This window comes from Pipra filicauda, unplaced genomic scaffold, assembly GCF_003945595.2.
Source record: "Pipra filicauda isolate LSUMZ 115617 unplaced genomic scaffold, ASM394559v2 scaffold154_size2910363_pilon, whole genome shotgun sequence".
Classification (NCBI taxonomy): Eukaryota; Metazoa; Chordata; class Aves; order Passeriformes; family Pipridae; genus Pipra; species Pipra filicauda.
This window is the reverse complement of record NW_024104040.1, coordinates 995,143-1,139,321: the sequence shown is the minus strand read 5'-3', so window position 1 is coordinate 1,139,321 and position 144,179 is coordinate 995,143. Positions and strand designations below refer to the sequence as shown.

Genomic DNA, 144,179 nt, shown 5'->3' with positions numbered 1-144,179 from the left:
CTTTTATCAGTTGCAGAAGTTTTAAAGCAAAACAGAGTGAGAGACTACCAAAAGAAATGGTGTCTGACATTTGTGACCATGGCCATGATGTGTCTCCAGCATCAGACAAGGAGAACTGAACCCAAGAGAAGAGTGATCTAGTGGCATATATGCATCATGGTTATGGTGTTACACATGACTATGAGAGACTAGTTTACCACCAACTAATGGTTGGCTCTCATCAGGTAACTTGCAAAAATTGGCTCTGGAATTCCCCCTAGCCTGCGTCAAGCACAAAACAAAACTATAGTTGAAGACAGAAAGTTAATTTGTTCTAATTCAGGAGTGGGGAGGACTAAATGCTGTCATGAGGTGTGCAAATGCAACTCAGCTGACTAGTGCTAACTCTCTACTCTACAGTAGCTCCATCTCTATGTTTCTGCTGACATTCCTTAAGATGAAAAGTTATTAAGGATTTTTTCAGGAAGAACAACACTGAAAAGCAGAAAGAGACATCACGATTCACAGATCTGACACCACGGTTCCAGTTTACACAGCTTTCTGCCCAAGACCAAGGGACTAGCAGTACTATACATGAGATTTGTTTCTCAGTTGCAGTAATATTGCATTATCAAACAACCCCTCCATGAATAAAGATCACATCCACAAGAAGTTTTAACAACTGTCCATGAGAAATGGACATGAGAAAGTAAAGCACCATATTTAAACCTCTAATATGCCTGAAAGCCAGTTTTGGAAAGAAATTACTAGATTATGAGAAAGTATTAGATGACTAAAGGAATCCATTCCAATAGAAGTGAAATCATGTGCTTTTAATGGAGGGGGAAAAAAACACTTTTAATTAGAAAGTGACAGTGATACTTGTCATAAATAAAGTATCTGGCTTAGTAAGTAAGTTTTTACTGCTACATCATCGGATCAGTAAAGATTCAAAATAAGAATGTGCTTCAGGTTTTTCCAGGATCACAGGAAAAATTTCTAGCCTATTGAGAAATCATGTAACTCCAAATTCTAACTAAGTGTATTTTACAGAGAGAGAGAGAGAGAGAGAGGTGTGTGTCTGAGGTGCTACACATTTATTCTTCTTTATCTAATACATGCAGCTCTACAAATGAAAATAAAAGGGAATAAGAAATACACCTGGTTCAGTATTGACCTTCATCATTATTACTCTGGCATTCATAGTTTCCTTCAGTACACATTTTCCTGTTAATTCACATTACCTATTGATGTAGAAAGCACTTCACTATTTCTTATCCATCAACTCATTATTTAAGTTAATATATTGTTTAGTGAGCTTAATATTTTTAAGTTCTAAGGAATTTCTAGATATAAATGACTATATTACAGGCTCTGCACTCAGGAGATGGCTTTCTGGGGAGAATGTTAATGGGACCCACAGAAAATAACTTTAATGTATTATGTGTGGACCATTTGAATTTTGAAAGGAAACATTAAAAACTAATGAGTAACATTAAGCCTCACACTAAAAAGCAAGCCACTGTTATCAAACATTATAATGGCAACATCATCAGAAGTATCAGAAGCTACAACTTTATTATGAAACTCTATCCCAATTATTAGTGCTACAAAATACAAACTTTGTCACTGTTTCTAACAATTTTGAACTTCTGTCTGTCTCTTCCCAGCTTTCACAGAATCACAGAATATCGTTCCTCAACTATGCTCCATGTCTTGGAGGACCATGCTAACAGTACACCTAATTCCCTTTGCCATTAATCAGCTTTGCATTTCCATTTGATTTGCTGGCCTGGTTTGAAAATTCATCTCTCTGTCTTGACAAATAACTATCAGTCATCTGTCTCCTCAGTTTATCTCATTCCCATGTCCAGATCACAAGCCCTTCTCCTTCTCTTTGGTGTCTCCTGCTCTTTCTTTCTCTCCCTTTTCTTATCATATGCTCATGAAGTTCTCCAGACCTTGCCTCTCCCCACTCACACTTCCTTTTTTCCCACCTTCCCAGTGCAAGGTCTGTCCTTCTCACCTACATCACACCCCCATCTCCTGTTTCTTCTCTTCCCCCTCTTCCCAGCCTGGACAACACTCTCCGCTCTGTATTCTCTCCCTTCTCCTCCCTTTCTCCTTCAGTTCTTCAGTTCTGCTACATTCCTAGCCAAGAGAAACTCTGTTCTTAAATAGAGTTCTATTCTAAACTTAAACCAAATCCCATGTTTCCAGAGCACCCTTGATTAGTCCTTCAGTCTTTTCCTTTTCCTTGTCCTTTTCCTTGCCCTTCTACTTTTCCCTTTTCATTTTTCTTCTCCTTCCCCTTTTCCATTTCACCTTTCCCAACCATACACTCCTCCTGCTGCACAGAATTTCACCAACTTATTTTGAATGAAAATTGTCAGGTTTTTCAAAACTCCTTCCCTTCCAAGATTTTTCTTCTCCTTCTACAGGGCATGCAGGACATTTATTCTGTAATATTTATTCTAAGCAGACAAGCATCTCATCAGTTTCCTTCAAGCTTGTCTTTTAATCCTACTGGCACTCCTTCACTCCCTCTTTAGTATCTCTATTTCTCAATTTCCTCAAGACTCTCCACCTCACGACATGGACGCCTTTTTAAAGACAAACCACCTTTGACTCCACTCCTCTCTACCAACCATGCCACCCACCTTTTTTGTCTGCAAAAGTATTCTGAAGCTCTTCCAATCAAGCTCAATCTTAAGCCTTCTTTTCTGACTTTTCTTTGCCCTTCAATAAAGACACATTTTCACTAAAGTCCCACACAGGTCATTCCTCCCAAAACCCAGAATTAACGCTCTTTGTCACCCTCTCCAACCCACCCACAAGACTCTTCTCGTAAATCTGCTCTCTGTGGACTTTGACTCATCTATGTCTTGATTGTCCTCTTTCCCTCTAACCACACTCCAGTGTACCTTTCAAAGGATTTTCCTCATTGTTCCCTCCAATTTTCCACAAAAGCCTTCTACACCTGGGCTCTGTCTCTGTTTCTTTTCATGTTGTCTCCAGATAATTCATTTACAGATAATTATACAAATAATCAAATTCCAGATAATTTAATCTGCAAAATAAATAAATAAAGTACCTGCTCCATGTTTCAGCCATCTGCTTAAGAGTGGCACAGCCAGAGTAGTGCTCTTCATCTTTCCCTCTGACATTTTCCCCTTTTTCTGTCACTATGGAAATACCACTGTCTTGCCTCTTCTCCAGCTCCTCAAGTCCATGGCTTTGGCACAGCCTTTAGCTGCATTCCCAATTGATTCTTACTCCCTCTTTTTACTTTACAGTTATAAGTTATACACTTTTATTCTCATTCATAACGTAAAACACTCCTCCAGCCTCTCATCATCTCCCATCTCAACTAACATCATCTACAAATTGGTCAACTATAACATTGCTACCTATTTTCATTCATAATATTACAGTGAAGAAAACTTTCCTAGCCTTTTGCTCTGAGCATGTGATCTCACTTTTCACAGCCTTCCCCCTCTTCAATCACACCAAACATCAGCTTCTTGTCTTCATTCTTCACAGCTTGTCTCCACAGTATTTATCATCTTTCATATACTAAAAGTGACAGTAACATTTAACACACGTTCCCACAGCACACTTGGCAGGAACAGGCATTCAGGGCCAAAAGCAGAGGAGAGGTGAAATAATGCTGCTTACATGAAGCTGGCGGGATGTGCACAAGTGCCAACACAGCTACTTAGCCTAACTTGGATGGTAAGGAAGGGAATTTACTCATCTGTAGCCTGGGGAGCAAAATAAAGTTTCATTCATGCAAGATAAAGCAGGAAGAGGCAACCCTTCTGAATCAGACCCTCTGCAGGTGGTAGTGAACGATGAAGACAGAGTCCAGGAGCCAGAGGCAAAGTGCCACTGGGCTGATGTTGGCAGCTCTGTACAGCAGGCAAATTTTTTCCAAAGTCAGAGCTGAGTCAATGCCTACAACCGAAAGGGACTTGCAAAAAATATTCTCCAAAGCAGTTAGTATGTCAGCCTCCTAGTCTTTCTTTTGAACAATCCTCCTAAAAATATTCGCAAAAGGCAGTCACCATGCATGAGGTGGCTGAAAGAAAAAGGTTCTGTACATCCCAACCCATTAGAGCCAAACTGTGCTGTGCATGCAGCCTGTCCACTCATTCATCCCTCCTTTCTCAGATCAGTGCTGTTCTCCTGCCTGGACCTCAATCTCTGCTGCATATCTGGGGAGACTTTAGGGCCAGTTTTGAGAGCACCTTCCCCTCATCCACTAGGCTGAATATGAAGCTTTTGTACCAATAAATGACAACATTTTAGCCTTAAGCTACCTGATCTGTAGATACATGCAGATACAATAATTTTGAAAGCTAAATACTGTCATTTGACATAGCATCAAATCTGAATTGTTTTCCCATTCATGTACCCTTTAAAAGCAAATTGTCTAGGTATTTGGCTTAAAAAGCCTCATACTCAGAAGCAGGCATTTTGTCCAAATAGGGACAGAGCAAACCTTAAAGGTTTGCCCTGCTTCGGTTGTGATGGAAGTGTTTTCCATTAAATGTATTTCTTTCTGCTGTGTATAATTTTGTCATGTAACAGATGGGACAAAAACTAGCATTGCCCTTGTGGTATCCAAAGGGCCATGATTTTCAAGCCAAGGAGCCCACTCTGCTCCTGTAAGCCCTATGTCCAATCAGAAAGTCAAATCAACATGCTTATAAATTCATACTTGTTAAAAGGGAGAAGAAAATTAACAAATCTCCCTGACTATGTCTTCACAGCTTCAAAAGGTGCCTTTAACAAGCTTGCACCGTGTAGAGGCAGCTCCCAGAAGCTGGGGTGCAGCCTGCAGCTCTGGCCAGCTGTACCCAGGAACAAAGCCAGGCTCCAGGCACCACAGCTCCTGCAGGCTGGATGAGACAAGACCCTGCCTCCCTGTGACGAGACCGCCTGCAAACAGCAGGACTTCACAACAACTGAATCCCCTTCTGCAACAATATCACAGGCACTCCTGTTTTCTAAGGTCTTGCTGATTTGAAACACTGTGTTTTCAGTTCTCTCTTCTACTTTACAGGATGACCAGGGAGATTTATCAGCAATTTAGTGCAGAGAGAAAAAGGGCAGGGGCAGTGGACTGTCAACGTTAGACAAGAACGCATCCCCCACCAGCACAGTGCCTTCAGAAATAAAATGGAGAGCCTCCCTGCAAAGATCCCTGCAGCAATTTAGTTTGAAGAAATATGCCTCCCTGAGGACTCTTCTTATTGCTGCCAGAGTTATGAGGGCCACACGCTGCCACATCATTAGTATGGTGCGTTTAATTAGCACATACATGTTGTGTTGTGTTTCTTTTGAAATAGTACAAAACTACATGCATTGTGCAAACTTCCTGCATTAAAATGACAAAATAAATCATGTTTTCTTTCAGGTAGCAATTTGTAATGGTAATACATTGCAGAAAAAAGGTCAAAAACAAGAAAAAGAGAAAAATAAATGGGAAATTCAAATAAAGAGATACTGAAGGAAGGGAAGGAGTTAATTGGAGTCTTCTTAGGGCACAAAAGATTGAAGGAAGATTTCAAGGCATTAACAGAGCTAGCATTTCTGGAATGTAAAATAGCATTTGTATTGCACAGCTCAATACCATGCTAAAAATCAATATTCTCTGAAATGCATTAGAATTTAAGAAGGTGGTGTAATCATGGTCCACGGGATTCTTAGGCTGACAGTTTCTTATGGAGGGTTGACAACTTTTCTTCTTGACAACTAAGGTTCTCTCAGGTCAATGACAAAATAGGGAAAAGGAATATTTCCAGGTCCCAGGTTCATTAAAGCCTGAAATCTGTACAAAAGAGTTTTGCATAGCTTTCCTCCCATGAGGAGATCATGCTCAGATGGATCAGCTGAGATGTTCCTACTCGCCATACACTCAGTAAATGTGGTGATGCTATAGCGTGAGCTCCTTAATTGGCCCTTCCTTCTTGGCTTGATAGAACCTGAATTTATTTCCTTGAGGGCATGGTTCAAGGTCTGCTGATAATGCCAGCATTTCTCTGAGGAGTTTTAGTGGACAGCCAAGTTATCACTGAGGGACTGATTGTGGTTTTATTTATCTCTTTATATTGGAACTTGCTTTTCATCTATTTTCTGCAGTTGTATACATGACCTCAGAGACCTTTTAAAATTAAGAACACCTTATTAATGAGAATGTGTGCTACTCATCTCTTTTTCCTGTTTGTGCAGTTCCTAGCAGAGTGGGGGTTTGTCTGTGACTGAGCTCCAGTTGCTATGGTAATACAAGTAATAAATAAATAGTAAAAATAATACACTGGAATAAAATATTCTGATTTTGTAAGCATGTCCTCTAGAATTGCAATAACTGCACTTCCTACAGTTTGGTGTTTATGAGCAACATTTCTGAGCAACTAGGGTACCCCAAAACACTTGCTAACAATATCATGCCTTGTACATACCAGAAAATTGTGATGTGGCTCTATCGTGTAATGGTGCAGTTTTTTGGCAGTGCTGGTCATGACTTTGGTTCCCTGTTGCCAGAGGTGTGCCTGGGAGAAGATGTGAGTTTGTCTGTGTGTGTGTGGGCATGTGAGTGCATATGCCAGAGCCAGGTATGTCCAAACTGGTAAGTTTGCACTTATGAAATACAAGCAGCAACTTCACGGGCTTCTCTTTCTCTACAATACCATAACATGCCTACTCTCATTCAGATGAAAAATCTATTACACTTCTCCAGCTGTGCAAAAAAAAATGCCACAAAATAGCTCTAACTTCTTTTATGCTCCCTTTAAAGAATATTTTTATTTTTCATATAACAAGAATTAAGTTCATCTAACCAAGATGAAACTTGTAGATCAAGAGTCATATTTGAAAGAACTGAAGAATTGATGCTCCCTGAATAATCCCAAAATTATTTTATTTTTTGCTGTCTTTTTTTCTTAATATATACTAACATGCATTTCCATTGCAGATGATTTCTAGATGAGTTCTAGAAATTGAAACCATGCAGAAGAGTAGCTGATTTTCCTCCTGTTTTGCAGGGAAAAGTAACAAATATTGGTGAAATCTGAAGTGTCTGTAGATTTTTTATTGTAACAAAATTATATTTACTCCTATAAGAATGATACTTTAAGTTCATACAGAGATACATAGGTATGTGCATATGCATGTGTACTGACCACGCAGAAACTGCTGCTAGGTGTATTCAGAAAGTAAAGAAGTATAAACCTTTATTCTTGAACAGTGACAGATACAACTTAAAATATCTAGTTGCTCCACTGGTCATTGAAATGTTCAAGTATATTTTTGCCTGTTGACACATTTCCAAAGTAGATGAAAAATTAAATGTTAAAAATAGAAAGTATAAACATTACTGGCTTGCAAACAGAAAGGAAGATTAAATCTACAGTGCTCAGATATAGTAAAAAGACCTGACGAAACTGTAAAGATGTAAAAGAAGTTCATATTTCTAAAGATAAATCTTGAAAAATTAACTTGATAATGCTATACATCTTCATTGCATTATATTTCACTATATGGGACTAAGGACCAGCAGTAACACAGACATATGGAAATTGCGGTTGCTTACTACTGCAATTCTTAAAAAAAAAAAAGTGACTTATTCTGAAGTAGTTATTAGTTACAGAAAGCACTTCTTAAGAATTAAAGCACAGCAGTAACAATTTCTTTTATTTTTTTTATAGCAGGTCTCAGCAGGGAAAAAATGGGAAATTAAAAAAAAATTCCTACCTTTTTCCAAATCCTCTGGTTAAAGAAGACACTCCTTCAATTCATATCTTCTTACAAGTAGAGAGTAATATGACTTTACAACATAGCAAATATCCTTTGAAAGAAGACATTACATGGGAGAAAAGTAAACTTGCCCTTCAACCACAGCCAAAGCCACATCCTGCTCTTTTGAAGACACCAGGTTATGAAAGATTGCTCTAGCTTTCTCATGGGAAAACAAGTGGCCAAAGATGCAATGGGAGAGAGCAGTAGGATGTGACCCCCATTTCTCCAGCTCACTACTTAATCATTGACTTCTGACTGATTCTGCATCCTCCAGGGGTGACATCTCTCTCAAGGATACCTAGCAGATGACACCCTGAACAGCAAATAGGTGAGGTAACATCTGGTTTGTGAATCCTGCCAAGCAGCCAAACATTTGTTCATGTCAGGACTTTAGGCAATCAAGTGGATGGATGCCTGCCCACAGAAAACTGAGTATGTTACCAGGACAAAGAGCTACACTAGTGAACATCAAACATCTGTACAGATGGGTGGGAGGTATATGAACACAGTGCTGTCTCAGGCACCAGGCCATCTCTTCCTCCTGGTGTCTTCAGCCCTCAATGTCAAACCCTAGGGTATATCTACTACCAACCTAAAAAGCAAATTTATCATGACAAGCAGAATGATCCAGGAACATCCAGTCCCTGCTTCACCTCAGATTAAAGAGGCAAGCTGCTTGTTAACAGCAGCAACCTGATGCACTTTTAATGCCAACTCTTGCCCAAAACTAGGAGTCTTCTTACGTATTGCAAATCCAAAACTGAGGAAGAGAAATGAAGGGATAGGGTGGGGTAAAAGAGGAGCCTAATACTTCATCTCCATATCCTTATCCTCTAAAGGTGCAAAGACACTCAGTGCTGTTGTTTAGGGAGTCAAATTTTGAGGTGGTAAGTAGTGGCAAGCTTAATGTTCAAGACAAACCTATATAATTTATATCTATTAAGCCAAAAAGCAAGATATTAAATAGGATCTTCACAGTCTGGACAGAGTTAGAATAATCAATACAAGTGGGTTCCTGAATTAGCTTTACATAGAGCACAACCTGAATTGTAAGATAAGCTGGGTTACTCTTCATCTTTCTGGTTGAGCAGAGCATGGTTCACCAAAGGGCCACCCACCCTCCCTCTCCACCTTTGGCAAAGGCATCAGGCCATCCCTACAGCGCTGTTTCCAGGTTTCCCTGTAGAGACTTCATTAAAGAGAATAGCATTTGTGTTCAATATCATTCAACATCAATGTCAGGACTAAAGCACTGTCTGCAAGTGCTCATCCATTGCATTTGCAAGTGGCTTCCAGCCCCCTCCAGGCAGCAGAATGAGAAGGAAGCCCCACTGAGCTCCCTCCTCTCTTCTACTGACCACGAATGTTAAGGTGTGCAAAACTGAGGGTTTGTGAAAAGGTATGTTGAACAGCTTTAATGGAAGGACAGATTTCCTTCACAGACTGTTTCATGTGCAGACCAAGGAGAGCAGAGGGCCTGGCTGCTACAAGGCTGATGGAGGAGTGCAAGTAACTGGGGGCCCTGGGGAAAAGGATCTGATTTGGAGCTCACAGTAATGACTACAGTTACATCTAGTAGGACTCAAACTCCTAATTCTCTCTTTTCACTGCTAAAACTCTTGAGAAAATGCTCCTTAAAAAACAATCTGATGATTTTATGCTGGCTTGGAAACATAAAACCCCAGCCCCCAAAATAACCTTGGTGTATATGTAACTTTTTATTGATCTGATATGAATTCCACCCTCTTTTCCACTCAAGATGAAACACTCATTATAGAATTACGTCCACTGTGTGGTCAGATTGGCTTTTCCCATGTGGTTGGTATAAGGTACTCAACAAAATGATGGCTCTGTTAACACAAGACAATTTGATATCAGAACAGATAGTGCTGCAGCACAGCTCCTTGCCAGGGCAAACCATTACCTGAAGTTTTCCCTGACCATGTTGTCTGTGTGCTGACACCAACGAATCTTGCTGATTGAGTCGAGTCCTCTTTCCTGGAGGAATCTTCTTATTCTGCAGTACTACTTCCCTTTCTGAGCTACATGCAGAGCTCCTGCTGAAGTCCCGCTTGCCCTCACTCATGATCATGAGAGACTCTTTTCTGTGGAACGTGCTCTGGTGGCAGCAGAGGTGGTATATTGCGGAAGCATTACCAACATGGAATTATTTCTTGTCATGGGGGGAAGGACACAGTCTGTTATTTTTATCTTTATAAACCCATCTGGACATCTTCAGCTCACCAGATTTTTTTTCTGATTAAGGCAGCCAGACTCTAACAAACTCTTGCTGGCTTATGTCTTTCACTGTGATGCAGAGTATCTAAATTTCAAGTGGTCAGAGAAGGGCACGAGCCTTCCCCTTTCGCATTCCTGCAGCAGTGAGCCTGGGCTGATTTCTGTGCATGCAGAAAGTCACTGAAAGCCAGAGGGAATTCTGTACTTGAAAGTGTTTCAGCCATGAAATGCAGCAAGCACCAGCAGCACCTCTCTGTGAGCTTCAAAGGAATATGACACTCTTTGGGTATTCTGAATCTTGCCAGGTATTTTATTGGTACCTCTTTTTGCCTAGGTGGCCATACTATAGTCTCTGTACAATTGGGTGTGCACATATATATGTGAAAAAAGGAACATTTCAAAACAAAAATAAATCTACTTTTTGACCAAGCTGGTGAAAGTCTCAGAATGGGTGAAAAATTATGTGATTTCTTTAATATTTCAGTGTAATCACTACAAGTGATTACACAAGATGTAGAAACAGCTGAAGCTGGTATTCAAATTTGTGGCTTTGTATTACAAAAGGATACTGAAGCACTGCTGGATTTATTTGTGGTTTAGTTGCAAAAATTTACTCCTAGATTTCAAACTCAGGCTTTGGAGCTATATGGAAAGCATAACAAAGCTATCATACAGTGCTTTCTTATGGTGCTTGTTCTAAAGGCATTGTTAGAGAAACAAGTCAGAATGCTCCTGATACATAAAAAGCTGTACTGTTTTTATAAACACAAAGTGAAATAGCTTTTAAGTCATAGTAAAAAATTTTGAAAAGCCCTAAATTGTAAACAAGACAGGAAGAATGAACAGATAATAATAATTCAGATAAGATTTGTGGTTTTTAATGAGTTGTGACTTTTGCATAATCTCCAACAGCTGACATATATCCTGCCAAGGAATAGACAAGAAATGATACTTTGACTATAGATACTCAAAGGTGTCTTCAGAAGGTGGTTATGCATGTAACAATTTAATTTATCAAATCACAAGAGCATATAGAGCACAATTAAAATGGGATATTCATTGCTAAAACAAAGTTTAAAATAAAAATAGACTTTAAAATGGAGACACTAAATCAATGGATGTCCAAGTCTGTTAAACACTCGTATAAAGGTAGCTTATGAGTAGCAAGTACTTAATTTACTGATGTCCAGATGCTCATTTTGGCAGAGATGGTCCTTCCACATGCCCAAATTTGAAGACATTTCTTAAACTGTTGGTGACCATCAGAAACAACTGCTGGGATAGCCCTTGGCCTGGTCCATAGGAATGCTTTTAAGGTCTTGCCACTACAGCTGAGCAGAAAAGCAGTCAGTCCTTATTTCTCACAATTCAAAGTAGGAGAATAAAGGAGGAACGAAGTGGAGAAACAAAGTTCTTCCTCTTTGGTGCCTTCTTAAGGTCTCTGCACATAGATGCAACAGAACCTTTGGACACCCTCTGCTCCTGCCTCATACTGTGCCCGGTCCCCATGCAGGTGCACAGGCGAGGTGTTCATCACCATTTAAAAAGACCTGTCACCTACTTAGAGGAGGGGAGTCTAACAAACTCCTGCTGGTTTTTGTCTTCGCTGTGTGTACATCCTAATTCCGGGATGAAGTATTTCACTGAGGAGTCAGAGGACGCATTATCCCTCTTTTATCAGTACACAACCCCAGTCATAATGTATGCCCACAGGAAGAAACGTTTTCCCATGCAGGGAATGACTCAGACTAGGTCAAAGCAGCGATATAAGGAGAGTGGAGAAAAGTGAACAGTAACTGCAGCTTATAAAAGGTGGCATTTATCTTAGCAGAGTGACAGCTGCTTACTGTGAAGTTACAAGGGGGTACTGTGATTTTCTGACTCTGAAGCCCACCGTTTAGGAACCACTGATCTGGAATATGAAAAGACTACACATAGTGAAAAAGTCTTTTTTAATGAGACAGGGTCAGATTGTGATGAAGCTCACTCACATTGAGTGGCATTTTCCTTCTCTTTATGGCCCCATTAACATTGACACTATCATTATCAGTAAAATAAAGCTGAATACAGTGCAAATGCAGTTGCACTCCTGTTGGGTACTGATAATTGATAATTAATAGATTTCAACAGATTCAATTAGATTCTAATTTCTTTTTTTTTTTTTTTTTTTGAATGACCAGCTCTACAGGGAAGTAACAACAGTATGGGGTTCCCCTGGTAGGATTCTTATCATGATCGGGTTATCTAACTGATTATACGTCCCCATGCCATAGTGTTAGGGTTCAGTACTGTGAGCTGCAGCAAATATCAGGCATGAAGCTGACTCTCTGTTCATAAGATTAAACAATGACTAAGCTTAAAAAAAGCATAAACAGTAGTGTAATAAGGCTGTCATTACAGTATAACTAGAATAAAATGAAACTGTTATAAAAATTAACTACATTTTATTATAGCAAAGTGAAATGCAATCAGAAAACTGCTTCCTTTCAGTATAAATGTTCCACTTGCCTGCATACAGTATGCTACACAAAGTCCTGGGCTTAATCACTTCAGCTACATCATGACTCTTTCCTGATGCAAAACACAGCAATGCACCAAATCAGCTAGAGACACCAGAAATTATTAAACATGCATAGTCTTAGAGTCTGGCCAGTCTTCCTTAGTGTTTGTATATTTGCTGAGCCAGGAAAAAAAAAAGTAAATAAAATTTATAGAAGTTGTACAACAGCAGATTAACCATTTGATTTGTAGCAGCAGATTAACCATTTGATAGGTTGTGCCTTGTAATATCTGTTGGGCTGTGCTGGTGAAAGGTGCCCGAAGAGTGTAGAGGAGCACGTGAAGCTCTAACCCACATTGCACAAGAACTGCATCCCATGTCTGCCACAGAGGAGACAGGCTCATAACCTGATGGAAGTAGCCTGGCTGCAGCTCATTTATGGAGAAAGTGCTCTGGTCTTCCCTTGTTCTGGCCGTGAGTGTGTTTTCAGAGGTGCCTCTCAGTGGAGGAATGAGCTGGATTCCTCACAGGGCGTGATGTGCCATAAACTGCATGACACCCTTGGTCTGGCAGGAAACTCATTGGCCCACAGAAAGTCTCTGGAGGAAAGAGGGCTGAGGAGAATGAGTATGTGTAGTTTTATATCAAACAAGTAGCAACAGAGGTTGTACTGGGTGGGCTGTCCTGGATTGGCCTTGTTCAGCTTCATCTGGTGTTTTTCCCTGCAACTCGGTAATATGGCTTCACTCTTCACTCAGGTATCACTTGAATCACTTGACCAGACCTCACATTTTTCATTTATGCTTTTTAATCTCAGCACTCCTGAAACAGAGATGTCACAAGGTACTATTTGCAAGCTCATCAGCTAACCCGATTTTAAAAACTTGAATAGCTCATTAAACTAAACTCTCTGATTTACTATAGAAGACCAAAGAACCAAGGATACATTAAAAAATCAAGGAAGGAAAGAATAGAAATTGTGCAGAAAATGCCTTTTTTTTTTAAGCAGTGAGAATGTTTGAGAAAAGCAGAGGTGTAAAGGGAGAAACTTGGAGCCAGAAGATCCAAACTTCCCCTTGATTCTAAACTTAGCTCAGCCACTGGCCCACCGTGCAGATGACTCAGTGCACTTCCTTGAACTTAAATCATTCCTCTACAAAACTTGTTAAAGAAAGACGTCAGTGTAAATTAGATGTTGTGTCTAAGTTTAGCTGTGGCCAATACATAAATATCGGAACTTTAATGTGTTCTCATTTTTGTCTGCTTAAGAAATATGTGTATGTACATGCACATATGCATATATATACATAGCAAGGGAGAGAACGATTTCTTTGTGCTATTTTTGCAATTTTATTTACGTATATTGTTATTTTTCTGGTGACATAAGAGCTCACAACTGATTAAAAGTTTAACCATTTTCAGAGCAGCCTGATTGCCACAACGCCCAAGCACTCTTCATTCTCTCAAACTGTCAGGAAAGTTTCAATCCCATCCAAGCAGTGGGAGCTGAGAGAGTACACATTCAGCATATAACATACATGACGGCTGATTTCTTGTGACACTAATCTTCACTCCTGAGGGAAAGGCAGTCACTTATTCATAACTCTACCACTCAAAAGTAACCATTCTTCTCACCATGGAGATAAATGTCAAAACAGAGACCAGCCATAGGCTGAGTCTAATCTAATCTGTCCAAAATAAATATATATTTAGATTTGTTGTCAAATCTTGAATGGCAAACCCTTTAGCCTGGGCAACTGTTTCCTCAGTCTGCCCTCTACATCTATAAATATGCATAACAAAATGGATATATGCTATCAGAGAAGCCTATTAATCCTGCTAAAAGGGACAGGACATGATGCTGACCAACCTTTCTGATGTGAGCAGTCAGAAGACAAAGCACGTGACTTTCAGAAGCGTATAGCAGAGAGGAAAAAAATACATTATTTTTGTTTAAATCTTTCAACACCCACCTGAAATCAGCAGGCCCTTCACTCCCAAATGGCTGATCCAGCAAATGAGAAAAACAAGGTCCTACCTGGATGCCTGTGAAAGATGGCAAATTAGAGGGACTGACAAATTAGAGGGATGGGCAATCAACAACCAGATGAATTTCAACAAGGGAAAGTGCTGGATTCTGTACCTGCAATGGGGCAACCCTCGATGTACGTACAGACTGGGTTTAAGAACAATGCTGCAGAAAGGGACCTGGGGGTCCTAGTCAATGACAAGTTGCATATAAGTCAGTAGCGTGCCATGGCAGCCAGGAGGGCCAACAGTGTCCTGGGGTGGATCAGGAACAGCATTGCCAGCAAGTCAAAGGAGGTGATTGTCCTGCTCTTCTCTGCACTAGCACAGCCTCACCTAGAGTACTGCATGCAGCTTTGGGTACTACAAGATAAAAATTACACTAAGCTATTAAAGAGTGTCCAAAGGAGGGCCATGAGGATGGTGAAGGGTCTGGAGGGGAGACCTTATAAGGAGTGGTTGAGGTCACTTGGTTTGTTCAGCCTGAAGAAGAGGAAATGGAGGAGAGACCTCCCTGTGGTCTTCAACATCCTCAAGAGGGGAAGGAGAGGGGTAAGTACCAATCTCTTCACTCTTGTAACAGGACTCAATGAAATGTCATGAAGCTGAGTCAGGGGAAATTTAGGTTAGATATCAAGAAACAGTTTTTCACCTGGAGAGTGGTTGACTATTGGAACAGGCTCCCCAGGGAAGTGGTCACAGCACTAAGCTTGCCTGACTTCAAGAGGCGTTTTGACAACACTCTCAGGCACATGGTTTGGATTTTTGGGGTGTCCTGCAGAGGGTCAGGAGTTGGACTCAATGATCTTGATGGGCCCCTTCCAGCTCAGTGTATTCTATGATTCTATGACATCCTGGTATTGAGACACTGGAGGACATCACAGAAGAACTAGAAGTGACTGTCATTTTTCTGTTCCACTCCTCTATTTCATACTGTCAAAAATCTCCATGACATTCTTTCTGAAGTAGAATGCCTGAAAATGACCTCAGAGCCTGAAGAGAAAGAGATCTTCTCTCTCATAAATAAATTATACTGTTTCAGAAATCAATACATCTATTTCTCCTAGATATTTCATTATTGAAGTATCAAAACAAACACTCTTGCATAAATGGCAAACACAGCTTGCCTTCACTGCTTTTAAACTGGCATATTTTTGGTGCTCAAATATCCCTGTTCAAAGCTAAATCCCATTTTTACATTTAGGTAAATCTTATCAAAAGCCAATTAACTAATTATTTCAAAAGATGCATTAGGTTTAGCAGTTCAACCACATTACCTCTAATGCATCATGTACTACTTCTCTTCTGTGCATATTCCAGGTAAGTAACTGAGCCATGGTTTTAGCAAAAAGCACTTCCAAATGTCCCACACAGGTTTAGAATGAATGGGACCTCAGCTATGCCAGGATGGGATTGTCTCTAGGAACCCAAGAGCAAAAGAAGGAGATCTAGAGGCCTGCTACAAGTCACTTCGACTTGCTCTGTCCCAGGATTTGCACTTACAACTGGGTCAAATCCTTCTTTGGAATTATTATACAGATCTGCATTGCAGCTGAATTGGGTCCATGTATCACAACACACAAATACGCAAGCAGCATTGCTGGAATGTGTCTACACTTTCTAAAGGTGGCAGAAATGGGTGCCAGGTAACAGCTGAGATAACAAAGCATGGTTGTTGTGCAAGAAAATAAAGGAATTATTCCCAGAATAGTAGCTCAATAAGGTAAAATATCTGAAAAAAAAAAAATGGTTTTAACACAACATAACACAAAACACTACAAAATAGGTACCAAGAACCACTTGGTCACTTCCAGGTCATGGCTTCTGTGCATGCAAAGTAATCATCTGGAAAAGAAGCTAGCTGTGGGAGAGGATTATGAGCAGATCATGATCTCACAGCAGGACAAAATGGCCAAGAGGGCAAATGCAACCCTTGTTAGCAATGAGCATCCCTTGATGAAAAAGAGGAAAGTTACCACTTTTTGTCATATCCTCAAGGTGATCACTGCTACGTACTGTAATCATTTCTAGTCTCAACAGTTTAGCAAGGATGTTAATAAATACAAATAGTTCAGAAATAGTGCCACCTGTGAAAAATCTTCCTCATGCTGAGCACTTAAAGATCAACCTTACTACCTCAAAGAAAGGTCACAGAGGAGAGTAAATCTCTGCCTAGGACTACCTACATGCACAGGGAAATCCACAGGCATTAGAGATTCTTCACCAGGTTACAAATCTCCTGGACTCAAAAATGAGACAAACTGAGACAAGGAACGGAGTGCTAAACTGCCACATTTGGAACAACTTATCCAGTAAATTTGCCATCCATGCAAGCTTTGCAATCAATACTTCTGTCATACAGAACAGCTCACTCAGAAATGAAATGCTAAATGAAGGACTCCATGAAATCCTATGCCCTGTATTATCTAAAAGAGAGTAGATGATCATAAGAGTCCCCTTGGGTCTTAAAAATCCATGAATGTAGTTCAGAAGACATGTACTTCTAGAGGCTAAGAATGAGGTCCTTACAGTTTTCAGATACGTGCTTTCCCCTGAAGGTTTTTCTTGAAGAAAGGCTAAATTATTTATCCTATAAGGGGAGAGTAAGCTGTAAAAATATCAAGTAGCAAGCCCACAAAAGATCAAATTTCTTTCTGATTTTCTATTTTCCTTAACTCTAGGTGAAAACATATACAGACAATAGATGAAGTGTGTTTTGAAGAAGACTGAGAGGCTCCAAAGGCATATGGAGAGGAGGTCAACAGCCTCATAAACTCATCTTGTGAAAGGCAGATGCTGGCTACAGCTGGGTTAAAAACAGGGCTCCACAGAAACTGGCTTTTCTGGTTTTGGTGACCTATGTAGCTCTGTGACAGATATGGTGTTGTACCACATTTCCTAGGGTTGGAATCTGGAGCAGTCTGTCTGCTCTGTTCAGCTTCCTTTACTAATTGACTAGAGTTTATTATTTTGACTGAATGTGAGGAAGTTTATACAATATGAGGTTTATATAAGCCATGTCTTGTCTAGTCATTCTTGTTCCCTCAGCTGGCTTTATCCATTTCTGCTGCTAGTCATATAGCGGCACACAGAACACCAGTAATCCCCACAAAACTCATGCTGTAATACTCGGTACTGCACAATTTCCAGGTGTATCATTTCAGGCGGCAGTTTAAATCAATGGGAACGGAGCTGAGCTTCTTCATGAAGCTGTATTTGATTTGGTAAAGAGGAATTTGACTAGAGCGAGGCTAGGACCGTCTCTATGTGATTTACAGCAGAATTTGCATCTTCAAAAAGTTCCAGGACTTCATGAAGACCTTATCTTTACGGTGGACCGATCCTAAGCTTCATTCTCAAGCTACCAATACCAAGATGGTCTTTAGCTAGGATGTCTTAATCACATTTTCAATTTTGATAGACAGGAAATGGAAATGTAGCGTGTTTATATGTCTCAGCACTGCATAATTACTGAATAAACCTACAAGCAGTTTTTTGCTGTATGCTGTCCTTGGAAAACAGTGGCTGGATTTTGTTATGCTATAAGTCTGGGAAATCGCTGTCCTCTCCCCCTCCCCCCAACAGGTATGTTTTGGGATTTTTTTTCATTCTTCTCATCTGATCTGTATTTAATGAGCACTTTTATCTGACTTTGCAGTAATTCCTAACACATACCACTGATGCCATCAGTTTTCTACATTCTCTGGTGTTGTCCAGTTAATCAGTAAAATACTGTGGTTGAAATAGCTTAGAAGGTGAATTCATGGCAGAGAGGATATGACCAGCTTGTTTCAAATTCTGGATTTAAGAGTTTTGAAAAATCAATTGCTAGGAAATTGTCATTTAATTCCTGTGCTTTGTTTTTTTAATTGTATGATCTTAGAAAGAAGTAGAGTTTACTTTAAAGTAAATTGCTGATACTTTACTTACTTGAGTAAAGTGCCGGAGCTACAACAAAAAATAATTAACATAAACAGCTATTGCTAAATTAAAGTGAAGATGAAAGTTTGGGTATCCTCACCTCCACTTTGTGCAGACAAACTACCCTGTGCTTTTTCGCTGTAGACACCTACTACGCTGTAAAACCTAAGGAAACTCTTTGTCGTGTTACAGTATAATTTTTTTAGGACAGCTCAGTGTTTATCTTTAATCCAAAGAAAGATGCTGCCGTTGCCCAAGCCGAGTGACGCTTGGAAGCACATTGTCGCATACAGAATGTTCATTAAAAGCGGATTAGGTGAAGATCTCATCAAACAGGCGGGATTCTGCTTAAAATAAACGGCTTCTAAGCACAGGAATTGTTAGAGGAATGGACCATAGGCGCCGACCAGTTTGGTTTGCATATTTTAGAGAGTATTATTGAGCTGGTGTGTGTGAAAGTAGGCTCTTTACTTCAGCAGTTCTGTTTACTCGAACAGAGTAGTAACCATCGATAAAAATGTTAGAGGTCATTTGGTGATAAAATGTGGAGACTTAATAAAAAGATATCCCAGGCGTGAAACACTGCAGCAGAACGCTGCTTAAAAATTAACTAATTTAAAAAAAAATAAATTAAATGAAATGCAGCTTTCACTGTTAGGTTCTAGATTTCTCTCCCCCAAACATTAGACGAAATTGCATTGTTTACAAAAATTTATTAATACAAACTTTACACACTTTATATAACAGTTATCAAAGTCCTAGTTATAGATATCATGTGTGTAATAATACTTTGTTTAAGTTCTTTTTATATTCATTTGCACACAAAAGTTCTCCAAGACTAATATCTACCTACTATGACTGTATCTCAAATCTGCTCAAATTTTGGTAAGGCTGTTGGCGTTTCTAAAAAAAAAAAAAAAAAAAAAAAAAAAAATCGTACAAATGATAATAACCTAGGCGATCACTTCATAATGCTTGCGACTAGCCACTGAACTCTAACTGATAAGGTCATAAACAAAACGTCGAGAGCCCTATGTCATTATACCACAGCCGACACAAACACAGCGCACTCTGCCCATGGCCAAAGAACAGAAGGACGACTAAAACGCAAGCCGATGTGTTGCAGCATCGTAGGGCCACTAAATAGCCATCCGTGAACTCGTGGCGATTTACAAGGTGAAGAGAAGGCACGAAAGCTGCACACTGCGCCCCGCGTCCCTGTGCCCCGGGGGCCCGCCCCGGCAGGGCCGGCAGGGCGGTGCCGGCAGTGCGGGCAGCCCGGGCAGCCCGGACAGGCAGTGCCGGCAGCGCCTGCCCGCCCCGCCGGGTTCTGCCCTCCCTGCTCCGCTCCTCCCGGCGGCCCTTCCCGGCCTGGGAAGGAGGGTTTTACCCGCCAGGGGTTTTTTGTTTTGGTTTCTTTTTTTTTCCGACGTCTTGGATGCGGGGCTCGTGTTGTGTCTTTGGAAAGACTCTTGTAAGGTTTGTGTGGTGAGCTGGAAGGAAACGGGTACCTACGTGTTCTCCTTCGTCCCCCGGCCCAGGCAGGGGACAGAACCAGCCCCCAGGTGGAAGGTAAGATAGGAGTCCGTACATAGAGAGATGAGGTGAAAATGGTTTATCTCGTTAGAAACCGGACCACAGGTGAACACTACACATTCTTTTATGACAAAAGTTTGTTTTATGAAATAAATTTTACTAAGCAATAAGCCAGAATGTAGAAAAATACATTTTACCTCCAAACTCAATAAACAAGGAACAAAAACTTTCGTAGTAGTGCATAATTCTTTAGTGGTAGCTACAACAGGGGTTCCTAAACTTGTACAATAAGAGCTTGCATAAAACAGAACAAAGGAGTGAGAGAGCGTTCACAATCTTTTTTTTTTTTTCCAAAAAGAACATAACCCAAAAAGGTGACTCAGGTGGGTTAAACAGAGCTCAGAAAAGTTCGAAGAGAGGATGAGAGGCGGGAGGGTCTACAAGAAAAAGCAATCAAAGAAAAGAGCAACTCCGACCGAAAAATGCAAAGGCAAGAACCCTGCTCATTATTACACATGATGAGAAGCATGGACAGCACTGGAGAGTAACACACTGTACTTTGCATCCAGGTCCAGTACCGAGCTGCCCGGGGCAGTTGGGTAGCGGATCGGAGGTGGGATCGCCTCGTCTTACCTCGACCCTGCGGCACCGGCTCCGGTACCAGCTCCGGCCCCGGGGCGCGCTGGGGGCCGCCCCCGCTCACTTCCCCACTCTTTCCAAACGGGTCCTGTCTCCGCTTTGGCTTTGTTCTGCAACTCTGCCCAGCCAGTCAGAAGAACAGTGCACGGGGCTTAGTACTTACTATCCTTGCTGCTGGATCGGAATTTTGGGGTTGGGGTTTAAGAGTTTGGTTTTCTTTAGTTTTAATTTGATTTTTGCTATTGTTCTTTTGGTTTTGGGTTTTTTAACTATTTCTCCCTCCAATAGGCAACAGAGATGCACAATTTGGATCGAGCTGTTGTTTTTGCAAGAGAATTATCCTCTAAGCTCATTGTTTGAGGAGACACTAACACAGATACAATTGGAATCAAATAAAGCAGGAGAGAAAAAAAATAATCGAAATCTAGAGGAAAGGGGACTCTGCCCCATCAGAGAGGCTAGTGGCAAAGGAGCCTGCCTTGAGACTCACTAGGGGAAGTATCTGCTTTACCAATTCTCCCAAATCAATTTCCTCATAATTCCCCTGGGAGCAGGTCATCCTTCTCTATGTACAGTAGCAAATGGTGATAATTAATGTCTTCGACCCTGTTGCGGATAAAAATACTATCCTTTTAATTTCTGTTACAAAAATAGGAGTAATATTCAAAACAATGATTGTCTTTTTTTTCTATTTATTTTATATAAAAACATAAACAGCTCAGCGAATTCTTGTTCTTGTGCAGGCTTTTCATGAAGAATTGTTTTTAGTATTCTTAGTAGTATATATATATATTTATATATTATATATAACTTAATGATTGGTCCACAAAGTAGATCTGTGCGTTTCTCTAGTGCTTTTGTACAAAAGAAAAACAATATTATTATCAAAATATTCATTTAATGGCTTTACTTCATACATAAATACATGTTTAGATAACACAGGAGCGGTGATTGTTCAGTCAGTTTGGAAATGACTTTTGTTTTTGTTTAGATTTTTTTGTTCTTGTTGTTGGGTTTATCTCTCTCTCTCTCTCTTTCTCTCTCTCTCTTTCTCTCTCTCTCTCTCTCTCCCTTAGGACTTTGTATACACAGGAGTGGCTGGTTACTCACATCGCTACAAATACGCTACTCGGCGTCCTTTGTTTTTAACTCTTTGTTTATACCTTTTCCCCAGGACGGCTGCTAAGTATTTCTTGACAGCCATTTGTTTCCGGTAGCGGCTGTAGCTGTCCGTGAAGATGCCGTCTATGTGCCGCTTGGTCAGCGGTTCCGCCTCGTCCCCCAGGCCGCCGCTGGCACCGCTGCAAGCACCGAGAAGCACAGCTGCATCAGGCGGGGCCGCTCCGCCCCCCTCCGCGCCCCTCCGCACCGCCCTGCGGCCCTGCGCAGCCCCGCGTCGCCCGCTGCCCCGGGCGCAACACGTTGCGCGTAAGATGCGCGGGGAGACAAAGGCCGCGCCGAAACCCGCTCCCGACGCGGTGCGCGCAAGTGGCGGCGGCGGGAGAGACAATATCTCCCCACCATGAATTATTCATTGCGGCCGGGAAAGCTGCTCTCCCTGGGGCTTTATTAACGTGTTACCTTCTGCCGAAGGGCAGCGGGTGGCACCGGGCTCGCCCCTGCCCCGCTGGGGAGCCCCGGGGAGCCCCGCCCGCCAGCTGGGGCTGCGCCGGGCTGCAAGCAAGTTCCCCCCACCCCCTCTGCAGCCGCGCCCTCGGTCATTGCTCCCCATAAACTGCTCCCCCCACCAAATCGTGGAGGCTGCCGAAATTCTCAATTTTAAATCAGTTGATTATAAAAAATTATAGAGACATAGATATAAATACACACACAGATATATGTGTGTGTGTGAGAGCGTGTGTGTATCTATATCTATCTATCTATCTATCTATATGCCCGAGCGTATTAACCCAATCAAACCCCCGCGACCGCCTGAGCTGACAACCGGGCTCACGCTGCGCCGAGAGCGGACCGGGAGCCGGCCGGGAGCGGCTGAGGCTTGGGGAGCCGGACTCCCCCAGCCCCACCGCGGGCGCAACACGTTCACGGCCCCGGCCGGGACAGCCTTATTCTCCCCAGCCACCGCCCTTTCAGCGCCTCCGCTCCAGCAGCACCAACGCCCACCGCAGAAAAGAGCAAGCAGAGACCCTTACCCGACCCGCTTGGCCATCAGGGAGTGCAGATATTTCCTGGCGGATAACTGGCCAAGGAGTTTCCTGTAGGCTTTGTTGAAGATCCCATCGGCGTGCCTGGGCAGAGGGAAGAGCCCACGGGTGAGCGACGAGGCCCGGGAGAGGGCTGCAGCCGGTTGCGGGAGCCCGGGCGATGACGGTGACCATCCTTCCCCGCCGGCGAGCGGAGGGCGGCATCTCCCCGCGTCCCCCGGGACCCCTCGTCCCCACCCAGATCCCTCCCCGTCGCGCTGGCTCGGTTCCGCGCCGGCTGGGCATTTCTGCTCCGTTTGCGGGAGCATCGCTAGCCCTCCCCGGCGCGGGTGGCTCCCCCGCTCCCTCCCCTGTGCTGCTGGAGGTAAGGCGGCTTTTCCATTTCTTCTAGGTTTTACACTGAGCACCCGGACCCGGGCAATGTGGTCGTTTGTTTGGGTTCGGGATTTTTATTTTGATGTTGTTGCTGTTGGCTTGTTGAGTACCATTATTATTTTTTCCCCCCAATCGGCTCTGTCAGACCCGTTTTGTTCCCGGCTCAAAATTCACGCCTGACACCCCGCGAGTTGCTGTCACCTCTTTTCCGGTGGGTAATACAAGGTGTACATCTCGCCGATCATGGAGGACGGATTCGCTATGCCGAGGGGTTCGTGGTCGTAGGCGAAGTCCTGCAGGGTGTTCCCGTCCTCGTCGTAGACTTCATCCTCCAGCCTGGCAACGAAAGCAGCAAGGAGAAGGAGTCAGCCGGGCTCCGCGGGGCGCTTCGCTCCACTCCCCGCTGCCGGCTTCCGACTGCGTCGGTGACCACCCTTCGCCGGAGCCGACCCGGGCACCCCGGGAGCCCCATCCGACTGCCCCCATCCCCTCCTTGCACCCGCCCGCTCCCCATCCCCGCCCTCCGCCTCCTCTGCGGGGCAGGACCGCGGAGGAGGGAACACACCCGCCGTCAGACGTGCTCCGAGAAACCCCCCAAACGTTGCCCCCCCCTCGCTCCCCCCGGCCCACGCCCCGGCCCGAGAAACAGCTCCTCTCTGCCACAGCCAGGGTTGGTGCTTGCCGAGCGGAGCGCAAGCCCGCGCAGGCTGCCGCACACACACGCGTTCGTGTGCCAGGGGCTGGGCGGGAGCCGAGCAGCCTCCGCGGCGGAGACGGGGCGGTGAGCGCCAGCCTCGCCGCCGGGGCCGGGGACCTCGCCCCGCTCCTCCTCGCAGCGCCCGCCGGGCCGGGGAGGGCTTCGCCGGTTGTTTTTCGTTGAACGGTGGCTCTGCACTTTGAGATCGCGCCAGTTTTGTGTGTGTCCCAGCCCCACCCCGCCCCCCATGCTCTCTGCCTCCCTCTCTGCAGTACGATGTAGGTCATTGCACGTTACAGGCAGCTATTTTTGTCAGTGAGCTTTAGCAGAGGTATTAATAATAGATGCCGCTAAAGTGTTCCACTCTTGCTAATTCAGGCGCTTGAATGAGGAAGGCCGGCTTGCTGCCGGTTAATGGCCCCGCAGGCCACCGAGCCTGCTGCCCCCCAGTCGCACTGACCAGGGAGATGAACGGGGCTGCTCTGAACCAGCCCCGACGGGCTCCCGGTTACTGCAAGGACACCTCGGAGCCCCAAAAAGGACACCCTCCTCGGACAAACTTGCGCGCCCGGCATGCCCCCCCAACCCGCGCTCACAGCTGAGCCGCACGGCAGTGACCCCCGCAGGGCACGGCGGAACAGAGCCAAGCGCCGGTGGAGCAGGACGACAGCACCGAACCCAAAACTCCCCCCAAACCAAGCAACACCGGTCACCCAAACAGGCGACAAGCAGGGTGGGACGAGGCTGCCATCGGCCGTCCCGTACCGCGTACCCTGCGCCCCCAGCCGCAGCCCAGTGTGGGATACTCCCTTGTGCCGATGTCTCTGGGTGTCCCCCACTTGTCCCCCACTCCTGCCCCAAACACAGCGGGGTTCAAACGCCCACGACTCCCAGTTGGAAAGTGACAGCACAGGCACCAGCCCACACAGCAAGACAACTCCGGACAACACAGAAAACCAAACAACCTGGTGCCAGCCCCCTTCCCTCTTGGGAAGGACTGTCCTATACAGTCAGGTAAACAGGGGAAGAGACTGAATTCCCACCCGCTCCCATGCCGCTACACGAACCATGACAGCTCTGACATGCTTGCAGACAACGGCACACCAGCCCCCGCGCCCCGCTCCCCCTGACCCGGACAGGCGATGCTCACTCTGGGCGAGCTGCGGGAAGCCGGAGGCGGCCGAGGCCCCCGCAGGACAAGGGGCAGGTGGGGAGGAGCTGCTGGGCGCCGTCTGGATGCAGCAGGGACCTCGGCCCGCTACAGCCGAGACGCAGCAGAGCAGGTCCCCCACTCCCGGGGACAAGAGACCGCAGGTTTACAGCGCCGGGATCCCAGGGAGCGGCCCTGAGGGATGCCAGTGCTGCAGCCGGGAGGGGTCATACGCCGGGGCGGAGGGGGTGGGCACACAGCCTAAGTGGAGGGGTTTTCCTTTGATGACTCTCCGCTACATCCCCTTCCACTTTTCTCCGCAGTAAGATTCCGTTGCCCTTAGCTAAGCTGGGGCAGCGGGGGGCTGGAGGGGTCCCGACAGAGCCCCCCGAAAGGGGACGGACCTACCTGAGTGCTGGGTACTGAAGTCCGGCCGCAGGTGAGCAGTAGACGCTGCAGTGCATTATTATGCCATAGACCAGGAGTGCTAAGATCGCTTTGCTACACATTGCCACTCTGTGCGGGAGGGAAAGGAAACCTGCTGTCAAAAAAAAAAAAAAAAAAAAAAAAACCCAAACAGAAAACACCACCAAAAAAAAAAAAGAAAACAAACCACCCTACGACCCACCACGCCCCCGGCCTTGCCTGCCGAGAAGGGAGGCAGCGTGCCTCCGGGTTACAAGAACCCTGGGCAGCCGGGTGCTAGCGCTGAGCGGCACGGAGAGGCACGGAGGGGTGCCCAGCGCAGAGCGCTGCCGCCGGTGCCCGCCCCGTCGGTGCCCGGCCGCCCGCCCTCCCCGGGACCGCTGCGGAAAGGCCCGGAGAGCCGCCTCGTGTCCTTACCATTAAACTCTAGACACCCGGCACTGAGAGCGTTTGGCTGTGAAACTAAACCGGCAGGTCTTGGAGGGGAAAAGAAAAAAAAAAAAAAAAAAAAAAAAAGACCCAAAATAGGGAGGGGGAGAAATCGAGCTCTCTCCCAAGTGGCGTCCGAAAGGAGTTAAAACCCTCGTGGCATTGCCTCTCCGATGGGCGAAGAACGCGCAAGATGCAGAAGACGCAAAAGCGGCAGCAGTTAGTTGTTTGCTGGTTTTAGGGTAATTCACTCCAAAAAGAAAAAGAGAAAGAGGAAGGGGCGAAAAAAGATAAAGGGAAAAAGTTTGCAGGTAGCAGCACGGATCTGGAGTGGGGTCTACAAGGGAAGGGAGAAAGAGGGATGGAGCGATATGTCGCCTGAGAAAGGAGCGCAGAAGAAGGAAGAGAGCAAGCGAGCCCGGGAGGGAGCGGAGGCGGGAGCCGCGGGCTGGCTGCGTGCGATGTTGTCTTCCCCAGATCTCTCCCCTCACTGAGCGCCTGCCTTCAGCCTTCTCTTCTTCTTCTCTTCCTGCACGGTGGCTCCAAACTTGACCAGCCTTCCGCAGCCTTCCGTCTGATACGCAATTAGCAAGAAAATCTTTGCAAACACCCCGCTTCAGCAAGAGCCCTCTTCGTAAACATTTGCCTGCTTGTTGCCTTAGAGGACGGGCAATATTGTTTGTTGCCCCCGTGGTGGTGTCCGGATTTTTATTCATGAATCAAATGCCTTTTTTTTTTTTCTCAGTCACGTAATAATCGGGTATCAGAAAAGACGTCACCACCCCAATTCCTCAAGGAACACAGTTCTGTGTCGTCCTCAAAGATGAGCTTATCAGGAGTCATAAAGCTTCTCATAAACACCAAGTCACACTTTCCTCTTCCTCCCCCCCCAAAAAAAATAGAAAAAGAAAACCCAACCAAACTCAACAACCAAACAAACACGTAGAAAACCCCCACAACCTATCCCACAAATCTAAAAGGATGTTCACCACGGTAAAGTTTTACCTGAGATGGGAAGGGGCCAGGAGGGGGAGGAGGGCAGTTTGGGGCGGAGTGGGGGTCCCCGGATTTGTCGGGCTCTCCGCGTCTTTGCTCCGGGTCTTTCCGCGGGGCCAGCTCAGCCCACGACGCCGCCCGGGGCCGCCGCTGGGCACAGGCCCCCGCGGAGCCACCCGGCTCTGAGCGCGCAGGCGGAGCAGCCCTGGCGCGGAACCCCCCACTTCCACAGAGATTTGGGGATACAAGCGCCTTTTTTTTTTTTCCCCGAGTCCTTTCTTTTCTTTTCTTTAAGGAATGTTAGTGTTGTTCCCATTACGCAAGGCGCCCCCCGGGGAAACCAGCAGCGCCTTGCGTGTATTGAAGCCGTGGGGCGTGAGGGACGAGCCCCACGGCCGCCCTGCAAGGAGGGTCCCACGCGCGGCCGGCACTGGCCAGGGACGGCGGGGGAGGCTTTCCTCCCGCTCACGCCTTGTCCCGACCCTCCCCCTCCTCTCCGCCTTGTGCAGAGACAGATATGCAGCTCGCAGAGCTTGGCAGAGCGGGAGGGAAGAGCATCGCCATGAGGGAAAAAAAAAAAAAAAAAAAAAAAAAAGAAGTTGATTTGCCGGAGGGACCGGGAAGGAAATCCCTTCTCTGGGGACTTCCCTGCCGCCGGAATAATTTTCCCCCCAAGTGTTGCGCCGGGTGCGGGCCACCGGCGGGCTCTCAGCAGCTGCGATCGCGCTCGTCTCCGCGCTCCCCTCCCTTCGCGGCCGAAAATGTGCCCTTCATTTCCGAGAATTACCCAAAGAAATCCAGGCTGCAGGAGCCATTACTGTATATTTTAATTATTTCGATCATAAGCAGAGAGTTCAGGAAGCAGCAATAATACAGTTCTCCTGTTTCCTATTTGAATGGCTTTGGTGTAACATGCTTGGATGAGTTATTTGAGCCCAAATCGATTTCTCAAAAACAACAACAACAAAAAACACACCATACAATTACGTTCCTATTACGGTCATTTAAGGTTTCAATATTTTTCCGGAGATAAAGGCAATTTAACGTGAATGAACGATTCCCGTACAAATGGTCATCGACGCGATCCCGGGCGGGGGGACAGGACTGGGAACGGAGCGGGACGCTACTACGCCAGCTGTCATTCCCTGCCGGGCGTGTCGGACCGGGAAGGTCCGGCGGCACGAGAGGGGACGGGGCAGGACGCCCGGCGGGGCCGCTGAGGTAGGGGGCAGTCCGCGGCTCCCGCTAGGGAAAGGGTCACTCCACCGCTCCCGCTGGAGACGGCGCACCCTGCGGCTCCCGCTGGAGTTGGGGTCACCCCATCGCTCCCGCTGGAGAAGTGGGTACTGCACCGCTCCCGCTGGAGAAGGGGTCACCCCCCCGCTCCCGCTGGAGAAGGGGTCACCCCCCCGCTCCCGCTGGAGAAGGACACCCCGCGGCCCCGCCCGGCGCTCGCTCGGCCCGCGGGCGCGGACGGTCCGTGAGCGGAGGGCGCCACCGCGCGGCAGCTCCGCGCCTGCGGCTGCGCCGCGAAGCCGCCGTCGGGCGGGCCGGGAGTGCCCCGTTCCCCGGCTGGGGAGGGTTGAGGTAAACCCTCCCGCGCTCCCTCCGGGCTCCCGGGCCCGGCTGTGAGGGCGGCTAGCAGGGAAGGGCTGCCCGCTGCTCCCCTTCAGGGGCTTTGGGGGCTGGGGTTTTTTTTTGATTTCCTTTGACATGACTCTGCGACAGCAGGTGTAAACCAGGGCTTTTCTAGAAACCAGCGTGGCAGGGATTGTGTGGATAACGTCGGTTTGCAAGCTTGAACACGCAGGCAGTCTAAAGAACAGGTAAAAGCATTCCCTCTTTCTGAAGAGACCAGAGTCACAGGCAATACATTTTAAAGCTCTGTCTGTTTTCACTTTAGAAAAGCTACTTTCAGTGACTTTTGATTTACACGGCTGCATTTCCTCTCCTCCTTCCCAACTGGCCCAGATCCTTACAGAAGGTACCAGGATGCCTGAAATAATAGGGGTAAAGATTCCCATAAAACAAACCTGCGGCTACAGACTCTATGTAGCAACCCAGTGCCACCCTGGTAGTACTGTGCATGCAGGAGAGATGTCAGAATGGTTTGCAAAAAATACAGCTTCTAAGCTCTTCAAGGTGAGTGAATAACTCACACACAATTCATGTCAATAAAAGTTTCATAGCACCTCAGTCCACGTCACAGGGGCATGTGTGTAATGTGAATGTGCATATGGCATGACTGCAGCTGAGCCTGAGTAAGTAAAGGTTTAAATCTGGTCTCCACTTACAAGTAAATTTCTACATAATTCTGTCGTTTCAAGGCTGAGAGGGATTTAAGGTTTATAATACTTGCCTCTAAGGCAAATTACTAAGGCAGCATCTGAAGAAAAGTGGGGGTTTTTTACTGGCGGAATTTCCTTCATCTTTCCCCTACCAGCTTAAATTAGACCTTTTAATTTATCTGACTATTCTATTTTAAATATCTACTTTATTAACTAGAGCATTATAATTCTATAGATGTTTCTGGGGGAGCTTACATTCTCTGATCCTTGTTAAGCTTGATCGCGACTGACTGCTGTAAACCCTACCACTATAGCTTTAGTTCAAAGGAGCATATTTCATCATGTACCATGATGGGTATCTTTTTCACTCCTCAGAAAACCCCTTTTTTATATTTCTGCATATTTTATAAAAAATACTATGAGCAATCTATCAAACTGGACTCTATTGGTCCATAAAGCCAGATACCTCATGCACACCTGTTGGATGCCCAGCCACTGTATTCATATTTTCTCAGTAGATCCCATCTTAGCTGCATATTTTAAAAGGAACCTGGAAGATTGATATACCTGGGATACATAATTTTATCATGAAAGGGCACATGTATTTCTGCCAATATAGGAAAGGATGAAAGCTTCTTTCTCAAAAACAAGCAATCCTGCCAAACCAGCTCTCTCTCTCTCTTACACACACACACTATGGGTTTATCACCTATCTTGTTATTATCTCTCCCCAGGCCTCCTTTCTTAGTGGGATGGCTTAGGGAACCCATTGTTGACCAGTATGCCAAAGAGTACGTCTGCATCAGCTTCATAAACATAACACCAACTTTTATCTTTTCTTGGCTTTCCAGGCTCCTCCACCTCCCCAAAGGCTAGGAAAGATGGACTTGTGAGAGGGGAGATTAACCTGTCCATGAAGTCATCATCTGTACCTGTGGTCATCTGATACTGGCTAAATAGGAATTGCCTGGCAGCAGAACAGAAGTTATCAAAGCTCAAGCAGGAGAAGCAGGGCTTGGCGGACATTTCAGCACTTCCAGTTGAGACATGGCACCCACGGTGCCACACCCACTTTCCTCAGGGAGGCTAGATGGCAATCAACTCAGGGACAGAGATAACTGAAGTATTTCATTCACAGATTTGTTTGTCTTTTATTAAACCATTCCCTTTCATGATTTCTTCAAGTAAAAGCAGCAAAATATTTAGGCACACTGTAGAAAGCATACACATCTGTGTGCTTTCTCATGTCTGAAGAGTCAAAGCTATAATCCAGAGAAGCTTACTCAGCCAGGGATGTTCTGGGCAGGAGGTACAAGCAGAAAAAATAGAGAACAACAACCAGGAACAGTACTGGGACTGCAACTGTCTCAAGAGATGATAGAGGCAAGCCTCACCTGGTGGCCAGGAGCCTAGCCAGCCTCTTTGCAGGTGACCACCAACCATTAGTGAAGTCTTTGCAAGAATCTTCCAGATAATTCCTTGCTGCCTTTTATTTCCAAGCAAATAGTTACAAAAATTCTCAAACATATGCACTCTAAAGAAAAAGACTGGGATTTTTTTCTTTTCTTCTCTGAAGTGAGGAGGCAGGACAATTATTCCCAGGGGAGCAATGTAGGAGCATCATCAGTGCAGTCATTCTGCTCTTGCTGCTGCTTAGAGCTCATGGTGAGAGACAAGGCCAGTAGGTTGCCTGTGTCTTGCATGATTGTCCACACAGAAGCTCAGTGTTCGATCTTACATCGTGGGTGTCCTCCTCCCCTTGTTCAGTAAATTAAGGCACATGGCTATGACAACGGAGTCATTCCCATCCAAACACACAGGCAAGAAACTCACTTTCTAAATGAATGAAAGACCAAACAGTGGACTTGGTTGCACAAGGAGGTACCACCATGGTGTGTCTGTGAGAGAAAATTTCCTTGGATGGCTAATAAGTACATTTATAACCTCCCATCTTTCACCCAAATAAACTCATATTCTGCAAGAGAAGAAAAAAATTGTCCTTGATGCTTTCCAACAGTAGTTCTTTGATCAATCATTTATATATGAAGAGTAGAGAAATAAATTATGAAAGGCAAACATCAACCAAAAAAAAAAAGATTTTTTTAAGATTTAATATTCAAAAGGCCTATTTGACACTAAAGTCAGCAACCTACAAAATGCCACTAAACATCTTGCTTATCCACACAGCAAAATAAAAGCCTTTAGCACTGGCAGCAGCTCTAGGTCTATTCCCAGTCTCCTTTCCATTCGGTCTAATGTTCAGGGGGAGGGTAAATCCTTAAGCAGATTGAATATAAAAAGTTTCACAGAATGCTGCCAAGCTATGATAATTTCTACTGGACAAATAATAGCCACAATATTTTTGTGTTCCAGGTTGCTTTAGATGCAGATGTAACCCAAGGTGAACAACAAGCACTGGTTTTGTACCCAAATGTGACAGAATTTTGGGTACGCCTTTAGAAACAGTGGAACTGCCATGTGCCTGTGTCCTGAAACAAATCCATCTGTAGTTCTGAGGTATTGCTAATGGCATAGCTAAAGTTATTCATAGTTTAGATTTACCAGAAATAGTTGGAACAAATTAATAATGAATTAGAACATTTCTTATCATCGCAGGGAGTGAGAGGGAATAAATAGAATCATCCATATTTTCTTATTACAAAACAGTGTGCAGCCTATTACCAAACACTAATTTAGTGTTGCTTGTGCTGGAAAACTGTTGAAGGGTCCCTGGCTCCTGACAGCGCAGCTTAATTCAGTCTGACGGGAGCAAGGCTGAGCAGAAGCAGGCCAGGGCGGGCAGGTGAGGACCATCCCAACAGGGGTGAATCCCAGCCTGCCAGGCCCGGGTGCCGCTCAATAATTCCAATTACCCACGCTAAAGATGACAGAGACGGGTCATGCAGAGCCCAGTAAATATCAATCAGAACTGCATATTGTGATGAGAGAATAACAAAGTCTTTCTCATTAAAGAAAAGAGAAAAGACATTTGGTTAGCTGTGGAAGCCTGTCCTTGGTGGCTCATGCACCCTGCAGAGCAGTGTCTGCTTTATGGAACTGCAGTCCATGCTAGCCACAGCCAAAATTACCCTGAGCATGGGAACCCTTCATGTGGCTTACCTCCCCATTTGTGTGTAGTGAGCAGCAAAGAGAGCTCCCACACCCCTTTGCAGCGCAGGAGTGCCTGCGCTCCACCAGATGCACAGCTCCAGAAATACAAAGGGCGTGGGGTGAGACTGAGGAGCTGAGTTTGCTGAACTCTGCCACGAGTTGACTGCATAGCAGACACTGGGGCCACCACCCAGACACTGGGGCCAGGAACCAGCACATAATTTTTGGCTGCTCTCATAACTGGGACATCTGAACATGTTGTACAGTTGTCCCCAGAGAGGCCCTGCCTTGGATTTCTCAGCAGCAGCCCACATCTACAGCCATCTCTCTGTCTGTGTGAGACCAGGGGCCATTTTAGCCCCCAGTTACCTTTAACTGCCAGTTTCTGGGCTTCCTGGGCTCTGAAACATGCCACAATCAAGCAGCATGAAATGAATATCTGACTACATCCATGACCCACTTGGGGATGTTTAAGGGTAAAAGCCTGTAATTATATGGCAACATCTCTATTTTAAAACATTTTTTAAAATTTATTTAATTTCTATTAAGTACTTGGGGCTACTTAGCCTAAAGAAAAATGGGTGCTTCTTAGTTTTTTATACTTAAAGATAGAACAAAGAATTTCTTGTGTGTGGCCTTGTGGTCCGATCCATCTCTATGCTCTAATAAAATGCATTTCTGTAACAGCTGAAGCAATTAATCACTTAAACAGAATTGGATTACAATCTCCATTACTAGAAAATCTTTAAAGTCAGGCTAGCTATCTTTCTAAAAGATCTCAAGCTATTGAGCCATTCTTTGCCCTGCTTTATGCAAAGGTCAGACTGGATGTTCGTACTGGCCTCTTCTAATGTCAAAAATCGGTCTCTGACCCTTGTAATATCACAGGGAAGACTCTCACTGATTACAGACAGAACTGCACTGGATTTATTGAACCTTCTCATTAGGAATGAAGATTATCTGCAGAAACTCCTATGTGATTTCGTAACTCCAGGTACATGCTTATTGAGCTCATTATGTAAATACTGCTGCCTTTGGTCTTTTTTGAATTTCATAGGAGTTTGCCAATCACAGCACAAACAGAAGTTGCTAGGACATTGCAAGACTGAACCTGCTCTTTTGACCCCCAAATCTGTGTTCAGTCTCCAGAGGTAACTGTATATGTCAACAATAACAACAAAATTATAAAGTAGGATACTCTGTAGATATGTTTAAAAGCACAAAACTTTACTATGATATTTTTCACTGTAGTGAAAATCCCTTTCCTGGGGATTTCTTGCTACCAAGTGCAAGTATATAATTGACTTTGATATGTATCTTCAGAAAAGAAAGAAGTTAATTGCTTATGATTTGGGGTCATTCTCTGACATATTTTGCTCTACAGCAAACTCGATTTTCTTCTTAGTCTCAGTAAGACTTGAGATTGTTCTAATATGTTTATATTGGTTTTAACAGTCTGAAAAGAATGTTTTACCATTGCATAAATAACTTTAGTTAGCTTCTCTGATTCGCTATCTGAAAGTGACATGAATTTGCTCTGAAACACTGTAGACAACAAGTAGGAGCAAGGAATTGCAGAAATAACATTATCTTCTCATCTAACGCTAACACTTATAGGTGTTTTGGCTTTTGGCTTTGGTTCTGGTTTGATTTTTTTTTTTTAGGACTCCGCAGAGCAATACCCTTATATGTTTCACATATCTCTCTGGGAAAAAAATAATTTAATCACATTCAAAAGCAAGCCATTGTCAAGAACATTATTTATTCAAACCTCTCCTTTGTGGAAAGTAAATAACTGGTTTTAGTACATCTCCTGACCTTGTCTTCAGATCAGTTCTACCAGTTCTATTCTGAGCCAGGGTTTGTTCATTTCCACATAGCCTCTCTTTCTTTCCTCTCATTCCCAATGTAGAATATTTTTATTTAATTAAAGGTAACCTTGTTTGCTACAAGGTAAATACTGGAATAGGGGTATAACATTCTATTTATAGAAGGGGAAAATATTTGTTCAGTAATGAGAAAATGATGCTAAAACCCCTATGCCATAGATTTAGAAAAAATAAGCTTTTATTTTAGATGAAAGACTAGCTACATATGGTCTGACGATGATATGCCCATACTTAATGTGGGTTCTTCATATTTATAAAATAGGCTAAAATTATGTAATAATTTCCATCTGAAAGTGTTACTACTAATCTCACAATACATTTATATTATCCAGTAAACTGTGAAATACAGCAAACTCAGTGACTTCCTTGGGATCACATAGCTAAAAATGAGGAATAGTTCCAAAATAAATACCTGACCTCATTCATGTCAAAGGCAAAGATCCTAAAGACTTTAGTGGGGTCAGATGATCACTTTTGGTAATCTGACTCCAATGTTTTTGCCAGTGGTGGAGGTTTACCACTCAGGAGAAATACCTCCCAGGCCTCCAAACTCTCAGCGCCACTAATCTACAAAGTAACTTATCTGCTAATGAGACTGTCATGGATTCATGGGAGTCTAGTATTTAGCCTCAGCAAAGAGTGATTTTAGTTGAAGAAATTCCTGTCCAACCCCACAAACTAGTAGTAGAGGTGATGGCCTCTACCAGTGCATGTGCAAATCAGCAACACTTAAATGGCAAAGAAAACATCTCCAGAAAAAGAAAATGTACAGTCATTGACATGAAACACTAGTGAATTCGTGCAGTTGTTGCCAGTTTGAAGATGATTAATAACCTTGAACTAAACTAAAAAGGATTTAAACCACATTACTCATCCTCAGAGAACAAGGTAATCAAAGAAGACTTTGCAACTGAGCAAAAGCTGTCCTTCAAAAGAAATATTTCCCCATCTTCCAGTGTTGATTAGGGAACAATACTGCTAGTCATAACACTCAGTAGAGTCGGTGTCCTTTCTTGATTTTCGTGGGGGAAGAAGAGGTAGTAAGGAGAGCTGAATCACGAGCTTTCCTCATATTTTTTCCTAATGAACAATAGTGCACACAGCTGTTCTGGAACAGGTAATGTCAGCATAGCCACTTGAGTGCATTAGAATGATGACAAAAGTTCCTGAGCATCAAGCCAGAGAAAAAGCATAAACTTGCTATTAGGATGCGAAGAAAAGTGTAATGTCCAATAATTCCTCGTTTTCCAAGTCTGCACTTAGCATAAGTAGCTAAACCTATAATAAATACATTTTCAGGATCATTCCTCCCCATTTCTATAGATTCCACAGGATGGAAGACAAACCATCCCAGAATGCATGATTCATGGTTATAAAATTTAGGAATGTTTAACTGGGAACAGTGCCGCAAAACATCAAATCCTGGAGGTAATTTGTGCTTTGCTACATTAGTCCTAAGCCTAAGTGAGCCCGCAGCAAAAGGGAAGCTCATCTTGAAGCAGAAAACACCTTTTCTGTTCCAGTTAAGTAATAAACTGAAAGGTCATAGAGATATCAAACTGCAATTTTTTTAACCAGTAAGAAGTGGAGAAAAGGTGAGGGGGTTGTGGGTTTCTGCTTTCAGATGTTTTTTTGGAGGGAGCAAAGTAAATTGAAGTCAGGTACAGCTCTTTAATTCCATGGAGATATGTGAGCAGAGATCCGTGAGCAAAAATCAGAGCAAAGCACTCACAGTTGATTTAGCTCACGGCTACTGCCTTACTTTTGCTGAGCACTGCATACCTGCAACTCCCAGTGAACTATTACATGTCACTAGTATCCCTAAATGGCCTGGAGTCCTATTTAGGAATGCAGGAAGTTTTAAATATGTAAATAAAACTAATAGGAGTGTTGAATGTTTGCCTTCCTTGGCACTGGGCTGTTAATGAGACCTGCATAATACCAGCTGTAGGAACTGTTTATTTCACAGTATCTTACACCTTCAGATTGTCTTCCAGGTGAAATGTTGAGGCAGAGGTAAAAGGTAAACTTTCTAGGGGTAACACCTTCACACTGCTTTTCCAACAGGACCAGAAAAAGCTCTACTTCTGATAGAAATTCCTAATCCCTGTTTGCACAAAGCACCTGAAAGTAAGTTATAAACAAAACCTTGTCTGTGAATGAAGCAGTATTTCACAGTGAAGTTCACATAAACGTGTTTCAAAGAAGACCTGTGATGCACTTTTCAATAACTCAACACCAGATTCTCTTTCTTTCACATCCTCGTCACTCGGTTTTGCTTTAGCAGTACAGGATGTATCCACCCATCTTGTCCTGTTCTATCCTGTTGTGTTCACCCTCAGACAGACATAAATGTCACAGATGCATCATATACAACAGAGGTATCACGAATATACCAAGGAGGGGTTTATCTGTGAGAGAAAAGTCTGATTTTATTTCCACCATAGCATCACCAAGCTGTTGATGCAGAAGACTGTGGCAACCCCCTGTGTAAATGATTTTCTCATTTTGCTGGCTGTTAGATGTGTTACAGATAAGGCTGAGAGCAGCAAGACTAGAAGGGCTGAATTAGGAACATCTGTTGCTTCTTTGATCTCTCACACCCAGGTTGTATAAGATTTGTTGCAGCCACATGAGTGCTGTGGGCATGGGCAAATTCCTCCCACTAGATGCTGGGGCTTTGGCTAACTTAGTGAAGGGCTTGACATTTTATATGTTTGCAAGGCATCTTCAGATGCCACTGACCTTGTAAGACAAAAAGTGATGGCACTCCTGTGGGGATCTGAAAGACAATAGGAAGGGAGGATTTGTGCAGGAGTAGGCGTATGCCCAGGCTGGTTTTTACTTAGCCAGACTCAGAAATAGCAGTCTCAAGGACATAGCAGCCCTGGCTTTTGCACAAAACAGTCCTTAGAGTCTATCCCATAAACAGCTCTGCAGACTGGGGGAGATCAGCACACAGTGGGAATACGCGGCCAGATGCTACTCGACGGCAGACATTTGGTGGAGGAAGAGCAAACCTGTCGTGCCACCTTGTGGTTGGCACAGGGGGATGCCACCCCTCCTGCTCCAAGCCACGGTCTTACAATAAAAGCACTTTTGCCTCCTGCAAGCTGTGGGGATGTCAATCTATCACTTTCGGACGGGTGTGAGCCCTCACCGTGAATATCTCCTATAGGCACATTAAGGGGCCTGAGTCATCCTGAGGTGCCCTGGGAAGCAGCAAACAGCCTCCAAGGTGAGTGGGGGCAGGTACAAGTGCCGATCCCGCTGGCTCTCCCTGCGAGCCCCATGGAAAATAACCTCCCAGTTTGGGTACACGGTGTTCTAAGTGAGCTCCATGACTGGCCATGGTGAGAAAAACATTTTCTTGTTCTCTCCCAGTGCATTACGAAAACCCACTAAAAGGTGCTTTTCACACCACAAAACCTTTTAAAAGGATTCTGTCAACACAAAAGCAACATTGACAGCAGTTGCCTTCAAATGTACTTGAGTCTTCAAACTCTGAAATATGGTTCTTAATTTTTTTTTTTTAACTTTCCAGACTTGGCCTACTACCAGGCTTCAGAGAAATGTTTTCTGTAATTGCATGAGTAAGAAAATGCATTGTGAGATTAATGCACATAAAAGTTATTAAAACAATTTGTAAACATATTCTTCACAGAATGGATATTCAAGTACATGGATCTTTGCCTCAGTAATAAAATAAAATTGCTGTAGGAAAAATTTGCCAGGGATATTGAGAGGAATATGAGTCCCATTAGCATGTGGTGCCCATGTCCCCAGATGGTCAATGTTTTCTACTGTATGTTCTTTCTCTCCTCCTTTACCCTTCACCCATGTGTATCAGCATCCTGGCACTGGATGCAAAAAGCTGATTTTTCTAAAACAGATTTTCCTCTGCTTTTGATGATATTAAGAGGCAAGTTGCCACACAGAAAGCAACATGCCCATCTCATATACTTCAAGTACATTGCTGTCCCTGGGAAAACATATGGATGGGCCACCACTTTCATCCTTTTATTTCTCAGCAATTAAAGACGTAATTTTTCTTAAAAATGGGTGGACACTCAGAAATTTGTCTTCTGCAGCTTCTCTCTTGGTTCTCATTCTGATCATCTCATTATTGTAAAACTTTTGTAAGTGCTTCCTATAGAGCAATTTCAGCATAGGAATTTGCAAGTCAAAACAGTCAATTAGTTAATATATTACAGGTCTTTCATATTTTGGAGACTACTTACAGATCTGGCAACTGCAGCATGCTGTTAAGGAAGAAAAAAAGTAGAAAATCTTAGTGCTGGTACTGCTGAGAAGGAATCATGCTACAGTCACTTTTTGTACTGAGAATAGGAAGTATTACAGTATTACAGCAGGAAGAACCCACCGTTTTGGAACAGTACTAACCACCAGCTAAGTTTTGTTTAAAAAGGTTTTTATTTGTTCATTCAATAGGAAGCATCAGAGACACTAATAGCTAAAAATTAATTACCCTACACCAAAATATGCTGCTTCCAGAAATAATCATGCAAGTGCTAAAACCACTGGTCATCTGTTGCTTTGCAAAGAGGTCTTAATCTCTAACAAGAGGGCAATCAATGTCTTGGCCAGCAGAGAGTAGCCAGCCTGCTTGGACAGATAATAGAAATGAAATTTCAGGTATTCAAAACCAATTCACCCCCTAAAGACTGTGGAGCTCAGGTTGACAGCCAACCGTGACACCTGCTAGTAACAGTTACATTGCAATGTTATACAGTGACAGATCCCAAAAGGACTTTATGTTTTGACCTGATGTAAGGAACTCAGAGGCAATCATGGGAGGCTATCCTTCCGTAAGGATGATTTATAACTATAAAAAATGCAAAATGCATAATACAAAATTCAACTTTGGTTGTTTTTTTTTCCTCTTTCTTTAGGATTAAAACAATGTGTCCAAAGAATAATCAAACCCCACCTCATCTACATGTAATACTGAAGAACTATACAAAGACTGCAATGTACTAACCTTTGAAAACTATAAAACTTCCATATGGAACATTCTACATCTGAGGAACATTAACTCTGTATCATGTGGAAAAGTCTAAAAGAAGGAGATGACTAAGCTGACCTCGTTAATCACTAGAAAGAGAAACAAATTGGAAAATATCGACCTTCCAGGCCTCACCCTATGCAGTGATCCGTAAAAGAAAACCTATTGGTACCAGCAATCAAGCTTTCCTGGGTTATCTTCCTGGGGGGTTGATTACACTGTCCTAAATATGAGTGAGTGCTTGAGGTCCAAAATTCTTTACACTGTAGTTATTCCTCAAGAATCCAAACACAATTAGAAAAGCATTATAGTAAAAACAGTTCAGAATTGCCAATCAGGAGGGGTAACAAAACAAGGATACCAGCATGATGACTGTGGACTTCATGATTTTCAACGCATCTTTTACAAAAGGAGCAGGAAAGTAGTTTCGAAAACAGGAAAGCACGGTAGTAGTACATCTGTTTCTCCCAAACAGACAATTTTTGTTGCTATTTCAAGTGGGGGGGGGAACCCTCATAGAATCACAGACTTGTAAAAAGTTAGAAAAGAAGACAAAGATCATCTAGTCCAGCTGTCAACCCAGCACTGTTAAGTCCACTTCCCATGGCAACCTATTCCAAGGTCTAATCACCTTTTCAGTGAATTTTTTTTTCCTGATATCCAATCTAAACCTCCCTTGGCATAACTTCAGGCCATTTTCTCTCACCCTGGTGCTTGTTACTTGGGAGAAGTGACCGAACCCCACCTGGCTACAACCTCCTTTCAGGTAGTTGTAGAGAGTGATAAGGTCCCCCCGAGACTCCTTTTCTCCAGGCTAAACAACCCCAGCTCTCGCAGGCACTCCTCATATCACTCACTCTCTAGAACCTTCACCAGCTTCGTTGCCCTTCTGTGGACACTCTCCAGCACCTCAATGTGTTTCGTGCAGTGAGGGGCCCAGAACTTAACACAGCATTTGAGATGCGGCCTCACCGGTGCCAAGTACAGGGGGGGAATCATGCCCTAGTCCTCCTGGCCACACTATTGCTGATACAGGCCGGGATGCCATTGGCCTTGGCCACCTGGGCACACTGCTGGCTCATGTTCAGCTGGCTGTCAACCAGCAACCCAGGGCCTTTTCCAGAGGGTAACTTTCCAGCCATTCTGCCTCAAGTCTCCAGCACTGCATGGGGTTGTTGTGACCCAAGTGCAGGACCCAGCACTTCGCCTTGTTGAATCTCATGTAATTGGCCTCGGCTACTGTTCTCCAGAACTCATTCTTTCCTAATATATTTTTTAAGAAAAAGTTCTAGTATTATCTTGCACACATGATTTGATCAAAGGATGCTTGAAAACTTCTGAAACTAGCAAAAGTCTTCAAGCATTCTAAATAAGTGATGGCTTTGTTTCATTCACATTTCTAACTTACATTAAACAAAAAAACAAAAAACAAAAAACAAAACAAAACAAAAACCCAAACAAACAAACAAACAAACAAAAAACAAACAAAAAAAACCAGAAAATGTTCTTTCAATATGAGCTTATTACACTGACAGAGAGTTCCTCAATGTTCTCCTCACATTTTTGTTCCTACTATATGGTCAAATCACAATGTACTGGCTAGAACAGACAGTGTATTATATCAGGCACTATGTGCACCTGTTGGAAAGAGTTCTCATTTGAAGCCTTTACAATCTGAACAGAGAGGACAGGCATGAATGAGAAACTCTAAGCACAAGAGAGATTGCTTCCCTGTGATTACACAGGGAAATTTGTCTCAAAGTGTGAGATAAACTATACATCTCTAAATCTGCTGTCCTGCCTCTTTCAGCACATTGCTTTGCAGTACACAACTGGTTTTGTCTCTTTTGTTTTTTTATGGTTTGGGGGATTCATGAGGGTTGATCTCCCCAGCAAACTCCAGCTAAAGATCACAGGGAACATGTTCTGTTAAACGTGAGTCTCTGGCCAAATTTTTGCCTGGTAGGTAACTCTCAATATTACTGTACTGATAACTACTTCTCTTGTGGTGTTCACAATCGAAACAGAGGTCAAATTGTATGGACATTTTTTGCCTTCAACTCTGATAAGCAAGTATTCCTGCTGCTTGCACTCCTGCAGGGAATTCATATTCAGCACTATAATTTCCGATTCTTCAGCCTATAAAGTATTGTTGACTTTTTATTTCATAGGAGACAGAAGAGCATGAAGTGATTTTTTTACCAGCAAGCTTGTAAATACTCTCAGAGGCCTTAAGGAGGAAACATTATCAAGCCATGTAAGAAAATAACAGTAAAATTCACATAAAAATAACAAACATCCTTATTTTTATAACTGCAGTGGAGGTCAGCCAGTATTAAAGATTACATGTTCTTATCCATATTTCAATTTATATGCTAAATGCACACACTTGTTTATTATAAGGTCTGGAAAAAATATTGTTATGTAACAATATGTTGAACCTTCTTCTCAATCACATAACTTTAGTTGGAAATTGTTCTCATGAAAGTTTGCCTAAAGTGCTTTAAAGGTGGAAGAAGTAGATACTTACACATTTTATTGGATTCATGTAATTATTATAAGCATAAACCTGAAGTGAACATTTTTTCTGTTGAAAGGAATCTGAATTGAGAACTTTTTTAGAAGGAGATGTTTTACTTCACTTCTACTGAAAGCTTCAGCCCTGAGGTGATGAAATCACCCTGAACACCACATGGAGAGAATGTCATTCAGTAAGCAGTGATTTTCTAGTTGGAAAGATCAAGAAAGTAATTTGTGGCCTTTTACATCTTTAATGCAGGACACAGTTTAGTCATTTTGGACAGAGATAGATTAGATGTGTCTGGGTGAGTAACCTGAAGGCAATTCATTAATTAGGGAGAACATGCAGCTGCATATGGATAAAATTAGGGAGGAAACACCTTTACAGATGCATTAATGAGAGTATCAACAATTCCTTCTCAGTTCTCTTGTTTATATTGTCATAAAAGCTCGATATTATTCTGCAAATTGATAATTTCTTTTTGGAGATTCTAGAGGTGCCTAGGTAAGTACAGATGGATTGAACTCCATTCAGATGAAATCCTAATTCAAATTGCTTTGATTCAGCTCCTCATGGTTCATTTCAGATCTGCAGCGTACGGTGTTTTGGCCAAGTCAAATACTGTGTTTAAATGACATATGAAACTAGGTTTGGGAGCCAAATGGCTGAGTGATGGTAAGCAAAATAAAACATAAGACTCAGCAGTAAGAGAGATCATGAAATGAAATAACTTTTATGGAGCTGTAAATATCTGGTGCAGTCTTTCAATTTGCAAATTTCTGAATGCATACTGTAGTTCTACTTAACCAATATTGCCAAAATAATGAAAATTATTATACTTCTCACCATTTCCTTGTTCTCCTGTGAAGATGATTGTTTAAAGACTACAGATTAAGGCAGTTTGAAATCAGATGTCCTTAAACATGATCAAAGAGGAGGAAAGATTGACAGTGCAGTACATTCTCATTTAAAAGGAGGAAAATATCCTATACACTGTACTTCAAAGATCAGATATTTCCTTTTCATTTGCACTTGATTTCATTACTGACAGAAGATACTGAAAGAGGAAAAAACAGCTAAGGATGTAGAATTGCAAAATTCTCCATTTGACACAAGAAATGAGCATTCAGTACTTTCCTCCACATGCTTTATAAATTAAGAGTTTCCAGTTCTCACACTTAGACCACCTGGAATCTGCTTTGAGATTCTAATATAATAAAAAGAAAACATTTTAATATGCTGAATTTTATATTCATATTTCATTACTTGAAATTTTAGCCAAAGTCTATGAATTAAAAAGAACACAGCAAAGTCCTTAGACGTCAGGTTGAGTAAGTGAAGTAGGCAAAGAAAGGTGGATTTTTATTCCCTAAAGTGATCACAAGTATCTCTAGTTGAGATGCTTCTTCAATCCCCCACAGCTCAGTTTTCAATTCCCATTCCTCCCCCACCAAAAACGTTTGCAATGAAGATGGGTGATGAAACTTAGAAAGGCAAATAGTGGGATTGGTGAGAGAAGGAGTCACAACTGAAAGGGGAAGCGTTTTAAAGTTCAGACTCAGGTGTATTTCCTGTGTTGGAGTTTACACAATAGACTCATTTGCCATATCTGGTGAGTGCTACTAACTTCTATATCAGAAATCAGTCAGATGTCATACAAGCTTAGACTGTCAGAGCTTCAGGTGATTTCCATGTATGGCAACAGATTTTTTTAACAGAATCCAGGACTTATTTTGACTATGTTTAATAACATTGTAAATCAACTTTTGTTCAGGACTATACATTGTACTTCAGGAGCCTGATGTCAAAGAAAAGGTGCGTATGAATAGACTCTCACAAATACCCATGTCCCACTTGGGCATCCAGAGAAGTATCCAGATGTTTACACACTTGGAATTGAGTGCCAGGTTTATTTGAAAATCTGGACTAAAGTACTGCCAAGGTGAGTTTTAAAGGGCTTGAAAATCATTATCCTTTTGCAAGTGGATGCTGAATCCTTTTGGTAATCTGTTTTTTAGTAAGTAATTGAAAACTAATATGTTCAATGGCATACAGAAGAAACAGTATATCAGAAAAGATAAATAATAACACATTATTAGAGAAACAATTTGACATGTGCATGCTCTGAAAGCATCTGTGACTCTCTTAAGCATCTGAAATGTCAGGAGTTAGCTGTCTTATTTTTTTAGTTCAATTTTATATTCAATTAATAAGTAAAAGACAAAGAACCACTGCAAAGGTGTCAGTTAATATTGAAATGGAAGCCACATATAAAAAAAGATGTAATGAACCATAAAAGAGAAATGCCTAAAAAGAAATGAGATACTGTTAACAAATGACTTCTGTATGTGTCTGATGAAAAAGGGCACAAGAGAATTATTTAAGTAAGTGGTGCACATACTTACAGGAAAACAGATGCTTACGAACTTTATGATAGAAAACCAAGTATAAAATCCTTCATAGTTACTTTGGTAACAGATCGAATGGACCTCAAGTTAGCAGTTTTGAACATGTCAGAGCGATAAATAAAATCCTTGGCAGAATGTAAAACTATGATAGCTTAAAAGAGGAATTCCCTGAGGAAATCTGAGAGGCAGAACAGATGTTACACTTTTCAAATAAAATGTATTCAGCAAATCCATGTATCCACTGTTGTTTAATTGAAGAGTCGTCCATCCTACATTTTCACAAGGTGAAGGAGACACTTGTTTACTGATGGAAGGGAGTTAACAGTTACTTCTTCTTTTTCAATAAATATTTCATTATATAACTACGAAGAGCGACAAATGAAACCTCCAAACACAAGCTAATAGGTCCAAAGCTTAATGGTTCTTTACAAAGTAAAGGACACATGACAGTTCTTTCCACATTTGCATAAAATGATTAAGCACCACCATTCCGGAAAAAAAAAAAAATCTTATTCTGGTAAATTACTTTTGAGACATCAGGAAAAAATAGACTTCTTTGTAGGCATATAATAGTCTCTAACGGTAAGATATTTATTTTAAAGTAAAGTAAACAAGTTCGGAGCTCAAACAATTCATAGTTCATTTCAACTAACAAAGCCAGAGATGAGAGCAAAAAATTGTCATTGTCAGCTGACAGTATACCATGTCTCACCTTGATTTGTGACTTTTAAAATTTAAGAATCAGGTTTTAAGAGAGGCTCTGCTTTCACCTACGGGGCTGCACATCCCTGTAGTCATGAGTGAATTTCTTCAGCTGACATCTTATAAGGGAACAAAAAAACTGTGATTCACACCCACAGCAGTGGGCAGGAAGAACTGTGGCTCTGTTCTTGGCAGTTCTGATCCATGTTTTTAACATTTTTGGTTTCCTACCAGAGGGGAGAATTCAGTTATTTAGTTTCACTTGTTGAGTCTCATTTAGCCTAATATTGAACCAAATAAGTTATGAGTTGAGCAAATCTCATTTTGGCCAAAGAAACAGATAAGCCTCTGGGTTTGGTTTGAAGACATTTAGGAACACGCAACTTGTCTCCTTGCTGTGGCTTGTCCTAAAGATCCTAGTAAAACCTTGAAGGAAATCTGACACAACCTAAAACTTATCCAGGCAATAGAAGCAAATAGGATGGGATTCATTCCTTACTACCTGAAGAACTCCAAAGACATGGTGAGGTGACTACATCTGAGTAGCACAGAGACAATTTAAAGACAAAAGTGAGTGTCGTGCCTTCAGGTGTGCATAGGACTTGTGCTGCTGAGCCACTTACAACTACTCTTCCGGCATTTTGCATGCTACTGAAATATGATCCATTTCAGAAAAAATATGGTTATAAAGATATTTTATCACCATGACTTTTTTCAGCTTTAAATATCTTGTGACACTTAGTACTTTTGAACCAGTGTCCCTCGTGTTTTTAGAAGTTGGATTGATTCATTGATAACTGCACTGAGAGGGACAATGTTTCTTCTCCATGGAAATCAAGATCTCTGCCTCTCAAATCATAGATAAAAAGAGTACACTAGCCATGGCACTTGTGCCAAAGGATCTTATCAAACTTGTTAATCTCAAAAGTGCTATTGTCAGCCCCTCATATCCACCAGATTTTAGGACCATAAGTGTGACTAGTTGAGAAGGATGGAGAGGAGGGAAAGCTTGAATATTCAAGTAACATCATAGTCCTGAGTCACCACCAGTCCTGCCTGTCCCTGTCCACACACTCTCCCGAGACTCCCCCCTACACTGCCTACAGCCCAGAACCCCATGTCAGTCTCCGAGGACCGCCAGCCCCTGCCCAAAGCAACACCACAGCAAGGCCAGTTTCCAGCTCTCCAGCTGCCCTGCCTCCACCCACAGGCCCATATCCTGGCCTGTGCCTGGCTTGTGCCTGGTCTCAGGGAGATGCCAATGAGCCTGGCTGCCATGGTGTGATGAACCCCAGCTGCCAGACCCCGCCCTGACAGACCCTGCAGGGAGATCCCATGGTCCCCAGGGAGCCCCTGGCCCTGGAAATACCCTGAGGGGAAGAGAGATAAAGTGTACAGCTCCAGTCAGAGGAGTTGGGTTTTCCAATATGCACAAATCTCACTGGATTTTCCAACAATTTTCCCTGAAGAAAGCTGTACTCATGTGAACGCTTTTGAGGGGTCCCTGTGCTGCTGCTTCAACAGAGAGTGTCATAGCAGCAGCAGCACATCTGCTGCAGCTAGAGCCCCTTCAAGTCCGGTCCTGCTTCTCCCACCCTTCCAGATCCTCCTGAACAAGCTCATTTGGAGCTTTTTCTGGTATCTTCAATCTCTTTGATCAAAATGAACCCACAGGGACCTTGAGGCTGCAGCAGGAGTGAGAAGCAGACATGGAGTTCAGAGAGCTTCTCTGGTTCCCACAGGTGCTTCCATAAAGGCTGAAGTGTGCCCTGACCAGCAAGCCCTTCAAGGTGCTGGGGCAGCATCAGTGTGTTGATGTGAGGTGATGTAGTGGGTTTCTGTGGCTGGGTTTTGGTAAGGGGGGGGTGGGGGAAGGGGTGGGGAGGGAGGTGCGGGTGCTACAGGGATGGCTTCTGTTAGAAGCTGCTAGAAGCTTCCCCTGCCCAGTGGAGCCAATGCCAGCCGGCTCCAGGATGGACCTCCTGCTGCTGACCAAGGCCAAGCCAATCAGGAGTAATAGTAACACCTCTGTGATAACATATTTAAGAACAGAAGGTTGTGGCACAGAAAGAATTCCAGCCAGGGAAGAGTAGAGTAAGAACATGGGAACAACAATGTAGACACCAAGGTCAGTGTACAAGGAGGGGCAGGAGGTGCTCCAGGCACTGGAGCCGAGGCCCTGCAGCCCGTGGTGCAGACTGCGGCACCTGTCCCTCTGCAGCCCATGGAAGACCATCAGGGTGCAGAGACCCACCTGCAGCCCATAGAGGAGCCCGCGCTGGAGCAGGTGGATGCATGAAGGAGGTTGTGACCCTGTGGGAGGCCCAAGATGGATCAGGGTCCTGCCGAGGACCTGCGGCCTGTGCAGAGGGAAGTCCACACTGGAGCAGGTTTTTCCCAGGTAGGACTTGTGGCCCCTGTGGGGGACCCAAGCTAGCACAGCTCATCTATGAAGGACTGCACCCCATGGAGGAGTGACCTATGGGACAGCAAGTTGGGAAGAACTGCTGCCCGAGGGTTGGACTCACACCGGAGAGACTCACGCCGGAGAGGTCCATCAAGGACTGTCTCCTGTGGGAGGGACCCCACGGGAGCAGGGGAAGGACTCCTCTCCCTAAGCAGCGGCAGAAACAACAACTGACCATAACCCCCATTCCCCATCCCCCTGCACTGCTGGGGGGGAGGAGGGAGAACATGGAAGGAAGGAGGTGTGGGGGGAAGGTGTTTTTAAGATTGTTTTATTTCTCACTCTTTGGCTCTTATCCTGTTAGTCTATCTCGTATTGGCCTTTTTAGCCACCAACGCTTGCAACAAACGTGGGTAGAGCCCTTCCCAAATCTTTGTTCACGAAGCCTAGCCATGAAATGATGAAATGAAAATTTCTCACTCTTTGGCTCTTATCTTGTTAGTAATAAATTTAAGTAATATCCCCACTTCGAGTCTGGTTTGCCTGTGAAAGTAATCAGTAAGTGACCTCTCCCAGCTGTTATCTCAACTCATGAATTCTTAGCTGGTTTTTTTCTCTCCTCTATTGAGTTGCAGAGGGAGAGAGTGGCTTTAGTGGGTGCCTGGCATCCAGCCAGGGTCAGCCCACTACAGATGACCACAGAGCCCTATTTCTGGCTTTACTGAGAAGGATGGAGCACTTCTCCTATGAGGAAAGGCTGAAAGAATTGGAATTGTTCAGCCTGGAGAAGAGAAGGTTCTGGGGAGACCTTATTGTAGTCTTTCAGTAGGGGCCACAAGAGAGCTGGAGAGGGACTTTTAACAAGGGCATGTAGTGATAGAACAAGGGAGAATGGCTTTAAACTAAAAGAAGGTAGGTTTAGGTTTAGATTTTAGCAAGAAATTCTTTACTGTGAGGGTGCTGAGGCACTGGAATGAGTGGCCCAGAGAAGCTGTGGATGCCCCATCCCTGGAAGTGTTCAAGGTCAGACTGGATGGGGCTTTGAGCAACCTGTTCTAGTGGAAGATGTCTCTGTCCATGGCAGGGGATAGGAACTGGATGATCCTTAAGGTCCCTTCCAACGCAAACCATTCTATGATTCACAAAAGGAGTGTGGGGCAAGGTGTGAACTGCTGTTCAGTGAAATGAGAGTGCTATTGACCAGTTGGAAGAAGGCCAACAATAAATAATTTTGGTTTTCAGCAAAGACTCATCGTGGCTAGGCTTCGTGAACGAAGATTTGGGAAGGGTTCTACCCACATTTGTTACAAGCGCACTGGTGGCTAAAAAGGCCAATACGAGATAGACATGTCCGATTGCAAAAGGCACAGCAGAAAGACTCCTTAGGTGGTATATTCTGCAAGACACGGTTCTTTCTGCGTTGTCTTTTCTCCTCAAGAGTGATCCTGCATGCATTCTCAAAAGCATCAGCAGTGTTATAGATGATGTGTCTCCAGACCTCCCGATTGGAGGCCAGAGTAGACCAGTTATGTTGATCAATATGGCCAAGGCTGAGATGTTGTTTCAGGGAGTCCTTGTATCTTTTCTTCGGGGCTCCTCTCATGCGGCAGCCAGTGGCAAGTTCACCTTAAAGCAAGATCTTAGGGAGGCAGTGGTCCTTCATCCTTGAGACGTGTCCTGCCCAACACAGCTGTGTTCTCAGCAACATGGCCTCAATATTTGTGACTGCTGCTTGCTCTAGAACAGACATATTAGTCACATAATCTGACCAGTGGATGTTTAGGATTGTACGGAGACAGCGTTGATGGAAGCGTTCTAGGGTGGTGGCGGTAGATGACCCATGATCCATATAAAAGAGTAGACAGCACTATGGCTCTGTAAACATTGATCTTTGTACTTTTCTTCAAGTGTTTATTTTGCCAGACTCTTTTATGGAGTCTTCTGAAAGCATTCTATGCCTTTGCTAACCTGTTGTCTTTCTCTCCGTCAATCTTACCATCCAAGGAGATGAGGCTACCGAGGTAATTAAACTGTTGGACTGATACTGATTCGAGCTCTGATCAGCAAAGACTAACTGTGTTAGATATGTGGGGGATTTTCTCACTGGAAAGACAATGAGTCTCAGGACCAAGGAATAGAGAAATTCTGAGGGACCTCCTTCATTCAAGGTATTTACAAATTATTTGACAAACATCTTTGCTAGTGGCCAAGATACACTTGATGCCTTTCACCAAAGAATTTTTTTAGATCATTTATTGAAATCCTTAACACATTAGATTTCTATGATTTCTATTTCTACTTCTGCTAAGAGCAAGATATTTTTTCAATATAGCATCTAACTACATGTCTTCTTCAGCATGAGCCTCTGGTAGTCAAAAATATTAAAACAAAACAAAACAAAACAAACAAAACACAAACAAACAAACAAACAAACATATTTTGCTCCCCCCACTCCTAAAAGAAAGATTGTCTTTGATACTTTTGCATTAAAACAAAATTGTGGAAAGCAGGAAATTTTGCCAGCAGTTATCTGCAGAAAAAGGAAAACAAAAATAAAATCCAGAGCGAGAATTTGACTTATTCTTCCATTTAAAGGAAAAATAAAAGCAAGAAGAAATCATCTCTTCTGAAAGTGCTAATCCCAGAGGCATTGTAATAGCTGAAAAATATCTTCTTCACATTCTCTATGCAAATAATCTTTATCCACTTTTAGATAATGACATTTGGGTAGAGAAGAATAGATTTCCTTTGGGAATGCTTTTATGTCATGTGGCATTCAGTTCCTGAAAACAGCAATTGATCTGGGGGGTCAAGTCTACTTAAACCATGATTAATATTACCAGAAATTAGTCCTTCAATAGTCTCTTTTTCAGGCAAAATACCAGTAATCAGCTGGCTTCTTTTCCATACACAAAACGCATACCATACTGCTGTTGTGTTGCAGAGTTTGTATTTAGCATTTATCCTATTTTTATATTCACTGTTTTATTGATATTATTAGACATAAGCCCATAAAATTAATTTTCACCAACATTAGTAAAATCTACATGGCCCAGGGCCTTCCGTTTTAGCAGTATTTTTGCTACATTAGCAATGATTTCTTGTAAGAAAACTGTTGCGCATAAATTTCACTGTGCCCATGTGATAGCTGTTCACTATGTGTTTGAAAGAAACTATCAGATGTGCTTGTAATTAAAGTGTTTAAGGAATCATCAACAGAAAATGCCAGCTCACAAAATCCAAGCTCTCCTCTACTCTAAGACGAAGTTTCAGTGAGAGTAATTTATTGCAGAAACACTAATAGCAGACACTAATAGCAGTTTGCTGAGATATAAGTGTGATACCCTCTCCTCGTTTTTAGGAGCACTCTGGCGTTTGCTTGTACAGACATTGGAGGAATCGCACAAGATTTTATAGATGCTATAACTTTCTGTGGGGCTTTTCTGTGAAAACCGTGCTGCTTAGAATACTTGTACGATAAAGTGTACAGCCCCACATTTGAGGTGTCCTTTTGTGATGCAGGACACTTGGATGGAAGTCCCTGGAGATGTTAAAAGCATAAAACCTGTTGTATTGTCTCAGACCAGTGGTTCATCGAAACTGCTTGCCTACCTCCAACAGCAGCTGCTAGCAGATGCTTAGAAAAGAACACAAGAACAGGGCATGCCTATATTGGTACATTTTCCTCATGCACTTACAGCTTCTGACTGCTTGTGGCTTAAGGAATTATTGAGATATTAAGTGTATCCTCATTCTGATGTTCTGTCCTTGTTTGACTTTTCCTATGAATGTGTCTAATTGCATTTTGAACAGTTTTATACCTTTGACTTGCATTAGATATGTGAAACGAGTATCACTGCATAATTTGGAGTTATGGCTAATCAAGTGTCTATTCTGAATTGGACTATAAGATTTCTGAACCCTTCTTGCCCTCCTTCTTTCCTCCCCCCATAATCTTATTTCAGAGGCATCTTTAATGTGACTAGAATTTCAAAGTTCAACACTTTTAATAAACAAGAAGTTCTGCCCATTTTATTCCTTTGCTGTGACATTCTGGTATGCAGGAAATTTCAAAATTGTTCTCTGTGGATGACAGCTAAATGCTTCATCTACATATTATTAGCATTACTGAGTTGTCCCTCAAATATAACCAGAGTCCACGGTGCAGCTTGGAGATGGCGTACTGCAAAATCTGGTGTCAAGCTCCCTGCAGGAACCTGAAGACGAACATGCTCAAAATTTATTGCCAAGCAAGTTTAACTCAAACTAAGGTTTTGCTACTGAGGCAAATGTGAAATAACAGAGCAGGTAATGTCCAAGCATTCCACACTGACCTTGGCTACACTCCCTTTATCAGGCAAGAGGAAGAGATAAGCTAAATGTTTGATCAGGCTTAGCATTCTCAGTTAATACTGTGTCAGTGATGCCTGTTTATAAGCAAAAGTAATTCAATATTGTATATATTTACATATACATATTTACAAAATATTAATATACACATTAATTATTGCTGTGAAAAAGGACTATTGTTATTCCACTTAAGTACTACACAATATTCACCTTTGATGTTTATCTTACATCTGTGTAACTGTTTAGCACAGAAATCAAGTGACTTGATGAAGATTAGCAGAGACTGTAACAGTGTAGAAAATTGAAGCAAAATATCCAGAATCCAGGGAACACATCTATATTATGTATTTTGAAGCAATGTAGGAAAATAGCTGCAAACCTACTTTCTTGCAGGTTTCTCAACAAAGCTGGGCTTGCACTGAGGTGATCAGTTGCAGTATGAATACCTAAATTGCATTAACTGTAATAGCATTTTACATGGAGGACTGGGTTTTTCTCTTCACTTTGGTCTTTGACCAAATTACAAGATCTGTCACCTTTGCAAACCAGCTTAGATTTTGCCTTTATGTTACAAGCAGCATTTTCTGGTGGAGCCAAGAGTAAACATTTCTGATATTCAAGGCCTTTTTTTATTTAAATATAATTTTTGTAAAGGAAAAATAGGTTTTAAGCATCCTTTTTTTTTTGGGGGGGGGGGAGGCAGGGGGTAGGGGTGGCTGTTTTTAGAGCTTTATGTCTCTGAGACACAGGAATTCCCTTTCTGCAGTTTACAAAGACTCCTTGGAAAGCCCAGAGTTGATGTGGATCTGTCCAGTGTTGTGCAGGTAAGGACAAGGGTTGAATAACATTTTTTAGATGTATTAGACCATCCATTTCAACATGTGTGCTGGCTAGAAAGATGATCATGGCCAAGAGGCACATGGAACAAAACTAAAGAAAAGCCCTCAGGCTACATCTTGTCCTCTCCTGGAGATCCTAGAACAAGGAACAGTTCAGAGGAGACAGATTTTGGGTTCTACAAGTCTTTCTCTCATGTCAGCCATTCCCAGCTATTTCAGCAGCCAAGAGAGCCAAATGCAGCAGAGATTTAAAATAACTAAAGAGCCCAGTACAGGTTAGAATCCGTGTAGCTGGGGAGCAGCCTTGCTGAGAGGGACCTGAGGGTCCTGGTGCACAGTGAGCTGAACATGAGTCAGCAGAGCATGACTGCAGCAACAAAGTCAAACTGGATCCTGGGCTGCATCCACAGGGACATTACTAGCAGAGATGGAGATGTGATCATTCCACTCAGTGGTGGTCAGGTTGCATCTGGAGTACTGTGTCCAGTTCTGGTTCCTACAACTCAACAAAGGCACAAACAGACTGGAGAGGTCCAAATGAAGGCTGCAAAGATGATCAAAGGGCTGGAGAACCTGCCCCATGAGGAAGGACTGAAGGAGTTAGATCTTTTATCCATAAAAACAAGGCTTAGGGAGACCTCATCACAGTATTCCAGTACTTAGAGGGCAGCTACAAGGACAGATGCTCTTTCTTCACAAGGAGCCACATGAAGAAGACAAGGGGCGGTGGGCATGAGTTTCACCAGGAGAGGTTTCATCCTGATAGAAGAAAGACTTTTTAACAGTGAGAATAATCATTCAGTGGAACAACCTTCCCAGGAAAGTGGTTCCCATCACAGGAGGTTTTCAATTTGTGACTGGTAAGGGTACTAGACAATCTCATCAAGGCTTCCTTTCCCATGAAATTTTGGGCCAGATGAACTTTTGAGGTCCCTTCCAACCTGAGCTTTTCTATGGTTCTGTGATTCTATGATTTAAATTAGGGCAGGTTTACCCTGCACATTAGGCCACAGCAAGCTCCGAGGAGATTAGAAAGACCAGGCCGTGTTTGTGCCATTTCCCCAGTCTTGCTCCAAGAGATCTTGCCAGAGATGCACTGGCTCACACATGTGTAGTTTGCTATTTGTTGCAGAAATGCTGCTCTCTTTTGAGGCAGTGTGTGCAGAGCTGTTACAGCTGGGCCTAGTATTATTTCAGTTTTCAAGGAAGGGGACAAAATTTAGCTCTGAAGGACAAGTGAGAGCTGGTTAATTAAGATTGTTGAGAAAACAACGTTGGAATATCATTATCATTGACAGATTTACAAAATGGCATAATTTTCTCAGCAATTTCATTGAACAAAGAGGAAAGAAAAGGGAGAGAAGTTGTGAAAATTTTGCAAAATGCCATTTTGTCATTTGTTGAAACATTCTGAGGCGGTTTTCTTTTTATTTTATTTTTTTCCTCAAAAGGACTGTTCATTTAATTTTATATTTTATTATAAAATGCAAAATGTCCACATCACAAAATGAAATGTTGATGTTGACCTGACACTCATCCTTTATGAAATGCCCTCCTGCACAGGACTTGCGATGTTACTGGTGCCATAACTAATGAGAATGACTGTCCAGTCTTTTGCCAAATGGAATTCCATCTTCTGCAAGACTCTGCTAATAAACTGTGACTCCATGGGGTCTGGAAGATCATGTTTTTTTCATTGCACACTCACAAGAATCAGATTTCCTCACCATGAATAATAGCTGCCTGGGTACAAATTATTACTATATGGTCTCAATACCAGACTGCTTGGACTGACACAACTTCTACTGGATGATTTCTGTAGTCAGTTTTTGTTATACAGCTTCTAGGAGTTACCTTATGCTGCTGCTATTGTCCCCAACTCACTTAGCATGGATATTCATTATTTCTCTGCTCTCTTACAAGGTTTTTAATAACACAGCATGGTATGGTGGTAAGTTTAGAACTGCACTCACCCTTTTATTACTGGTAGGTATCATGTCTTCCATCACCCTTTCAGAGTCTCCTTATTTTTCTCATTCATCTGTTCTATTTTATCTCATAGCTGATACTCTCTTTGAGGCAAATACTGTCATTTTCCATATGTATCTGCATGGCACCTACCACAGTGAAAGTCCAGGCCAGCTGAGAAGTGCTTTTACATAATTGTGTAATAACTAATTATCATCAGAGACAAATACCTACCTACTAATTATAAAAACATCTAACCTGGTCTTTCTGCTTCTCTGCTTCCCTGTGGCATTCTTATTTTCCTTCTTGCTTTTCTTTATGTTCTTTCTAATCCACTTTTTTTTTTTTTTTTTAACAGATAGCTTTAAATAACAGGCTCCTTCAATGGAACTCTCCTTCTGTGTTTATCTGATAAAAGTACTGATGGCACCCTGATTCCACAGACAGTAATAAGCGAGGTTTACTTGACTGGCTGAACGATGTCAATCTTCACAGTGTCACAGAAAAAATACTGTGCTGAAGTTAAATACAAGTGGACCCTCATTTGTTGTGCTTTTCCTCATTTCCCGCACTCTGTGGCATACTGCATCAGTGCTCCATGCTGGAGAGAGGTGGCTGCAAGCAAGGAAACACACTGCTAGCAATACCTCATCTAAAAAACATCTGCCTGAGCAAGCTGCAGCAGATTTCGTAGGTCCTTCTTACATAGAAGGCTGACAGTGTCCTGTATGCGGCCTCCATAGACTCAAAGTTCCTTTCTGTCCCAGCTCAGTCAGGCTGTTCTAGTTCAAAAAGCCCCTGAAGACAGATGGATAACTACTACTTCTCTTATTCCCTGGCAGTGAAAGGAAAACTAAACACTGGCGAGGCAGCAGAAGTCTCACTACTCTCTTCGGCCCTCGCAGAAGAAAGACTTTGCTCTGCATGCTCGGTGATTTTGCTCTGTGACCACAAGATGTCTCCTGCAATCCATGGAAATAGTAAAAGGCTGATAGACTGGGTAGATGGACACATGCACAAAAAAGAGGGGGCAGCCTCCAGGAAACGCCTGAGAGGAACTTCTCAATGCATGTGCCATCTCCCACCCAAGAGGACAGTCCCAGCGAGTGATGATCAGCTTTGAAAGAGAAAAAAGCTTTTAAGAAAAATCTTCTTAAACTTTACCTTGGAGCAACCAACTAACTGAGTGTACTTGTAAGCATTCAGAGTTTATAAATACCATACGTGCAAGGAGAGACCAAAAGACTGACAGATACAAGGCACTGAGAAATGGCTGTGAAATACAACAATGTGCACAGAAACAAGAACTTCCTTCAACTGCAATATTGCCAGGATAGAAGCTTCAAGAACTGGCATGAGTTGGTTTGGGCAAATATAGCAAGTATCAGGCTTTTCTTTCCGCAGAGTTATTTTTAAGCTTTTTCAATATTGGTTGTTGTATCAGTCCACAGTGGAGCGGCCGTGTGAGCAGCCTGTATTCATGGTTTCCTTGAATTTCCAGTGGGGCCCTCAGCATGTAACCAATGTTTCAGTCAATGCATTTCTTCATCCATACTCTCCTGTCACACTGAAGAGTAGACTGGCCTTGGACTGCTCTGCTTCTAGTGTAGGTTCTACTTTCAGGAATGTAATTGGCCATAACTTGTAATGTAACTGGATTGTCCACTTGGAAGTTAGAGCTAGTCAGGATGCTTGAAAATATATGTTTCTAAAACTTACCACTAAAAAAGAAGGGGAGAAAAACCTCCTATATATTTAGAAATTCAGCACATTGTTAAAAAAAACAGAAAACACCAAACATTTTCTCTATTAATATTTTTTCAGCTTGAAGTTTGGGGGATTTTTAAAAGGAACCGGACAAATCTTTAGAGATGTCCTCACAAATATTTTTGTCTTCAACGATTATCTTTTGCTGGAAAAAACTAATATTGAAATGAGTTCTTAAAATTGAAAGTGTCTGTTATATTAAATGATACACTCTTTTAAGTGTGTCATTCAATTGATATATATAACTGCAACTTGTAAGGCACGGAAGCATGCAAAAAAAAATTAAGTAATATTAATTCCATCGTTCGGACTGACAGGAGAACTCTTGTGACTTAAGCAAATCACAGAGATGGAGGAAACCCTGCTCTCAGGATTACCAGTGGTGTAGCAGATCAACAGACCTGCACAGATTTATGAATCAGACTTCCCACTTGAAACCAGTGTCAGAGTGGTCATCACAGTACTTCCTCAGGCAGCAAGCTCTGCAGGGTAAGAGCCTTAAGGAGTAAGCAGATATTGGGAACGGTGTCCTGTAGTGTAACTCCCAAAGGCTGTGCTTAAAAATAGAGCCATTACAGACAGACAGGAGGCTAGCTTGTTCCCCATCCTTCTAGTCTCTGTAGCCCAGTATTAGAGCACCTAAACCAGCCATTGGCTTCTTCTTACTCCACATTTAAAGATGCTAAGGGGCATCCTCTCTTTTATGCATTTGTCTGCTATTTAGCTCTTAAACAACAAGCACACATGATACATGTAATGGTATGTTTGAAGGCAAAAGTGCCTGTTGCATTGAGAAGAAGGGTGTAACTTAACCTCAGCACTTTCCAAGTTACATTCCTTTTTATTAAATGGTATACTCTTCTCAACAGCATTTTCTCTCATGAGCACTCCACTGAGGTCAGTGAGATTGCTTTACAGGCTGTAGGATTCACCTGTTGGTGAATAAAACCCAAAAAAAAAGAAGTGGAAAATCCTATTGGCTTTTGAATAAGGTTTTATAAGACATCTAAATGATACCAGGGGCTGTTCTGAAGTATAATACATAAACTGATTTGGGGTCTTTGTGTGAAATTGGATATATACCTTCAAAGTGTACTATTAAATATTCTACTATGAAAGCATCACTCTGAGCACTTTTGTAAATTTCTATTCTTGAAATATTGATTCAACAATTTCAAAGTGCCACTAGGATTTTCTATAAATACAAAATGAAGTTACTCACAAAATTTGTTGTATAAGTGCATAGGCTACTTCATTCCTCTATGCAATGTGCATTATGCAATTTATTATTTATGTATGTTACTTCTTATCTATCATGAATCATCTGAGATTAGCTCAGTTGGTTAAACCATGGTGCTAATAACAACAGGGACGCAGGTTTGATCCCCATACAGGTCATTTACTCGTTGCACTCAATGATCCTTGTGGGTCCCTTCCAACTCAGAATATTCTGTGATTGTTAAAAGGAGCTATAACTCAGAATGCTAACAAAAACGGGTGAATGGTTGAATTTCAAATTAACTGTGGAAATTGTATACATAAATTGGTAATTACTACTGTCTGAGTTCTATGATGGACACTATGGGATTAATGAGAGTGGTAGCCACTGTCTGAGGTAAAGTTGATATGTAGGCCTTGAACTGAAGTATTCTGTTTTTCTGAAATATTCCCACAGTGATGCCTCAATTCAGCAATTTTCTTAGAGTCCCTACATTTAACCATATGTGTGTATGTAAATATATGTATTTCTTGTATGGAACCCTGAGAACAATGGTTAAGGTTTGATTTGCACAAACACTTTTTATACAGGTGTGTTTGTTTTTCCTGCTGATCTTAGCCAGCATACCTGACACCTGAGCAAAACCTTTGAACACTCAAGTGTTATTTATTGGTGGAGTCACAAACTCTGTTTACTCAGAACCAGCTCTAGCTTTAAACTTATCAAAACTGACTTTGTCCAACCTAATCTCTCCTTCCCCAAAAATACAACAGCTGAACTTTCGTTAGGAGGCCCCCGCCTTGCTTGTTGGAGTCAATACAGCAAGAAGCAAACACCAAAATAATCTTGAACTGGTCTAATACTTCTCCTCATCTTACCATCTACACTTACCAGGTTCATCAAGAAAGTAAACTAGGTTAGATTTTGACCCTTATAAAAACCCTGGATTAGGGTCAAACTCTAACCATAGTTTTAATCAGAGCCCAGAGTTTAATCTGCAGTTGTAACTAGCATCTCCATCCCCTGCTACCTCTCTGGATTGGCCCTTCCCATCCGAACCTCTAACTGCAGCTTCAGCCTTCACTAAGGGACACACATCCTATCCTGTCATGTTACTCTGAATTGTCCCCATTCTAGTTTTAATGATCTTATAGGAATACAACATAAACACAGATTTTTTTTTTATGCTTTCTTTTGCAAAACAGAAATCTTTACCCCAATCCTAACGCTAGTCTCGGAACTGAACCTTCTCAGTCCATCCCTGCCACCCCCAGCCATGTCCCATTTCTGGGAAATGACTGCAAGAAATGAAGAAATTCAATGAGATCTTGCAGCATCTGTGTGGAGAAAGGCTGGGATTACTTTGGGAAAGGACAGTGTTCAGCTGTAAGGAGTTGGTGATTTTTGGGCCCATGACGGAGCCAGGATTACAATTAGAGCTGAAATTCACCAGCAATGCTGAGACCAATGAGTATCTTAGAGACTGCGAGGTGCACAGTGCTAGGTAAGAGCTTCTGCTGTGAGGGATGAGTGATGCACGCAAGATTTGGTAGGCTGCATCTAGCAGAGGATGGTTAATATTCAAGCTAGTGTTACAGAGGAAATGAGCTGAGAAGGAATTTTGCTGATTGTTGAGATTTGCAAATCCTAACACCAGGAGCAGCCAGTTATCTTAACTGGATGTGGTGGTTGAACCCTAGCTGCAACTAAGTTCCACACAGCTGCTCACTCACTTCCCCTCAGTGGGATGGGAGGGAGAACTGAAAGAGTAAAAGTGAGAAAACTCATGGGTTGAGCCATCTTCAGGAAACCCCAGCTCCATCACATCTAATGGTGATTTAGGAAGTCAAACACCACCTCTCTGAACGTTCCTCTGTTTCCTCCTCCTTCCCCCAACTCTATATGCTGAGCATGACGCCATATGGTATGCAATATTCCTTTGGATACTTGGGGTCAGCTGTGTCCCCCCTCAACTTGTTGTGCACCCCCAGTCTGCTTGCTGGGAGGTCGGTGTGAGGAGCAGAAAAGGTCTTGGCTCTGCGTAAGCCCTACTCAGCAGTAACTAAAACATCTCTGTGTTATCATCACTGTTTTCAGAACATTTGAAGTATGGGATGAGAGGCCAGTGCCAGGGATGTGGAGTTGTATCTTATAGAGATGCTCGGTATTATAAATTGGGGGATCAACACTAGGAATTGAAAATGACTTTTTGTCATTTATTATCCATGCTGGAACTGTTTTAGGTAGTAGATTGTATTGCAGATTGTAGATCCTTGGTTTTCAGCAATAGGTGTCTTTTTAAATGAGACTGGACATGCTCCTTTCCCCAAGGGAGAGTGGGAAATCAGCTGAAGTCATGTAGAGACATGAGACGTGGCTACAGTGGTGAATTCTGGGTACGTGAGCTTGAAAGAAACTTGGATTACAGAGCACTAGGTAAAGTGCCAGGATTTCAGCAGGGAGGCAACCTCTGTGGAAGGCAACCAGAGAAACAGGCAGGATGGTTCAAGCATAAGGCACTACAGTGTGGGATCACAGCTGAAGTGCTCGAAGTGATATAATTAACTTGAAAGGGGGATGCAGCTGCATAAACTTCACATCCATACTTGCTCTAGAGAAGGAGCAAGCTCCTGTGGTTGAAGTATAATAAGAAGATCCCTTCTGAGTTTGGCTGCACAAAGTGTGCACACAGAGGTCCAAAAAGCAGCTTTTTTATATATGAGGATGCTCGTAACTCTTTTTCTCATCCAGCTATGCGTACTTCCATACCCTGTGGAAAGATGTAACAAAATTATAATGTCAACAGTCATGAGAGTACTTGTTTCTTTTCTTTGTGATTGCACACGGAGCCCAAAGTCAGACAGGCCGTGTAAGCCACACCCCCTGGAGACCTGCAATCATAGCTGCTCCTCCTGAGTCAGCCGGCATGGTGCCAGGCTTACCACTGTTCTGCCAGAAATACACTAAATACAGCATACAGGATGAGTGCAGATACCCCACAGAGAGAGTAAAATGAGGCTTTACCCTAATCTGGGGTAAAGTACCATATTACTAACAGCAGAAACAGGCACCATCCGGGGATGGTGAAGGGTCCTCTAAAGCATAGAGCGAAAGTGCAGCAGAGAAGCAAGCAGAAGGACAAATTTTAAACACTGTGGAACTTCAGAAAGTGCAGAAGCCCTGTCACAGGTAAGACAATGTTAGTATTGGACCGTGACTTCTGAAACGCAACTTCAGACCATCCTCTTGAATTTGGTTACCCCACCCAGAGGTGTCGATATTTCACCGCTCAGTGAGACATGCTGGCATTGCAAGAACATGTTCAGACATAAAAATGCAAATCAACTCACCTCATTAAATTCTACATAGGGGATGCATACATATGTGCTGTATGACAGTTACTTTTTTTCCTTTTTTGTGTTTTTAACTAACCATTTGCAGAGAGCAAGACAAATTCTTCCAGCTTTTTAATTGATCTCAGAGCATGTTATGGTTTAATTCTTTGCTCTGAGAAAAAATAGCAGTGCTGTGGCCCAAGAAAAGACAGCTGCTGCTTACACAGGAGCTTAATGCATTTGAATACCTTGTGTATTAGAAACTATATAAAATTTTTCAGTATTATTTCTTTAAAATTTACTCATGGAAAGTGATATTTTCACAAATACCTTGTTACTTTTTGGGCATTTTTACCCTTTTATCAGTGAAGGTTTCTGCCCATGAGGGACAATTTTTTTTAAATCATATTTCCTTCATTTTATTTTAGCCAGAAAGTCCTTGGGTCCACACTAACGGTGAAAAAAAAAAAGTTTCAGGCTTTTTTCCAGGAAAATTCATTTCCTGCAATTTTTTTTTAAACAAAAGTAAATATTGTATGAGCCTCTCTCTGAAATCCCATATCATGCAGAGTGGGAGGAGGACATGCCAATATACTTGTTTCAGCAGCTGAAGGAGTTCATGCTGCCCCTGCCCCTACTCCTCGTAGACCAGAGTATAAATTAATTCAAAAGTTTAAAGGTACTTATCTTTTAAAAAGTATCCACAGGATGACATGCTGAGATCTACAAGGGTTCAACGTTAAACCATTTTTGTGCAAACTAACCTACTCCCTTCATAAGTGTATTTGCCATCAAGAACATGCACTATTTCCATTAGCACATGTAGGGAGACTGACATCTGTGTTCATGGATTTGGAAGTATAGAAAATGAGCATAAACTATTTTTCAGGTCCATGCTGGATACTTAGAATGAATTATTGTCCTTAGGCTTAGTTAGAAATGTACTGTTTCTATGTATATAGCCATACCAACTCTGTTTCTCTTGAAAAATATATTATGACAGAGATTCCCACATAAACCAAGAGCAGGAAGGTCTCCTAGGGTGCCTTTGAAGGTCTTCCCCACAGAAGTTTTTCTTCAAAAGTTGGCCGAGTTCAGACATTCCAAAGTTGCAGATTATTCTTTTGAAGTTCCCCAGGAAGCTTTGTTGCTGTGTGGCCTCAGGACACTTCTGCTATTTGTTTTCCTTTGACTTGATCAGAAAAAAATAAACCAGGTGGTACCAGGAAACCAAAACAATCTACATAACATCTTCCACAAGAGGGTGCAGTTGCATTTTGTTAAATCCAGAGCCAACCGCAATTAATAAATGGATTGCAGCGACAGCTGCCAGACTGCCTACAGAAATTACTAACAAAACAATTATAGAAAAAAAATCAAGAGCGGTGAAAGATGGGAAAATTATGTTGAAACACATTGAATGTATTAATAAACAGCAGTGTCAAGTGATGTTCACTAAAAACCTATCCTTTCAAACCTCATCAGGATCCGTTTGTAATTTGGTTTCTTTGAGCCAGTGAAGGGCCACAAGTGCTCCAAGGGGAAGCCTTCAGCTATGAAATGCACTCTCACATTTTAATTTGACTTCCCAGACATTCCCAGAAACATCACACAACAAATAGAGCATTTTTGATTTTAAGCAGTTAAATCTGCAATGATCCTGGGCCCTTCAATAGCTCACCCCGCATTCCCTGGGGTGTCATGAAGCTCAGAAGTGTTAGTGGCCATTTTGCATGTTGGACTAGCAAAGGTTGTTTATATTACTGTACTTTTTATTATGAAAGCACCTAACAGACCTGTCATAAGGTCTAGCATCTCATTGTGAAAACTGTACACACAAAGAACATAAAAAATTTTATATTCCTGCAAGAACCAGGTGAAAGTTCATATAACTTAGCTGACCAAATGATCCATGTGCCAACAGGCATGATGCCAACAGTCATCTTCAAATACCCATCAACCTCTGTATTTTGTTTGTTGCTCTGCTCTCCTTGCTCATTGGTCCCATAAGCCTGTGCTGTGCAAAGATCTGCAATCCCCATCTCTTAGTGCCTTCTATCCATAAGGGACACTTTGGCCTGGCACCAGAGATAGGGTTCAAATGTGGGTGAAACCTCAGAGGTGGTGATAGATATTTAGAGTGCTTGATGCTGGCTGGTCTGTTGGTCACTTCTGCTCTTAAACTTAGTGAATCACCTGTTTATTGTACTCAGAAAAGCATGTGATTAACTTGGGTAATAGGAAATAACAGGCTGTGTCTCCTACCCACTCTTGACATGATGAAGCTTGTCCTGATACAGAGGAAGCCAGCACAACATTTGTCACATTTAAAGCACAAGTTGCCTTGAAAATATACACATTGAGACAGTCATCAGTTCTAGAAAGTGAGAGACTCACAGCAACTTTTACAAGGATGTAAAATGCCCTGGCAGGTTATCCTAAATAACGTATCCTAAAAATCCAGTAAGAGTATGGCATCCCATATCTTTCCCCAAAATACTTTGATGCCTCTGTTAAAAAGAGGTTTGTGTCTGGTTTTTAAAATCAAAATTAGCAGTATGCCTCTAAATATTAAATAATGATGAATTTTGTTATATGTTTCTAAAGCCAAAAGTATTTTCCTAAACATACAAACTTTTGCTTGGGAGAATGAAACTTTTTGTCAAAAAAGCAGTGTCAGTTTTTTAAAAATGCCCAGTCTTAGCAAAACAGTTGAGAAATCTCAGATGTGATTTTTTACCTCAAAGGCCCAAGCCTTTCAACAGAACTTTTTCACATTTTTAAACAGAGTTTTCAAGTGCATCTGTGAAACATCATATTTCAAATGTGTTGACACACACCAAGCTATGCTACATGAATTTCATCAGGTTATGTTTGGTGTGTATGAAATACATTTACCTTCAATAAAATTCTTATTGCTAGATTGGAGCAGTCAAAAGGTTCTTCTCAGAGGACATTTTCAAATGCACTTGGTTTTGGCTTGACTACTTCCCTCTATTGCTGGTCCAGAATTCTGTTCATGGTTTTTAATAGAAAAGTGGTTTCTGTAATATTTTTTCCACAGGAAAAAGTTGGTTGTGCCAAAACAATGTAATGTCCCTTTGGGAAAATAAAAAAAAGAATCCAAAATGTTTTGAACCGTCCAAGCAAATCTAAATGTTTTTCTTCAGAATGGTTTGTTATTACTCATCATGAGTTTGTCACTGTTTAGGTCCATCATTTTCCCCCATCATCTGGGGTTTTTAAATGGATTGCATTTTCCATCAAGAACAATAGTGTCCATTCTAGCTGTTATGATGATGCATCAAAGATGTCCCAAGCCCACGTTTTAAAACGAAAATACTTTGGAACTTTCCATGTTTTACTTTTCTTCCCAATTAGAAATAAAAAAAGCAAAAATGTGGGACAATTTTGCACATACAGTCTTGATTTTCAATAGGCTCCACTTCGAAGGAAATTCTTGTTTTTTGGAAAATTCCACTTTAACCAAAAGCGAAAGGAAAAATAAGCAGAAGGAAGTAGCATGTGAGCCACACTAGTGTAATCCTTAAAGCATATTATTAACTAGCATTGCCCGTTATGAGAATTATAAATCTATCTTTTTATCATATCATTTACAATTTATTCCAAGAGAAATGAAATACCAGACATGCAAAATTATCTGGCTTCCACAAACTATTTAATGAAATGTATGAAACATAAGAAAATACTGAAATATGATGTTGCTTAAAAAAAGAATCCAAGATTTTTACATCCCCTCTAAAGTTTTACAGTTGCCTGAAACAGCAGGATCAATTACTTGCATATTCAGAGAGGGGAGAGGGTGCGGGGTGGAGAAAGGACTATTTGCCAGCTGCCTTTCTTAGGATAATTCAAAACTGATATAAATGCATGTTGGTAAAAACTGTCCTTAATAAACAAATAAACAAATAAATAAATAAATAAATTTGTCCTTTTTGTAGCTTTCAGTTCTGAATTCATGGAATGTACTTAATTCTCCTGAAACTTTATAGCAGTGGATTTTTTTCCTTTCAAAGAACATGAACAGAAAGGTTCTGATCAGCCATGATGTACCATCACCTGCTTCATCACTCGTGAAGGGGCCTCAGGTTCGGTTCTGTTCTGCTGCTTTTCTCTCCTGAAAGCCAGATACCGGAGAAGCACAGTGACAAAACATCAGGGCAAATCAGGAGTCTGCAGAACAAAGACAGGAACAACTCAAAAATAGTTTTCCTTCTCTATTCATTCCCATGTGGTTTTTAAGCAAGGGGTGAAGGAGGGAAGAGCCACTACTATTTCCCATAGTTGTTGTATGGTGGGAGGTCTGTTCCAGCTCTGCGTTCCTACTTAATTGCAAAGAAATGCTGGCTTAGTCTTTGAAGCCTTGGAGTGGAGCATCTCCAGTCTCCTTGGCTTGTGAGAGAATACAGAGTTTCTGGAAAACTCACCTTAGATCAACTAAGCTCCTACACATGCAGTGAGCCTGTGCAGAGGCTTATTTACTGTCAGGTCACATGTGGGTGTATTATTAACACCTATTGCAAAAAACGTATCCCTGACATCTATATATGAGATTTATGACATTGGAAACGACTGCATCCAGTCTGGAAGTAGAGGTGTTTCTCTACAACTTAGCTGGCAAAGTTGCCTCCTTCTAACTTGAGAAAGCAGCAGATTTTCACATTGCAAGTGTCAGAGCAGTGAGGCAGGCAATTGCCAAGAACAATCTTTGCCTCAGAAGCAGAATTTGGGTGGTTATAGGTACTGAAAACTCTTACAAACAGTACTAACAAGCATTAACCACGGAAAAGGCTACCAGTTCTGCTTTTAATAAACCCAGGCTTCTTCTACATCTTCATGTATTTTTCGGATTTTAAGAACCATTATTTCTATAAGTGCTGCCTCTCGAACAGTTGTTACCTCGGCTGCCTCATTCATGACTCTCATTCACCCCGACGCAGATTCTCAGGGAAGAATGGAAGAGACTGCGGCTGCTTGACAGGAACAAAGCGGACAGTGATAAAGAAACCAAAGGGTATTTATCTGGCGTGGGTGGGAACTGAGAAACACGAATGCAGAGCCAAGTAACTGTTAAACTTCGGGAAAACAGAGCCATTTAGCTCTTCCCTCATCTATTAATGCAATTACATTGGATTTTCCTAAATTCTGAAATTTCAGAAATTTCAGGCTGTTCTGGCTGTAGCTGAGGTAGGATAAGAAGCCAATGGTCCCCCTATGTTATTACCTCTTTCCTGATGTCAGTGAGCACAACAGAGTATATGTCACCACCTAGCAAAAGTGCATCAACATATTCTTGGGTTTTAGAAAACTGTTAGGAGACTTAAACTGAGATCATGTTGGCAGAACTGCAAAACTACGGGGGAAAAACTATAGTTGTAGTTATGCCAGCAGACCTGAGGGGACTGTAATCTACATCTGAAGGAATCGTGATAAGAAAACTAAAGACATAAAAAACACAATGGAAATAGAGGGGATGCTGAGTAAAAAAACTACACATCTGACAGATGCCCAGTTTTCTGAGAACTCTAAACAGTGCACGACATTTATGTCCACCTGCAATGGTGAACACCGCAAGAGCCAATAGCCTCATCCTGATCGAAGCTCCACTCTAAGGATTTGTTTGGCATTTCAGACTGAGGGAAAAATTTTATCCCTGGAACTATTCCCGAGGTAATAAACTTCATCACATTCATCTCTAAATTAAGAAGGAAAGTTTTCTGGTCGTCAAGGCTGTCACCAACAATTATCCTCAGGGATCCCTCTTAGGGCAGGAATAATAACCTGGCACATGAAATTCAAAAGAACTGTTAAACATTAAAATATAATAAAGAGCACTCACATAGGCCTGAGGAATTTGTTCATTTTAGTCAGGGTAGTAGCTCAGAGGAAAGGACCATACAGAGTCTCAAACAAGGCTTAACTATTGATGAGAATAAAATTTCTTTTTTTTTTTTAATTCTGTTTCACTTGGCTTTGTTTTATGAAATCATGTATAAAAGCACTGCAACAGCATGTGTATTCAACAGCAAAAATTCAGGATGCACTGGAAAAGAGGAGATTTTTGATGCAGAATCCCCAGGCAGTGCTCCCTAAATGCCATATTAACTTGGATTCTGCAGCTAGTAACATAACTAAGCATTACTCCCACTGTCATATCTTAGGTAATCAGCACAAATAAATATAACCAGTACATATACGTGCAAGCCTCCCAAAGCAAGCAGAAATTGCTCCCTTATACTGGCTACCAGATGAGGTCAGAAGTCTCTTAAAGGCTACGAATGACTCAAGCAATGATGTCCAAACCAACGTCAGTTCAGATCAGCTTTACTGCACCTACTTCTTTTGCTACTACCATTTGTCCCTTTCCATTCTGACTAAGAGTATGTGACCTGCTTTATGAGGAGGAAAGCAACATGTTCCAAATCTCTCAGAGCACAGTGGCCCAAATAAATATATTTTTTTTTCTGAGCGTGTATGATTTCACAGGTTTCAGATTTTTCAAATCTGAAATTTAAATGAAAAATAAAAAATGAACGTGCCTGTGCAAGCTTCCAAATTAAACCATGCAAAAACCAAAGATACAGGATATGTAGTTGCTGCCAAAGCAGGGTTGAATGTTAAGTGTTCACCATACATAGCACTGCCCTTGAAACAAAAGCAGTAGTTATTTTAAGTAACCATAAGCAATACTCATGTGCAATTCAAAGGAGATCGGATATAAAGAGATAAAGATTAGAGTACAGCAATACGGCTTTCATTATACAATGTAATCCAGCGTGTCTGATGTAACTGGATGTGACACAAATGTAAATAGCAACAGGTCTGGAAGTACAGGGTTTTCCAAGTTTTGGAAGTTTCCAAGTTTTCAAAGTTATGCTTTGAAAAATAACTTTTAGTAAGTTCAACAACAATCTTTGAAACAATGCTTTTAAAAAAGAACCTGCCACATTCTCACTAAAAGTAAAATATGCATAAGTAATTAGTCATGTTATGCAAGATCAAACAGAAACACTATTTGGGAAAGAACACAATATTTAATCTTGCAAATAGATGCAGGTACCAAACACAAAGATGCCGGCCATTTGGAGATGCAGATGCATTTGAAGGCAAAATGGGTATTCTGTAACAAAAAAAAAAATTTGAAGTTTAACACAAAGCTTAAATAGAATACTTGCTTCAGAATAGGAAACAATAACAGATCCATCATGCGGTGACGCAGCACTCCATTTCCTTACTGCACTACTATACTCGTATGTAATTTACACTATATCCAAGGAAGATGTTTCACTTTTAAACATCAATGATTTTATTAATAGCTTTAAGAATATTAAATAGAAATTAACATGACAAAAGCTACCCACTTATTCGACTAACACTTAGAATATTCAGATTCAAAAGAAATATATTTCAGATTAAAGAGAAACACTTATGTTTTGCTAAACTCTCCAACCTCAAAATATTGATGCCAATGCTCAAAAGTAAGCAAGCGACTAATTCTAATTCCAAGGCAAACTGCTTTTTGTAATATGATCATGCAGTACAATAAGCAATGGGAACTTGGCCCATGAATTTTAGGAGGTGCTACTATAAAATACCATTTTTTTCCATGGTCTTAAAGAGTGATAGCTAGGGTGAGGCCTTGACTACCAGACTTATTTCTCAAAATGAAGGAATTAATTTAGGTCTATCAAAACTTTTTATTTCTTTTAAAAGAAAAAATTCTTTGCAGGAGACGCTGAACCCCTACAGTATTTTTCTTTTTAATCTAATTGTTGGAAAACAATCCCATCAGGTGTTTTCAAGAATGTTTCAGTGTTTCCTGGTTACTGTCACATGTGCCATAGATTAACCTTTGGCATGTACTGTTAAAGATCTTCAGAAAATCAATCTGCCCATCTCCTTCAAAATCTCAGGATACAAGTCCTATACTCCCCAATTACAAATCACTGAACCCACATTAATGCTTGAAATATCTTGGTCTTCCTTCCTCCATCTCTATTCCTCTGTTCCCCCTTCTTTCTTTATGCTCTTACACCTGTATTCTCCCATATAACCCTAGAAATACTTTATTTGGCTTAATATATACTTGATCCTACCATACTTTTTTGGTTTTGTTCAAAGTCCACAAACACACTAAGAATTGTACAAATATAAATGACCACTTTCTTTAGAAAGTAACTCAAATATATGATAAATTTCAAAGATAGCCTATATTTAGGAAGGCATTCTTCATGTACTATTTGAACAAATCCTCAACATTAAGTTAATGCCAACTAACAATGCAACACAGATGAGGAGTTAGTGAATGCTGAGCCTGTCTGAAGGGATATTTGGGAAACTACATCCAGCAAATGGCAGCAATGAACCCCTGCCCTGGTAGCTTCTCACACCATATTCCAGCTATGCTAAAGCATGCAAGAGCAGCTCCTCCCTCCTTCCTGGGCAAGGTGAAAAATACTAATTTAAGCCAAAAGAAATAAATGGGAGGGGAAATTCCTAAAAGCAGGCACTGGCCTTGGCTGACTTGCAGCTGAGACTGGTGCCAATTTCAGCTGATGTCTCCTGAGTGAATACCAAGTGGTGTCAGTCCACCTGCACGGCTCATAGCACCCACAGCACTGCAACAGACTTGAGAGCCCACTCAGGAAAAGCAGTGCAGCAGCAGTAAGGGAGCTTTACCCAGGTAACATGTGGCAGATAGGTTGCAGGCTGGCAGACAAAAGGTAGCAAGTCACCCTGAGTCCTGTCCTGTGCAGGATTAAGCGGACTGAACCACCAGCAGTTTGATGTGTTTAAGTCACCTGTTCAACATTTCCTTATGAAAATGAGGAACACTCAGACTATCAGGGACAAGTGCATGACAATTTAAGAAGCAGCCAATTTTTCCACTGCAATGAAAGAATGTCTAGCCTGCAAGACTCCCGACTCACACCCTCATCTATTCTTTCACACCCATATGGTGTGAGTCTGAGCTTGCTGTCAATTATGGGACTGGTCAGCTCATCTTCTCCCCAGCTGCTCTGCTATTTTAATCACCCTGTGTTTGAAACTAAGCGTGATGGTCTCTCCACTACCAACCAAAGTCAGTCTTTGGTGCAACCCCAGTACTCTGGGGCAGCTGATAGCACACATACACATAAGCCAATAAGTGGAAGGCACAGTTAACAGCTCAGCCTTTCAGAAACCCATCCAATCATTACTTTTATTGGTCTTAAGGAGAGAAAGCAACAGAGAGGGGTGATAGACTGAGAATCCCAACAAACCTCTCGGTGCCACACAGGCATAGCCAGGTGCTACGAGAAAGGACTGCTATGTAATCCCATCCATCAACCCCAAACCTGAAACCCAGAAGTCAAATTACAGTGACAGCTGGCAAGGGCCAGTATGTCTCTAACTACAAAGCTTTAGCCCAGTGCTGAAAAAAAATCTTAAATGAGTAATTCTGAAACATAATGAAGATGAAGACACAATAAGGGCTCATTGTGTTTTTCATATACGCAAGTTTTACCATTGTGCTGTAAAATTAACCACGCAGCAATGCTTGCCTGTGTATACAAAACCCCACATATGATCCTGGAAGTCAAACCTTGCTCTCACTCAAGATTCCCATAAGCCCAGTTGGACAAGTGAAGAAGCCGTGGCAGACCCACAGCTCCAACCAGTCGGTAAACATTCCTGCTCAGTTAAGTAATTCATTGCCCAGGTCAATTTCTAAAACTCACTATTGCTTTCTAAATTAAAAATCAATTCATGTAACATTAGACTCCTGACTGAACAGGAAATTATAAACTCCACCACTCTAACAGGATTACAGGACAACAATTTATGGTACTGAGTCTCCAAATCTAGAACAGTTTTGCCTTTTTGTTAGCTGCTTAGTGCATTTATGGCCCTCTAAAAGTAAATACATGTATTGTATTTGCTTTATCTGAAATTTAAAAATACAAATGGCTTTACTCTGCAGCATTGCCTGCAAAATAAACTGGACATCCTGTCTCCCTTTTTTTCTTTAAACTAAACTATATTAGGTTATCATTAGTGATCAATACAATTACTATTTTATAATCAGCCTTTAAAGCAAACAGTGGCAAGAGATGTAAATGTAAATTTGACTGAGAGCTGAAAACAATAAACGATAATGTTGAATGAGAATTGCCGATATGCCCATATAAACTTCGATAACTTTGGTTCTTTAGGTTGTTTTTTTAATTTATTTTCTGTCGCTTCTTCCTGGAGTCTGCAGTTCTAAGGGTGGATGCACGTGAACCATCAAAGAAGCCCAACTTCACACAAATCCCATTTTTTACTTCCTTAAATGTGAAACGCTGACTTCTGGAACTGCGGTGAGGGGGAGACCCGTAACATAAAATAACCCGGAGTTATTGCCGCGTAATTTACGGGCTCGTTCCCTGCTTGCTCGGTATTAGGGCGACAGGTCTGTTCTGCGGTGCAGCCCCGGGCACTCTGGAGCCCCGGGCACCGCTCCCCGCCGCCGCTGCAGCGCCTCGCTCCCCCTGCAGCACCCGCACTGCCGAAGGGACGTTTTGCAGCTGTTTGACCTGAAAGAAATTAAATGTACCGAGCCTAAGGCACGTCCCACCCGGAGACGTCTGGGAGAGGAGTTTTAAAAGTTATTTTTGTTCAGCTTTCACGCACCGCGCTGAAAGGGTCCGCTGCCGAAATCTCTCAGGTTCAGCTTGTCTGCCGAGAGGCTCCTCGAGCTGACCCGCCTGGCACGGCGGGAGGAGCAACTCCCCCCGGATCTACCCCGACGAGGGTCCCCGCGACCCAGCCCCGGCTCCAGCCCGGGTAGAAAAGGCTGGGAGCGGGCGGCCGCCCTCGGCCGAGCGGCGGAGCAGGGCGAGCCCCGGCTCCCCGCCCGCCGCCCCCGCACGGCCTCGCACGCCTCCACCATGTTGTCTCGGTGCGCAGCGGCGCGGAGGAGGCACCGCCGCTGCCGCCAGCCCGGCTCCATGGGGGCCGCCCGGCTCCTCCCCGCGGCCTCCGGCTCGGGCGTGGAGCCGCTGCCCCGGCCGGGAGGCGCGGCGAGCCCGGCCCGGGCCGCATGGGGGGAAGCTCGGCACGGAGGAGGGGCCGCGCTGCCCGCCGGAGAGCACAGCCGTAGGGGCGGGGAGTCTCCTCCTCCTCCACCGCCGCCTCCTCCTCCTCCCGCAGCAAGGCTCCGGCTCCCCGCACGCACCGGAGCGCTCCGCTCCCTCCTCCCGCTCCTCGTCCCTCCTCCCTTCCCCTCCTCCCCGCTTCCCTCCCCGGGTCGCCGCGGCTCCGGGAGGAGCGGGGGGGGCCCCGCTTCCTTCCCTCCCTCCCCCCCTCCTTCTCCCACCCGCCACGCCGAGGAGAGGCAGGTGAGGCCCCGGCCGCGTCCCCGCTCCGCCGCCCCGCGGGAGCGGCGGCCGCGATGGCGGCGGCGGCGATGGAGGCACTAGGCCCCGGCCGCCCGCCCCCGGCCTCGCCCCGCCGCCGCGCCCCGGGGGCGGGGGGCGTCCGGTACCCTTGGACCCTTCTCCTCCGCAGAAACTTTCTCGGCAACTTTCTCCCGGGCCCGAGCCCCCGCCCGCGGGGCCGAGGGGTCGGGCGGGCGGGCGCCGAGCTGGGCTGGGCGGGCTGCGGGAGGCGGGCTGCGGGCGGTAAGTTTGTGGGGGGAGGCCCCCGAGTCCCCCTCCTCCGCCCGGTTCCCCTGCGGCCCTTCCCGCGGGGCGGTCGCGGGCGCTACAGGGCGGCCGCTCGTCCCCCGGCGGCGGCGCCGTTCACTGCCCGGGCTGGTGCTCGGCGTGAGCCGGTCCCGGCTCAGCTCCCGGCTCTCGGCCGGAGGATGTATAAGGGCGAAATTCAGGAAACTGGTCTGCGAGTCGCCTACAGCTTGGCCTGCGTGGATGTCTTTTCTATTAATTTCTCCCCTCATCCCTCACTGTTCCCTCTCCCTGCATCGAGCCTGGGACATGACTGCTTTACATTTCTGAGTCATTAATTTAAGTGTTCAATCATCACATTTCATCAAGCCTCCTCGTCTTCCTTACAGTTTATAAAAAAAAACGTGTTGGACACACACAGGCCCCGGTTCCTGCGGAGGCTGCGTGTAACTTTCTGCACTGTGTGGACCCGCAGGCTTGACGTGCGTAAAGTTGTATGCTCAACGCTCAGGCCCAGGGCTAGCGCGTCTTCTTCTCCATTATACTGTATTACAAGTATTATGGGGTGTCTGGTGTGCATGTGGGCATGGTCCATTGTGCACTGGGAAAACTAGGACAGAAGTATTTCCAAACCTCATGTTTTTGAGAAGGTGTATTTAGGTGTACCTGCTGGATTTACCTCTAAGCAAAGACTGGTCATTAATTAAAAATTAGGTGTGTGGGTTTACTTAAACTGGCAGAATGTTCCAAAACCAGTTTAAAAATTGGGACTGTTGACAAGGAAGATGTATTATTTTACTCTTAATAATTCATAGGCAGGTGAATGAAATTCCAGGCAAATTTTACAAGCAAAATTGACCTTTAGTCAGGGAAGCAAGATACAAAAGTTTACTTCAGAGTCTTTTGCTTTCCTCTTTGGAAAGTAAGACCTTGAAGAGGGATATCTAATAAAATAGCTTTATCAACTACACTTGCAGTATCTCTGTTGGTAGGTGGTACAGTTTTGCCATAACTATGTTTCTGCTTCACAGATGTAAGAACTGTTCCTTTCCAAACAACAAAACCTTACTCTTCCTACTCGTGTTTCTGATGCATATCTGTAAGTTTAGTTACAGGAGGTTCCTATTGAGCATAGGCATAGGGTGGAGACTGTGTGTGTTTTGCACAGCTAGGGTGTTGCGGGTAATATTGGGACAAGGTAGCATCTGTGAGGGAAACAGAAGGACAGCAGCACTGACACTGTGCTGAATTTCAAAGAAAAAGATCCAGTCATACCAGGCGTGTGAAAGGGTGACAGTAGTTGGTAGCAGCAATTGCCAGTAATTAATTATTCCACATGCGTCGTTAGCTTTATTTTCTTAGCAGGTGCAGCTCAAATGTAACTGCAAGATCTGTGTGCCTTCAGTCCCTCTAATAACTTTTCTGGCCTTTACCTGAGGTAAAGGCAGAGGTCTCCCAGGTGAGCAATTTCTACAGAATTTGTGAAAGTAGGGAAGCCAAGTAGAAGAATGCTCTTAACCTGCACACCAGAGAGTTCATGTCAATACTTACCTGAGGCTGGACACTGATGCAGGAAATGGCACCTCCCTGGTTTTGCTGATTGCAGAGCTACTGGCACAGTTTTCAATAATAATTTAATATCTGGACCCCAGTACCATAACTTTGGAATGACAGTAGTGAGACGGAGGTAGCTTTAATCTGTATTTGGTATTATAAAGGTAGATTTTCAGGGAAATATTTGTTACCCGACAACAGTTCTTTGGCTACAAAATAAATGAACAAAATTGAAAATATATTTAAATTGCTGATTATTTGAAATAGCTAGAAAAATAATAAATCTTTGGTGTGCTGCACACTGTGTAACAATTATTGAAAAACTTCACCATTTAGGCTTTTTTATCAATATTCATGCATCATATCAGAGAACTATGCTTCTGCACTAAGGGAATGTTCTTTCTTTTGAGCTTTTTATACTTCTGCAGCTTCTGAAGAATGAAATCATTGCTCTGTTTGGTCTGATAAATGATGGCTGTCATGTGACCATGATGCGAAAGTCTTCAGTGTGGCACATGTCAGTTTATGTGGTCAAAGTTTACTTTGTGAAGAAACTAACTGCATGTTTTTACTTTTCTTATATGTGCTGCCTTTGGACAAAAGCTGTGTATTTTCAGTAGGTAATTCTTTGTGTTCAAAAGGTTAGTTAAAAGAAACAATGTTCTTTCATCCATATTCCCTCCTTGCATCCAACTCTTTCGCTGCATACTTTGATCACAATTTGAGTAAGATGCCTTGATGTTAATGTAAAAATTGGTGTCAGTACGAACACAAAGACTACTTTAGGAACGTGTCCTTATTCTGCTGTGTCACATCAAGCAGCCTTTTTCAGATAGGACACCTTCCATGTGTACATACACAGCCTGTGGTTTCTGTGAAGTCCTCGTGAAAGGTTTCGGGCTTCTATTACTGGAAGTCCCATGCTTGCTGATGGAACAGATTGATCAGTGAGGGAGAACTGTAGCTTTCTCTAACTACTGTAACAGAATGGGTTAGTTTTTATCCTGGAGGAGCCATTCCATATACATGTAGATAAAAAAGTCTCAGGATATGCTTCATTTTTGTTCTCCTTGAGAGTGCCAGTAGGAGGCTGTTTTATAGTGATGAATTTTATGATGTGGCAGCCACTAATTTTTATTTATTTTTTTTTAATACAAACTGCCTTACAGTTGCCATATGGGAACTTCTTGCAATCACTACAGTCCCTGGCTGCATTCACACCAATGACTTAGAGCTGTAGGGTTCCAGATTGTATTATCAATTGCCAGGTTGTGAAGGCAAACCTGGAAAACTTTCTGAGTGTAGGCTGAATTTAGTAGGGAAAAAGTCATATTGAAAAGATACTGTCAACTAATTTTAGATTTTAAGAGGTCGTTCTTACTGCCTTTTGCACTTATGAGGATTTATCCTTGATGGTGCCAGTGCATCAAAACAGAAACTGGCACCAAAGTAAGTCATTGAAATGGGTGAGACTGCACCCTTAGGTAAAGTTAACATGCCCAACTGATTGCAGGATCAGAGATGATAGTAATGTTAATGCTAAAAATTGAGTAAGTAAACTCAATATGAAACTCAGTATTACTTATTCATGAGTTTTGTTCCCTTTCGATTTAGACACATATTTTTTTAAAATTTGAAAAGGCAAAGGATAACTGGAAATAGTGTGGGAAATACTCTGTTGCCACTTCGGATGGGCACCATATACAGCACCAGGTTTCGTGACGCGTCCTGTAAGTCAGTGGATCAAAGTCATGCTCAGCTGAAATGAAGCCCTCGAGCAGAGGATCTCCTGCAAGGACTGCTAGCCCTGGCTTGTATCTGAGCCCCACAGCCCAGTGGGATACTGCTGTAGGGATCATCACTAAGTGCATCTAAGGCTGTGTTGACTGTTGTGGCCAAGACTGGGGTTTTGCTTCGATTTTTCTTGACTGTAGTGTTAGGTAATGTTACAGGGTATGGTTGGAGAGTGCCGAGGAAGCAAAACCTCAGACTGGAATCATTTCTGTATCAGCTTCTTGAGTACTCTTAGTTGTTGCATAGGAAAATAGATAACTTTTTTTGCTAACCTGACTGTATTTTATCTTTGTATTTTTGGAAGGCAAGTGCTTTTATAATAGTCTTATATGAGACAAATATCAGTATTGACTGCACCTATATCTTAAATGCTTACATAAATTTTGAATTCTAATGGTGCTACTGAACATCAAATAATTTGTCTTTCAAGTTGTTGCTTCAGGGGTATGAAAAACTTCTATGTCTTAAGATGTTTCTGTTAATGTTTCTGTGGCTTTCTTCACACCAGAGGTCTAGAGAAGTCTGGGAAAATGATTCTTTGGAACTGTTGAACCACCTTCTCAGTTCAGGTTTTAGGATCAGCTAAACTGATCCTAATAACAGGATCTGAATAACTTTATTTACTTCCACTGACAGTGAAGTTGAGTAAACACACCCAAGTTAAGTAAATCTTGGTAGATCAGGGCCTTTAACTTCATTTTGGACAAACTTTCAGGAGAATTTTGTGGCATTAATCAGACATTTAAAGTCAGTCTTCGTATTGGAAGACTGTGATTTACTGGGGTAAATTTCCTTTGTTTCCACATGCCCAAAGCATTTTGTAATCTTGCAAAACAGAGACAGCAATAGTATTTTATTCCTAATGTGAATGATGGAATCATAATGGAATAAATGCAGTCAGGTCTCATTTATGCTTACCAGGACTGACAGCCCTGTAGCAAAAGAAAGGTCAGACTGGAGGACTCTGTTTGTGTTCCAAATGTTTGCCCATAGTTCAGGCAAGCATTTTCATGGTGCATGTAAACTTCAGCTTCAGAAATAAAATACAGTATCTGGACTAAAGGTTTTGGAATTTTCGGACCTGCTTAATGCCCTCACACTTTTAAGGAAAGGCAGTGTTTGTGTGAGGTATTTAAAGAGTAATTAGAGGGTGCTATGGGTCTCTTGTGTATTGCAGTTGTATAGCATTATAACTGTTTTGGCAGTCAGCCAGGAAAAGAAGACTTGAAGCAAATTAATAGTGAACAATCCAGTTTTAATAAGTTATTTTAAGTATGGTTAGATAACAGAATTAATATTTATGCTTAAAATGTGACAAAGGAAAAACAGGCCTCAGTCGTTAAGTGTATCTTCTTGCTTTTCAAGAACATTTTACTGGAAACTCAAATCATGACTGGCACTTGTAACCACAGAAGAATAAAAGAAAAACTATCCAAAGTCCTTCTCTTCCTTTACATACTCTATCTGTTTCAGTTTGATCTTTACCAGCTTAATGTGTTGAACAGAAATACTATTTTCTCAGTAATAGTATACCCCAGAGTCCAGAAGCTAAAAGACTGAACCAAGGATAGCACAGCCACAGGCTTTCCTGATTCTTTGGCTCCCTTCCTGAGCATCCAGTATTGCCCAGCATCTCAGATGGTGGGAACCAGTGGTCTAACTCAGAAATGTTTGGGCTTTGTGGACTTCTGATCTGATTCATAACAGCTGGTCTTTCCATAGACTTAAGAGATACCTCAAAGATGAACAACACTTTTAAGGTTTTGTTTAAAGTACACTCCACTGAAAAATGAATATAGAATTAACACCTAGAAAATACTCATTTTCAAAGTACACATTTATCTGAAACTAACATTCATTTGCCAAACTGTAGGAAAGAAAACATTAGCAAAGATGAGATTGAGGAAGGAAATTTGAAAATAAATACAAAAGTTCTGTATTTCCTTGTAAAGTGTTTAGAACAAATCAATAAGTTTAGTCGTACATCTTGTTATTTCTCTTGTATCTCTTTTCTTTGCCTTGATTTTGACTCTGTTTTTCTGGAGGTTTACAATTGGAAATTAAAACCTTACCGTACTGATTTCCAAACCGAGGTCTTAAGAGGCATATTAACAGGAAAAATATGTAGTGTTTTGGTTAGAAGTTTAACGAGGTTAGTCCATGAGAAACAGAGAATTAAGTGTGACATCTGGGTCTGAAGTTTGTATAAAACAGTGGTCTCTGAACATCTTAAAAATTAAAAATCTGCACCAAACCTAGCTGCAGAATTCACATTTTAACGATCTGTAAAGATGTGGCATTGATATTCATGTGAGGACTAAGCAAAGATGAGATGAAATGAGAGGAAAGCTTATGGTGATAAAAACAAGTGTTTTGTGTCCCTTTTCCCATAACTTCTTAAACTGAAAACAGAACGTGCCAGCAGAACATTTTATGACATTTTGTGGTGTTTTGTTGATCCATAGTATTTAATATTTGTGACTAGCTCTGACTGCAGTAGTTCAGTTGAAATACTACACATTTCCTTAGAGCTGTGAACTTATAGTGATGCTCTGATGAAACTGCAAGCATATGTAATAATGCATCTTATGAACTTATAGGTAATTTCTCTTGATAGAAAATCTTGCAATACTTCAGTGACAAGTGAACCTGAAAATATGGTGGTTTTTTTCCATTTTACTAATGCAAATTCATGCAGTGCTTAAATAAGTTCTGTAGGGCAAAGAGAATTCTCTAGTTTGTGTGATGACTAGCCCAGGTGTTGTGTATCATTCTTATGAGGTTTTTTTTGTTTGGTTAGTTTGGGTTTTTCTTTTTTTTTTTAATCCACTCCATTCAGGAGGTAGTCTTAATGTCTCAAGTAAAAGTTTTTGGAAGTGTAGTTAGAGGGAAATTTTCAGAAATGAGTGCTTTGAGCAACAGATGGCACTTCTGATTCTGCCTTTTCTAAATAAAAAGTATTCAGGTTTTCTTCCAGCACTAATGTCTTAAAATATAGTGTCCTCTTAGTTTTCGGAGACATGTGATATATGGGATTTTTGCCAAAGTATGTTCTTCGGTTTTGGTTTTTTGGGATTCCCCCTCCCATATATTCTAGGATAGAAGATGCATGAATAGAATGACAAAGTCCTGAAAGCGGAGAGAAGGGATAGGTTTGTTTAACTGATACCAATGTTAAATATTTGTTTAAAGGATTATTAAAGGTTGTAATAGTATTGGCCAGATCAGCTCATCTGTACGTAACTGAAAAACATGCACTGGAGAGAAGAGTATACTAGTTTCACTGTGGACAACCATGTTTAATTCTGTTTTCATAGTGAAGTTAAATATTCTACTGAAGAACACTTCCAGCATAAAGCAAAATACTATTCCTTTTGAAAACAATTATCCATGAAGGAAAGAGAAGGGAAAACAAGGATAATTCCTGAGCTGTTACTACCAGTCACTTGGGGAAATTTTCCTGAGTAACATTTGTTTTCTCAAACCTGAAAAGGAAGCATTGTAGTAACATTCTGTAGTTGGTGGAAGAAAGGGTTATATGTTTTTGTTTGGTGTTTTTTTAGAGTTTTGTTTTTGTTGTTCTGTGGTTTTAAATGAGTGAGCAAAATGCAAATACAAAAGTCTCAGCTTCAGAAGACAGAAAAATTAAGTGCTGGCTGCATATGGCTTTAAAGGCTAAGATGCAATAGTAATATGGGTACCTTTTTTTTACTTTCAAGTATAGTTCTGTACTGTATTTTAAATTATAAAACCACAATTCATAAATCATAGTGATTGAGGCTATTTAAAGCGATAAGCTTTCAAAATATCTTGCTGAATAATTGCATATTTGTTTTAGCAAAACAAATATGCAAAATCTTTAGCAAAATATAATTTGCTAAAGATATCAATCTTGTTTTTCATTTTGGGAAATATTTCTTAGCTTGTATGCTGTAGAAACCTGTAGAACTGATTGATTCAGGCTATCATGATGTATGTAAAGTGAGACAAGTGTTGGTTTATAGATGAAAAATTATTTCCCTGGAAACCATTTAACTTGTTCATGCATAGTAGATGTATTTAAATATTCTGGAATTAATTTGCATTGATTATTACATCTAGGGCTCTTTGATTACCTCCCCTTCCCTTTAGTTTAGGTCTGACATACCTTCAGAATACTATTTAAATTTGGTGCATACATGGTGAAATCATAGCCAAGTTAATACAATGTGACTTAACATTAACAAGCATGACACCTTGATTTTATATGGTTATTTGAAATTATTATCTTAACTTAGATTTACACTTGTGCTTCTTCGTTCTGTTCCCAAAGAAAGAGGTTGTCTTATTAGTCAGTAAAATATATTGACTCTAACTATATATATTAGGTTTGCATTAATCTTGTTAGCTTTTTCCCAAGGGCATGGATTTTCTGCATGTGTATTTAATGTAATAATAAAGTGTCTTAATAATTCTCTTAAGCTATATATAATTATTTAAGCAATGAAAGTGCAATTTCTATGCAAGACATTTTTTTCTCTTCCTGATTTGTGTTCAGTGGCATTTGAATGGAAATTCTGATTGAATTCATATAAATAACCACTTACATTCTTAGTACAAATTAATAATATGCTGCTTTTTAGATAAGAATATAGAAGGCAATAATTCTAAATGCAAACCACATTTTGTTTTAAATCTGATAGATTTATTTACAAAAGGGAATGTTAGCTTTAGTTTGCAAATAATTTTTGGTCACCGAAACCCCTAAGGCATTAGAATGAATAGATCTCATACTTGCAAGTTTGTGGGTTTTTTGAAAATACAAACAAATCTCTCTGTCCCTTATCTTCCCTAAGTGTTTTTGAGATTCTAGTGAACCAGTATCTAAATAACATTAAGTGGAAAATATCCTTTACACTTGTAACAGCTTATGTTACTTCAGATATTTAGGTGTTCAGATTCCGATTTCAGGTGGTTACGAATGAGCTCTGGCAGTTTGGTGATTTGAATTTGTTTAAAATTTTGGTGACTAACAACATAGTTTGAATATTTCTTAAATTCAAAATAGGTTATCCTAGCAGAAAATCCATGTCTTAATATAAATTGCAGCTAAAAAAAATTTTCTTTCTCACTTTAAATATTAAAAAAATGCCATCAGAAGGGTAATTTACCACTGGGTCAGTCAGCATATGACTTAATTTGGCTGCATAGGTCTGTTGTATTTTATTTTCATTGTTATACAAATAGTTAGAAGTAAACATTGTTTATTGCATTGTATGTGCTACAGTATAGCCAGGTAACTGGGTAATTTATGGGATGAAATCAAATCACATTTAGGCCAACCGAGTAACATGCAAAAACTTCCAAGCCAGTGGACTGATCACAGTCTTAGATGTTCTTCATTAAACCCTAACAGCTCTGATGAAGAACTGAAAAGTAAGTGTTACTGCTGCAGGCTTTCTACATCTTGGAAACCATGCCATTAAACTGTTGCATCTCAGAGTATTTCCTAGATTCGAGGGATTGTTACTTTTCCCCTGAGTTCCTCTGAAACTGAAAAGCCAAAGCAGATGCAGATAGTGGAGATTTAGAGTCAGAATATCTGAATGGGATTATTCTCTTTAAAAACATTACCATGTAAAATAACTTTTCATGTGCTTTAAACTGAAATGGAAATTAGCCTTTTTTCCATTTTTAAAGGTTTTTTTGGAGGGGAGGTTTGGTTGTTCATTGTTTTGGGGGGGTTTGGCTAATTCGGAACTGGAAAATCTGAACCTATTTTTACTCACAGATATTTTAGCATTCCTATTCTAGGACATGATCCTTTTTCACTCTGAAGTCAAGTGCAAAATTCCCCTTGACTTAGGGAGAGCTGGATTAGCTTTACACAAAAGGACTAAATTATCTGCTGGGATAAGTGGAGGTGGCTCTATTGAAGTAGACTTCATTAGAGTATGAAATTAAGACAAAGTGTTGCCTGCCTTTACAGGCAATGAAATTGGATCTGTTAGCTCAAATAGCTAGGTTAACTTAGTAGTTGAATCAAAGATTTTTCCTTCTTTCTGTTAGATAGTATGGTTATATTAGTTCACTACATTCAGCAGTGAATGAATGAGATGTCTCTTATGCCTGACTACAAATGTTTTACAGAAGCTAGAATCTGTTTATGAGGTATATATGTGGTATAAGAATTATCATGAGAAAAATCAAACACTTTGTAAACTGTTAGCAAACTTCTGAGCAATTTATCCTTAAGTAGCTGAAAGGACTCTCTTTAAATTGCTGTTTAAATCTAATAGGCTTTATATGACAGATTGTGTGGGGTTTGGGGACCCTTTTTTGTATTTTCAGCCTCAGGCTGACATCCTGAGTGGCTCCCTGTAGTCTTGCTTTTACACCAAAAGTTTGACTGCATGTTATTCCATGTGTTTGCTGGTGGTATCTGGAGTAATCCCATTGACTTCCACAGCAGAGCCTTTGACATCTTTTATTAATGCTTTACACAATGGTATCTGTATTGTGTACACAAATGATGAAGAAATAATGCTTGAAAAATTAACTCAAATACAGTGATTATTAGTGTAATACTCTGCTACACTTCCTGTAAAATGTATCATTTGCACTCCTGCATATTGAATTTTTCTCATTTTTTGACTGTCTGTGTGGTTATTTTGACCTAAGCACTGTAAAGCTTTCTTGTATTTTGTCTTTGAAGTTTCACAAAGGGAGGGGGGATGGGAACATTGTAATCTCCTTAGAATAATTTGAGAATGAGTCCTTAAATGCTGCTTGCATTTCTTTATTAACATTTCACATGTGAAATAAAATTCCCTCCCTGGGAAGCTGCACAGAGCTCTTAGCTGTTTAGCATACATAGCTCTGCAAAAAACCCCTCCACAAGTAACTGTTGCTGCAATATTTAGCTGGTGTTAAGGGGTTAAGTAGCAAACTGAAATTCTCTGAAATACTTGAGGTGCTAAATTTACAAAACAAGACACAAGAACTGTTTTAAGATTAGTCATAGTTAGGAAGCTTATTGAACCACAGACATCTTCCTGGAAACATCCTGTACTTTTGTTTCTTCATCCAGCTTCATCTATTCACAGTCTTAACTGCTTTTTGGTTTTTAGAAACTCTTGCTGCAACTTCTTTGTGACTAAGGCACATTGTCAATCAGTCCGGTCCTCCCCATGCCAGCCAACTGTCCCCTTAATGCAGCAATTCACTTGGATGAATAGTGCTCATACTTTAAGGAGACAATTGCCTACCAGAGAGAGTGCCAAGTTGATTTAACTTTGCACGCGTGTGAAAGAGTTCTTAAATGGCTGCTGTCAACTAGCACTGACCCAGGACATCAGCTGCTTGAAAATTGTTATAATCTGATTGGGAGTATGTCAGAATTTGTTTAAAATATTTTAGTCAATCACTGGGCTGCAGAGAGCATTAGTACCCCAGAAATGGTTGTTAGACAATTGTCCATGGCGTGTCGGAACTATAGCAGACATGTCCTGGCCAAATGTACAACATGGCTTTTAAAATGGACTCCTTTTTGGCAGTACATCATTAAATTGGTGAAAGAATACAGGATTCATGTTGTAATCTGCTCTTCCAGTTCCATTTAATGCCACAGCATGTGTATGAAACACTTGGTCAGATGTATAATACAGTGTAAAACCACAACTGTAGCCTGCCATTACTGTAAGACTTACAGAGCTGAGCTACCATTTAGCCAAACCAGCTACGGGATTATCCACTACCTGGAAATGTTTGAAAATGGACAGAATTTATGAAAATTGCATCCCTTTTTTGCTAGCTAATTTTTTTTTATGCATTTTTAGTTTTAGTGGAGGTCGAAAGGATGCTTACACCATTGCTTGAGTGCAGAGGGTTTAGTGCTGTCCTTTCTTTCATCCCTGATAGGGTAAGCATGTGTCTTTTCTTAGCATAGCTTAGAGTCTGATGTTTCTTCAGTGCACTTCTGAAGGGAAGAGAGAAGGTGAAAGACTTTAAGGAAAAAATGTGGAGAAGATGCTCCCTGAAATTCCTGATGTTTCTGTTTCAGGGAAGCCAGGAAATCTAAGAAAAGGAGATATTTCTGTCAAGAGCCTGACAAAATATGGGTATTAACCTAGATATGTAGAAAGGATGCTATTAGCAAAATACTCAGTTTAAAGGAAAGAAAATTTCTTAGAGGCATAGTGAGTATATTTGGGGGCAGGGAGTAGGGTGTTTTCCTTGCTTCTCTGAGATCATTAGGCCATTACAGCTGCAACAACGTTGCTACTAGCTTACATACATTTGTGGAGAAAAAAGAAGCATTGTTATTTCAGTGCCTGGCTGGAATAAGTAGTTTGTTAAGCAGTGCTGTGAGATTGTTAGTTGTTTTAGGGACATTTCAGTTAGTAGATGTGCAACTATTAATAAGTGTACTGTAGACATCAAAAGAAAAAAACACAAACCAAAAGCTTAGATTGGAGAAGATGAAGAAAAGGAGCTAGAATAACTTAGAAATATGAAAGACAAGAAATTGATTTGGAGCTGTCAGCATAGCACGGAGAGGAACTCATGCTTAACCACCTTGTGGTGAGATGACTGGCTGGGTAGATGAGAGCAGAGCAGGAAACATTGTTTATCTTGACTTCAGTAAGGCTTTCAGCTTGTCTCCTAAACAAACTGATGAAGTACACACCAGGTGAGTGAACAGCGAAAGCAACCGGAAACTGTCTGACCTGACAGGCTCAAAGGGTTGGCATCAGTGGCACAAAGTCAGAAGTGGCCCAAAAGCTGGTGTCCAGTCATTAGCAGTGTACCCCAGGGCTCAGTACCAGTGCCAGTCCCATTTAACACCTTTGTCACTGACCTAGGTGGTCATACAGAGGTGCACCCTAAGCAAGTTTGCAGGAGGAATGCTTGATAGACCAAAGAGGGTTGTGCTGACATCCAGACATCCTTGACAGACTGGAGGACTTGTCTGATGGGAACGTCATGAAGTTTGGTAAAGGGAAATGCCAAATCAAGCTCCTGTGGAGGAACAACCCCAGGCTCTGGTACATGGTAGGGTCTAACCAACTGAAAAGCAGCTGTGCAGAAAGAGAGCTGGGGGTCCTGGTGGGAAAGATGTACGTGGGCCATCAATGTGCACTTTCAACGAAGAAGGCCAGAAGTGTTCTGGATGCATTAGGAAAAGAGTTCCCAGCAGATCAAGGAAGGGATCCTTTCCCAGCACTGGTAAGGACAGACCTGGGTTGCTGTATCTGCTTCTGGGCTCCCCAGTACAGGAGAGACATGGACATACTGGAGAGAGTCCAGTAAAGGGCCACTGAGATGACTGAGGGTCTGGAGAATTTCTCCTGTGAGGGCAAGCTGAGAGAGCTGGGATTACTCAGCTTGGAGAAGAGAATGCTCAGAGGCACTTTATGTGTGTAAGTAATCTGATGGGGTGGAATAAAGAGGACAGAGCCAGGCTCCACTTGGTAATATCCACTGACAGGACAAGGCGATTGGGCACAAATTGTAATACAGGAAGTTCCATTTAAACATCAGAAAAAAATGGGGACTTTTTTATGGTAAGGGATGGATCACTGGAACAGGTGGTCCAAAAATGTTGTGGAGTCTCCATCCTTGGCAATAACTCAAAACCCAGCTGTACACAGCCCTGAGCAACTTACTGTCATTGACATGCTTTGAGCAGGGGGGTTGGAGCAGGCATCCTCCAGATGTCCCTTCCAGTCTCAGCTGTTCTGTGATTTTCATTAAAGGATTTAAGAGGCCCCAAACATTAAGTGTGGTAGTTGAAATGAAACAAAATACAGGTGTTGAAAGGCAGAATATTTTTTAGTTTTTTTGTTTTGGCAGCCAATTTGTTTGTTTGTTTGTTTCTACCAGCTTTCTTATGACAGCTTGGGAAGAGCGGAAAGAACTCTTTGCAACTTCATTGTTCTCTTGGGTTTCTTAGCTTTCTGCTATTAATATCAAGACTGTGTATGACTTTGTTGTCCGCTGTGTCCCCTCCCTACTCCTGCAGCAGCAGCAGTGAGGATACTGTTAACTTCTCTGATGCCCGGAAGACTGAACAGCACAAGAGGCTTTAAAGTCAAGGAAGTGTTTTCATCTCATATTTGGAAAGGTGTTTTTTCCACATCTGTAATAGGGTAATTTTTTTTATCCTTAATGCTGTTAAAAACTTAGAATGTGAACACTATGCTTGCTCCAACGACTTCTTACTAGTCTTGATAATGTTTTTGTTTTGTTTTTCTCCCTACATTTGACTTAAACATACTAGAACTACATGTAGAGGTGAAAAAGGAGCTGAAACAGTTGCATATGGATTTAAACACACTGTTATGTCTAACCTTAACATCCTGCCAGTAAAAACATGGTCACAATGAAATCTAGCATTTGAGCTTGTGCCACAGAAAGGCATTTGGTAAGTTTGTAAGATTTGACTCATTTTCAACTGTATATCTTTGGATTTGTGAGTAAAAAAAAAAAAAAAAAAAGTTGACGCCATGCTGACAAAAAATTGGGTAAACTTAGACCCAAAATTTAGATGGCCCTTAGAAACCTTGGGATGTAAAACTGCAACTTCACACTATTGATGAGGCTAAATATACTTGTGTATATTGGTTTAGTTCATGTCTCAAGTTGCCGGCTTGTTGGTTGTAATTTCCACAGAGGTTGTCTATTCCAGAAAGATGTTATAAGTTTTACTTCTCTTTGAATGCTGTCTCATTTGCAAATGAATAACTGTGTCTTCACAAGCTCATTTGTGTTTCGTGGTAATTAGGACAGCTATTACATAGTTGGATGGCTACTGCTGCGCAGGAGCATATATTTATGGGACTATTATTTACAGACTGGAAAGATAAGAGAGTTCTTTTCATACAATTAAATGTTTGTAGTGTTACTGTTACAGTAAATCTTTAGCATGTACTGACCTTCCCAAAGATAGTGCTTAAACCTTATAAGTAAAAAAGTGAAAACTACTTTCATCTCTTTAGAGAGACTTGCTTTTGCACTTAGAAGTACAGCTTTCCAAACAACGAGCAAGCAAAGATCATTGTACCATGGACAGTAAGCAGCAAATACAACATCTGGCTAAGATATAAATTCATTTATGTGTGATCTCTGATGTCTTAATCTGTTACACTGATTTTATTTTATTTAAAAGAAAAAGCTTCAGGAGAGATCTGGGGAACTACAGATCACTAAGCCTGACATCTGTTCCAAGTAAATCAGTTGAAATAATGATAATAACAAAAATAGCATAGATAAACATGACGTATTGAAGAAGAGTTAAGAGTCTGCTGTGAAGGGATGTCATGTTTCGCAAACTCACTTGACTTTTTTTAAAGGCAAGCACGTGAATAAGTAAGATTTGACAGAAGTGGCTTACTTGGATGTCCAAAAGCATTTGACAAGGGCCCCCACCTAAGAATTTTGAAGAAACAGCAGCCATAGGGTAGGGAAAAAGGACTTGATGTGGTTACATTAATGACTAAAAAATAAAAAAGGAAGAGTTGGAGTAAACAGAGTGGGGTCCCATGTAACAATTCTGCAGAGTTATGTTAACAGAGTATGTTCAAGTTCATAAAGTATATAGAAGAAGAGTGAGCTCACATACTGTACTGATGGATTTTAGATACAAGGGCAGACCCTAGAATTGCACAAAGACTTGACATTGCTCAGCAACCAGACGTTAAAATGGCAGATGAAATTTCCCATAAATTGCTTCATGTGTTGTGTTTGGAGGTGGAGAGGAACAAGCTTGTCTTCTCATCTAAAAAGATGAGCTCAAAGCTGACTATTGCCTCTAGAAATGGTTAGGGAAAAAAGGGAAAATAACGATTATACCGTTTTAAAAAAGGAATTTGAAAAAACTTCATCATCTTACACAGTTCTGCCCTGCTTACCCCTATCCCTGTCATCACCTCAAAAAGAATGTAGTTGAAGTTTTAAGGAAGACAAAATCGGAAACATGGAACAATATCTGTAAGAGGAACAGCACGAATTTGTTACAGTAGAGAAGGTGACCAAAAAGTGGTGTGACAGAATCCTGTAAAGTGTTCAGCAGCCAACAGGACCAAAATAGGGAGTGTTTATTCACTGTCTTTTTTTAGTGCGCACACACTAAGAGGTATCTAATGAAAATAGCAGCTGATGAATTGAAAACAGACAAAAGGAGGTGGTTCTCGACAGAACATGTAATTAAGCTATAGAATTTCTTGCCTCAGGAATTTAAGGAGTCTAAACATTACATCAGTGTAGAGGGAAACTGCCGTGGAAGAGTCATCAAATACCTACCTATTCTTGTTCAGGAAATCCTGCTTCTGCAAGCTGTTGGGGGATCAGGGAACTTTCTGGGGAAGCATTGCTGTGTACTTATTGTATTCTTACATGCTTCACTAAGTATCTATTATTGGCTGCTGTTAGTGAGAGGATATTTGAATGGATATGGACTTGTGGATCTTGCTTATTACAGCCATTACTTTGTTGTAAAGCCTGCCCCTTTATAATTTTTATTTCTGTTACTCATTTTCCAGACTCCTTTCTAGTTGTAGCACTAAAACTTTGGCCTACACTGGGGTGCTAAGATATTTAAGGGGTGTTTTAGGGCCACTGGTTATGTATTTTTTTTTGTGAGACCTTGTGCGTGCAACCAAAATATAAAATCTTCAAAATGTAAAATCTGATTGTGTTCAGAGCAGGGATAGGACTGCAAGTACGTGTCAGTCAATGGCTTAATTTCATAAGACTTTATCCTCTTATGGATGCATAGTACATTTTGGTCATGTATTGGCTGTTCTAAGGAAGAGATGGGTTTGAGTTTGTATAGGTCGAACAAATGCACAGCCTGGGCTGACTGTAGGCAGATTATTTCTGCTCTCCCTTCAGACTCCTTTGCGGTGATTTTGTATTGCACTTCCCTCCCCCAGACATGCTTATTGATAAAAATATACTACTTTGTGTGTCTAATGACTATTGGAATAATCAAGGGACCTCTCTACTTGTAAATCAAGAAGTAATATTGTGCTGGACAGAAATATTCCATTTCAGAAGATTTACATTATTTGAAGCAAGAGGCTGCTATTTAATATAGCTGCCCTGATGCTTTTGTGAAGGTGGCAGCTTTGCAAATCACAGGGTTTAACTCTTTGGTTCAATCTTAATAGATTATTTTGATTTAGTAGTATACTTTATTGTGCCACTGATTCTTGAATCCTTAGTCACTGCTTTCTGTAGAAACATTCTTTAAGTTGAGGCTGAGTTTAAGAATTAGTAGGCTTTGTTATGTATTTTCATCACATTACACATCATTTTGTGAAGATATGGGCTTCTCAATAGCTTTCTTTATGTGATTGCATTATTTTAAAATAGTTCTTTGATATTCAGTGGGTGCTAAGATTTCTACAAAGATATCAGAAGCATGTGAGGTTTTATTTGAAAGGTGTGCTTATTTTTATGTAAACAGACCTCTATCTGTTGTGCAACGGGAAAATAGTGAGTGCTAATGTTTACATACCTCTTAAGCTAATTCCAGTTGCTAATTTGAGCCAGTGCTGCTTCTCACCCTGTTGAAAGACAACTTTTCTAGCCTGATTTTTTGATTTGGTGGTCGAAGATGACCATCAGACATGCTATCCCACTTAAACCTGTGCATTAGCTGTCAGGAGATAGGTTGGTGAACGCCAGCTTTGGTTGCCTATACGTGAGGCAACTAGTTCTGTAGTGAGCTAGTTCTGTAGGCTCCCTTTATAGTCAGTGGAGAGAAATAAGCACTTTCACTGCATGATTCATCTCACCCCCAGATGGATGTCTAAATTTGGAAGATGAATTCCACCTGAAGTCCATTACCGAATATAACTGTCATTAGTTTAAACTAGGGAATTATTTTAAAAGGACACTAGCTTGACTAGCACACCAATTGAGTGGAAGTCTTTTGTTTTTTTCCATGAATTGGGTTTCAGAGGTTTAAAATCAGCAGTATGTAGCCTGTTTCATATTTTGTATTGTTTGAAACTGCTCTGCTTTTACAGAAGGTTTGAAACTTAACAAGTAGGATATATTCACATTGCCTAATTTCTAAGTACTTGGCTCTGCAAGGCTATCTGACTAGTCGTCTTGCCAACTGGTTTGATTTTTGGGGTGAGGGGATGACAACAGGGACTAGCATAATGAGAAGAGCAGGGCATATAACGCAATTGTCTTTCTACTCTAAACTATCTGTTAAATTTTAGGAATTAAAAAAAAAAATAACATTAGGTGTCCTTAAAATCATTGCTTCTCTACTGGAGCCTGTGTCTCTCCACTGGTTTTGCAGCAAGTCTGTTTGAGGTGATCCAGCCTTCAAATTTTGAGGTCCAAAAGGTAGGCAGTGCAGATATGTTCTGTTAATTTTTGTTTCTGTTTGTCTGGAGCAGGCACTTGGAATGGCTGGTATCCTTTTAAAATATTTTTTTATGCTATGCCATGCTCACACATACAAGCCCTCACCCCTTCTTTTTTCCTGTTTATAGATCTTGATTCTTGTCAGTGGAAATCTTTTTTTCTGTCTTTCCTTCTTGAAACTCTGCTTTTTTATGTCACGACTTGTGGAAAACTTTTCCTCTTGATCACACTGATCAAGTCCTGCCATCAGACTCTATCCTTATACCTCAGTCAAAAGTAAGAAACTATTACAATCCTATTGCTGTTGTACCAGTTCTATTTTTCTACACTATTTATTATACTTATATTCAGTTATATATGAAGGCTGGTGAAGTTCTGTCAAGTTTGTTGGGGGTTTTTTACATTGAAATGCGTATTTTTTTTAGTTCCTACATCAGCCTGAACATGCTAGAAAAGTAGTTTTGGATTACAAAATAACCCACAACATTTCAGGTTATGTATATTATAGAAAACTGTATCCTTTTAACATTTTACTTCACCAGATACAAGCATGGTGGGAAGAGGAGTTCCTCACTAGGAGCTTAGTGTAAATCACTGGTTGGAAACTTGGAACCAAAGGATTATTGGGATTCCTAACTGGGAGAACTGGATGTTGTACAGATATTGTGTGGGCTCCTTACTCGTACCAACAAGGATGTAAAGCAGTTCTCAGCTCTCTAACAAAAATAGCAGAAGTTAGAAGTAATAGCTGTGACATGCTGAGGAAAGATGTGAGGACCGATAAAACACGTCGCCAGCCCCTTAGCACTAGCAGAAAATCTGTCAAATAGAAATTGCTAGGCTCTCTTAGAAAAAAAACACCTTCCCTGTGAGAGGGGATGTAAAAAACCCCATTAGTCTCTATCAGTTGGGAGTGGCTGGATAATTTTCCCCATTCCTAGTCTGGCAGTTTAATTCCGGGTGTTGTAGGAGCATAAAATGCAAACCTTTCAGTTTGTGTGATAAGGAGCAATTGCTGAGCTCTCCACTTGATATCGAGTAGGACTTTGCTTGGGGACAATATCCCTTCTTTGTGTTGCGTTACAACCATTTAGTAGAAATACGAAGTGCCACCTACAGCTTCCCTGTAGACTGTTCCAAAGTTGTTACACTCCCTTCTGTATATTTCTGCTTTCTTTTTACTGTGTATTTGGAGTTTAGTGCTGTATTGTGCAGATCTTACCTGTCTTTCAACCAGTCACCAGTGAACTATGCCACTCTTCTGGTGGCTGCAGGTACAGGTATTTACATCTAATTTTGCTCAGTCTCAAAATTATCACTCCTAGTATTACTCTTTGTGAATAGCAGTGGATTCTAGCAGCAAGCGGTTCACAAATTGCTCCGAACAGCAGAACCTGTTTTTCAGGAGATTCATTTTGTGTTTAGTCTGGAAGACTGTTAAAAAATATGCAAAATTGATTCTTTAGGCTAACCTGTGGGATGATAGTATTGCATTGCTTCCTGCTTGAAACATGACATTTAGAAGTATTAAGTTTATAAAACTGATGAGACTTAAGGAATTTTGGTAGTTTAGAAGATTTGAGCTTAGCAAAGAAATCCCATTTCTGCTGGTGAGGGATGACATGTAACTTTCTCTCAGATACAGCTTCCTATTTGAACCTATGACAAGTGAGAAATGCAAGTTCTTACATATCTGTAAACTGTCAGTTAAGAAGAACCAGAACACTGAAATGAGTAAGAAAACCACATAAAAGGACTTAAAATACCTCTTCCCCACCTTCCAGAGGAGTTACGGAATGAGACTCTCTTTCCTTTCTGTTGTTTTATGGAGACATGATAAAATAGAATTATTTTAAATGTTTGTCTTTTTTAATTTGTTTTCGAAAGTTTCAGTCAGTTTGTCAAATCTGCAGCAAGGTGTATATATTTAAGCTCTTTTAACCATGCTGCTTATTTTTTAAGATGAGCAATTCTGTTATTGAAAGATTTCTATTATGCAACATTAGTTCTTTTTGAATATTGTTAGTTTGCTGTTTCCTTCATTATTACTCATGACTGAAGTCCTTCTGACCTATGACCAAAGTTTAAATAACTTGTGGAGGTTTCTGAGGAGTAAGTTGTTTGATGTGCATGCTTCTGCTGGATCCCTAATACTTTCCCTCCACCATTCAATTTAACATTTAATTGAAATGGAAATATCCTTCCTTCTGGCAATACTTTTGGAGTCAAAAGAATATCGCTGAAAGCTCTGCTTACTAGTTAGGAACCAGCAAATTTGTTACTAAACAGTAGTTATTTAGCCTGAAGAGAATCTTTAAACATACACCGTGTACTCTTGTAAACAAGGTACCTTTTCACACCCTCCTCTCATCTGTTTGTTTTATTTGGCATTCTGTACCGTGGCTAAAACTTACAAAAGTTATCAGTTGTGTTCAGTTTGCAAATCTTCAGGGGGTAGTGACCAGTGATGTGTTTTACACGTTGCTGGCTAGTTCATGTTTGGAAAATGCTGAATTAGAGGGAAGGCCTAGTGACTACTGTGGAAAGCCTTTTAAAAAGAGAAACAGAAAACTGATGTCATCTTTAACATGTCCTCAGACGATGTCTGAAGACTTCAGCAATTTTTTTGAGCTGTATTTTAATAAAGCTCCCCATCGCATGAAATACTAAGATGGTTTTCCTTTGTTTCACTCCATCAAATAAGAACACCCTCAGGAAAAATTTGTCTTTGACATCGTTTTTACAAATGCTTTTATGAATTGTGTTTAAAGCCCTTTCAATGATTTTAAGTAGTAGAAAAAAATCAGCAGATGAGTCTAAACGAAAGCAAACAAGGAATGGGAAGCAAACGCTTTGTGGTTTTATGTTACATGCCATCGTTGCAGGCTTGGTACACCCAGTACAAGTCACTCTAATTGCTGGTGTGGAGCTGGAAAGGATTGACTGTTTTGATTCCTTAAGCAAATGAAACAACATGAATGTGAGGTAAAGTAGTATCCTTGTTTTTGAAAGCAAAGAATTAAGATTTTTCAGTAGCAAGTTCATGAAATTGCTGCTGAAATGCCCACATTTGAAACAAAACTTTTCAGTTGAAGACAGAGGATATACCTACTTTGCAGGAACCAAGCCTGGTCTAGAACAAGTGGCTATAACCTACAAATAAGGTAGTTCTGCTTCCCAAGACAAGGATATGAGTGCTTTCCTTCTGCAGTGTGCTTGCTGAGGGGCAGCAGAAGTGTCTTTGTCCTGCAGGAGTAGATGAACTTGGAAGGTAGAGCTACTGCATGGCTGAGATCCACGCACATTGCAAAATACAGTGCTGAATGCTTTCAGGGCAGAACACAGAATGATGAACAGGGAGATGAAATATTGGAGATAATCATAAGAAACCCTGGGTAGGATAATGGTGAGACTCTTATGTCCTGTTGTTTCCATTTTCAGATGAGTGATAGACTTTAATTTTTTTTTTCCCAAATTTGTCTCACAGCTCCACAGTTAGTCTGGATTAACTGAGAGTCATGCCTGTTTAAAACAAAAAAATTATTATTATACTTTTAGCAAGAAGGATATGGGCCATGCTTTCAGGATGTGGAAATTTCTGTTCCAGAGCGGTACTGAAAAAGGTGTGAGAATCATAAGGGACAGTGGCTGCTGTCAAAATAAATACTAGAGATCTCAGATGGGCCCAGAGAACATCATGAATTTCAAAAGGTCAAGTGCGAGGTCGGGCACCTGGGTGAGGAAAATCCCCAGGAGGAATGAATTGAGAGCAACCCTTCAAGGAAGAACATAAAGATATTGGTGGATGAAAAATTGGACATAAGCCGACCATGTCTGCTTGCAGCCCAGAAATCATATCCTGGGGAGCATCGGAAGAAGTGTGACCAGGAGGCCAAGGGGGGTGATTCTGCCCCTCTGTTCCACTCCGGTGAGACCCCACCTCGAGTTCTGCATCCAGCTCTGATGCCCCAAACGTAAGAACAATGTGGAACTGTTGGAATGGGTCCAGAGGAGGCCACAAAAATGATCAGTGGGCTGGGATACTTCTGCTGTGAGGGCAGGCTGAGAGAATTGGGGTTGTTTAGCCTGGAGAAGAAATGGCTCCAGGAAGAGTTAGTGTGGCCTTTCAGTATATAAATGGAGCTTATAAGAAACGTGGAAAGGGACATTTTACCAGGGCCTGTAGTGACAGGTCAAGGGGTAGCAGTTTTAAGCTGAAAGATGGTAGCTTTACACTAGGTATAAGAAATATTTTACAGTGAGGGTAATGAGACCCTTGAAGAGGTTGCCCAGAGATATTGTGGATGCCCCATCCCTGAAAGTGTTCAAGGCCCAATTGCATGACCAACTTGATCAGTGAAAGATGTCCCTGCTTATGGTTATGGGGGCTGGAACTCTAGATGATCTTTAAAGATCCTTTCCAATCCAAAACATTCAGTGATTATATGAAAGAAGGATTAAGGAATATCTCTTACCTTGAATCCCATGTTCCTAGTGATCACTGTTAGTGGGAGGCACTGAAGAAACTGAGGGATCTTGGAGAAAATGAAATGGTTGAGTGACTGGAAAGTCACTTGGTAGACTGGAGTCTAGTGGGACTGCATCATTCTTGTCAAGGGGAAGGTTTAGGAGAGGCATGATCTTTTTACTTACACAGGAAACAGAAACAAGATAGTGGTAGGTCTCCAAGGCAAAGGTGTTTTCTGGATGTTGGCATTAAATTCAGATGGGATATGAGGCATGTACTGTTAGCAGTTACTGTATTCAAAATTTAAGACTTGTCCAGAGTGTGGGTGAGCTTTCCATAACAGTCACTTTGAATGAATTTGAGTGTGTGTGTGTGTACATTCAAGACCATAAAAGGAAAAATTAATTCAGGGCAGCCCTATGGCCTCTATTGTGCAAGATGCCTGACAAGCTAATTAAGATAATTTCTCCTGGTCTTCTTGCCTATGAACACTATTATATCTGTCAGTATACAAACAGTAGAACAGCAGTAATGATAGCTATTAGGATAATAATTCTTGTTTAGTTAAACCATCATCCAGCTCTTCCCTTTCAGTAAAGGTGTTATTTAGCAGGTGTCATCTTTCTTTTGTTTAATTTTGAATTTATTTACAATTTAATTGTACTTTTCACTTTTTTTTATGTGCAAAGGAAAAACACAAGCTGTTGATTCATGAAGAAGAATGTACATGTGTGTTTGTAATTGTTTATACATACTTTCACTTTTTGTTTTAGTCAAAAGGTTGGTATTTTCAAGCTGGCTTCTTGAAATTCCTGTTGTTCAGCAAAGAGCTAATTGTTGAAGGAGGTCTGGGTATATGGCCTGTGAATAAATTAGCTGCAATGTTTTGTCAGTAATTGGATTTATTTACTTTACTTACTGATTTTTCTTAACATGGTAATCGTGTCAATTATATTAGAATAAAATAGCATTGAGAATAAAAGAGAATTTACTTTCAACTTAGGGTGACATTTGGCAAAATTCCTGTCTGCAAAGCGGGAATGTTCAAATGTCAAGTAACAGTGTATCAAACACACCAAATAAATAACATCTTAAATTCCATGAGATTCCCTAGCAGTGGTCCTGTGCTATAATTTGGGAGAGTATAACAGTCATTTATTATAGGATCTTTTGTTGATTCATCTCTTTAAGTTCCTGCAACTGTTTCTTTCCTTTATATTTCTAAGTCGACTAATGAAGTTGCAAGTGGATTCTTGCTGATAGTGAATTCCTCTGTTACCTTAAAATATAATTGCCACTTCAGCTGAGAAAATGAAAATTATTCATATGAATTTCAGTATCACCGAGTTTCTGAGAGCTTGCAAATGTTGTAGTCCATTTTTCATATGTAGTTCGTAGTTGAGCATTGAAAGAAATTGCTTCTTAAATTATTTTTTTCAGAACAAAAATGCTGCAATTTGTTCTTCTACCATGGAAGCTTTACTTTGTTTTTTCTGCAAGGCAGATGTCCCTTGGGAAGGTGTTTTGCATGCTTCCTGCTGTGAGACCAGGAAAACAGAATGTTAGTTTATTGTAGTAAAGGGAATTTAAGTCACTTTTTAAATAACTTTTAGATACTTTTTTTAAAATAATATACTTGAATAGAATGGTTGAAAACTGAATGGGTGAGAATGGTCTATGATAGCAGGCATACTTTTTGGGTTTTTTTTTCAAATAGGATTCAATGAAAACAAAATATTTCTATTTATAAATTGGTTCCTAAAACTGAAATGTACTAGATAGCTTTGACAAGGTATATGACGTGCCTTCGAATCTGAAACAATCTTTTGGCCAGACTTCTTAAATATATCAGACTTTAAGTTTTTAGGATAATTGTAATTATTTACAAATTAATAAAAGTAGCTGTTACACTAAAAAAAAAAGCAGAATCGTCCTTCTCTGCATTTATGTATTGACTGTGTACTTAAATGTTCAAGACAATGGAACAGCAGTAATACTGTCTAGACAATATGTTGGTTGTTTTGTCTGTGGTATCATTTGTTGTCAGAGAAAATGGTTTTGTGTGGTAAGGGCTTAAAATTGTATGGCTAGACATTGTAACTTTAAATTTTAAAAATGGTCTCATGTATATGTATTATATATCTCATCACATAAAATTGCTTTTGCAATTCTGATATTTTAGTTTCTCCCTTGTGATCTTGACTGCTGGAAAAGAAAATCCATCACTGTTCTATATCCATCGGTGTTGTGTATTTTGCACAACACTTAGGTTTGTCAGCAGATTTTCTGTTGTTTGTACAGAAGCACAAATTATTTTTCACTCTTTCTGGATGTGAACAATATGTTGACTTCACTCAAAATTCAGAATACATCCTGAAAACAAACTTTCTTAATATAGAAGCTCTATTTAGCAATTGGTAGAGGTTTTAAAAATTAAGTTTAATCATTTTAGTTTGACATATTTTCTCTGCTCTACTTTGGAAGTTAGAAGCAGCTCCCTCAGGCTCTCAGTCAGGTACCCCCAGCTAGGCTCTGTGCCTACAGCAGCTGGGTTTGGGGTGTTAGCTATTTTTACCTTTGGTTGTTTTTTTTCCCACCAAACATCTTTCTTTTGTGCTTTCCATTGTCTTGCACACAAGGTAGGCAGCTTCCAGCTGAAGTGAAAATTACTTATGTGAGCAAATGGAAGATGAGGTTGATAATGGGAGTGTACTTTTCCAGATGCTTGAACAGTTTGGATGAGGAAGCCTTGCTTAGGTGTGTCAGGCTGCTACAGTTGCACTTGCAAGATCTTAGTCCAGGTCTCGGCTGTGACATTCACCCCCTGTGAGTTTTCCTAAGCCTTGTCTAGAACAGAATGTTTGTGATGTTTAAATCTATATCATTATAGTAATAACTATTTTTATTTTCTTGGATAAGATTATTCTGACTTGAACACCAGTAAGCATAAAACAATTCCAATAAAGACATATGAGGGTGCAAATTCTGTGCAGATGTTGCATCAACATAAGTACATTAGTTTAAATTCATAAGCCAGGTCATATTGTTGGACTTTCTTTCATATGGCTGAGTCCTTAACCTTCATCTATGGACTTTCTGAGCTGCAGATTGGTGGAGGTTGGAGCAGTCTGCACTCATCCTGCTTTTCTCATCTTCCGAGGCATCTCCTGCCTCATAAAAAGAGACAGCCTTATTCATTTTCAGAGTCCAGGCCCATGGTGAAGGTAAAACTCCTGGTTAGAGGCAAAGGCTGCTGTTGAAGACAGGATACTGAACTAAGTGGTCTTTGATTAGAAAAGCCTTTAAAATTACAGTAGGCTTGCTTGCTTCTACCTCTAGTCTGGCCATTTACTAGTTTGATTGTAAAAGACACCTTTTCTTGCTATGCTTGCATACAACATCTGGTCAAAGGACACCTACACAATCTCAAATAGTGTGGGTGAAACTCTGATTATAAATAAACACAAATTTCTGAGTGTGCAGCCACATATCATCCATGACATGATCATTGTCTCCAGTATGCTCCTGCAGCCTTTGCCTATCTTAAAAATGAAAGACCACCTCTACAGATTCACCTGTCCAAGTACAGAGTGAGTGGGAGGAAATGCTACCTGTTTGGCCCAGATAAAAGAAAGAATGTAACTGAGAGGGAAAACCAAGAGTGTGTTCACATCTCTCCTTACTTTACCTCCTTAATTCCACTTTTGTTGTTAGAACTTTTTGTTGTCATGGTTAATTTTTCCTCCAACTCTGTAACCTGACATCCAGTGGGACCTTGCAGTTGGATAGTAGGGCTTGCTGTGCATTGGTACAAGGCTCGTACTGCCTGCTGGGTCAGTTACACTGCCTACCTATTAGTTCCATCAAGGACAGTAGGTGTTTCTTCAGAAGAGAAGCCTTTGTCTGGGACGATACAAACTGGAGGACTGAAGTCCTCAGGCTCCTTCATAGATACGATGTTTAAAGTCTGATACATCTGAGAAAATGTCCCATATCTAAGCCATTCAAAGCTCAGAGGAAGTATACTTCTGTCAAACTTCTTGTCTTCAATTCCAAAAAAAGTCAAGAAATGGAAGGACATGAAGGATTGAAGGACCTTATTCTTTTTTATGGAATTCCTGCTAATCCTAATTTTTCAGGTAGTGTTTTGAGATCTGGTATTCCTTCAGAGCAGAGTTGTGATCTTGTAAGCTAAGTAACTAGCTCCTCTAGTAGAAGGATCAGTCTTAATCATTAATTTAAAGCAAATTTAATATTCTAAGTCCTGTAAAAAGCATGAACTAGAACAGAAATATTATATATTTTCAACAGCTTTTAACTCTGAAATACAAAATGTCCACCTAAAAAAGTATTTTTATACTCATTGTTTTTTCTCTCTTTGTACAGAATCCTCCATTTGCTATGCTGAGTTTGCTAGCTGTAGCTTTATTAGCACACAATTTGGAGTTTATTCTGCTGCTGTGAAATCAAGAGAGTGACCACAGCAGCCCCAGAATTTTTCCTTTAATGTATTTGTATAGTCATGATTGAAGAGGACTTGGTCTGTAGAACCATTAGCATTCAAAAGTTCAGCTTGCATTAGTCAGTGATAAAGAGGATGGTTTTAAATATACATTTTAGTGTTTGGGCAAGCTGAGGGCTAATAGTGCTGGTTTATAGTTATTTTTTGGGGTAAAATTGCACAAAGTTGTGTGGTAAACTTTGAAATTCAAGTAACCTAAATCCTTGCTTCATTGGGGGTTTTTAATGTTTCTTTCTTTATCTTCCTTTGTACTCCTTATTAGATCATTAATTACAAGGTCGTGTCAGTTACACTTTAAATGCATAATGATACAGACTCTAAGGTCTCATTACACTAATGTTACTGCTAATTATAAAACTGAATCCAGTAGAATATCATTCTTTGAAATGCCATGGATTGTTCATGGTAAAATAAGCAAACCTTGCAATTTATAACACCTCATAAAATATAAATTATAAATTATATCTCACGATAAAAACTGCATAATTTAAAAAAAATTGTCTGTATTCTTTGAAGAACACAGAGCAATTCTCTTTAGTTTACTTTCCTTTACAAACATAGCAGGTTGTTTGGTAGACAAGAAAGTCCACTCCTGTTTTCATACCAAAGCAGTGATCTGTTAAAGATGGACTGAATTAGCTGGATGTTACTAGCCAAAGAGGTTTTTAGGTTCTTTTTGGTGGTCTTCATTTTTTTCAGTCTATGCCACATCAAATAAATGATTTTTCGATACCACCAGCTGAAACCAGCTGTTTGGCAGATGCTCTACATTGTTTGCCCAGTGTACAAAAAGCCAGTGTAGGTTCTGTCTCTGGTGACATATGGAATAAGCTCTACACTTGTTTAAGCAAATAGACAGCTGCCAGCTAATGGATCCATTAGCAAACTTCCCACAGAATATCCTGTCTTTATCACTGCATGAAATTTTAATAACTTTAAATCATTATTTTAGTTGAAAGTTAAGGAGACTTTTTTGTAAGACATTTGTTTCACAGAAGTGAGAGCACATCTTTTCTTGACAGAAACAATTTATTTTTTTATGCTAACACTGAGAAGTGAAGATAAAGTAGCAGTAGAAATCTTCAATGTTTTTTTCATCTTTCTATTAGCAATTTGTGAGCCTCAAATGAAATTATTTTTCTATGTTATATAGCATGAGTAGTTATTTTTTAGTTGGAGAATTTTTTTAGTGGTTTTTCAGTGGGACTATATTTGCAGTCTTGCTTTATCCTTCTGGAGGGAGATTTGACTTGCTTGTTCTTCTGACTTTTTCTTCATAGTGAAAAATTACTCAAGTGCTCTTTTTTAGCTGTATGACCAATTTAGTAATCAAAAGGAATGAAAACGATACGTTGCAACCTAACCTGCCCTTCCCTTAGTGGTTTTTCTTTGCCCTACCTCTTTCATTTAGTTCCTGTACAGTTTTAGTACCCAGTTTACACCAGAGGTTGAAGAGGGAGCAACTCCCTAGAGCATCTTTCCCTTTGTGGCACGTTGAAACAGCTACGTGTGACTGACATTACTGGCCTCAGCTCGTGATGAAGTCTCCAGAAGGCGTCTGGGGACATACTGCATTGTAACAGAAGTGCAAGAAGAGTACTTCCAGTTGGCCCCAAGAAGAAACTCCCCATTTTTCTTGTTTTTTTTTTCTAGTGAATGGGTTTTGTTCTCAAATCCACTACAGCAAGTGAAGCAAACCTGAGGCTCTCCCAGCCCTTGGTCTTTAGGGTTTCAGAGGCTAACACCTAGCCCTCAAAATCTTCATGCTGATGGGTGGAGTATGGGGGGAAAGTGCATATGGTGTTTAGAGGCATTTGCAGACTGCATTGCTCTGAGGCACCTGGACGTAATAGACTCAGTTTATCCACCCGAGTTAAAGGCACCTCTTTCAAAGAAAAGTCTGTCATCTTCCTTCACCACAGTAGAAGACCTTTCTTGAAGCACTCCTGACAATCTTGTGTCCCAAGGAACCAAGGAGTAACTTCTGTAAGTACCAACTGGAAAGAGCAGAGACACACTGGATGAACAAGTGGTTTCCTTGTGACACTCATCTCTCCGGGCTGGATGGACAAGGCTGCAGACACCCTCTGGGAATTTGTCAGTATCCTAGAATATGATGGCTCTTGAAAAAAACCTTGTTTTTCTTAGGCTGGTAGCTCATCCTTAAATGAAAGCAGAAAAAAACCTCAACAACACCAAGACTTTACTGGCGACACTTTCAGTTGTTGAACAAAGCTTTCTTCATGATCTGGCGCATTGCTATAAAAAGGAGTTGGGAAGATAAGAGAGCAGCATTGACTTTTTTGCAGCTTTCTTGTTTGGCAGGGGGTTTATAAGGGTCCTGTGACATTGTCTGAAGTGTTTGTAGAGTACTGAACAACAATGAACTTATGCCTTTTATATGACTTCTCCAAAAAGTGCAAGTCTGAAAATGTTAGTAAAATCTCATTTGATGATTGCTTCCTGGAGTAGTCTTATTCTTCTGTTGATTTTTGTGGGCATCCCGCTAACCTTCACTGTCCCTACAATAATCGTTTTAGCTTCTGTTATTTCTTGAAAACTTTCTAGCATAGGTTTGTTTTCATCTAGAGAGCAGATCAAGACAGCTGGGCTTGTAGTTCATGCCTTTTTGAACATAGTTTCCTGATAGACCTCCACCCTTCCCTCGCCCAAAACGTGTGGGTACAGTGATCAGGCCAATAGGTGAATATTTTTTCCAAAGAAAAAACAAGCTACTGAAGTTACTCAAGTAGATTGCTTCAGACACCAGTCTCCTCTAAAATAATGATTTAACTAACGGGAAATTGGTGGCTTGTGAATAACATACCTTGGGCCAGCGTTTCTTTGAATAGATGTACCTCTACAGAGCAAACATTCTCATCTGAATCTATTTCTAAACAGAGTTCAATGCTTCAGAAAGAGAGCCATGTATTTTATCACAGAACTGTATTCCTTAATATTTTGTTACTGGTCAGGCAAAGATTGAAGTGAAGTTATTTCAGTTGTATACATTGTTGATAACAAATGAAGTACCAGAATAATCAAATCCAACGTTGCACACCAGCTGCTTAGGGATTTTTTGTTCTTTATCCAGTAATTTATTACAAGACTAAACAGTACTAAGTCATTGGGTTTTCCTCCCCATAGGGTGGGCAATCATTTTTTCTTTACTACTCGCTCTTGATTTATGTCTTCTTCCCTCCCCTCGTGCCTCTAATTCCTCCTCACAAATGCATGCACAGTATTTTACAGCAGTTCATGTCTATGTTTATCACTTTCAGAAGCTGAGGAGTTTGCTTGCTTAATTTTGTTTTGTAGGTATGCAGTTATAAAAGTAGAACATTTACATTTTTGTCTGCTTATTTCTGAAAGTCTTTCTCTTTGAAGTGCTGATTGAATCTCTGTTGTGAATCTCTGTTGTTAATCTCTTTAACCCCTTAAAGAAGATTACCTTAACAGTGAAGTGGCTGGGGAGGGGAGAGGCAAAGGAGAGGCTGTTTTTCTAGAATGAATTCAGGTCTTCAACTTAATGGCTTTTCTCTGTGACACTCAAGTATTCCAATAGTAACTTCTTGCTGCTAACCACGGCTTAAGTGGGTGAACACATGTGGGTGATAGTAGTTATAACTGCAGTACAGCCTAGTCTTGTCACCAGCCATTTGCTCAAATCAGCAATTCCTTGGGCAACATCCAGCAATTTTACCGGACTTGGTAAATTACTATCTTTTTTTCTTTCTTTTTTTTTTTTTTTTTTAAATCTTGAGGTCTTATCGGCCTGTTGCAAGTTAACCAAATGCCAGAATTAAGGGAGGAAAAATATTTGTGGTGGACAGTTTGTCGTACAAATGTGTGTATATTTCCCTTTTAATCTACTTGATTAACATAAGTAGTGTGCTGCACTTTTAAATTGTGTGCTTAACTTCCACCCAAAAGCAAGGAATCAGTGCTATTAGCAAAGACATTTTTGCAAAGGTGAGTGAGGTTTTTATTCAATGCTAGCAGAAAACATCGACTGCAGTTTTTTAAAAAGAATCAAAGAAATAGGCCTCAGAGGAAGGCAAAAATTCACAATAGGCAGCCACATGGCCAAAAGAAAGTGGTTTGGATTACAATGTCTTTTTGCAGTGGTAGGGATGTTAAATGGATATGATTCTGGGTGTTTGACTTCTATTGTGAATTAATAACTGGCTTTTCTACTGCAAATGGTAAGGCATTTTTTGTAGGGTATTTAGACACATTACATTTCTTATACGTGTATTTGAGCTGTGCTCTGTTGATGTTTGTTCACAGTTAATAAGTTGGCAATAATAGTATAAGTAAGAAAAAATTGAAAAGGTGTGCTTTTGTGATGATTCAGTATTCTGTGGAAAACTTTCAAATACGATTTGTAAAATTGCTGCTTGTTTCTGCATGAGTTATGTTGCAGTATTAGGGGCTGAAATGACAGGGTGAATATACTTAATCTTTTTGAGCAGTAAATTCCATACGGTGTTTCACTGGCTATGGACCTTGTTCTTTCCAGGAACTCTGATTCATGGTTCTTGCAGAAATTACAGTATCTTTAATATTGTAATGGTTAGTTATACAGAGGGTATTGGTTTCTCTCAGTGTGACTATATTAAGGCAGTATTTGTTTAAGTAAGATTTACTTTGTTCCGTATTTCTGTGTCTAATAGTTAACAAAGTAAGAGAAATTGAAAAGGAAAGGAATAATTAGACACACAACGAGAAACATTGTGTTTCCTTAATTGTTAGTTAGAGCCTGTGAAATTGTGATTGTAGTTATCAAAAGATGTGGTTTTCATGTTTTTGAACTCCTACTGTTTATTTTTTTTAATTGATTCATTAGAGAATGTGGAGCAGTTGATTTCCTCTTTGTGGAGGTTTCTACTTTTGAAGTTAAAGGAGATTTTTAACTCCCCCCCGTGAACAATACAGGAATTTTAATGCCACACTAGTGCTGCATCTAATAGACACTCCTGTTTTCTTGCTGATTTGTTTCCCAGCTGGGGTAAGCCAGAAAATGCCTGCTACCAGTTTTCACCACCTGATAAATGGCAGGTGGTGACTTCTTAAGACTGAGTCATGTTAATTGCTGGCGACAGGTCTCCTCTCTGATTCTCTCCATCAGCAGGTTATAGGTGTCCCCACAGTAAACAGCTCTGGCACAGTCTGCCTGTAGTGGGAGCTGGTGGCAATCCTGGGCAAACGGGGTGATAAATTGTCACCTGTCTGGGCACAGTTCTATTTCTAAACCCTTGTGGATGTTGTAATTAATCTTCTAATTTGTTTTATGCTTCTAGTTACACTCTAAAGCTTAACCCTGTCCTTTGGCAGTGGATATTCCAGATTTGTTTGTGAACTGTATTTGGGGGGCTGGCAATGGATGAAAGGTTCTCTCTATCTTTAAAGATGTTATTTGTAATGCCACCAGTCAGTCAGGACTTCACTGCACAGGTACTTAAAAAAGAAAGCAGGAATGCCTCACTTGTTTTCTTTGTATAATTGCTTTGGATTTGCTTTGTATAACTGACACTGGATTTGCCGTATCTGTTTCACCCTCCACCGTGCTAGAGAAGCCTTCAGTGTCTTTTCCTCATCTGTTGCCTGATTCGCTCATTTTTGTTTTTCCCCCTTTTTTTTAATTTGTTACCATTTACAGTCCACCAAGAAACTGGAATGAAGAATGATTCAAATGTGCTGTTAATATGTGATGTTGTAAGGGAAAATAATTAGGACTTCTCTAGTCTGGTAATGGCTTAGATTTTATTCCAGAACACTTTTCATCAGAGTTTACACTCTGCATGTAGTTTAACAGGAATAAATTAGCATTCAGGGTAACTTTTTGGGAATCTCCTGTGTTAGCTATCAAAAGACACAACATGAAGATGAACTCTTTTTTTTTTTTCATCTTCTTCTCACAGAAGCAACCATGGGGTGCATTAAAAGCAAAGAAGGTAAAGGTCCAGCCATGAAATACAGAACTGAAAATGCTCCAGAACCTGTCATTTCCCATGTCAGTCATTATGGATCAGACTCCAGCCAAGCAACACAGTCACCGTCAATAAAGGGATCAGCAGTTAATTTTAATAGTCATTCCATGACTCCTTTTGGAGGACCTTCAGGAATGACACCCTTTGGAGGAGCATCATCTTCATTTTCAGCTGTGCCAAGTCCATATCCTAGTACTTTAACAGGTGAGTGTTACATAAAATAATGCTATCATTACTATTTGTTATTATAGCAGCTTGACAGTCATAGTCAAAAAATACTATGACACATGGAGATAAATTGCAATAAACTGCCTTTTACAGATTTCTGATTTTCAATATCTTTACTGCTAGATAATAATTCAGTCTGGGTGCCTGGGGCTTGAGAGTTTGGTATTTAGGCTTTTTATTTTTTGTGGGGGTAATTAGGATGGCAGCACAGAGAAATTTGAGACTTATTAAAGACAATAATGAGAATTGATGAAATTGTGTTAGAAGTTCTAAGCTGTTGAAGGGATACATATGGGATAATGGCTTTAAACTTGGAGAGAGGTACAAAATGAAAACCACTTCAGATTCAGGAAATTGATATTTTAAACTGGGTTTCAGGCTTGATTAGCTGTGAGTTATATTAATACAACATTGAATATGTTTATTTATAAAGCTAAGCAGGATATGCAGTATATTCTACTATATAAACAACATGTGTGAAACAAAAGAGCAGAAATCTCATTGTTGGTGGTCATATGAAAACCAAAATTGAAAACGTAAAAATAGAATTTGCAAGGCACAGAGACCTTCTTGACTGAGATACAGAAGATACAGCATTTTAAAGCAGCATGCACATCTTGATGTTATAAACCCACCTTTACATCAAAATCTTAAAACTTTATTCCAAAAAATATTGATTTTGTGCACATGGCTAATTTCATAGTTTTGATGGATATTTTTGAGAAGAAGCTGTAATTTATTCTTTTTTTGAGAGAGAGACAAGAAAGAAAGAAACACTAATTTATTCTAGAAGCTTTGAACGGACTTCACAAAACAGAGTAAATAATTTGTTATTAGACTATTTCTAGTTTTCCCACAAACCTATAATGTTGGTACAATTACAGTGCTTAAATGTTTCCTTTGTTATAGTGGCATTTAAATTCTTTTAAACACAAGAAATTTGAGATCCATGAAAACCCACTCTGACCTTGACATTAAGCAATTCAGAAACCAAATATGAATTGCCAGGTCTGACCTCATACTCCTTTTCTTCGGAATTCATTAAAAACCAAATAATTAAAATGAGCATCTAGCCTGTCTCAAAATTTATGAGTCAGCTCTGAATCTCCATTTTGGATGAACATATAAAGAAATTAAATAAGGGCAGCATTTCTTTATATTTATTAGCTCTACTGAGGGAAGTTTATTGTACTCATCTCCTCCAAGAACCTAAGTGTATTCTTTTTTACTAGATCTGCTTCTTAATTCATGTGGGAATCTCCAGCAGTGTGTGTAGGCACTTTTGGGCTTTACCAGCCATCAGGTATATAAGCCCCCCCAGGTACCACAAAGCCTTTGCTGCACAGACCAGAAGGGGTGTTCCCTTGCCTGTTCCTGTTCCTGCTGGTAGTTAAGCATGTTATATCTTTAAGCAGACTCAACAAAAGAAATTTCTCATGAAAAGAGAGTCTAACATCTCATCAGTGTGAAATTGATTATCAGCAGGCAGGCTGATTTGTGTGAACACTCCCATTGTTTTTCAATTAGGTAAAATGATACTGCATATGAAATTATTCCTCCTTGTTCTGTAAAACCAGCCTATCCACAAACAAACACACTTTTTAAATAAATAAAATTGTAGTAACAATTATTTGGTACATTCAGTACTGATTTTCAATACTGAATGTACCAAACACCAGAATTGGGTGTTTTTGTGAGTTGAATGAGATGACAACCTTCATCTGGCTGTAAGCTTTTTGTATTGGCGGCGAATAAAACACTGGCAACGTTCTGTTGCCCTTCGCTTCGCAAGAGAGGAGAATAGATGGGCTTGTCAAACAGGATGTAAGTGTCAGTAGTACTTATCCAGCTGATCAGTGATGTGTGACAATAGGATGATATGGTTGTCATCGTGGACTGTAGTGAGGCTGAAAAGAGTTGAGCCATCTTTTATTCCTCTAGAGCAGAAAAGGAGAAGAAATCTGAGTTAGTCACACTGCTTCTGTATTACACATTCTCAGTCATCAGATACTTTGAATTTATACAATATTACTGAAAATCAAAACAGAAAAATGGACTGCTGTTCTTGCCTTCCATGAAGCTATGTGAGTACTAGTGCTCTGTAATCCCCATGCTAAACAAGAAGGTAAAGTCTTCTCTCCAAAACCAGTCATAGATTAGAGGATGGGAATACTGACCTAAAGAAAGGAAAACCTTTAAGGGAAGTCTTGTGGTCACAGGTAACTTAAACAGCTAAACTAGATCGCCTCGCAGTGATTCACAAAGAAAACAGCTGCAAGAGACTTAAAATCATTTGACAGTATCTTTGTTTAAAACATTCTGTGCTGATGCTGTTCTCCTTAAGTATTTATTATTCTTTATTATGAAATAAATAACACTTGCGAGTAAGAACAAAAAGAGGTTTTAAGGTAGCTGAAGTGTTTTGAGGTTCATGGAGTCTCCCAATTTCTTTATATGCAGTTAAAAACTTTTGTGATATTGTGGCTTGAGGGTATTGATTTTTTTTTCATCTGCTGAAGATGTCCCTGGGGATGGTTTATTTCCATAACGTTTACTTTCTGTTTGTTTGAATGTGGTATGTGTCCCCACAATTTTCTTGCTCCAGGTAGAAGTTTGTGTCATCAAAATAATGTAATAATGTAGTAATACAGGCAAAAATTGGTAGAGCTGTGTTGATTTTTAACCTAAGTTAGGAGCTGTTAACTTCTAGGGAGTATTTTCATTCATTCTCAGTTCATAAATCACTCTTTAAAAAAAACCCCTCAATTACTCTAACCTCCTGTGGGGATTTTGTTCTGTTTCTCCTAGAGGAACTGTAAATTCATTTCCAGCTGAGGCCTGCTGAGAGACTGTAATCACAGGAAGACTCCAAATCAAATGAAAATATTTAAGTGATTAGGAGCTCTTGCGTCAGAAAGTCTACATTGCAAAAGAATATTTGATATAGACTATCCCTGTTGCATTACATATTCTTCCTTTCAGATCATGTTAATTGTAAGATCTAAAATTAGGTGCAACATGTTTCTGTTGGTGGACTTCCGTATATGTCCTGGTGCGTATTAGAGATATAGTATTATACATTTAAAAATAAGTTATTGCTTGGACTATCATCAGGCTTCTTAAATGTCCATTATACTGTTAAATAGCATTTCAGGAGCTTAAAAAGTCTTTTTGAATTATCCATTTGCAGTTTTCTATTTTAACTTTCTCCTAGTTACAGTAGCTTGTACATCTCAAATAGCCTGTTCTCCTTTCCCTCTTCTTCTTTTAGCCCAGTTTTGCAGATTAGTTCTTTGAAGTGTAGAAAAAAGTTTCCTACCAGTAAATGTAGGATTCTTCCTACTATCCATCTCTCTCACATCTGTCCGGTTTGTGGGACACGTTCAACAACGTGCCCTATACCAGAAGTGGGATGGGGAAGCAAATCCCATAGGGTTGGTAGAGTGCAGCTGTTCCTCCTGTGACCTGTCTTGGTCCTTGTTCTCTAGAGTAATGCACTGATGTATCATCCTCAGCAAGAGTCTGTTTCACGGCTGGGGAATTAAAAAAATCGTTAGTCCTAAAGCAGAGAAATGTCTTTGTACCCTACAAGAATAATTTTTTTTCTCGTTCAGTTCCTTGAGTAGATTTTAATGTGTAACCTCAGAAAGTTGGGAACACATCAGTTATTTATAGCTAAGTTCATCAGGAAACTACTTCTGTAAAAATTATTGGCTGATGGTTCACCATTGTGGTGTTGTGGAAATTGCATTTCTTAACAAGAAACAAGCCTAATAAAGAAACTAGGGGATTTTTTTACTGCTGATATGTCATGCAGGTTTCTGTATATAAGTGCTGTAATTATTAGTGTAGTTCCAGCAATGTATCTAGTGGCCTTTTTTGGTGTGGAAGCATATTTTTAGGATGTCTGTTTATAGGCATTGCTCCATTTAAAAAAATCAGCAGATTATTAATCCATCTTCCAAAATGAGGTACAACCCAGAGTGTTTAGTTGCTTTCAAATCTAAATTGATGAGTTGTTCTTAAGTCCTTAAATCAAGTGTTGCAACATTACTGCTATATCATATGGTATTTTTTTTATTTTTCCTAAGGTGGTGTTACTGTATTTGTGGCCTTATATGATTATGAAGCTAGAACTACAGATGACCTTTCATTTAAGAAAGGTGAACGGTTCCAAATAATAAATAACACGTAAGTGTTCTCATTCACAGACTTCACATGGTTGTTGGGAATAATTAGATCCTCAACCCTTCTTGAAATCTATGTATCCTATTTCAGTGAAGAGTAGATCGATTTTGTTCTTTTCTTGAATTCATGCAATATTCAACATGTATGGGGTTAAAATATTTATACAGCTAAGACAATAATTGCGCTGAGATCAAGATTTGGGTGCAGATGTAGAACTGTAGCGACTGACACAGCCCCAAGCCTGTCCTCGGGTGATTGGGTGACTCCCTCCCACTCCCTGCCCCAGGAAGGCACAGCCACCCCCTTCAGGGCAGAAAAGGTGGAGATGTGCACTGTTCCATCCCAGACTCTGCACTGTGCAGATACCCTCTGACAGGATTCCAGATTTCATGGGAGGTGGGCACAGTTGGCACCACCACACTGCAAATTCCAGAGACGAGTGTCCTGTACCAGGGGACATCTCAACATGGAATTGCATCTAGCTGGCCTCCACAGTAAACTCATGTACAGATAGTTTATGGGTAGTTTGATGTTCAGTTGCAACAGGATTACTGCATTACAGTCTGATTTGTAGAAGTCTAGTGAAAAGAAAGTAATTTGTCTGCTTTGGAGGTTTCCTTACACACAACTTTTTGGTGCGGTAATAATTCTAATTCATACATGTAGCAGTTTTCATTTGTTCAGTTCTCTTAGTTTTATTAGCTGGCTTCCTGTCCTTTACTGCTGTCAGCATACAGGCAGAATGAGCTGGAGAGGCAGATGAAGACTAGAGAACTGGGAAGTTCATTTGCACATCTCTGCCATAAAACATTTTGGTTTTACATTTAAAAAAAACCCAAACAACCTAACCAAAAAAAAGCCGAAAATCTTGAAAATATGAAATTCTACTAAGAGGCACTAATGTTGCTTAGAACATAAGAAGATGCACGTAAGTGCAGTTCAAAATGGTTTAGATGCCTTCATAATTAAAATAACATGTTACCTAAATTTGCCTGCTTTTCGTATGTGACTACAGGTGCCAGGGAATTATACATTGTTTATATGTGGAAGAGGTAACTGATGTTTTATTGCAGGGAAGGAGACTGGTGGGAAGCAAGATCCATTGCTACAGGAAAAACAGGCTACATCCCAAGCAATTATGTAGCTCCTGCAGACTCCATTCAAGCAGAAGAGTAAGACTTGTATCCTGTCAATCCATTCTTATTATTCATTCTGCACTTTGTACCCTGTGATACAGGGTACAGGGATGTGAATCCTTTAATTCAGTATATGTAACATTTTAGGATAAAGTAGGAGAATACTACTAATTAAAGAATAGCAATGCTACTTGGATTGTGTCAAAGGTATAATTATTAGTAAGTGTGAGGTGGACACTCATGCAGATGTTTTATGCCTGTTTGCTATACTTGGGGCTAAAGGAAAAATGATAGGAGAATGCAGCAGAGGTAAGAATTGGAGTACATACATTGCATACCACATAAAGCAAAAATGAATGGGACTTAGTTGAACAGTTCACACACCATCAACTCTACGTTTTTATCCTTATTTTTGCTTGCCAAACCCTGATTCAACATCACCTATATCCTTGGTATCACCTAATCTTGCATTCTAAAATAACATTTGTTTCACAGTTATTGCTAATCTATTAATCTATAATAACTTTTTGGTGACAAAATCGTTTGGTACCCTAAGATGAATTTGGAAGATTATATTGCTTTGTGTGCCAGTACTTTCTAGATTTATTTGCAAACAAAGATCCCAGAGAGCTTATAGAATCACATAAAGTGGCTGTGGGAACTGTGAGTTGGAGTACTGTTTCAGGTTATGCTTGTTCCAAGGGATTGTATTTGTTGTACTAGAAATATAAAGTTCTGCAGCTCTTGCTTCAATATACAGGCATGGTACTGCCAATAAGCAGTTCCCTGATACATGATCTGTGCACTTCTCTGCTTGCTACTGCACTTCTGGGAAAAGTGCCTGATTTTCAAGATGTTTCCTGAATCTCAAGCTGAGATTTTAGCATGTTGCTGCTGCTGTCACTTGGCTCTTTGCTATTAAAAAGTGATTGCATCAAAGCTGCAGTGTTATTCTACACCCTTGAGTTTCATCTGGTTTTAAAATTACTATCTTTTTCTTAATTTTTTTTTTTAGATGTTGAGGGTTTTTTTTTTAATTATGCAATAAAAGCATACTGTCATCACAACTGTGGTGGTGGTAAAATGGAAATTATAGCCTTTTGAAGAAACCATGTCTCCTAAAGATTGGCAGAACAGAGTGATGAGATTTGTCATAGGTTTGTGATGACTAGAGGTGAGAGTGAAGGGTGATTAATAAGGAAGGAAGCTTTTTAAAACTGACTGTTTTAAAGAACCAGTGCTAATTTTAATAAAGATCACCACAGCATTTGGAATACTGTTCATTTGCCTTAGAGTTGGTTAGCCCTGTGCTTTGATTGTGTTTACAGGTTTTATGTTGTGACTGCAATTGGAGTTACAAGTGCAAAAGTAATATAGAGCCCCAAGATGCTAGGATTTTCTTTAAGCAGCCTTTTCTAAGCCTGAAGGATATATGTTCCATTTATATCTGAAACTGCTTGTGACAGGATCCATCTTATTCATTGTGTCTTTTGAATTACACCGTAATAGAAATGCTTAATGGCAATAAAAACAACAAGTAAACCCTGCCATTATTTCATAGGTAATTAAAAATAAAAAGCACTTTACAATATAGTTTATAAATTGTTGTAGTACCCTGGGGAAGAGGCATTTTCATGTGAAGTCATTAACTAGGGCTCAGTAAGATTATAGGTTACATCCAAATTGTCTCAAGCATGCACACCCTCATGTCCATTTCTAGCTTTGCACTTCTGCCTAAACAGTCAAACTGCAAATACAACAAAATGTAAGAATATGTTTCAAATTCCCCAGATATTGCACAGGCCATTCTGTTCACAGGCCAGCAAACTGATATTTCACCCACAAAACCATTGTTTTTCAGCAGTCTGCAATACTATTTCCCATCACTCATGAAGCCAGATTTGCTTGATGCTAAGATGGTGACAAATAGAAATGTTTGAAATTTACACTGTGCATCACTTTATGATTTCTGAGGCACATAATCAAAATAAAATGTAGTTAGAAATAAATGTTTTTTCAAAGTCTAGGTGTTCATATGAAGATGGACCTTAAAATTATCACTGGCTGAGGACAGTGCCTCACGATGTATTCATCATGATGAGCACACTGTGGGAGCATATAAGAAATTCCTTTTGTGAAAGAACTTAAAGCAAGAAAAAATGCAGGTCTTTTAAGATATCGGCATACTTTTTGGTATCAGGATGATTCAGCAAAATGGAGTGTTACTCACAGAGAAGTAAATGATACCTATAATAGGTGTGTTTCTAAATGATCAGTAGAATCATATACTGAGGTAATGAAGGACAGGAGGCAACAGAAATTGAAACAGAAGGGTTTCCAATTGGATATAGGAAACCTTTTAATCCTGAGAACAGCCAGGAAGGGGGTACAGGTTGCCCAGGTTGGCAGTTCATCCTTCGAGGTTTTCAAGCCTGAAGTGGACAACATCCTGAGCAACCAGGTCTGATTTCACTGCTGACCCTGCTTGCAGCAGGAGGCTGGACCGGAGACCTCCCAAGAACCCCTTCCAACCAGAATGAACCTGCGATCCAGTGATATTTATGCACACCCACTTTGCATTAAATACTGTTTTCTAACATTAAGCCTCTTAGAGAGAAGAGGCTTTATGTTCTTAGAGAAGGTGGTTTCAGCTGTTGCAGTGTTTTGAGAGTTCTACCAAAGAGGGTCATCTGATTCAGCCTGACCTATAAACTTAGCCAGAAGAGGGTGTTACTTTCAGTGTTAAGCACAGTTGATGTCCATTGTCAAACCACCAGAAAACCATAATATTTGCAGATACAGTCCTCTTTACATGTATTTTGCAAACAACAGAAATGAGAGTCGAATAGAAATAGGTCATCTTAATCTTGTGATTATATGGATGTCATTACTTCTGTTGATCTGTATCTGCTTTGGGGTATTAGTGGTCCAGTCAATGCTTGAGATTTCCAAACCTTTTGTTATATGAGTACCGAAGAATAGGAAGCTTTTACTTACAAGTTTCCTTTAAAATTTTCTAGGTGGTATTTTGGTAAGATGGGCAGGAAGGATGCAGAAAGGCTACTTTTAAATCCTGGGAACCAGCGTGGTATTTTCTTAGTAAGAGAGAGTGAAACCACTAAAGGTATGTATATGTCTGTGTATCATTTCTCTCTCCCATTCCCTCCTCCCCCCCACCAAGGTGGGCATAATGAACATTTGTATGCCTATCACATGTCATGTATGTATGTGGACATGTGTGTGTATAATGACAGTTGTGTGGATAAGTTAAATATGTTTTTAAATTTTAGTGAAGAACCAGGTGTAACTTGTTTCCTAGGTGCTTATTCCCTTTCCATACGTGACTGGGATGAGGTCAGAGGTGATAATGTGAAACACTACAAAATCAGAAAACTTGACAATGGTGGATACTATATCACAACCAGAGCACAATTTGAATCTCTACAGAAGTTGGTGAAACACTACAGAGGTAAGCCCAAGTTACAGTGTTCCAATGCTGCCTTGTGCCTGTTCTGAGGAAGAAGGACTGCATATGTAGCTTATATTTAAAACCAAAACTATAAAATTTTCTTTTTGATTTCAACAAACAGTAAATGGACTAGTTCTTTTTATCAACATTAAGATGTTTCTTCCGTTACAGTCTTACCCCTGCTTAACTATGAAGGTTATCTTTTCTGTTTTCCAGAACATGCCGATGGGCTGTGTCATAAGCTAACGACTGTGTGTCCCACTGTGAAACCACAAACACAGGGACTAGCAAAAGATGCCTGGGAGATTCCTAGAGAATCCTTGAGGCTGGAAGTTAAGTTGGGCCAAGGATGTTTTGGTGAAGTATGGATGGGTAAGAGCTTAATGTGACACCTTTCAGTTTTTCCTGTGAATGTTTTAATAGTATTTTAGGTAAATCATTATTGGGATCTGAAAAGGTAATATCATAATGAAATGAAGGGAAAAAATAGCAGTTATGATCAGGCATGTAACACTAAAATTAATATTCAGTATAGTTTCGTTTATAATTATTCTGTTAGCTAAGAAAACAGAAGCAGAAAATCTGTTCAGTATTATAGTGGAGAATAAAACCTGATTTGTTACTTTAGGAACATGGAATGGAACCACAAAAGTAGCAATCAAGACACTAAAACCTGGTACAATGATGCCAGAAGCTTTCCTGCAGGAGGCTCAGATCATGAAGAAATTACGACACGACAAACTTGTTCCACTGTATGCAGTTGTTTCTGAGGAACCAATCTACATCGTCACTGAATTCATGACAAAAGGTGTGTGACAGAATAGTTAGAGGTACCATGTTTAAAAGATTATTTAAGACCTCAGCAGTAAATTAAATGTTTAATTAATGTTAGGTTTAAGCTGACTGGAGTATAAGTGTTAATTTTGATTAAATTAAAATGAGTAACGCTTGACCTACTTGACGCAGTTCTGATTTAGATCGTGGGTGGATGCATGATTTTTTTCTGCACATCTGTGTCACCCTTGGTAATCTTCCAAACACAAGATTGGGGGTTTTTTTCTCCTCATTTTTAGTGTGTACTGCCTGTCACATTTAAATTGGATAGTATAGCTGGGAATGTCATTATATCATCGTATCATTATGCCTGTAGACAAGTTATGCTCACAACAGAGTACACTGGGCTTTCGGGTTTTTCTAGTGTTTCTTTTCCAGCAGTGTAATAGTAAATTTTAAAAAGGTTGAGGGGTTTTTTTCCAGACTCCCTCCTTTATCTCCTTGTGTTCAGTCTTTCATCCTTCTTCCCTTGCTCTATATCATTTCCCCCTCCCCCTGCAGCTGAAACACAGATTTAGAGATTTAGGCTGAATGTAGAAATAAACATCATAAGGATATTAGTGTTAAGAAGCAGCAGATTTTCAAGTCAATGTTTCCATTTTCTATAAAATACAGACTTCTGTTCAACTCACAGAGAAATTTTGCTATCCTCGTAAGATACAGAAGCAATGTTTAAGTCCAAGAGAGTGGCTAGTTGTGTTCAGTACTGTGCCATACTTATGTGTTTTTGGTTTTTTCCTGTTTTGATGGGGTTTTTAAAGGGCTGTACGTTTGAAAAGGTAGATGGGAATAGAAAATCTAAAAAGTTCCTTCTGCATTGTTGTTATTTCCAAATAACACTGGACAGTATCTCTGTCAGATCTAAAACTGCCATGCAAAATCTGCTTTCATTGTTCAAAAATCAGGTTTTAAAAAGGCAATCAGGAAAACAAATATTTATAACTGTCTGTCTAAGGAAAAGCAAGGTTTAATACTAGACTGGTTACCTTGCAAAAGCAGTATTAATGAATTGGAAAAATAGTTGTACATTTGTCTAAATTATGGATTCAAAATGCCATTGGAAGTTTCTGTTCACTGTTTTCATTTGACAAACTTCTCACATTTTACAAAAAGCCCATAAAGCTTCTTTGGTGGTTCATACTTAAAAGCTAGTAGAACAATTTTTTTATATTTATATTTATCCTTTTACAAGGAAAAGAGGTGGATAAGAACTGCATAGTACCCTATTTTTTTTTTCAGTGTGGACAGGTTACTGGAGATCAGTGTGAAATCTTTGCCCCTCTTTGGTCCTTTGAGCTCATTAACCAAGATCGGAAAAAGTCTGTAAAAACACACACAGCAAACAGCAGCAGCACTGTGGGTCTGGCCTGCCACATTTTTGCTTTCAATACAAAAATACAGCAAATCACTAAAGTCATGTTGGAGGAATCTAATTCATGGTTACTGCTATGAATCCACTGCAGGATACACAATTGAGTGGTTTCTTTCCCCACCATCACCACACTTGTAATTTTGTTGTTGTAATTTTGACTGTGACAAGACTGATTGGTTATCAGTCTTCACCAGTTTCTTAGAAAAAGGTCATGTTCCTATTTCTTATGGCACAATACCACCTGTAGAGAAAGCTGTTGTTCCAAAGACAGAGCTATACTGCATATGTAAAGATTGCTGTCTACAAAGAAGCACAGCTCCTTGGAACTGATTTCAGATACTGCTTATGTTGTAATGTTCTGGGTACAATTGCATTATATAAATGGGAGAAAATAATATACTGTAAAGAATTAAAGATAGTTTTGTTTTCCTCTGTAAGGAAGAAAAAGCAACAGAATAAAAGCAACAATTTCAGGATAATTTCTCTAATGTATAGTTGGGACTGACAGAAAAATTTAAGGGACAGAGGTTTTTTGTTCTGTGATTATAAATCTCACTGTGGAAGGCAGTCCAGCTAGGAAGAGCATTGATACCAGCAACACTGGAAAAATTCTAATGTATTTCTGTATAATCATCAAGCAGCAGCCTGTTTTATTAATTAGCTGAATTATTGAAGTGGATTCCAAAATACTTGGATAAAACTGCTCTAACTAGTTATCAGCACAGAGGTAACTTCAGGCACGGTCATTGAGTTATGTATTCTGGTAAATGATGGATTTTCAAATACAGATGTCATGAGATGAATGTGTCAATCATAATGTCTAGGAAATAAATCTCATTCGTGTTTTCAGGTCAAGTTAATTTTTTGTTTTTTTCCTCCCCCCCCTCCCCCAATGTGTCATCTGTTACAGGCAGCTTGCTAGACTTCCTTAAAGAAGGGGAAGGGAAATACTTAAAACTCCCACAGCTGGTCGACATGGCTGCTCAGGTACTAAGAAAACTCTATGTTGTGCTTAGAGAAGAGATATCAACTAAACATAAATATTGAATGCTCTGGCTATTTTATGCTGCTCTGTCTTACACCTTCTGTTGTAGGTTTGTAATGTGTCAAAAAAGAAACAGTCTGGTTCACAATTAGCAGATACTGTATAGCTGGACACACTCTAATCAGTGCTGGCACAAGCTCTTGCTAAGCTATATTTCCTATGCTTATACAGTGATAATAAAGCTAAATAAGGGGGTACAGCTTAATGCTTGGGAGAAATGCATAACATCATGAAAAATAACCTTTAATAACACTTTCCTTTTAAGATTGCTGATGGCATGGCTTACATTGAAAGGATGAACTACATCCACAGGGATCTCCGGGCAGCTAACATTCTTGTAGGAGACAATCTTGTGTGTAAAATAGCAGACTTTGGTTTAGCAAGGTTAATAGAGGACAATGAGTACACTGCAAGACAAGGTAAGGCCGATTTATTTACTGAATAAATAAGACCTGTTACCTTCAAATGGCAGAGAACTATTACATTTAGCAGAACATGTCTGTATATTCTGCATGAATATAGATTCTGCATTTAAGTGGATTTTCACAGTTATGTTTAGGTGACCCCCTCACCTAAGTACAATCCTAGTAAACTTTTTATTATTCAAAATTATTTGGCAATTTGTTTATGTTCTCAAAAAGTGTTTTTAATTATTTTGGGGGGATAAAACATGCTACAGAAGAGAGATGAGATTCCAGAGAGATTGCTCATCAGGTTCACTTTTTGAAACCTATTTAATTAAGAATCTCAGATGTCTTCAGTGTTTCCAGAAATTGTAGCCAGTAGTTGCTGCCCTAGTTTGAGAAATACTAAAATACTAAACCACCTCAGTTTTTCTCAATAAAGCAAATGTAAAAATGTTTTGAGTTCAGTGTTCTTTTTTAAATATTTTGCAGTGTAAGCAAATTACCCATTAGCAAGGGAAAAATTGAGTATCTGTCTTTCCAATGTTTGTAGGAGCTAAATTTCCAATTAAATGGACTGCTCCAGAAGCAGCATTGTATGGTCGGTTTACAATCAAGTCGGATGTGTGGTCATTTGGAATTTTACTGACAGAGCTGGTAACAAAGGGGAGAGTGCCATATCCAGGTAAAAGGAAAAGTTTAATAGATTTTTCCTTCCTTTGTTGTATTGTATGCTTCTGAAGTTACCTTTTGTACTTTTTGCCTTCATTCAGAGTCCACATTTCAGAAGCAGACACAAAAACTTAGTCACACCTCACTGGTTCCTTTGTTCACAGAGCTACTTTGTTTTATATGCAGATTAACTATCACATCTTTTAAAGTGCTTTAAGATAATAGCATTTGTATATGTGACTGATTGTTTCAAATTAGTGGGTATATCCTTATGTTTTCCTATCTGTGTGTTCATGATATTTCTACTTTTGACATTTTCCCAGGCTACAGTGAGCATCAGTAGACTGAACCCACTAAACCAGTTTTTGAAACTAAACATATTTCAATAGATATTTTGCTGTGACTGCAGTTTGTAAGGCATTTCTGTTAGGTATATGGCCTGATTTCAAATTAAGTGGTCTTTGAATGGAACCTAAGACAGACAGAAGGTATTTGTGCTTGAGTCTCCTTTTTGAAAGGACAGGTTCAAGGCAGTAGGAAAGTGAGAAAGCATACATATGGAAAAAGGACCAGGTGTTGAGGAATTAACAGTGTACTGAAATAATTTTCAGAAAATGTATTTAATGCACAATGTAAAAAATTCACTCATTATAAAGTGTGTTCATTAAAAGTTCTGTTCTGGTAGATCCACATGTATGGCAGCTGGAGAGACACTTAAAACTTTGGGCAACTGTTCTTTGCATAGTGTCATTCAGAGTTAAAATGCTTTCCTTTTAGGGATGGTGAATCGAGAAGTTCTGGAACAAGTGGAACGTGGATATAGGATGCCTTGTCCACAAGGCTGCCCAGAGTCTCTCCATGAGTTAATGAAACTGTGTTGGAAGAAAGACCCTGATGAGAGACCAACATTTGAATATATACAGTCTTTCTTGGAGGACTATTTTACTGCTACAGAACCACAGTACCAGCCTGGAGACAATTTATAAGCCAACAGTCTATATAACATGCACAAATCTGCCAAATGTAAAAGACTTGCAAAGGATTCCTGAAGTCTCTAAGGAATCACAGGAAAGAAAATCTTCGCTACTTTGCATGCTCTTAATGGCAAACTGGAATTTCATAATGCAGTTGCACAAAACCACTTTTGAAGTGTTATACTCTAATTTACCAATGACATGTTTTTATTTTTTCCTCTTTCCCAACTTATTTTCAGGGTCCAAAGGAAGCTTAATGAAAATAAGGGGCAGAAAAATGAGTGTTGGTGTGAACAATAGCAGAAAAACCAATGTTTCAAATCCTTTATTTTCCCAACATTTGCTAATCATTCTACTAAAGAGGGAATTGTCTGGAATTAGTGACCTTGGGGTAAGGCATTTTTAAAGCAGAAGAACTTTGTGGGACCAAGCAATTCTATTCCAGTTCTGTAAAACTCCCTGTGTTTAAAAATACATGTGTGTGCCCCCCACCCCCACCTCAAAAAAGAGATGGTACAACTCTATTTGATATATAGTCTTGATATTTAAGCTTCCTCTTGCATGGACTTAATTAGGGTAGTCAGGTTAAAAGAGAAATTGGAACAGTGAATGAGAAATGTGATCTAAATGGTAGGCCTCAATAGTGAAATTAGAGAGCATAATGCACTGTGTTAATACCTGTATTAATATAACTGGAAAGTAGCATGAGAGGTTTTTCTTTTTTCTTTCTGCATAACTAATTAAGAATAATTGAAGGTAACTAGAAAATGAGGTAATATTTTATAAAATTGTGTTGATAAAGTATGATGATATTTGAACTTGAAGCTATGTAATACAATCAGGGGGGGAAAGCCTTTAATCTTCTAAGCTCCAATCCAACAGCAAGCTTTTGTATGAGAAGACTACCTGAACAAAGCTCACCAGGAAAGCAAGACTGAAGCTGGTAAATGACCACTCTTTAGTCCTTTTTGAGAGACAGGTTTGGTACTGTTGTATGTGGCTTTTTTGTGTTAACAAGGGTGGGTGCCACAAATGTTATCTGTCACTAGTTCAGGGATTTGATTGCACTTTTGCTTTTCTTGACTATTAAGACACACACACGGTTGCTCTTCCTACTTCTGCCCTTCCTACAGAATTATTTAACTAAAAATAAGCAAAAGAAAATGTGAAAGTTTAAAAACTAAAGGTATAAAATATATTTAATACTGTCCAAATGATGAAATTTGCTGGCATTCAGCCCAGCTGACACTACATCTAGATTTACTTTCCTTGGCTACTGACATATCAAGCAATAACGTCATGTCTTTTACTCAGCAAGTTGCATGAGGTTCTTGAATTTCTGATCATGCTTAATTTTGAAACGCTAAACTCTTACTTAGCTACCAGGTTGGAATTCATATTATCATTGTAAAGCTATCCAACAAATGAATTTCAGAAAAGCTGGTAATACAGTTCTGGTACTAAGCATTCTTCGTGGGTTTACACTACATTGAATCCAACTACCAAACAGATCTGTGTAAGAACAGTGCCATCATTTTTCATTTTCCCTCATCATCGCTCATCAACTGTACATCTGTGGTTATCAAATTTTAAAAGGGCTTTATGTAAGAAAAACAAAAATAAAAAAAACACACACACACAAAAAAATCAGAAAACCCCAAAAATATGATGGAATTTTAATTTTTCTAAATATTTTAAAATTAATAACACAATCATATGAGTTTATGTATTACTACAGTCATAACAAGAAATGCCAAAAATGACACTGGCATTGTATGGATTTTTGATTACTGAATGGAACAGTTCATTGTAATAACACTTGTATAGTAAAGGAATAAAACACTAACTTAATGAACGTGTTCATTGTAAATGGTTGTGTATTATAAAACTTCTCCAAAAGAGTTTGTATGTTTATGAAAATTTATTTGTTTCACCTGAAGACCTTGATGTGGTTCTTACCCTAACAGAGTTTAAAATTCACATTCACACTTTTTATATAAATAGTAATAAGTTTAATTATGTAACTAAGTATTTTTATAAAGTATGGCATTGTTGAACTGTTTTGCAGAATTGGTTCAAAATAAACTTCTCCTTGATTGCATCTGCTTATTTAAGATGGGGAGGGGAGAAGGTGGGAGGGGGACAAAAGCAGAGTAGCCTTCATATTGAGGGGAAAAGGAGGGGAGTAAATCTTTTATCCTCTGTAAATTGTTTTAATGTACTTTCATACAAGATTCTGATTTCATAGTGCATTTTTGATGTTAAAACAGAGACATTTTCTAGCCTGTTTCAGAGGTCCTTGGGAGGAATTGGGTAGAACAATTCTGTCTGGGCTTAAAACTAACCCCTGTGATGGACAGACAGACAGACTTGGGATTCTTGTGAGAGCAAGTTCATCGTAGACTCTCAGCTGGTGGTCACTGCCATGCTGTAAGGCGAGCACATATCCTCTCTCTTGCTTTATCTGGTATTAGCAGCCGCTGTTCACTTCTGTGCAGTTTTTCAGGGAATGTTATACATTTATTCTTGCAATAGCTCACGCTTTATCTCAGCCTCATTGAATGTTACCTGTCTCAATGACCAGTACTATTCAAACTGCAGATCCTGGCATGTACATACAGTGCCGCTGTAGTGTAAGGAGCTGGTACTGTGTGAGTTTCAATAATAACTAATACAGCACTAAAATCATTCTTCTTACAGAACCTACAAACTGCAAAGCTTACTGTATTTTTAGTATTTCCTGTAATGTAATTAATGTTTTCCTACTTTTAATGAGAACAATCATGTAGTATCTGGTAATCTGTAGTCTTCCCTGTTGTCCCTCAGAACCTTGTGATTCCCGTTCTGCATGCTAGACCCGCGGACTGTTTCTATCATGCGTTGTTTCAAGCTGTAGTATTTTAAGAATATTTTCATACTATTTTTGAGTAAGCTGCCAAACATAAACACGTGTACGATCCTACTGTTTAGATAAAGTACATTCCTACTGGAGCATAAAGCATTATGAAAAGAACCTTATGGAAGGTAAAGTAGCCTTGGAAAGGTTTGGAGGGTTTTTTGTTGGTGTGGGGATTTTGTTGTTTGGGGTTTTTTTGGCTGGTGTTTGTTTTGGGTTTTTTGGTTGGTTGGGTTTTTTTGCTTAAAGAAAGTCTCTTAGAGTTTGCTGATGGGCAGACACAAGGCAGAATGCTATCTTACCCGCTTAGTCATCTACAATACTGTTTATTCTAAAACACTTTATCCACAGCTGGAATGAGTATAAATGAATATAAACAACTGAACTTAATGAGCCCCCACTTTGGTTATTTATTTTCATCTATTCAATCCAATGAACTTCTCAGTTTTTAAGTTTTCCCTGAAGATGCCGTGGATGTTTGTATTTGTGCCAGCTTACCCCCAACATGCAAGACTTCGCTTAGAGCTACACAGTCACATTCAGTTGAAACCACATCAGCACTCACATAAACTAAGCAGTACATTGCAAATAGGAGACTCAAATTCTCACACCTGGCTAAGGAATTTAGGGCTAGATTTGAATAATGGATTTGGGCACCATAAGCAGGTCTGGGTGGATAACTGCTGAAGTCCAAATTGTGATACATCCAGTAGCTGTTGTCTTGAGCAGTAGATACGTGGACTGTGTTCAAATGCCAAGAAGTGCAGGTGCTTTCATAGCCCCACATCTTGCTCCTACTTCAGTCTGATCACAGTGCAGAAACAAACCAGCCATTGGCCTTCCAGGCACTGCAGGAGGCTGGCAGTCATTGTGGGGCTCAGAGCCCACCCCACCCCAATGCACATCTCTGGCAGACTCCCTTCCAAGACAGGGTGGGAAGAGTCTGTATATGGGAATAGGATGGTTGTATCTATTTTTGATATAACAGCCTTGAGTGTAAAACCTGGGTTCTGATCAAGAATCCTGGCTAACTAGTTGTCAGCTGTGAGAGACTGTTAGGAGATTGTTGAGAGTTAGGAGCAGAACCTGCTGCAGAACTTCACCCACAGCTGTAGGCTTTAGCATTTGCTCAAGGACCAGATTATTTTCTCTCTGCAGTTTTTCCTACTGACAAAGAGAACGTGTTAGCTGGAGAAACATCAACAGCTTCCCTGCCTTTCCCTTAGCATAGGGGAGAAAAAGGGGGAGAGTGAGACAGAAGGATGGAGGCAAGCAGCTGAGGTGCTGCGCTTCATCGCTGAGCAGAGGGAAGCAGGCTGAGGGGTGTGGCATAGCAATATCATATGTTCTCCTCTCTGTCATATTTTGAAAAGAAGGTAGAAATGCAGCGGAACTGAGGAGCATCTGTTCCCTTGTGCACAGTGGAAATGGAGCAAGGCTAATGCCAAGTGCTGCTTCTACTCTTTGGTGGTTCTGGGCAGCTCACCCTGACTGGTTTCTAACAGCCCCTTCATGTTAACTGAGGAGTCCCAAGCATTGTTTTGCTCTCATTTCTAAGAGTGAATCTTGATCAGCTTTTAGGAAATAATAATAATTTAAAAAAAAAAGGGTACTGAGAGCCTGACCTGAGAAATGCTGGTTGCTGGATCCCAAATTGACAGCATTTCGGACACTGGGAAGTAGCTTAGCATTCCTTTCCTAGTAAATGTGTGTGGATGTAGGATTTTGTGTTAGGTTTCCCTCCTCTCCATCTGGGTATGGTGTGCCTAGGAACTTAACAAGTTCAGACATTACCCATGGGCCCCGTGTTCTTTACTGGCCCTATTCTTTCAGCTTATTTTCCTTGATTCTGCATGCAAACGTGCTTTTTGTAGGTAGCACATTGATTAAATTTTTTAACATTCTCTTTAAAGGCATAGTTTTTGTCAAATTATAATAACCACTGTTATTGGGAGATGAAAGTGTTTATAGCACTGTGTACTTTTGCAGAACATGGTCCATCTTCTTGTAGCATTTAATTTACTGTAGGTGAGTAGAAGCAGGTGTTGGCCATCCTGTAGTTTTTGTTTTGGTCTTAAAGAAGAGAGGACAGATACCTAGTTAAACTCAGCAGGATCTGAGAAACAGACTGGAAATTTAAAAGAGAAACCTGAATACAAGCAGTCTTGATGAATTAGTGATGTACCAACTGGAAAGCTGACTGCTGTGAAAGCATTCCTTTCTTTAATCAAAAAGCTACTCCCAGCAGGAGCACTTCACCCTCTCCTTTGCCCTGCTGCTAGGTTATTGAGTCTCTAGCTGAGGCTACTGATAAGTAGGTACTGGGAAATGGATAGATCTGTGCATCTTACCTTTGGCCCTGAAAATCCATCGTGTTAAAACAATTCACTTTTTTTCCTGGATCTCCACGGGTGCCAGCTGCTGCATTCACCATTCATTCAATACCCCCCCACACACTTATGCACATTTGGGGCAGCCTTCCAGGGGCTAAATGGCTGTTGATCCTTCTCTCAGCTTCAGTGTTTGGAAGCGCCAGGGTTGTATTTGCTACAGTAACAAAGGGTAAGAAAGCACTTCTGCTCTTTCAAAAACAAAATATGATAAATCTCATTTCAGCATGACTCCTATGATGAAAGTGTCACACACGAAGAGAACACCTAATCATTTGACTGCTTCATCATGAAAACAGTTAGGATGGCTCCCTGCTTCTCCAACAAGTGTAGAATGTGCCACTCAGGGAGATGCTCAAGGTGTGCTGTGGAACAGGGAATGACCATGCTAGATTGCAGCCCCTGCTCAGGTCTGCTAAGGAGGCCAAGTCAGTGATTCTGTCCTTCTGGAAAGTTCTCAAGAAAAGGCAAGAGTGTTGGCTCACATTTCTAGGAGTGGAAGTTGGCAACTAGATGACTTATGTTCCTTACATCCTGCTACCCACCTTCATCTCCTCTCAGTTCTAGCCTAGGTACTCGCTCTTCACCACAACTGATCAGCTTTTATTTCTCCATCATGTGGCTTTGCAGTAACAGCATGAACATATATGAGAATTCACAGAATTCAAGATTAGAAGCATTTAGCATCCCTATGTACCATCTTTAGGTTTGTTGGTTTTTTTAATGGACAGTGCCTGGTAAATTAAGCAGCTTTATTAGAGCAAAGTCAAATTTGTATGACTTTCACTGGAGTTTTGATTTCTTTCTACATTACCTTCTTCACTTCTGGAATGGCTGTCTTTCAAAGTTGCTTATGGCTGCTGTAAATGTATATTAATTCCTTTGTGCTAAAAGACTGGAAGTACAAGAGAAATAATTTCCTTATTTACATTTTAGTTTAGTGTTACTTGTTAAAGTAACCACATCAAAATCCGTCCCTTTCATTTTCTTGACATTTTTATCAAAGAACTGCCATTTGCAAGGGGAGATTTTTTTCGGTATGGAACTGTTCAGTCACTTGCTTCAATGACTTTAAGGTTACAATAAACAGATTACTAGTAGGCTAAATATAATCTAATGGCACCACTGTCATTAGAATGGCCCCAGCCTTTTCAGACTGCTGGTAAGTGTTTTGAAGAACAAGTGTGCATATACTTAGCAGTAGATATACCCCCTGAATTCAATTGATCATTAAGGTAAGAAGGAATGACCCTCTCTGCAACTTGAGGATAACAAAGGGCATTCCGGAAGATAATGGGATACACATTCCAAAGCATTTGCCATCTTACCCAAAAATCCTTATTGCCTAATATATGGCATTTCTCACACACTCTCAAACACTTCACAAATGAGATCAGTTTCATTATCTCAGGATGGCAAATTAAAGCAAGGAGAGAAGAGGTGTTTTGACTAATCCAGGGTCAAGTTGAAGACTGTGAACAAGCAGCAGACAGAATCTAGCATTTGGTCTACTGAACATTTCCTTTCAGATGGACAGCTTTTAGCATCACCTACCTACCTCAACTCCTGGTCTTGAGCCTGGAGAATTGTTTTCCTAAGAAAAGCTGCAGTAATTTCCCATTATTCCCTACAATGGACATCTGAGCTACTACAAAAAAAAAAAAAAAAGATACAAACTTGGGTAAAACCTGTGGGCCCTGCACAGCAATTTGGCTGCCACAAAGCCTGGGTACCAGTCATTATGTGCAGACAGCATGGAGAACGAAGCTCTAGCCTGAGGCTTGCCCATGTGTCCCTGGGATGCAGGTAGCCACCTTTCAGATAGCCCACATGTGAGTAAGTGCTTGATCTTGGCCTCTGAGGATGGCAGTGACTGTCAGCAGGATCTGCCTTCCCAGGTCACTGGGCTGCCCTGTCTCAAACACCATGGGGGGGCAAGAGGCCAAGGTTCTACCTCTACACTGACTTGTGGATGGTAGCCAATGCTCTGTGGGGATGGCTAGACAGGTGGAAGAAGGCAAAGTGGCAACACAAAGGAAAACCCATCTGGGCTTCCAAAATGTGGCAAGACATCGCCACCCGGGTAAAGAAGTTGATCGTGAGAGTCCGCCGTGTAGACGCGCACGTGCCTAAGAGTTGAGCTAACAAGGAACATCGTAACAACGAACAGGGAGACCGAGCTGCCCAAGTCAAGCTGTCACAGGTAGATCCAGATTGGCAGCACGAGGGAGAGTTGTTCCTACCTCAATGAGCCCACAATGCCTCAGGTCATCAGAGCAGAGATGCCACCTACAGATGAGGGAGGGATGGATTATAACCGTGGACATTATCTCCCAGGTTATCCACAATTGTGAGACGTGCACTGCAATCAAGCAGGCTAAGAGGGTAAAGCCTCTATGGGTAAAGCCTACTACATTACACTGCCGCAGACCCGCCAAGGTAAGCGCTGTGTCCTGGGATGCTGTTCTACAAGTACTGCCAAGTAAGCACATGCAAGGGGTCACCCTCTGTTCTTGTTGCTCCCTTCTTGTACCAGATGTAACTTCCATACACCATTGTTTTGCAGCAGTGCTTTAGAAGGGCTGCTGGTGCTGTTTCAGACAGTAAGTGCCCTAGACCATAGAATGAGCAATTCCTTCTTCGCTATTCAAGTCTAGTGTTTCACTGACACTGTGAATATGTCAAAACCCTCTAAGCACTCAGCTTAGAACACCCACAAAACCTGTGACTTAATGATATCATGCCTTTTCCTCCTTCAATCTACCTTCACAATTGTTTCTCACAGAAACATCTACTTTTTTTTTAATCACTTAGCAATCTAGCAAGCATATACTCAGTTATTTTAAGCTTCTTTAAGAATGAACCATTATCTTTAGTCAGCCTAAGATTGGAGCCTGTGCATTACCTGGTTATTAGTTACAAGATGCTGAACACCGTTTCTGTTGTCATGAGTGTAATATGCTTGGTACCACCTGCCTAGATACATAAATGACCTCAGCTGCTGTAGTACATGATTCATCACACCTAAGGAAAGTGAGATGGGATGTTCCTCCTACGGTGCAGGTGGGAACAGTAGAGGAACTGAGACACAGGCAAGTGAAGTGTCTTAGCTAGAATCATGCAAAAGAGTTCTTACAAAACTGAGTTTCAGACACTGGTTTCTTGTATTTCAAGCAAATACCCTTAGCATGGACGATCTCGTAGAATTGGAATCACCATCTCATCACTGTCAAGACTTTCTTTATTCCACGCTGCTGAAGAAAATGATGGTTAACACAAGTCTTATGCTGTGTCTGTCCTTTTTCTGATGCTCTTGAATTTGCTAAACAGGATTTGCATGTGGTTTATCCTAACAAAAACCTTTGCTGGGAATATATGTTGACATTGAGTGGAACTGGAAAAAAAACAGAATTAACCTTCAGCCCTGGGTCTTGGGGACTTGAAACAGCTGGAGCACAACTGCCTTTATCTCACGGCCAGAAACAGAATGCCTTATGAGGAAATGAGAAGTTGAACGTGACTGCAAGTACCAAAACAACTCAGGGAGATGCAGCAGTTGCTTGAAAGGGATGGTATATAAAGGCTCTCTTATTTAGAGAAACGCTGTTTTCCTCAGAGGACAGTGGGATTTAATGGCATCTCTTTCTTTAGCAGCGTTTTAGACTAGGGTGGCTGTTTTCTTCCTTTGTGGAGTGGGAGGTGATACAAAGCAATTTTCATCTTGAAAGCCCTTTGCGATTATTAAGTTTTTTGAGGAAGGAATCAGCATCTGGAAACAGGCAAGTATAAGATGAAACAGACAGTGGAAACCCAGATCTGGGTGCAAAGTGAATGTTTCCATGTAAATTCAAATTCACGGGCTGTTGGAAATGGTTACTTCTTGAAGTAGCAGCTGAGGAAAGGGCCTGCAGCCCTTCTGTTATAGGCGTTTACATGTAATGAGGCAGTAAATTTGGCGATATGGCAGTCGTATGTGCTGTCAAGGCTTTTTATTCATGTGGTCGATAGAGACACAGGAGAAACTGTCAACAACTTTGGAAGCTTCTACAGAGAGCTTACCTGTGCCAGGCAACTCTGCTGGGTAAGACACATTGGGGGCACTGTTGTGAAAAGGATAGTAACAAATGTAAGTTGTTCATTTTCTGAGAGCTCTGGGTGGGTATTTGATGCAAGTCATACATTTCAACATCTTCTTTTGTAATTTTTAACCAATATGAATTGCTCCTTTTTTTTCCAGTATCAGTGACTTTTCCCCTTGCTGTGTTATCAACAGTGCTGTTTTTTAAACTGTGGCAAACAAAATAACATTTAACAGAAACTGAGACATCGCTGAGTATCAAACACTGAGGATGACACTGGGGGAATCTACATTTTTTTGCTCAACAGACTGGGTCATGAAACAGCACTGTGCACTTGACTATAGCTGCTGTCCTGAAGGCTCTGTGGATTAAGTGGGATCTCAACGTAAGAATGTTCATTAACTCAGATTCCCTGCTCCTGATTACCTTCATTTGCACATGTGGTCTTGATTCTACAATAATTAATACATATGTTTAGCTTTAAAATATCAAATAAAGTACAGGCATTGCCAAGTTCTTGGAGTCTCTGCACATGCTTAATTACTGCAGGATGGAAAACTGTAGCCACTGCACAGTGCTTAGTGGTGGAATTGGTCAGAACATTTCAGAGTAATTTTGTGGAACTCTGGCATTTCTGAAAGAAAATATTTTTGCCTAGTCCTGCTTATCAGATGTTTCTCCACATCATCTTCTTGATTTCATCTTTCTTACGTGGATATTTTAATCTCAGATTTTAGCCTTTTAGCCACTTCCCTACTGAATATGCTGTTGATCTGGGAGCCAAACCCTGTACACTTAGCATGTTACTGTTCATTAAAAATAGCCTAATTAGGCAGTGATGTGAGGAGCCATAAAGACAGCCTGGCTAGGAAAGAAAATTACTGAACAAAAGATATTGTCTACTCAAAAAACTGACAGAGAAAGGGCTGCCAGCCTGGAAATGTGAGCCTGGGGACTAGCCCTGTGAACTGTTGAAAAACATCCTTGAGAAGTGCAGCTGGTCTCTTTGAAGTGCAGCCGAGGTACCTAGAAACCAGAAACATCCAAAGATACCACCGATAAACACCAAACAAAGAGACTGTAATGTCAGTTTGTCATCTGAAGGTGGAAAACAGTCTGAAAAAATAAACTTGCTCTGAAGGAACAGAAAACACCAGCCCCAACTGGCTGGTACAGGTGAAAAACATAAATTTATTAAATGTAGATTAATGTTTAATTAAATGTAATTAAATGTAAACAGGATCTATTGGCTGTTCCATGTCCTACTCCCTCTTATGAGTCTGTGATATAAAAAGGACCTAATGTTTATCCAAAAATGAGCTGCTGTCTGAGAACTTCTTGGTTGAATCCCACGCAAACTTTCTATAAGCTCTTGAACTCTCCCCAGGGACACCTGGTTATAAAAGGATTCTGTGATGTAGATCATTTTGGAAATGGGACTCTGTCAGGTGTCTTATAGGCTTGGCCCATCCTCACCTCTTTTGAGCTGGGTTCATTCTGCTCTGGTATCAAGTTGTTCCCCCTTTTGGGATCCTTTGGCTCCTTCTGACATCTGCCTAATTCACTTCAATATCAATAGCATTAATATTCATATAAATACTCATAAATATATCTGCTGTTATATCATCGATAAGTTTGCTTCATTCATGATAAACTGTAGCAATCTGAAATAGTATGTAGATACTTGGCTGCTGCTGTCACTGATTGTACTATAGTACTGACTGATGCTATTATTGATTGATACCATACTATTGCTTGATACCATTGATTGCTGATAGTAATTTGTAATAGCTTGATATATATTCATTCATATTCATTTTATTAATCATAGGCATGTTTCCTAATGGCAATTTCTGTGGTATTTGTGGTAATCTGTAATAAAGTAGAGAAATTTAGAGGACAAAGCTTTTATGTCCTTGTGTATTACAGAATCCTACAAACCCACAATTATTATCTCTCCACACCTGAAGCCAGTTAACCTTTTAAGTGGTGACAGGCAGAAACCGGCCTTTTGCTCTGTGATTTAAAACTCTTGGTATGGTGGAGTCCAAGTCCAGACATTTTAGACAGAAACTGTTTCCCTGGCGGTGAGTGTTGCTTTCTGGTCAGAGATGTCCTTCCCTCCCAACATACCCTTTTCATGTGTCTGCCCTCATGCAGAGATGCAAACTAGTCCCTCTTCTGGTGAAACTGTACAGCTTGTCTTGTCTGTCTCTAGCACCATAGCTGGCAGTGGGAACTGATGTCTACAGCTATAGGAAGCTGTATACTTAAAGACTGTGCTTTAATCCGTAGGTCTTTGTTTAATATTTGGCCAAGAAGCTACTTTTCCTTAAGTCGGGATAACTGGGAATTTGTTTTAGTTTTTTTAATTGTTTGGGGGTTTTTTTACAAAAATAACGCCTTACTAAAAACTCAACAATTGAATTGTCTGTGTTACTATTGGCTTCTAGCAAATGCTTGGACTTCTTGTGTTGATCTGTTTGCTGAAGTGATCAGTCATTTGGGGGGAATTCTGTTCAGTATTAAGATCTAAAAGAGCCTGTTCTAAAATAACTTAGCTTTTCCTTTCCTGAGAGCAGGAGGCATGAGAACGGGTGCTTCTCTGTTCTAACTTGACAGCTGAAAAGTGTGACTTGGCTTTCCTGTTTAATCTTTTACTCCTGCTTGGATGGAGTTTAAAAGAAACCTGAAAAGTGTTTATTATCAACTACTCACAGCCATGAAATTAGGCAAACACATGTTTGGCAGTGCAACGCAAGCTTATGAGGGAGGAGGCTGTGAAGATTTAGAATATCTGCTGTCTCAACTCTGTTTGCTTCAGAGAAACAGAGAAAAGATTGACAGCCATTCCTCAACTGACTTGCATAACTTAACTTTTTTTTTTCATCATGCTCTTTTATTATGCTATGGGGTTTTTTATTTTGTATGTCATCCTTGAAGCAGGATGCCAAGCAATTGCAATTCTTCATGGATTTCAGGTATATTACTGTTTTGCTAACAGAAGAGGAAGCTTATGATAAGTCATCTTTCCTTTAAAGCTGGAATTTGGTACCCTCAATTTTCCTAATCCTGGAGCTGTCTCATCAGTTTTGATGGAAGTAACTCACTAAGGAATATATCACCAGCCTTTTAGACTAAGACAGGCTGGAGGGACAACTGTAGAGAGGAAATCTGGAATGTAGGGAGAAGTAATTTGATACAGTTCAGTAGGATTTGATATTTATTCTTGTTCCCTTACAGAAATAGTTCAAAATGGCCTGCGTGGGAAAAAAGAAATGTGTGAGCTTAAATACATCTGTACCTGATGAAAACCATTACTTTGCATCTCCCAGGGAGGGGAGATGTGAGATGAAGCCTGTTTGCTAGCATCTTCTCGTGTGTCCCAGGGGTGCAACGTCAAACATTCAGTTTTGCTACATTGGTGATTTTTTGCCATGTAACTCTTAACATTGGGTTAGTAAGGAGTTTGTGCTGTTCTCTGCTTCTTCCAAGGATTTATCTGGTTTGCAGTTTTCTTGCAATGAAATAGCTACCGAGAAGAGGGAAGGGCTTATTTGGCAAAGTTGATCTATTTGACTAAATTGATGACTTTCAAGGCAAAGAAAAAGAAGTCAAAACACTTCCAATCCTTCAGTTTTCCCAAAGAACATTATTTGGTGCTCTATTTAACAAAATAATACGCTGTTGACTAAAACACAGCCTGACTTATAACTGTACTCATCTGCTTCAGAACAGCAAATAGTGAAGTATGGATATCTGTCTTACACAAGGTCCTGTTCCTGGCTGGGCTATTCAGACCAGCAGCTAAAACAGGTTTGAATGTTCAATCCTGTAATGGTAAGATTTTAAATGGTATGTGGAGTGGGGAATGCTAACAGATGATGATGAATTCTCACTGCTTGTCCTAAACACTTAGAAGTTTAGCTGGGCTGACTGAAAACGTAACATAGCAGATCCATTTGGGGAAGTAAAAAAGTGGGCTCAATACCATTCCAGTAGTTTTCCCAGTAAGGCAGCGTGTTACAGTCTGGTTTATGATTGAGGATATACCCAAGGAAGTAAGGTGAAAAGGAAGTCTCTTTATTGGTATATTGTGTGTAACAGTGAGTTTACATGGGTGCAGCTGTGTTGGCTTAAGCAAGGAGCTTATCCACATAGGGATTCTCAGGAGAGTGATATGAATTAACCACAAGTCTGATCATTAAGAGAGTTAAAGAAACACATAAAATTTGTGCTTGGATATCATGGCTAGGCTTTGCAAATGAACGTTTGAGAAGGATTCTATCCACGCTTGCTACAAGCACGCTGATGGCTAAAAAGGCCAATGAGAGACAGCTATGTTGAGAAACACAGTGCCTTAACCTGCAGTAACTTCATGGATGAGAAATGAGGATATCTCCTTCAGAGGCAACATGAACCTCAACATTTAAGAAATGCTGGTTTATTCTAGAACTTCTGGCTGCCTACACTTTGAGGGATACTCTGAAACTGTCAGCTGTAGAGGACCCTCGGCTTCCCTTGTAAACAGCATCCTTATTTCCAGAGAGTGTTTGTGCTTGACTTTCTGTGACAGCTTATTGGTGTCAGATTAAGTTAATATAGCTGGGATGTTTCTTTTGGAAAATATACACCTTGGTTTACCTACAAATAGTGTTGCCAGTTCAGGGGATGTTCATACCTAGATAAGAAAAATTTGTCATATGTTGTAGCTGGCTGGGTTGAGGGGTTTGGTTCAGCTGGATGTTATGGATACATCTGATCTCATTTTCTGATTTTTTTTTCCTAGCTACTTCTGAAGAAGAAATAAAAAGCTTATTCTAATTATTTGTAAAGTAATATTATCTGAGATGCAGTGTGGTAGAGTTATTTAGAGGTATATAATTAATTGACATAACTTTGCTTGCAGTTACACACATAGGCCTTGAGGCTGCACAATATATTTAGTGTTGTTATTCTTCTGTGTTTTGTGCTTTGAAGAGTTGAACCAGGCCTAGTCTAACTCTTTCAGTCTATGATACGGGCACTGATGACTTTGCTTCTGTATCTCTCCCAGACACTCCTCCTTTCTCCTACTGCATAATGCTGCATTGCAGGAAAACAGTAATAGTGTGGCAAAGCTGAGGGCTGATCACAAATGAGGATAAACATGTTTCCGTTGATTTATGAAAAACCATTGCTGTTTTATTTTCAGAGTAGGATGAAGCTTATTCACAAGAGAGGAGAAGTAATAAGAAAGATCTTTCTGTAAGGCAGTGATGTTAAAATTGTAAATTCTAGTTTATGGATTCCAGTTTACTGCCGCATTAATCATTCAGAAGTGATCCACATCTTGTTCCAAGTATGCATATGGGTTCAAAGTAAAGGTTGGTGAATATCTACAGGATGATATTTACAGATGCAGATTTATATGAGAAATGACTGACCCAAATGAAATAACTGTGGATATCACTTTTTGCTACTATACTATGTTATTTTCTATTTAAAACCATTAGACGAAATATGTCTCATTATAAGCTTTTATTGGCAAATATTTTTTCTTCCTTCTTCAAATCCTGAATAATGATGGCAACAAATGTTGATACAATTCAACAAAGAGCAGTATTGGATATCACCAAAGTAGATGTATTAATAAGAATTATATCATGTGTTTCTCTGCCAAAAATTTGAGTATGCAGGGGAACCCCACTACCACGATTGTCTGGTAGAAGATTTTAATTGTCTTTTATATCCAAGGAGGCTTCCAGAGCCTATTAGTATTTTTCACCAATATTTGGTCAAAAATAAGTTGGAAAATATGTTATTCAAACTAAAATATTTGGATGAAAAGGAATAATTAGATGGAAGTCACATGTTTTTATTTGGAACTGTTACTTTGTTGACTTTGTTGACTGCTATGGCCCATGTGTTCACTGACCTGCCACAGCTGCTGCACTGACCCTCTGCAGTGCAGCACGAAGCTTTCATGGGGTGTGAAACGCCATGGAATGCAGAACCAAGAACTCTGTGAATACAGAATGGCAAGGACTATAAGAGCCTGCAGAGGAACTATTGTGTAATTTTCATATGTTTTATCTTTTTATAGGAAGAAAACTTCTCCCTTGTGTGGGAGAGAAATGCTGCTTAATAAACTCATCTTATTTAAAGTACTTCATTTTTTTTGTCAAGACGCTTTTCTACTGAAAATTTCAGGCAGCCATGACCATGTTTTAGGGTGCTTTACTCAAGTATATGCTGTCAAGATACACTCATTCCCACAGAATACTGTGCTGTACTGTTGCAGTCCGAAATTTGGATACCAACAGAAAAGGAACTGCTAGGATTAAACAGGAAACCTTGGACCACAGAGGCTGGGGAAAAAACCCACCATCTAAAAGACCAGAAAAGATCCATTGTCCTGATAAACCCCAGCAGGTTGTAGAGAGACTTTGCACGATGCTATCAGATATCCCATTGTTTTCTCCCTCCCTGTGTAAATCCTTCTTTCCGGTAAAGCTGATCACCCTTCCTCAATGTAATCCTGCTTACTGGAAATATCAACCCTTTTCCCCCAAAATGTAAATACTGTATCCAAGAAATATAAAATCATTTTTCCCCTCATGTCACCCCTGTTACTGGAAATGCTAACAGATTGTGGAAACCCCTGTTTGGAATAACCCTGCCTCCTCATTAGCATGTAAGCCCCCAAGACCCTTAAATAGCACTCACGTGTTCAATACATCACTCCAGTTTTTACCTCCATATCTTGGATCATGATAGCTTTGTTAGACCATTACACTGTACTTCCTACAGGTCCTGATCTGCTTGGTTCAAACTGAGTCTGGATGTTGATACAGTCATTGCAACTCTGCACAAGTGTGGCCAAAAGCACAGTGCAGACAGAATGGCAATTCCAACTTTTCACTTGCTTTCTATTTCCTGAGTTTCTATAAATTTTGCAGAAAAAATCCTTCACTATATTTGATTCTTATGTTCCTTATCCCCAGATGCTGAATGCAGAGCAAAAATGGGAAGTAAAGGAAGCAATAGAGTGGGTCACTAAACCAGCTGAGTGTAAACCCTCATGGACTAAGAAACCAACTTTTCCAGATGAGGATATGCATTTCCAGATGGGATATGCAACCATTTCAAAGCTTGGAAATTTAATATTTTATTTCAATAATACTGCAGTGACTCCAGTCAGTACTGTAATGTAATGTTGATACTGTTCAGATAATGTTGATACATATTCAGAGTTCAGATTGAACTAGTGATTCAGAATAGCATTAAATATATTTGCTACATGATCTTGATACACATTCTCCACCTGTATTCCCTTAAGTTTAAAAAAAATAGTTTCTTTCTTAAAACAATACTTAAAAGTATTGTGATGCCTACATGAGGAAGGCAGCTGACATTTAGTATCAAATGGAAATGGACTTTTTTAAATGTGTGGGTTCTGGTGAAATTGGAAATTTGGTTCAGAATTTGTGCTCCAAATACACTATACATAGCAGCACTGTTATAACCCCAGATGTACAATATGTGAATTTCTTTATTGCTCTGAACACCCTGTTATATAATTCTTTACATTGCTTTTAGAGCAGAGAAAGCAGAAAAAAAATCCATAAAAAGTTTTATCACATATGTTACATTTGCTATAAAATAAGTAGAAAACAGTATACTGCATCAACTGTTATTCCATCTTTTGTGCTACCGAGTAGCTCCACTGGGAATTAAAAAAAAAAAAAACAAAACAGAAGTAAGTCTTGAATGTTTATTTCCTCACAGGCCTTAGCACTTCTAGGAACTGGTGCAGCAATGACAAAACATGTAAGTGTATGTATAAGTGCTTTGGGCTTTTTCCTAATTACTATTTGTTTAATGCATCTACTGCATGACCTTTGGAGCAGGTGCCAGAACTCCTTTACATTCCTCAAATAAGCTGAAAATCATTTGATCTCTACTTCAGTTATTTCCTACCAAGGTTACCTCACTCCACCTTATCTACCTGGTTCATTCTTCTCACACACAGTTTCTGTGAACAACCTGGAAATATCTGATCTTTTAAATTATTATTATGAAAGTAATTGCTGAAATTTCATATTCTTACGTCAGTGAGAAATTCAAAACAATGCATCTGTGATTGTGATTGCCCATATGAAAGGCAGAAAAGCAAGGTACAAAGACTAAGTCCATGCTTCTTGCTCTGTGAAGAACACTGAAGCTCCATGAGATAGCTTAGATAACATCTGTGCAGGCTGGTATAGGCTGAACAGTGTGGTCTGTGGAGAACTGCAGGGTTGCTGAAGCTGATATGCCCTGTAGCCCAAGGATAATTATCCAGCTCCCATTTTCATTTTGGTCTGTGCTCCAGCGAGAGTTTTGCTCCAGCGAGAGTTTTGCTTAGCACAGTAGTGCATATTTAGACATGACCTTGCAGTGGCTATGTGAAGGACTACGTTTTAGAGTGGAGAGGTTTCAGGCTCCTCTTCTTGTATTAGCTCTGTTTGTGCTGTCCCAACTCAACTGTAAATATCAAAATCCCAGAGAACAATGCTATTAGCAAACTGCAAGTCACCCACCTCTCAATGGCACCAGGGGCACTGTCAGGGGTGCAGGGAGGGCTGGGGAGCCACGAGCCCACAGCACAGCTGGCAGGGCAGGTCTGAGAGCAACAACCACAGTCAACTGCGAAGGTTACCAGAGGAGGCCATCGTGAGAAGACCACTCTGAGGAAAGGGACCAGGGCCATACGCAGACCAGCGACTATCAGCCTGTCCATGGGGATGAAGTCAGACTCAGGGCAAGCTGGACAGTCAGTCTGTGTTTCAGGGTCCAGATAGTGAGGTCCATGGCTTGGCGCGGGTACGATATGATAGAAGATGCACGCACCTGGGGGTAGCTCAGGCAGGGACTGGGGGCCATGTCCTGAGCTGAGATGGTGTGATGGGGGAAGGCTGCCAGTGAGGCTGGACAGGGCCAGCAGGGCCAATCCCACCCTCAGTGCCCTGGCAGAAGCTACTCCCCAGAGGGATGTGTCCTCCCACCTAACAGACAACTGGGCTCTGATGAGTCTTGCTGAAGAGTGATTTAATTGCTGTGGGATGTAGGGGGCATTTCAGGGGACACAGAGCCAGGGCAGGGAGACAGAAATGGGAAAGGGGCATGGCAGGGATTGTTGGAGCCAGGTGGGGGGCTCAGGCAGACCCTGAGTACCCCCAGAGGCCTGACAAGCTTGGGGGTGGGGGTCAAAGGGGGGGTTCTCAGATGGCCTCTGAAGAGTCCCAAAGTCCCCCCGTGAGGGGTTTAGGCAGAAGCCAGTGCTGTAGGAGGGTGTGCTGGTTTTAGCTAAGGTAATTTTCTTCCCAGTGGCTAGTATGGAGCTGTGTTTTGGATTTGTGCTGAACACAGTGTCGATAATATAGAGATGTTTTTGTTATTGCTGAGCAGTGCTTACACAGAGCCAAGGCCTTTTCTGCTTCTTGTGCTGCCACTGTGGTGAGAAGGTTGGGGTTGAATGGGAGGTTGAGAGGAGACATAGCCAGGACAGGTGATCCAAACTGACCAAAGGGGTATTCCACACCATATGACATCCTGCTCAGTATATAAAGTGGGCAGAAGAAGGAGGAAGGGGGGGACATTTGGAGTGATGGTGTTTGTCTTCTCAAGTAACTGTTAAGTGTGGTGGGGCCCTGCTTACCTGGAGATGGCTGAACACCTGCTTGCCCATGGGAAGCAGTGAATTAATTCTTTGTTTCGTTTTCCTTGAGTATGTGGCTTTTGCGTTCCCTATTAAACTGTCTTTACCTCAAACCATGAGTCTTCTGGCTTTCTTCCAGTTCTCTCCCCAGTCCTGCTGGCGGGGGAGTGAGCGATTGTCTGTGGTGGTGCTTCCTGTCTGGCCAGGATTAAATTACAGTGGAGGGTTAGAGCCCAGAGCCAGGCCAGGTTTGTAGAGCAAGGTCTTGTGCAGCCATGGGCCTAGCTCTGCAGTGCTGGCTTAGGGCTTGAGGCAGCCTGGCAGGCAGGATGCCACAGAGGCCAGCTGCTTCCAGGAACTGCCAGGGATCCCCATGGGGACAGCAGGGCAGAGGCCTCCCAGCCAGGCTCATCCCTCCATTCGGGAGCAGGGGTGACAGGGGACAGTGGGGTAGCCCCAGCCCCAAGCACTGGGCATCTCCCTGGGGATAAGGATGGGTATGGGTAGAGGCCAGGCAGTGAGGGGAACTATGGTCAGACGTGGCCCAGTGTGTGTCCAGCCAGGCTGGGTGTTGGTCCATGGCCAGACACATCCACAGCTGTAGCAGAGCTGGAATCAGGTACACCATGTGGTGGGTTGACCTTGGCTGGATGCCAGGTACCCACCCAGCCACTCTATCACTCCCCTTCCCAGCTAGACAGATGAGAGAGTAAGATGGAAAAAAACTCGTGGGTACGGATAAGGCAGTTTATTGAAGCAGAAGCCAGGCGAAAGCTTGCATGCGAAAGCAAAGTGAAAGATAACACAGTTTATTCTCTACTTCCCATGAGCAGTGATGGTCGGCCGCTCCTGAGAAGCAGGGTTTCAGCACACGTGACAATTCCTCAGCAGGCAGCCATTGGAGACAATGAATGTCCACCTTCCTGCTCCTTGCCTCAACTTTTATATCTGAGCTGACATCATATGGTATGGAATATCCCTTTGGTCAGTTTGGGTCAGCTGGCCTACTTGTGTCCCCTCCCAGGATCTTGCCCTCAACTGAGGAAGGAATGTTACAGTGCTGATGCTGTGCCTGTCCTGCTCATCAGTATCCAAAACACCAGTGTGTTATCTATCAACTCCCTTCCAGCTACCAATGCAAAGCACAGCACTGTGAGGGCTACTATGGGGAAATGAACTCCAGCTCAGCCAGACCCAATACAACCTGCTATTCAACCCTGGCAGAAACTAAGGCCCGTGGACAGAGGGAGTGAGCCCCAGGTGAGACTGGTCATGGTGAGGTCTGTCAGTGCACTCAGTGCCCTGCCTGTCCTAAGGAGGAATTTGTCCAGTACATATGCAGCTATTTTAAAAGGTTGAAACCTGTTCTTTGCCCCAAGGAAACTCATTGCTGGTATTAGTACTTAAGTCACTGCCATCAGCTATAATTAAATTCATTTTGCATGAAATATTTTTAATGAGTCCAAAGACCAGAATCAACCCTTGGATATATCATAAATAGCAAGGTATCAGTAGACAGCTTGGTACCTTTTAGAATACCAGTCTCCAGCCTAAAGTAAACTGTTTTTTAATTGCATCCATCCTTTTTCTGAGTAATGACACCAAATCTACAAAGCCAAACAATGTAAATTAACAAATTCTCGGTTCTCTGCAGCAATTGGAAACAACAGTGATGGCATTAGCATAATTTCTCTGCCGGTTTCTCATGCCAAGTCCTGCTATCAACATATTTAATTGTACTTCTCGCTCTCAGCTGTTGTCTACCAGTAGATAGGACACCTAATTTGCAGAGGGGGGTGTTTTATAATGAATGTCTATTAGGATGGGTTTGAATTACCCATTAGTATAGCCTTGCTTTACAAATTAAAGGCTGGTCCTGAATACTGGCTTTACTTGATGGTTTGTATAACCTTTCTCTTCTTTTCACCATAACATCCAAGAACCACATAAGCATTTAATGTATTTATATACAGAACTCTCCATTGAATAAATGGAATACACTTATGTGTACTAGAAACATGGGAAATTAATATGAGGCCTTAACTGACTGAACAGCTTAGCCCAGTTCCAGACAGGAAATCTCTAGCACAGCTAGAAATTGAATCCTGACTCTCATCCAAGTGTATCTCCTCTACAAGTCCATCTCTCATCTGGCTGGAGTAGTCTCCAGGAGGAATGATTTCCTACAGCAGAATCACTGCTATATTCACTTTAGCTGTCTCAAAATGGGAATAGCTGCTCATTCACCAAGGCGAGAACAGCCCAAAGCTGTGCAGTCCTGAGCATGCTGAATCCTATCCCCAGAGTACCCCAAGTTCCTGTCTGTGGACACAGTTAGGTGACCAAAGGGGTGTGTGTTGGCTCCTAAAGGGGCCCAAACGTTAAAAAGATTTTGAGGCAATCTGTGAGGCAATTATCTGGCAGAGCTGCCAGATCACTTTATGTGAGCATTACATAATCGTTTCACTACAAACTCAGCGTGCCTTTGTGGACGTTAAACTCGTGTCCCTGGCCTAGAATGGAACAGCCATTTTGACTCGGTGCTTTCACTTCACTTTCACTTACGCGATTCAACATCCAGTTAAGGGGCAGTAATTTCCAAACTCATTCCAGGACGACTATGCCCTTTGGCACACATTGATTTTTTTTTTCACTGTACCTCACTTCATTGTGTCAGGTGTAGTGCTCCTAATATTACAAGTACAAGCTGATTTTTAATACTGGCAACATCCCTGACGTTCACTTCAACCAAATCCTTATGTGATCTGTCATTTAAATGGAGTAATTAAAATAATTTGGATTTACAGAGACACACACAGGAGGGACAGTGTACAAATGTTTTTGTATGAGTTGCCAGCAGCTCTTGGAATATGTTAATTTGGGAGACTTCAGGTCTTAACTTTTCATTTTTTCCCTTACACTGCCACAACAGAGTGATATTTAAACAGCTTCTACAAGCCAAGGCCTTGAGTTATTTCCAAACTGACAGCTGCAGTCTGGGAAGAGTGAATGAAAACTTGTCTACGCTGCTGATGGCCAAACAGTTCCAGAGTAAGGTTCTTCAAAATGCAGCAGCAATGAGAAAATTTCCCTCTCCCCACCCTTCAAGCCACTCTGATTAGTTTCTTCAGCTATCATGCCTGTGATTTCTGAGCATAAGCTTGCATGCACTGCTGTAAAATTCTTTGTTTCATGTCATGCTGTGGGGCTGATCAAAAGGCTTTGGATGTCTTGGTGTGGCACTGTCATCTCTAGTATGGACATACCTAAGTATCTAAAAGGCTTGAAAACAGGTTAGTTATAAAAAAAAAAATGCAGTAGCAACTGGTTACAGTGATTGTTCTTTGTTTTCTGAAAAAATATGTTGCTACATGATGGTCACAGCATAAATTTGTGTTGCTACTCCACAAGCCCACCTTCCTGTGGTCTACAAAGGGAAGGCAGAGAGCAGGTTAGACTTCAAGCAGGTGAAAGTGAACCATTTGTGGTTTTGATAAAGGCACTTGAAACTTGGGCTGCATTCCATATTCAGATACCAGTCACTATGGTGGCAAACTCACCAAACCAGGCTCATTATTAGACTGTTGATTTTGATGGTTAATCAGACAGATGTTTGTCTCAAAATTCAGAAGCTGTTCTTTCTTTTCTGACCTTTCACCTGTCATTATCAAAAAACTAATATTCTTTGTGGTATCGCAGTAAGACAATTTTGCAACATATCAAAACATGTCAGAAATAATATGGGTAAAGAAAGCTTGTCTAAGGCAGTCGAAAGTAAAGTTGGTATTTGACCAAAGTGGTAAGAAATTTCAATGCTACCTCCAAGTTATTGAATTGCCCTTGGAAAGCGGAGAAATGATACAAAGATGCGTCTGGAGGAAAAATTACAGAAGAGGGGAAACTCTTCAAGTCCAAATGGTGAGGCAGAACGAATGTAGCAGTCAACAGGGCAAATGGCAAAGACTCAGAAATACTACAGATATGCAGAGCTGGTAAGGAACTGACTTCTAATTCCACCTGTAGAGCTCTAAGTCATCAGCAGGGGAGAGTGAGGAACTGGGAGCTTTTGGGACAGCTTATTCGTCAGGAAATAAGTCCAAGAACAACCCCTTCTCTCAGCAGGCCTACGGGTCCCTTTCACAGCTTCCCAAAATGATCTAGCAATGTCCCATGTTTTGTCTAAAATACTGCTCTGAATATGGCCTGCAGTCATACTAGTCATCTTTGCAGCAGTGAACAGTGTTCACATTCTGCAAATCAAAATTCCTCGAGTACCTCCTGTTTAAGCCTATATATTCAAATCCTTTGAATATTCATTTCTTTTTGCATGAAATCTCATAGAAGTCTCATACCTATGAATTTTAAAATGTATTATCACTTTTATTCACATTAAAGTGTGCTGTGTGAAGGCTGCTTTTTACATCTTTCTCATCTTTTGAGCACTGTAAACCTTCTTGGTCTTCAAGGTACAAGCTTCACTTCAATAACTGCTATTGGCAGTAAATTGTGCTGACAAAGGAAAACAATGAATTTGTAGTTAATTCTTACACTAAAAAGTAGTAGCTCTTCCAGAGCGATATATATTGGTCTGTCAGGGCATGCTATGTATGTCCATACACCTAACTCCTCTGTAATTTATGAAAGGAAATAAATTATTCCCATTCTGAATTCTTCTCTTGGCTAGGTATTCCTATCCTGGATAACTTCCCTGAGACTGCTAATTCCCACTACTCAAGCCCTGAGGCCAACATTTTATTTCACATCCTCACTTGCTAAAATGTCCTGCAGATTCCACCTTATCTGCAGTGTTACATAAAGTGGTTTCCAGCAAAAGAAACTTAACTTGCTAAGTGTAGGCAGAACTGTTAAGTGAATTTGCAACTTAAACTGTTTTTTTGTACTTTAGAGGACTGTAAAACCACTCAAGAACCTTTAACTTACAAAAGTATGCACATGGTAAGTGGCTGACAACCTACAGCTGGGATGTATCATTAATGTAGAAGACACCTGGACTATCTGAACTGGGTGACTTTAAAATATAAGACTAGTAGAGCTGAGATGGAATTTATTAGGAGGAGCACGTGACATAACTGAATGAATGTAATTAAAGCACACTGATTATCAAATTCTTAGAATTATCTGAAATCATACACTTTTCCAATATTTACAAGTTTACTGACTTTAAAATTTAATCAAAAAATTACTATGCATTTCTCCATGTGTTCAAATATGTATTGAATATGCCATGTCTGAATTATAATCATAGATCTATTCACAATTAAATTCGTGATGAGGAATTTTGTAAGAACTGAAGTTAATGCAAAAGTTGCAAGGATAAGGAGAGATAAAAGCTGAATTCCCCTAAGATTAAATCAATATACTCCATTCCTACAAATACTACGATCTCTAACTTTTAATGCTTCAGGCTGCAAAATTAGTCCACATTTTTGTGGGATCTGGTTTGAAGTGATGACAGACAGCTGATTACTAATGCTATCTGGTTACTTCTGTTTAACTACAGCTCTGTTTGATTTATATCAAAATAATCATTCATGTAGGGTTGAGGAATAAAATAAATTGCTGCTACAGAGATGTTACGCAGACACTGCATTTCAGGCAAGGTTCCGTTAAGATCTTTTGTCTTCCTGATGGTCATCTATAAAGACCATGGGAAGTTCAAGTGTTTTTCCTTGCTAGATCTCACCCTCCAAGATCCTTTGCTTTTCAGCTC

The 144,179-nt window shown here is 40.8% G+C and overlaps 4 protein-coding genes across 6 annotated transcripts; 2 read left to right on the top strand and 2 right to left on the bottom strand.

Annotated features, from left to right (window-relative positions):
* Positions 1 to 20,069: 20,069 nt before the first annotated feature.
* On the bottom strand, positions 20,070 to 27,007 carry ADCYAP1 (adenylate cyclase activating polypeptide 1). 3 transcript variants are annotated; one of them, XM_027731266.2, is made up of 5 exons: positions 26,892 to 27,007; positions 25,440 to 25,547; positions 23,386 to 23,520; positions 22,798 to 22,893; positions 20,070 to 21,945 (listed from the first exon to the last, which is right to left on the bottom strand). In XM_027731266.2, exons 2-5 carry the CDS (start codon positions 25,538 to 25,540, stop codon positions 21,759 to 21,761), a joined length of 519 nt encoding a protein of 172 aa, XP_027587067.1. In that variant the 5' UTR covers positions 25,541 to 25,547; positions 26,892 to 27,007; the 3' UTR covers positions 20,070 to 21,758. The 3 variants fall into 3 exon arrangements, with proteins under 3 accessions (XP_027587067.1, XP_027587066.1, XP_027587064.1); XM_027731265.2 differs by lacking the exon at positions 26,892 to 27,007 and adding an exon at positions 25,875 to 26,616; XM_027731263.2 differs by lacking the exons at positions 25,440 to 25,547; positions 26,892 to 27,007 and adding an exon at positions 23,867 to 24,367.
* Positions 27,008 to 63,393: 36,386 nt separating this feature from the next.
* Positions 63,394 to 72,653, bottom strand: LOC113993275 (translation initiation factor IF-2-like). Its single transcript, XM_027731267.2, has 4 exons — positions 72,243 to 72,653; positions 71,390 to 72,014; positions 67,794 to 67,853; positions 63,394 to 64,906 (listed from the first exon to the last, which is right to left on the bottom strand). Exons 1-4 carry the CDS (start codon positions 72,651 to 72,653, stop codon positions 64,899 to 64,901), a joined length of 1,104 nt encoding a protein of 367 aa, XP_027587068.2. The 3' UTR covers positions 63,394 to 64,898.
* Positions 71,958 to 121,502, top strand: YES1 (YES proto-oncogene 1, Src family tyrosine kinase). Its single transcript, XM_027731238.2, has 12 exons — positions 71,958 to 72,096; positions 105,011 to 105,283; positions 109,399 to 109,498; positions 110,569 to 110,667; positions 113,652 to 113,755; positions 113,951 to 114,100; positions 114,317 to 114,472; positions 114,729 to 114,908; positions 117,217 to 117,293; positions 117,617 to 117,770; positions 118,309 to 118,440; positions 119,205 to 121,502. The coding sequence occupies exons 2-12, from the start codon at positions 105,019 to 105,021 to the stop codon at positions 119,411 to 119,413; spliced, it is 1,626 nt and encodes a 541-aa protein (XP_027587039.1). The 5' UTR covers positions 71,958 to 72,096; positions 105,011 to 105,018; the 3' UTR covers positions 119,414 to 121,502.
* Positions 121,503 to 131,736: 10,234 nt separating this feature from the next.
* Positions 131,737 to 142,819, top strand: ENOSF1 (enolase superfamily member 1). Its single transcript, XM_039379058.1, is given in 5 exon segments — positions 131,737 to 131,780; positions 132,005 to 132,048; positions 132,500 to 132,582; positions 135,753 to 135,958; positions 141,306 to 142,819. Coding segments are annotated over 5 exon segments (642 nt in total). The 3' UTR covers positions 141,571 to 142,819.
* The last annotated feature ends 1,360 nt before the right edge of the window (positions 142,820 to 144,179 follow it).

Coding starts and splice junctions, on each gene's coding strand:
- ADCYAP1 (XM_027731263.2), bottom strand. CDS start 24,168: ATGACCTACATCGTACTGCAGAGAGGGAGGCAGAGAGCATGGGGGGCG. Junction 23,521..23,866: donor GCGGGCTTGCGCTCCGCTCG/GCAAGCACCAAC, acceptor TTTCGTTGCCAG/GCTGGAGGATGAAGTCTACG. Junction 22,894..23,385: donor TATTACCCACCGGAAAAGAG/GTGACAGCAACT, acceptor CCCTCTGCCCAG/GCACGCCGATGGGATCTTCA.
- LOC113993275 (XM_027731267.2), bottom strand. CDS start 72,653: ATGAGGGGAGAAATTAATAGAAAAGACATCCACGCAGGCCAAGCTGTA. Junction 72,015..72,242: donor CGGAGGAGAAGGGTCCAAGG/GTACCGGACGCC, acceptor CTCCTCCCGGAG/CCGCGGCGACCCGGGGAGGG. Junction 67,854..71,389: donor CAGCGGACCCTTTCAGCGCG/GTGCGTGAAAGC, acceptor TTTTTGTTACAG/AATACCCATTTTGCCTTCAA.
- YES1 (XM_027731238.2), top strand. CDS start 105,019: ATGGGGTGCATTAAAAGCAAAGAAGGTAAAGGTCCAGCCATGAAATAC. Junction 113,756..113,950: donor AGAGAGTGAAACCACTAAAG/GTATGTATATGT, acceptor CTTGTTTCCTAG/GTGCTTATTCCCTTTCCATA. Junction 114,909..117,216: donor CACTGAATTCATGACAAAAG/GTGTGTGACAGA, acceptor CATCTGTTACAG/GCAGCTTGCTAGACTTCCTT.